The following is a 144,179-nucleotide window of genomic DNA, read 5'->3' as shown; positions in this document are numbered from 1 at the left end:
TCTGAAGAGCGCTTTGAATTTCGTTCATCACCCTGTTTATTGCTCCCATTCTTTGTTCAATCGCAATTGTAGCTTAGCATCGATCAGCCTTTAAACAAAAAAATGTGTATATTTTCTAGATAAATACATTCCTCCACTCAAATGCTTACGTATGAGTACGGATACATCCTTTTGACACAGAGTCTGAACGTGACAGTAAGCCTTATTATCTAACCATGCTGAGGTCATGAGGCAAGGCCTGTCTAGTTGATAGTATCACCAGTTTATCACCAGGACTATTAAAGAACAAATACTTGTTGTGCTGGCAGTGCAACACTCTCTCTCATGTGTGGATGCTGTTGCCAGGAGCTCCTCCATCTTCCTTTGGGATTTTCTGTCCACTTCAGACATTGTCCTTTGACCTCCTCTCTCGCTCTCTCTCTCACACACACTCTCTCTCTCCCAGTCTCCCCCCCCCCCCCACTCTCACTCTCACTCTCTCACTTTTGCTCTCTCTGTCTGTCTCTCTATCTCGCTCTTTTGCTCTCCCGCTCTCTCTCCCCGTCTCTCTCTTTCTCCCCCTCCTCTCTCTGTCTGTCTCTCTCTCTTTCCCCACCTCACTCTCTCTCGCTCTTTTGCTCTCTCTCTGGGATGGAATGATCCTCATTATCTCTCAGTCACATTAAAGCTTATATGCGGCAGCCAGCAGAACCCCCTCAAGGTGATGAGGGGCGAAGGGCCAAGTAAAGGGTTTCATCTCTCTCAGCCTACAATGTGACTCTAAGCGCACACACACAAACACACGCACATACGCAAATATGCACACACACACACGCGCACACACACACACACACACACACACACACACACACACACACACACACACACACACACACACACACACACACACACACACACACACACACACTATTGGTATTACCTGCCACAACTTAAAGGCACAACACCTACACCCATGCATATACGGTATTATTCAGAATCCAATACATGAGGTTGTCTCCCTCAAGCTCACATTGAAGTAAACATACTCTTACCTTCTCTTTAATATCCTCATACCACAATACTCTCCCTATTTGTGTCCTAAATCAATCTCTCAATGTTTTTCCTCTCGCTCTCTGACACACACACACACACACACACACACACACACACACACACACACACACACACACACACACACACACACACACTTTGCCTTTCACTGGCACAGTGGCGCTGACAAGATACATGATGAACGCAACCACAGTGATTTATAATAAGTCACTTCAGAGTGATGCCATTGCAGAAGAGGAAATTGAACAAACAGGCCATGCTATCTGTCACCAGATGACCCAGTTCAAGTTCAAGAAGCTGCCTGTCAAGTACAATTGACTGCACAAGTGATATATTAGACCTTAATGGCAGCAGAAAAAAGACTGTCTTAACGATTGCCTTTGCTGGATATGCGAAGGTCCCACTGTAGGGTGGATTGCAAAGAGGAAACAAATGATTTCCCGGTGCAGCATCTTCCCTCCAAAAACACATTCGATACACATCCAGAAACAGCACCGGAAGTTACAGTACGTGACCACTATTCAACCTGCTTCTTGATTGAAGCAAAGCCCTTTGAGAAGGAGTTTAGGGGAACTGTACTTGCAGTTTTCTCTTTGACATTGTAGAAGAGGGTGTGTTATGAGAAGATGACAAGAAGAAAACTCAACAGCTGCTCAGGTGCTGTAAGTGTTACACCTTCAGAAAGTATTCACAACCCTTAACTTTCTCCACATGTTTTTGTGTTACAAAGTGGGATTAAACTGGATTTAACTAACTTTTGTCAACGATTTGCACAAAATACTCTGTAATGTCAAAGTGGAAGAATCATTTTCTAACAGTAATAATAATAAAACAATAATACGGTATATCTTGATTAGATAAGTATTCAACCCCCTGAGTCAATACATGTTAGGATCACCATTGTCTTTCTGGGTAAGTCTCTAAGAGCTTTCCACACCTGTATTGTGCAATGTTTGCCCATTATTATTTTCAAAAATCTACAATTTCTGTCAAATTGGTTGTTGATCATTGCTAGACAACCATTTTCCGGTCTTGCCAGATTTAAGTTTCAACTGTAACCTGGCCACTCAGGAACATTCACTGTCTTCTTGGTAAGCAAGTCCAGTGTAGATTTGGCCTTGTGTTGTTGTACCACTGAAAGGTGAATTCATCTCCCAGTGTCTGGGGGAAAGCAGACTGAACCAAATTTTCCTCTAGGATTTTTGCCTGTGCTTAGCACCATTCCGTTTCTTACTATCCTGAAAAACTCCCCAGTCCTTAATGATTATAAAAATAGCATAACATGAAGCAGGCATCACTATGCTTGAAAATATGAAGAGTGGTACTCAGTAATGTGTTGGATTGGATTTGCACCAAACCTAACACTTTGTATGCAGGACAAAAAGTAAAATTACTTTGCCACATTTTCTTTGCACTATTACTTTAGTGCCTTGTTGCAAATAGGATTCATGTTTTGGAATATAATTATTCTGTACAGGCTTCCTTCTTTTCACTCTGTCAATTAGATTAGTATTGTGGAGTAACTAAAATGTTGTGGATCCATTAACCTATCACAGCTGGTAAACACTGTAACTGTTTTAAAGTCACTCTTGGTGAAATCCCTGAGCGGTTTCCTTCCTCTCCGGCAACTGAGTTAGGAAGGACGCTTTTGTGTCTTTGGGTGTATTGATACACCATCCAAAGTGTACTTTTTTAACCCCACTACCAGTAGGTGCCCTTCTTTGCAAGGCATTTGAATACATCCAAGGTCTTTGTATATAGTTGAAACTCTGTTTGAAATTCACTGCTCGACTGAGGGACCTTACTGATAATTGTATGTGTGGGGTACAGAGAAGAAGTAGTCATTCAAAAATCATATCAATCACTATTATTGCTCACAGAGTGAGTCCATGCAACTTACTATGTGACTTGTTAAGCACATTTGACTGCTGAACTTATTTAGGCATGCTATAACAAAGGTGTTGAAGACATTTCAGCATTTTCTTTGTTATTAATTTCTACAAAAATTCTAAAAACACAATTTCACTTTGACATTATGGGGTATTGTTTGTAGGCCAGTGACCCCAAAAAAATCAGGTCAAATTCAGGCTGTAACACAACAAAATGTGGAAAAAGTCAAGGGCTGTGAATACTTTCTGAAGGCACTGTATGTAGTGGGAGCATATCCAGGGGCATGAAAACGTGTTGACCAAAGATAAAATACCATTGACCTTATTGTCCCCAGAGGGGATTTTTACTTGGACACACGGTGCTGCTGTGTCCAAACAACACAAATGATAGAAGATGATCTCATACAAACATTTGAAGCAAATGGAAACTGTGGAGCCGAAAGTCTTTTGATCAGCAGCTGTGCCACATACGAGGCAGTTCTGTCTAATCATCATTAGAAAGCAGTCATGAAAGGCCTATAAAAAAAGACTCATCATTTGTTCCCCTTACCAGATAACAATGATGAAAAATGGTTATGTCACAGGTGACATTCTCTAGCATCTGACAATATCCACTGGGGGTATAAGTTCTTTACAAGGTGACAATAACAAAGCAAAATTCAATTGATTGGCATTATCAGAAAGGATGGGGGAGCATATGTCGCAACAGATGGTCCAAAAAGTGGAACTATGGATTTTCCAATCAGAAGGGAGGATAGGGGTGTTTAACTTGGTTTAGAAAGTTCCCGAAACCCAGCACATGGTTGATTGTGAAATACACATTAACCTTTTCACTGAGTGGTGTGGAATGGAAGGCACAGATGTGTTGGGGAAATAGGAGAGCTGTGGAGGTGCATTCCGATTTGCATGCTAGTGGCCCCGGATGTGTAGTTGAAGCGCCCTTTTATTTATTTTTTTCATTACACTACACCAGACTTAATCATATCCCCATGCCACAGTGAGGGCAATCTAGAGGCACAATTGCAGCCATGTCAAATTGCAATCAATAGACACTGAGACCCACCCCAGGGGTGAGTTTACTGTTTCATTAGCCAACAGGAATAAAAGCCTTTAGGAGGGCCTTGTGGATTACATTTGAATGACAACCCACAAAATAATCACTGGTCCCGTTGACACAGCAACCCCTCTGTGAGTTTGCTACTTCCTCTTTGATCCTTGCAGGGAATTTCCTTTCCGATGTGAATTTAGCATGATTTTATTTTATTTTATTTTCACCTTTATTTAACCAGGTAGGCTAGTTGAGAACAAGTTCTCATTTACAACTGCCACCTGGCCAAGATAAAGCATAGCAATTCGACACATACAACACAGAGTTACACATGGAGTAAACAAAATATAGTCAATAATACAGTGGAATAAAAGAAAACAAAAAGTCTATAAACAGTGAGTGCAAATGAGGTAAGATAAGGGAGTTAAGGCAATAAATAGGCCATGGTGGCAAAGTAATTACAATATAGCAATTACACACTGGAATGGTAGACGTGCAGAAGATGAATGTGCAAGTAGAGATACTGGGGTGCAAAGGAGCAAGATAAATAAATAAATACAGTATGGGGATGAGGTAGGTAGATAGATGGGCTGTTTACAGATGGGCTATGTGATGATGCCTATCTAATCTATAGTGCTTCAGTTATTAAATCTGTTATTCTGAAACGTAACGGTCATATATTTTATTTTAAATCCTATTGATGTCTGAGTTACATGAGTGTGATTAGTTCATGCATGTCTACATTTTTTCATTGTTATTTCCTACCTTGAAATACTGCTGAGTCAGACAGTGAGTCATTTTATTTTATGATAGACTTTGCTTCAGTAACATCACCATAAATATGAATTATTTTAAACAATGGCTTGTCCAATTAGCCTCGATCCACCTTGAAAATAGAAATGAATGATGGATTAAAAATACTTCCTACGAATCAACATACAAGGCCCAATCGTTCAAGTGTTTACCTTGAATAGACTTACTTTGAAACGTTGAACTCCATTGTATTCCTAAAGCAGATAGTGCAAACAGAGCAGCAGTGGTGTTGTGCAGTCCTCACACACCTGAATCAGCCTCGCTGCTCTAAAAACACGAGTAAATGTGATTTTAGAATGTCTCTCTGTGTCATCTACATCACAGCAGGACTTAATTAAGACAACTCTCAGACAAACACTAGTAAATAGTAATTCATCGCATAAAAGCAAATGTCTTTGGAGGAGGCGGGGTGAGTTGTAACTCTGTTGGTGGAAGATAGAGGACGAGAGGCTTGAGGGTTGCTCATCTTTAAATAATCCCTTCCTTGTGTCCTCTTGTTTCATACAGCAGTGCATTTGTTTTCTGGATGCAAATTACATCAAGAGTTCAATCAATTATTAATATATGTGAATGTTTCATGAATCATAGTGTTGGCAAACTGCAGATGAATTAGAGTTGTCTGGGCTATTGTGTAGCATGTCCTTTATAACTCAGCATTTCAAGGTAATACACACACGAGGGGGACGTGACTGAGGTCGATTTTCACCTTCCCAGACATTGGGAAGACAGACACATGAGACAGCCCTGAGTCTCTGTGCTTGCAGGCAGAGAACGCATTAAGTCACTTTTTTCCAGGTAAGACTGCCAAATACCAATCATCAATCAATACGACGCTCTCCAAACGGGAGCAAGTGCTTTCTCCGCTCAGAACTAATCTATTTGTCACAAATGGTGGATGCAGATGTCTACCCAGGATATTGGGAACATAGATGCGTCTGTAAATGAAGTTCCATTGTCATTATTTTACAGCAACACTGTCATTATTACTGTCATAAGTCGAAGTTATGGACTCATAAAAATCAATTTCTGTCTGGAAATAGCTGGGTTTAATTTATATGTAAATGTGCTCTGTGTACATTATTTGTCAGCAGATTATTTGTTGAATTGTGACATGGGGGGAAAAGAGCTGGATTGGAGGCCTGCTCTCAAAATAAAGGGGAAGGATTTTAAAAAATCCCAACATAAACATTTAAACTCAAACCCTAAAGGAATTCATCACTGCTTTGAAGTATAAAACCAATCTATCCAACCTATATTAAACAACCACATTCTGCTACTTTTCAATGGATGCAAAAACACAGATTACTCAAACTCTTTGCTTTGTGTGTTTTAAGAGAAGACAATGAGATCATTACGGAAACTAATATAGGGGCGCGGGATTGGAAACAAATTTAGTTAAGAAGAAAAGAAACAATATTGCAGTAAAGCTCACTGCAGTTAGTTTAGTCAATTCTCCATTCTAACTCTGGGAATAGGGATAAGCTCCACGTCAAGTAATGCAATATTGCCCTGTATTCGTCTGTAACGACCATCGCCTCTAGTCACAAACACACTCATAGTAGAGCTGTGGAAATATTACAGTCAGAGGATCAGGGGGCATTTGGCTTGTGGATCTATACTCTGTGGAATCACAAACTGAATAGTTTTATGGTTCAGATTGTGTTATCTTATTGTCTATCTAGTGCTCTGGAACAATAGTGTCAGGCTCGGCCTGTAACAGTCAAACTGAGTGTGTTTTGGGTTTAGGAACCATTTTAGATACTGAGGTGTAGGATGTTAATCATGTGAAGGAGTGCAGTGTGAAAGCATGGGAATTTGTTCAGTGAGCTGATCTAGCTGATTGACTATCGTGCACAAAATAAATTGAACTGAAATTGAAAATTGAGCCTGAACTAATGTTCTTTCAAGACTCTTAACAAGTCTTGGATGTTGTGTCCTACTGTACCTAGCAGATTGCAATGTAAGGAGGATATTCTTTGAGGATCTGACTATCTGTTCAACCAGAGAAACGAGTCTCTTGCATGGATCACTACATTTCATTTCTTCTCTACACATTTCAATCCGATCTAACCTGTAAACCGTATAAGGACGCGCAGACTTAGAGTTGAAACACCTTTTAGTGACGGTGTCAATGTCCTAAACCACTCTGATGAACTACCGAACAAACCATTATGCACTTAGACATGACCTCCTGATTGGGCTCATGTTAATTGACTCTATGCATTTCACAAAGGACAAAGGATAAGTGTCTGTATTCAATCAATCTGAGAGCCTGGAGGATGGTTGGGGTAGAATATGCAATGTAAACATGGAATTATGAGGAGTTGATTCTATTTTCAGGCTTGGGGGTTGCCGGTGATGCTATCTCATATCTGGACTCAGTGATCTGCACAGCGCTCTGATTCCAGGGTTAATCAGATTAGTTTAGCGCCGAGGCACAGATTATTTGATTGAGATTAGTTTAAATGTCAGCTTCTATAAATGGTCTCAAATGTCAGTACTCTCTGAGGTGAGATTCCACTTAATTTAAATATTTGAAAAAATTCACACAGACCTAAAACAATCTTTCAGCTTTAATTACATTATGATCCTTTCATTGGTGTGTGTGTGTGAGAGAGAGAGAGAGAGCGAGAGAGCGAGAGAGCGAGAGAGCGAGAGAGCGAGAGAGGCACCTAAGAAAGGCAGTATGTACCTTGGGTTTATCATCCTCTTGGAAGTGTGTAATCACAGGGTTTCCGGTCAGACCTAATGAAATAACATCCCTTGGCCAAGACCAAAGCTACCTCTCGTCAGAACATGAACTTAAAGGAGGATCATGCATGATGGGTTCAAGGGTGAAGATAATCTCGGCGTCCATAACAAATACGAGAGACTAGGGCCAAGATCACTTGGAACAATCTAATTAAATCCAATTGTATTTGTCACATCCACGTGTTTAGCAGATGTTATTAAGGGTGGAGCGAAATGCTTGTGTTTCTAGATCCAAAACTTCAGTAATATCTAACAATTTTCCAACACTACACACAATACAACACAAATCTAAAGTAAAGGAATGGAATTAAGAATATATAAATATTTGGGCAGATACAGTAAAAATGGATAGAATACAGTATATACATATGAGATGAGTACTGCAAAATATGTAAACATTAAAGTTGTCAGTGATTTCAAGTCTATCTATATAGGGCAGCAGCCTCTAATGTGCTAGTGATGGCCGTTTAACAGTCTGATGGCCTTGAGATACAAGCTGTTTTTCAGTCTCTCGGTCCCAGCTTTGATGCACCTGTACTGACCTCGCCTTCTGGATGATAGCAGGGTGCAAAGCAATGTGAAGGGTTGTGAAGAAAGGGCCAATATAACAAAAGATTTCCCCAAAAAGCACAGACATATTTTTGGGGGAAATGCTGTTCTCATTGTTTCCATTGGGCATTAGTGCAATTATGCATTATACTAAAGCTCTTCAGTAAGTATAATTTGCATGATTTACGGTAAGTGTTGCATTGTTTGAAAAAAAGTTAGATATTGGAACTGAAATCAAATGGGTGTGTGGGCTTGGCATGCAGATACACACAATCACACAATCACTCCACAATGAATCCCTTTAGATAATGGCATTTACACAGTTGCTTTTTCTTTTTCATTGTTCTTACAGTTTATTTTCTGTTCCATGAAGGACTTACAACCCTCTACCCCCGAGTAGCTTTTTACTTCTAAAGGACCACTTAAAGCTTCCCAGCAGTCCACGGGTGCTGATGTGCACGTAGCTACAGCAAAGTATACACAGGAAGACTAATTGAGGGCCAAAATGGAGGTAAAGGGCAGTTTGGCTGAAGACTAATGGGAATGATTATGAATATGGACTGGCTGTGATTTACCATAAGGGAAAGCACTCTACACTGTAGTCTGAAGGAGCTCACTGTGGTACCACTGTATGCACTCAAGTACTCTGCTGGCCAAGTCCCAAGGTTGGCAAGCCAGGGCAATCTCCAATATCTCTCATATAGCACCTGAAATCCACATTGATCTTAGTCATGTCTATCCCTCTGAGAAGTGCCTAATGCAAATGCTTTGGCTATGTGTTACTAAGGTGTGGTGAAGTCTGTTTAATGTTATGTTGTTGGCATGCAGTGTTAACTCAACACGGCCTCATCACTGCCCTATCAGGTCCAATGTGACGCATTGGAGTGTAACCTCTTTAGCCCCCAATAGGTATTGATGGTGTAGAGTGGTCAGGTGTAGACAAAAACAGTATCTGTTCTTACCTCATTGTGTCCTGTCAGCACTCTGGTTGTGTCAGCTCCATCTGACAGACTGGGAACTGATCTGGTGCCATTTCTGTCAACCTTTTACTGCAGTTGGCTAAATCAGGGTCAAACCAAGTGATTCTTGGTCAAATCAAATCTACTTTGAAACAGAAGTTTACACCTCACACACATGGTTATGGGCTTAACAAAGAAGACACCTGTACCATGTCAGATATAGAGTTGAATTGTATTCCATTTTGAGTTAGCATCCCAATATTACACTTTATATACATCACAGAAGACTGAAATATAACAAAACTGTTTGACATCGAAACATCGGATATTCATCTGTTTTTTTCTAAGAATCTTTATTAAGTTATGAAAATGATTAATAATAACATTCCACCCATGAGACCCGCAGGACAGGTCTCCACAAATGTCCAGTACTGCGTTAGAGGGCATCGTTCTGTTGTCTTATCACCATCTCAAACAGCGATTATTACAGTTTATTTCATATGACGGTTAGCTACATCAAACAACATTTGGTACTTTATTAAACTGTGCCTGTACCCTGAAATCAAATATATTCAGTGCCTCCCGAAAGTATTCATATCACTTGACTTTGTCCACATTTTGTTGTGTTACAGCCTGAATTCAAAATGGATTGAATAGATTTCCCCCCCACCCATGTACATACAATATCCCATAATGAAAAAGTGAAAACATGATTTTAGACATTTTAGCAAATTTATTGACAACGAAATACAGAAATATCTAATGTACGTAAATAACCACTCACCTTTGCTATGACACTCCAAATTGAGCTCAGGTGCATCCAATTTCCTTTGATCATCCAACTGTGGCCAATTCAATTGTTTGGACATAATTTAGAAAGAAACACACCTGTCTATATAAGATCCCACAGCTGACAGTGCATGTCAGTCAAAAACTATACCCTGAAGTCCAAGGAACTGTCCGTAGATCACAGAGAGATTGTGATGAGGCATATATCTGGAGAAGTGTATAAAACATTTTTTGTGTTGAATGTTTCCAAGAACACAGTGGTCTCCAGCATTGGGAAATTGAAAAAATACGGAACTACCCAGACTCTGCCTAGAGCTGGCCATTCGACCAAACTGAGTTACCAGGTAAGAAGGACCTTGGTCAGGGAGGTGACCAAGAACCCAAGGACAATGACAAGCATACAGCCAAAGCAACGCTGAAATGGCTTCAGAACAAGAATGTGAAAGTCCTTGAATGGCCCAGCCAAAGCCTAGACTTGAATCCCATTGAAAATCCCTGGAAAGATTGGTGAACAGCGGAGCTTGAGAAAATCAGCAAGGAAGAATGGGAGACAATCCCCAAATCCAGATGTGCAAAACTGATACAGATTTATCCAAGATGACTCCATGTTGTAATTTGTGAATACTTATATTGTGTGAATACGTATGTAAATGATATATTTCTGTATTTCATTTTCAATAAACTAGCAAAAAATTATAATTATGTTTATTTGACATTATGGAGTATTCTGTGTATATTTGTGAGAAAAATCCAATTTGAATTCAGTCAATGGGCATGAGTACTTTCTGCCATGATATTACGGGTATGGTAATGTCAGTGTATGACACACAGAACCACATTGATTATTATTTAATGATTGAAGGAGCTCTAAATTACATTTTGACCTAAAGGCTGACATCTGTCCATTTTAACATCCATATTTCATAACCCTTGTTACCAGGTAATTTTAAAAACCCAATTTGAGATTAGATGTGATCCTGCAAGCATCTACTCATATTTGATGGAAGCTCGCCCAGTTACCATGACATAATAAACGTTCACTGATCTTTGAGTCTATTTAAACTATAACATTAGAAATACATGGGCACAGCATGCTATTGACTTTCTATTCCCTGGAGTTGAGATCCCCACTAACCTGTTCAGGACATGGTGGTTCATAGGACATCACTTCCTCAGCCATATCTAACTGGGGCCAGACGGGCTGCCTGGACAGCTAGTCCCTGACTGTCCCTGACCTGCATAAGGCAGTTGTCACGTCTCTCTTTCTGCAGTGAGAAATTGAGTTTGACTCTGCCTGTTTGTGCCCTGAATCCTCTGGGGGCTGTATTAAAAACGCATCGCAGCAATGTTGACAGGAATACATTTATCGGAATTGTGTCGCCTTACAAGAGCCGGCTGGGGGTAGCGGGTAGCACATGCTGCCGCGGGTCGTCTTGGCTGGCTGGTATGGTGTTTGATCTCCACATCGTCTGGATTGGACAGCCCTGTTCTTGCTGGTTTGGATGTTGGAATTTCAGTCAATGAAGAATATTGAGAAATACAGTATAAGGCTACTTTTTGTGTAATGCATGGAGACAAAACTTAGCAAAACATTGTGATCATTGTTCATGTACTGCATGTTCCCTGTATTGCATGTATGTCCTGGTTCAACCTAGTCCAGTAATCAACAGTTACTGTACAATTCTTTCTCATAAATGTCTATCAACAACAAGAATGAGCTGTTCAACTGAGAAACAGTAGCTGGTGATGAACGCCACACAATTCCTATTCATTTTGAACGCTAATGCAGGGTTGTCTTTGGTCTGAACAAATTCACATAAACAAACACACAACTGCATACGCACTCAACACAGGACATGAACAGGTCATGGTAGGCCATCGTATGAATCATAAACGAAGAACATTTGTTGTTGAAGGTCATATTTTCCTTTTCCTTACACTAAACAGGGCATGAGCAATAGGTTCTAGTGTAGTTCAAGGTAAAATGACAAGTGTGGCAGGGCAGAAGGCTCGAATAGTATTGAACCGAGCGCTTGACCTTGCTAGTATTTCCAAGAGGAAATATCGATCTTATGTGCCTGTATGACGTCATGTTTCATCTTTAAAGAAACAAATCGGCACCACACTACGTACTGTATGTAGGGTGTTAATTTGAGCCAGTTTGCTACAGAAGGAAAATAATCCTGGATACGTGAATTATTATTTGGATTACAGTTCATGGAAATTTTTGTAGGCGTTGATACATTTTTCATAAGGGAAAAAAAAAATTGTGGAAATTACAGACTTCAGAAGCCTTTTTACTCCTCAAATAGACTACAATTTAAAAAGGTCCTGGATTGCAGTAAAGTACTCCTGCAACAGGGTGATCCAATTAAGATCCTACATATGTACTCTATTTATTTGAGGCATGGTGCCATGGAGAGGCTTGGGTTGCTTATTGCAGTCTCCTTGACGCCTCCTGTCAGGTAGCTGCACCGCAGCTGAAAAACTCATAAGCAGTGAAATCTGACAACATTGTGTGGGTTGACGATTTGGAACTTGTCACACAGTTAATGACTGTCACAGGAGGAGGCCCTTGGAGCTACGGTGAAATATGGGTGTTGGCTATGAGGAAAGTGTTTGTGTGTGTGTCTGTGTCTGTCTTAGTCCCCGTGTGTGTGAGAGAGAGGACGAGAAAGAAAATATGCTTGTTTGTGCACCATGCATGTCATACCTGTCTGTGTTGTTTGCCAAAGTCGACACGCTTGGAAGAGTCTACCTGTGTGTGTAGGCTAATACGCCTGCAATTTGAGGACATAGGGAAATGAAACTGAAAGTCATTCCTTAAACGGTGTGATTTCACAATAGCCTTTTATAGGTGGTTGTCATTTCCTCTTACCCGTAAGCCATCGTGTGGGTACCTAGGAACACCCCTCCAGGCTTTGATAGGATATCATCTGAACAAGGTACGGATTAAATCGGACTCTGACGCAATTCCTTTTTGGCGGGAAAGTCATTACCAGGCGATTATGAATCAAACATTTAGTCCAAAATCAGGTTTATGAGATGGATTGCTCGGGAACCCAGGCCTCTTTGCATTTAAATCACCTCTCGTGGCCCACTCAAACACTCTGTTTTATTCATGTTCACCGAGACTAATGATGTCGAACGCCCTATTAATTGCTGGAGATGCAGGCTCGGGAATGTCATGTCACTCTTTCTACCCTTCCTAGTCGAGTGATATATGGTGAGTGAGATATGTCTTTTGACACAATGACCCAAGCCTAGAGACGATAGCATGACTCTGCTACGAGCCAATGAGGAAGGTTCGGCTCACGAGGATAAAGAGCCTTATCAGGAAGTAACCCGCCGGAATTCTAAGTAAGTAGGCCTGTACAGTACATGATTTAGCGCTACCTCTTGTCTTTGGAGTCTAACCAGTGCTCTCCATCAAATAAAATGATTGCCTGTTTTTGGCCAGGTTTTGCCTTGAAAATGACAGTACTGACAATCACTGGTGTACTACCGGAGGCCCCTGCAGCCCCAATGAGGCGAGGGGGGCCCCAAGCAATTAAGGGCCTCCACCCAAACATTCACCTATAGCATTCACTAGAGTGTTGCACATTTGGATACGTCAGTTAAGCATATGTCTCAATCGTTGATTACTGTGCACTTAACCCATTCATAGACGCTAATTACCTTTAGCGCCTATTGGTGATAGTATCTTCTGGCCGGGGGATTTGTTAAGAGCCCTGACACTCATTCTGAATATTAAAATGCAATGCTTGCGGTATGGTTTTGGAAATATAAGGAACATATATTTCACAACAGCGAGAAATAATGAAACAATTACTACATACCTTTAAAGGTTAGGCTTCACACACAGCCATATTTGTTACAGCGCTCGTTTACGGAAACCGACAGAAGACATGAAAGTAGAGCACTTTATGTTTCTAGAACCATACCACAATTGAGAAACTATTCTCGTTTAGATGGAGTATTTGGCTGTTTTGGATGCCTGAGTCAATTCACCTCTTAACAGAACATGTAAGGTCCTTGGACTATAAGGAGTAATGTTAGGCTCCTTTAGTCTATTATTGGGCTAGGTCTTTGTAGAATGGAAGTATTGCCCTGGTAACAGTTGGTAGAGCATGGCGCTTGTAATGCCAGGTTAGTTGTTTCAATAAAAGTGTCTGCTAAATGGCATATATTATATTAGTAGGGCTAGATATCAAAATATACATTTTGAAAGAAATGTTTTTATCATCACAGTGAACATTTTATTGTAACAGTATGATAAACACATGCAGGCTAGATTGCGTTGCCAGTGTTTGTTATTCCTGTTCTGTCTTCGACAATCAATTTGACTGTAAAATAAAATGCTAGTGAGGTACTGCATGATCTCAGTCAGCCTGCATCCCAATCAATATTACATCCTCGTTAGAGAGACAAATTACCCCTTGTCTCAGTATACAGATGTCACCCTGTCCTCATCGCTGTAATCCTGGCTCTCCCATCTCCCCGTGTTGAGATCATTTCTAATTACACCTAAAAGGAGCATTTTGATAGAGATTAATTGCATCCCTTGACACCCTCCCTCCCATACCCATTGATCCCTTACCCCCCAGTTTCTCCCTGGGGTATCAATTTAACCCTGGTAAAACAGCCCATACTAAGACAGGGTACAGTATCTGCAAGGAAGCAATCTCATCCCTGGGATCAAACTGAGTCACCAGGGAGGGTTGAGGCAGTTATGGAGAGGTGGATGCGGATTTTTTATTGTGTGTGTGTGTGTGTGTGTGTGTGTGTGTGTGTGTGTGTGTGTGTGTGTGTGTGTGTGTGTGTGTGTGTTTGGAGCACTAGTTTCTACAGTGTGTGCACTGGTCTTTTTCTCCCCCCGGTTCATACTCCACGCCTGAGTGGCTGCCAGATCTGACAGTTGAGCTTCCCAGAATTCCCGGGTGACCGACCTCTAGAGGTTAGAGGGTCCCGTTGCTATGTGAACCGCACAAAGCAAGATGCACCGCACCAAGGGCTATTTTTCCTCTCCCAGCGGCGTCTCAGGGCAGCAAATGGAATATGTAAACCACTGGAGCCTTAGACAGGGGGCAACGTCGGACTAAGCTAAACAAAAGGACTTGCTGATGCTCGATAAACACATGCATAGTCCCTCAGGCAGAGAGAAGGAATGCGTCAGGAACATTACCTTCTGTCTGCTCATCTTTCTGTCTATTTATCTCTTTTGGAATCATCTGTCTTTGTGTCGGCCGATATCTCGGAATATCTAAAGTTCTACTTCTCCTCAATGCCAGCAGCACCCACTGTGTCTGTTTACCAGACGCAGCACGTATCTGACTATATTTCCAACTGCAGGTCAGACCCCAGGGGGTTCGTCAGACAGGGAGATGGTCAGATGTGAGAGAACAGGTGTGAGACGAATACCTCCTGAAGTCTTCATCATCTGCCTCATTTCATTACAGGAAATAAATCTCAGAGACACCAGAAAGGAAAATTGAGCTCTGGGTATCAACAAATTTCCCACTTCTGACTTTATTACAAGTCAACCATTTATTGTTGGACAGGATATGATTTTAAACCTTTCTCTTACTACATCTTTGTAGATGGTGATTTTACAGTTGTTTTTTGTATTGTTTGCAAGTAGAGGACTGCTGAATGAGCATAGTCATTTTGGTAATACTGTTTAGCTTGGCTATCCTTGAAAGACGATCATATCACTGGACTAGGTCTTGCTCAGGCTAGGAAATATGTAGTGTTTGGGAGGAAATGGGTTCTACAGAATTTTGAGAGAAGGTCAAATACAAAAGGCCAGATTCAAAAGAAACCACAGTACAACAACATGACTTCAGTAATGTCTGTTGCATTGGATACTAAATTATTCCTTCCAGTATGTCACTTTTTTAATAGATTTATTCGGCTACTCTGTGGGTTGTCCTTTGTCCAATTGATTATTGACTTGACCAAACTTAACCAGACAGTCTTAGTGGTATTCTCAGTATATTGCATTTTGTTGAAAAACCCTGCATTTACCCAGAGAAAGTCATTTGCACATATTTTCCGACTGTTTATGCTTCTATACCCTTCAGGTATGCAATCAAACCAACCAATGGGATTGTGGTGGCACTTAAAAATCTGGAATCGCAAACCCAGAGGTATCACAGACGGAGATGAATGAAATTAGTGGCAAATTGAAATTCATGATTAATGCTTGGTCCACATTTCTGGCTGAGCTTCAGCGAGTGTCTATAAAAAGAGCAGTGTGTAACTTGCTGGCCCCTCTCCCAGTTGTGGCCAGGTGCTTGGGCTTATACAGGCCAGGGGAAAAGGGGTGGAGGGGGTAGAGGGCAGGGAGGCTTAGGTGAAGACGTTTGGATGTCGTGAGAGGGACATCCTGTCCCTGACATGGTCACTTTGCTTTCAAGTCATCTCCCAGGAAATGGGGGTCTTGAGGTCGCCCCTATCATTGGTTACCCACGCCTAGTCTCTGAAGGTATTTAATCCTGCCTCTTTGCTCCCTTAGTGAGCTGGGGGCGACCGTGGTGTCAGTGTGCGTGGGCAGGGCAGAGAGATTGCTCTGTGAAGTATTGAGATGGGAAGCCTCAGTGGTAAAACTGACTCTGTAAAAAGTATATTTTTAGATTTAACAGGCTAGGTAAAGTCCAAGTCATCTGGTGGCTGTCATAGAGATGGAGATGAGGAAAATATGTGGTAGAGTTGTTATCAAATCACTTTTGCATTCAGCCTGCATCTGTATTTAGCAATTTGGTCACCATTTAATAACAAGGTGTATTTGTAGTGCTTATTGGATTTGAAATGAGAAACCGAATGGAACCAGTCCAGGTCTTAGGCAAACTGACTTGCTAACGTTTACTCTACTCTACGTCTCATTACTGAAAGCAAACAGTAAATGTAACACTGCCCTGTACTTACTGCCAAAGATGCCTCACACAGCTACACAACACATCGTTAAAAAATACATTTTATCAATAGGGCTGCTTTGCCAGGAAATCATTCCCCTATATAATTACAAATCGGCAAAAGCTCATTTGCGCAGTATCTGATTGCAGGTGAGAAATGCATGTGTGCAGTGTAAATATTATTTACCTCAAAAAGATCAATATCCACCTCAGTCCCACTTGATGAATTCTGTACTCATGAGGATGTGTCTGTGTTTGTGTCCTAACCGTTTTCTCACCTCAGAGAATTAGCTCTCTTTCACCCGTATACTCAGCTGTTGCACTCACTATCTTCTTACCTTCAGTTTTTTCATATTTTATTTTCCTTCTCATTCCATCTCCCTCTTTAAATCTACCTGCCATTATTTCTACTTCCTTCCTTTCATTCTCCTTCCCCTTTCCTTCTTGCACCGTCTTTCGTTACCCCAATCTCCCCAGCTGTACCATCTCTCCATTCTTCTCTCATCCTTTCTCTGCTTGATTCTATTGAGAACCTGCCTATCTTTTCACGTCCCCCCTCCCACTCCTCTACCTCTAACCCTCTCTTCCTTTGTCTCCCCCTCTTTCTCTCTGTCTGTCTACTACCCTCCGTACCTGGGATGGAATGTGTGTCTCAGAATAATAACGTGTCTATCTGGCTCGCCGCTGCTCTTGATGATAAGAGTTATTGTGCTACCTGAGTCGGGCTGCGTCCAGCCTCCTGCCTGACAGGGTTACTGGGCGATACAGGCGTGGATGAAGGTGACTGGGTATGACAGCCAGCCAAATGCCTTTTTACCTGCGGCTGATTGCTAAACGCACACGTCCTGATTTAGACAAATGGGACCTGGGGCCAGCCATTACGGCGTGGCCGACCTTCAGCCTGTGTCTGCGCGTCGGTGTTTGTCCCTCTTTGATGAAGCTGTCAGATGCTTCATGCCCGACCCTTTACCTTACTCTCTCCACAGACAAACATACATACGCACACACACACACACACACACACACACACACCGAATCACACACATACTCAGATGCACACACTCCTCACCTTTTCACCTGGAAATACTTTTACTTCCCTGAGGTATTAGATGTGCTTGTATATTTAGAAAGGTTTCAAATGAAATTGATTTGCCAGCTATTCAGACATTTTCTAATTTGATGGATTCAACATTTTCACAATAAGCACTTGGTTTTATGACTCATTTTCTTGATGAATTTTCTATTGTGTTCATTTATTATGTAACGACAGGTTCTTCATCACTCTCCAAAGTTTCTCAGGAAATGAGAAAGAGACAAAGGGAAAAATGCCCCTAAATTCACATTTAAATACAGAGGTCAAGAGACCTCATTATTTGCACTGAAATATTAAAATACTGTTAATATTTCATTGGCCCAATTATGCAGCCAGGGATGTAATTCACCCATTATTTTAGATGAGGCATGAAGTACATGAAGATGGAGGGGAAAGTCAGAGAATGTAGTATTTTTCAAACACCTGAAACAGTTTTTTCCTGCAATCTAGAGCTATAATCATTATGCCTAATACTATGTAAAAAATATATGTCCATTTTTCTGCATAGGTTATCTACGCATACCTCTTTACCTGTTCAATTGTTAATGAGGGTGTCATTCTGACTGTTGGAAATCACACATCTCAATATACTGCAATAACATGTCTAGGATTGTCACGCCACGTCCTTTTTATGTCTCTATTTTGGTTTGGTCAGGGCGTGAGTTGGGGTGGGCATTCTATGTTTTCTATTTCTGTGTGTTTGGCCGGGTGTGGTTCTCAATCAGTGGCAGCTGTCTATCGTTGTCTCTGATTGAGAACCATACTTAGGTAGCTTTTTCCCACCTGTGTTTTGTGGATAGTTGTTTTCTGTTTTGTGTCTTTCTGCACCTGACAGGACTGTTTCGGTTTTTGTTCATTCTCTTTGTTATTTTTGTTATTTCAGTGTTCAGTTGAAATAAAAGTATGAACACCTACCACGCTGCGCTTCTTCCACAGACGATTGTTACAAGGATATTACATCATAGTGAAAAATTACAGCACATTACATGGGTACATAGGATCATAACACACATCATTCATAAAGGCACATCATGGCATCATCATGAATACATATATTTCATGATATTCTCATAAGGTGCCAGATTACATTTAAACCAAGTATTTGTCTGCATATCTAAACATACCTCTTGAGCTGTCTGTATCCTCCTGACTGGTGAGTCTTTTTTTTAAAGAAACTAGAATGCTTCTCTGCATCTCAGCAAAAATATGGGTAAAAGATTAAAAGGAATTTCTTCAGTACATTAAGTAATTGCTTGCTTTTCTAAAGTCTAGCAACCTTGCCAGCAGGCCTGCCAGCTAAGATAGTTAGACAAGCTACTCTAACTTGATTTATAGTGTTTCGTATGGTATGTATTAATTTATGGATGTCCATCACACATTTCATATGATATGTTACGAATTACAATTTGTATTATATGCTACACATTTATAAAAGTACAATATGTTCAGAATTTTCGAAACGTACTATATGTTACGAATTCTAGCTAGATGGCTAATGTTATCTAGCTGACTAATGTTAGCTGGGGTTAGGGTTAGGTTTAAGTTTAGGAGTTAGGTTAAGGCTAGGGTTATCTAAAAGGGTTAGGGTTAAGGGAAGTTTTGGCTAAAAGGGTTAGGTTTGGGGGAAGGGTTAGCTAACATGCTAAGTAGTTGCAAAGTAGCTAAAAAGAAGTAAGTAGTTGAAAAGTTGCTAATTAGCTAAAATGCTAAAATTGTCCGTGATGAGATTTGAATTCGTAACCTTTAGGTTTCTAGAAGTTTGCGTTATACTCTGACCCATCCACCCTGACCAACCGCCCTACTTTCGTTTTTGCCCTAAGTAACCATCTGTCTTATGTAACCACACCAAACGTAACATATCATATCAATTTGAGTGTCCCAAATCTACTTTTACTCTGATACATCCAGTCTATAAGACCAGGCTGACGTTAGGGTTAGGTTTAAAATCTGATTTTATGACTTTTTGGCTTTGCTAGCTAGTGACCACTCTGCAGAGCTGCCTCCAGGTCAAGATTCATGATAATAAATGCCAACCTGCCAAAAATGAAGCAGAGGAAGTTTTGCCCAATAATACAATATTGGGAATCTCAAGTGTTCAGAAGCACAGTGCATCGCAGGTGTCTCCTCTTGCGTCAGCTGAAACCAGCATGACTCAACGAATCATGATTAAAAACATCTGCTGCACCTGCAGATATGTTTACCCTCAGCTTGATCACCTCTTGTTTCCGTGTTCAGACAGACTTATTCAGGGGTAGAAACACACCCAGGGAGTCATTCATTTTCCAATGCTCGACATTCAATAAAAAGCCTACTATTTCTATTCCTTGGCTTTAAATGGTGATACCCAGAGTCATGGTAGAAAAAAATACTAAAAAGTATTAACAAAGATTCAATTCAGTTCAGCATTATCGCAACTTCCTGCTTCCAAAATATGCTTAGTGGTGTTTAATTTATTTTTATTTTATTGCTATATTAAAAGTACTTACATACTAGCTAATAAGTAATACTGTAAAATAAAGTGTAACCACTCAGACAAGCAAGTAAATGACTCAATCACAACATGCAGGAGTAACCCAGATACTCCAAAACAGAAAAAACAACAAAAACACAAATTCCAGAAGATTCTGAATAAAACAAGGCAGTGTAATGGACAGGTTTAGAAAATTGTCACATCCAGCAGAAGCCTTTTTATATCCTCGCATACATTCGGTAGACACATTGTGCATGGATAGTGAAGGAACTCTTTTTCAGCTTTAATTAGTTCTGCTCCAGAAACAGGGAAAGTGGCGAGCTAATTGTCCTAACTGTGGCGAGAGAAAAGTTTCTCTGGGACACTGGTTCTCTGGTGGGGCAGAGGGTTATGTTATGCTAGCTGTGTTGTACAGAAAGAGGGACAACATAAAGAATACGGTAAGGCCAATTTAATCAATGTACTGTACTGACTACAGGACAGCTACCCCACTGTAATTGCGTTGTGTTGAATGTGTCACATCAAAACCATGTGTTTTGTTTTTTTGAACCGCCAAGTTAAATTGCCTCTGTCAGTCACAATTGGTTATATTTACACCATACACCTGGTGTTTCATGTAAGTGCCTCTGTATGAATTACTTGACATCGTACTGTATGATTTAAATTTGTGGGAGAATCTCCACATTAGTTTAGTGAGATGCACCTAACAACACACTTGGACATGTCATCATTGTCTCAGATCGGTTTTGTTCCCCTAAAATCAGGCATTTTTCCTAGGTTTGCGGTTTATCTATTCTGCACACGTGCCATGGTAATGTTTCAGCTAGTAATGTGGAAAAATGGATCCCTCTCATTTTGACACACAGGTGTTAGGCAGACAGCACAGGGGACAGATTGCTATTATTTCCCTGTATTCTATCTCCCTCCCAGCACATTGTTTCACGCACAGTCACACACCCCCTGTGTACAGTAATAAGCTAGTGCTGTACGATGTGTTGAACGATAGTTTAACAGGAAGAAAAATGACCAATCAATTGGGTTTGTAGCATTCCGTATTCTTTATTATCATTATGGAAATAATTGCTTATCACTCCATACTGTGTATATTTTTCACTTCAGAAGTATGTTATAATGGGCTACATACAGCCACACTGCTATGTTTTGTTTTCCAGCCCACACAGAACAGTTTATAAACCCATTCATGTCACATCACCACACAGCTTCTCAAAACCTGTTTAACCCAGAACGCATTGGCACTGCATTGTGTGCCACCAGGAGAGCATCCTACAGTATACCCAGAGGACATGGCAAAACACCCAGTGCAACTGTCACTGAGCTTTGTACCTCTGCACAACTGTGCCAATCCCTTGTGTTGAGCTACAACCTTGGTCCCTCCAGTAACAGATCATTGTGCAGTCACAATTGTCTTCTTTTCACTGAAGTTATGATTGAATCACTCCAAACTATTCACCTTATGTAGTCCTGCCCGCTTGACTGAGTTCCTGATCGAACTCAAATGTTGTTCTACTCCCGACCGGCTCATTGACAAACTAGCGAAACCATAGTTAAATATGAAGTACATTTGTCAAACTATTAAATAATGTGCACAGAATTAGAAAGATATTTCAATTCTCTGTTGAGAACATTTAAAAAATAAATACAAATTCACGTAGTATAAGCACTCGGAAGCCAACGTTAGAATAATTAGCATTTCCATAGATAACATGGCAGGTTAGCTAGTTATCTTATTTGACTGTATCTAATGGTATCTTATTTGATTGTATCTAACCATACAGGCTATAATCCTTTTCAATTAAAGATCAATGCTTGAAAGGCAATGCTGTTAGACACAGAATGTCAAAGACAAAAGACAGAAACTGTTCCAAAATGTTTTATGTCGATATTTGCAATCTAATGTGTGACAAAGCTAACTAGCTAACCCACCATGTTATCTCTGTGAGAATGCTTATTACGCTAACGCCGGCTTCCGAGTGCTTATGCTAGTTGAAAACGATCATTTTCCTCACCAGAGAATCACCATAACTTTCAAATTCTGTGCACGTTATTTAATAGGTTTTACATGTCATTTATATTTAATCACCAATCACCTGTGTGTCAACATGCCAGAAGTTGGAAAACAACCGCAACAAATTGCCTGCACCCTTGTTTGCCAGGCTGCATAAGGTGGATAGGCCTATTGATTCAACTCACCTATTTTTCCTTCAAATATTGATTTGGAAGTCAGAGTATGCTGACTTCCAAATGCACATTGTTCTTTGAGGAAATGTAGGCTAGTCAATCCCTTTCCTGGTTGTCATGGCAGTCTTATATAAGACAACCCATTAGCTTCTAAACACTTGTCATCATGCAAATCATGACTTATATACAAATTGTCTTTTGTCATATCCCATCCAATCTACTTGTGGGTTAGAGGGGTTATTTCAATATAACACTGTTAGCAGTTTGAAAACAGTAAACATTCTCACCTGTCGTGCCGTTTTGAACAGCAAACATTCTCACTTTCTCATCCAACAACCTCTACTCTCAAACTCTCAACTATCGACTTTTACTCTTCCTATCTCTTCACCGGTGCTTTCCCTACCGGTCCCTGTATTACCTGTCCCCTCCCTGCCTCCCCCTTGTTCAATCTCCTCCCTCGCTCCCTCTTTCCGCTGACTGACTCCTTGAGATGGACGTAATGAGACGGGCCCATGCAGAGAGGGAGATTGAGCGAGGGATGGAGGGAAGGAGCGCCGCGGAGGTGTGCAATCGTAAACAAGGTGAAAAATAATCAGGGATTGGGTCTCTCTGAGGGCCATGCTCAGCCCAGGGCTCAGCTGAACAGGGAGCGATGGGACAATACATCACATTCTCTTTTAAAAATGACTCTTTACCTTCAGTCAGGTATGGTTAGGTATCCCTCCAGTATATTCTGTTTGTTGTGTTCCCCATCTTGTTTTCCTGTTTCAGAAGATATATGTTGAAAGATTCAAACTGATCTATGATTTCAAATTAGTCATGATAATATACCTTTGGCATATAAGAGTGTTTGTGCCTGCTGCACATACAGGATAGATGTTTTAGCATTACCCACACTTGATAATGTCGTATTCTTATTCCTTATAGCCAAATTGTTATGCTTTGTACATTATTTTATTTTTTTTACAAATGATTCATTGTTTAGTCTTCCCTCAAATCAACTCTCATGATTGTCTGCACAAACAAAACACAATTTGGTTATTGTAGTCCCGCATGTATTTGCTAGTTTATAGCACTTTTGAACTATAATGTTTAGTACATTTAAAGAAATGACTTTTTATTGGACAAAGTAATTTAATAAAGTATGATTTTCTTTAAGGAAATGCAAAACAGATGAGCCTTCCAAGAATATGCAAAAAAAATGGAAGAAGACTGAGGTCACAATCACAATGGGCACAATCACGTCCTGTTCAAAAACACAGACCTCCACAGTCCACATTTACTCTCTCCGTATTTGCCCAGGACAAAGCAGTAATTAAAATCTAACCACTTCCAATTGACTCTGTTCTCAATCTCTCCACCACAGTCTTGGCTAAGAACACACTACTCCTTGGCATTGCAGTATGTAACCGAGGGCCTCAAGTACTGTTCTAGAAGAATGCAAACAACCCAACACTTTATAGGCCACCACCTCCCTTTCCCAGCCTAGATGATTCGCTTTAGTTCAAGCATCCACAAATGTTGCTGACGCGAGGGCAGGTATAATCAGATCTTACTGTGGATGCTGCCTCCCTCCCTTAGCCGCCAATCCAGATTGGATGAGTTGAGTGGGGCCAGCGTAGTCTGCATGGTCCCCAGGCCTAGTGTGGACTTGGAACAAGGTGTGCAGACACAGCACTAAGCCACCGTGACGAATGACCCAAGCTAACAGCCCCTGGAGGCAATTAAAAATAGCTGGCGGACAGCCTTTCGACCGGTTAACCCTGGAAAATGTTACACTTCAAAACCCTCTCCCAGAGGTACTGTAGGCTAGGTTACCCACCGGCTTGTCTGGGATACTTTGTTGGGGTTATTCTGCTGGTAAGAAGCTTGGCTTCTAAAGGGAATGAGTTGGAGTTCTCATCAGAGTTTTGGCTCTTATACTTTTTGCAAGTGTTGCTGAGTTACTGTGTGCATCTCAAATAATAGGCTACCTCATCAATGGTGGTAAAAGAGATCTTTGATTTGTAGCTGATAGCTATTTGTTGATTGGTTTTATAAGTTCAACATAGTGCCATAGTGAATAAATAGTGGCCATGGAAGAGCTATTAAAGACCCACTCATGATTCACTATTTTATGACTGTATACGGTACCTCTTTTTTCCAGTGTGTTGGTGTGTCGATTCTCACTTCACTTTCAAGTGATGAATTATTGACAGTGTAGCTACTAGCCTTGCATTGAAGAATCAGTGTGTTCTGCAAATGATCTCTCAGGGTTTAGAGTAGAGTGAATGCTTTGATTTCCTTCTACAGTGTACACGCACTTTCTTCTTGTAGTTCCAAGGCAAAAATGATCCAACCATTCCAAGCTTAGTCATCTATATTTTCTTTTCACCGTATATATAGGTATTCTGATATTAACGTACGAGGTCCTGACTACTGCTGGTTTTCTGGTATTTAATTGTGCCACCTGAAGATCCAGGTCTAATTCAGTCCTTGTTTAGAGAGGAAGATTTATTTTTTTAACCAGTGGCTGGCTTCGAATTCGAGATTTGAATTTCAGAGCTGTAGACTGTGACCAAGGTCCTAGTGATAGAACATTCACTTATTAACACATAAAATACCCTACTGATTTGGGATTTCTGCCCAAATGATTACTGCTGAGAATCAATTTAGCGGTTGGGTAATTGATTGGTAATTGATTGGACAAAAGGCCATTTCCACAACCAGCAGACCCAGTGGCTCCCGGGGTGCAATGTCAGGGGCCACTGAGAACAAAACGGCAGGCTACTGTTTGTGTAATAAACAGTGGTAGTGGCATTTGTCTTTTGTAAAATATTTTTGGTCTTATGCAATATCATGAGTACCAGATTATTCAGGGAGATATAAAAGTTTGAAACTGCAATAGATCTATTTTTGGTCATTCATTCATTCATTTAACTTGAAAGTTATTCAATAATAACATTGGTTACATTGTTTAACAGTTCAAACAAAAAGACTCAAATAGGTTGTTTCTAAGGAATGTGGGGATAAAATATTTGTATTACCCAGCAGACTCAAGGGTATCATAAGGCCCTTCACCCAGTAAAATGTCTTTGTGTTTTACGAGGCCTCTCATAATTAATTTAGTGGGCTTTATCGCACAAACACTGAAGAGGCTATGGTCAATGGCTCATGTTTAGCTGGGGTCCAACCCAGCCAGTCAACGAGTCCCCTTTAATCCTCCACTGTTTGAATTGAAAAATAAAACGCTAACCTGCATTGATTGCTTCCCTGTGTAGACGATTAGAGGATGCAGACGGCGTTATTACGATACGTGATTCCCTGCGACATGAAGATGTAAAGGTCTGTGCAATTAAAGACAATTCATCCTTATTGCCGTACATTTCATTAGTGCAGGTAGCAATCTGGGCTCGAGTCAAATTTGCAAGCCCGCGCTCGACATTAGTGGCCAATACCCTCAGAGGCCTCTGCCATTACAAGGGGAGAAGCCGGTTTTCCAGGAAAGCAATTATTCATTAAACAAGTGTGGAAACGAGGTAAGGGTGGTTGCGTACTGATGAATTACAGCGGCGAGTAATTTGCACGGTAATTAAAGATTGGGGGCCCATGCTGTGGCGGTGAGCATAAATCACATTTGCAAAGGTGTCGGCGGGAATCTCTGATGCACTTTACCTTACCGGCCACCACCAACCTGTGTGTGTTTCTCTATTTGACTTAATTGTTTAGCAGCATAGTAGAATTATCTATAGATCAGGAACAAGGGAAGTACATAGCGCAGTCTTCATCCCATTAGATTAGCATATTAAATTCAACAATTTGAACAGCAATATTCTATCACTGACAAACTTGTAGCCTTTGTGTTGATTCATTTAGTGGGCAGTAGTACTGAATGCGATGTGTACAAAAAATGCGGGTTTCAAATCACTCTGGAAAATTACAGTTTCTAAGAGATGCAAATGTACAGCAGCCACACTCATTATGGTATGTAGGATTCGGCAGTTGTTGAAGATGGTAACCTGGTAAGTCGTCATCGTCCATTTATTTCTAAGTTGCTTTGTTCAAGGCCATTTCACAAATAACTTTAAGAATTAAATGTATCATCTACTCCATAATGGGGAAGCCTAAGGCAGCAACGGCAATGCAATGTCTCCAATAAATAATGTTTGGTGGAGGAGGACATCCCACAAACTCTCAATGAAATTCTCTCCCATTCTCACATACTGTATACATTTGGTGATAGCTACCACTGAAATCTCTGTGATAAGGATTCAGTATGTTCCAGACCAGGATCATGTACCATATCTGCCAGAGATATAATTCTACATCTCTCTTCTTCCTAAAATATCTATTTTTTGCTCTAGCTTTACGTTGCTAATGAACTGGGTTCTCGTCTGATATGCTTACACTTTCTGATATTCTTCCTCTGTCAGGCTACACAGCAGATACTTTCCATTGTTTAATTAAGAGGAGCTGCTTTGCCACAAAAGGACATACATATTCTGGGAAGAGGAAGGAACTCCTCTGCTGGGATTTCGTTCTTCTGTAAAATAAAAGAGTGTGTGGGTGGAGGAGCAGAGATATGCACGCTGAAAAAAACGACTCCCTCCCCTATCCCACCAATTCCCCAGTCCCCCTCCACACTGACAGAGCCCCGGGGGAGTTTGTGCAGAGAATTCCTCCCTCTCCCTGAATTCCATTTCCCAGTAGCTTTTGCAATGAAAATGACTTGGGTGTTGCTAATTCATCTGGACCATTTAAGCTGTCTTCTTTAGCAGTGAAGGCTTTTGAATGAGAGGCAACCGTTTTCTAGAACCCTGCCCCTGGATCTGAAGGTGTGATTTAAGGGAACTGTGGGAACCCTGGAGGTGTGCAGCTCTTCAGGACCATAGAGAATAGAATAATCATGATATAGCATTCCTATCCATCATAGCATATTTCATGCCATCATAGTCATCCGTATCTTTTTTATAGAGAAAAAAAACTAAATACAATGGAACCTGCGCCTCCAGGCCATGCAGCAACTGTTTTACCAGGCAGTGCCTCCATCATTATTTCGTTAAAAGTTACTAGGCTATATGATAGGCTTACGTCATGTGTGTAATATTGTCTGGAATGACATCATTTGTTAAACACTCAACATCTATCTACTTTACTCCACACTAGAGGTAAACTCTTCCAGGAGAATATTCCTCGAAGGCTTTCTGGAAGTGCACGAACCGAAATGGCTCAATATTGTCATGTCAAGCTGCCGGTGTCTACTCCCAGTTTTAATTACAACACAAGCACCGTTAGCACTGAAAGCTAATGGAAGCTCTGAGACTATAAACTGCCAAAGGCACCGAACACCATCTGTGACCACGGCCAGACAGTTCCCTTGCTTAGCGCGATCAGCCAAGATCACACGCAAGCTCCGCTGCATCAACACTTCCTGTTGAGATCTGACGCCGCTCTCAGCGGCGAGAAGGGCTTCTCTTTGCCCGGAGACAAGATCTGACTGCAGCACTTCCTCTCTCCAGCTCCCTCTCAAGCGTTGGGGAGGGGAAGACCAGGCATGCAGTTTTTGCAGAGGAGGATGCGGAGATGAGAGAGGCTGTCAAATTTGCTATGGCACCTGATCCTCAAGATGGGATCATTCAACTGCTGCATGCCTGCAAACTAGCACACAGTGTTCCAGTCTTTTCATCCTCTTGTCTTGGAGATGCCCAGAAAACTTTGAATAGACTTTAGGGGATTGTTGTAGTGTCATGTTTTCAAGCGAGTGGATTTGAAATAGTGGTTTCCTCTTACCACGTCTGCACATCTGAACAAGACTTGTTGTGTAGTTGCAAGGCTGAATGATTGGCAGGGAGTACGTTCTGGAGGGAAAAAACAATACCCCCCTAGTTTACAGTAGGAATGAAAATATATTTGTGAACTCACCTTAGATCGTTGTGGACTGTTTAAACTAAAACAGCCATATACATTATATTTAGGCTAAACAATGTAAAGGATTTGTTCTGAGCGAAGCCGGTTTGTATAGTTCCCTTTGACCTACAGTATTTTAGTCCTTCATCCTATATGGAAATAAGATGTTTTTCTTTGACCATGTAAGCTTACTGTAATTTGTGTACAAGAACTGATTTCCAATGCATGCCATGTCTATTCATAGCCTACGCCTTAAAGTTGAATCAAAAGAAGATTAGTAAAACACTGAACAACTAATTACAGTCTTACAAATGAAGATGTTGCATTCCCCATAAGCGCGTCTTCACATCAACATGGTTAAATAGCTTATGAGGGAAACAGTTGTGCCTTGAACACATAGCGTTTGGTTTATAGCCTCTTTGTGTGTCACAGGGTACATAAGGGAGGGGGAAGCTAGATAGCCTGCCATTTGGCTGATACATTTTCGGCACTCACAGCGCCGGGCTCTTGGAGAAAGGGCCGGTGTGGCACCCAGTATGGCATGAGGGCACCAGGTGGGAGCCGTGGAAATGAGAGGGTCTAATGTATTCATACAGGTGTCCCAGTACCCAGTTCAGCTCAGCCTCTCACTAAGGCTCCTGTCTGCAAAACAAACAGGGGCCTATACTGTAATGAGGTCATCTGTTATCGAGTAGCAGAGTTCACAATGAATCAGTAGGCTTCATCCACTCATCATGGAAAGTAGAGAAATTAGGAAGAGGAGGGTGAGATTCATTGTGTGTGTGTGTGGATCCCCCATTTGGTGATGAATGTCGGACAAGTAACAGAGTAACATAGTGTGCAACTTCCCAAATAATGTTTATATACACAATAGTGGAAGGAGATAGAAGGGGATTCCTTCTAAGAGGTAGTCCTATACATCTACATCTACTCTCTACCATAATTTTGTGGGTTTTGTTGTTTGTGGGTTTTTCATTTTGTGGGTTCCCAATAAAGAGGTTCCCAATAAAGAGTCCTTCTTTCCTTTGGAACCACCAGTGATCTGTTCTAGATAGTTAAACATAGATAAGACTACGACATATTGCTGCCATGTTGCTTTTGCCTATCCACACTTTACAGATTTGGAGTGTAGCAAAGGAGACAAGGAAACAAACTTATTGGGACATAAAAGCGATCTGCCTGGTCGCAGTCCGCTGTAGATCAATACGAAACAGCTGATCAAAGTTGTCACGCCCTGACCTGAGTATTCTTTGTTTTCTTTATTGTTTTGGTTAGGTCAGGGTGTGACATGGGTGCTGTATGTGTTTTTGTACTGTCTAGGGGTTTTGTAGGTTTATGGGGTTGTTTATCATCTAGGTGTTTATATAGGTCTATGGTTGTCTAGATTGGTTCTCAATTAGAGGCAGGTGTTTATCGTTGTCTCTGATTGGGAACCATATTTAGGCAGCCATCTTCTTTGGGTATTTTGTGGGTTATTGTCTATGTCTATGTGTAGTTGCCTGTGTCAGCACTCGTTATATTTATAGCTTCACGTTTGTTTTGTAGTTTGTTTATATATTTCTTCATTAAATAATAGATGTATTCATATCACGCTGCGCCTTGGTCTTCTCACCATGACGAACGTGACAAAAGTCTTCTCCTCTGAATTCTCTAAAGCCTCTGTGATAGGGTCACCTCAGCCAGCCAAGTTAATTTTTTTAACCTAAATCAGACAGAATACATTTTACCAGCTCATCTCCCCAGAGGACGCTAAACCGAGTGCTCCAGCCATGACGCCGATTGTTGTTCCGCTTCCATGGTTCCTCCCTGTTCTCCCCCAGCCTCACCCTCCCATCGCCCTTACTCGAACCAAGACCTGAGCCCAAATAGAGTTGTAGAAATGAGCGAAGGCCAGGCTTAAAGAACAAAAGGAGAGGTAGAGTTCAAGGGAGCCAGAGAGATTAGAGACGTCAATCCCAGTGTCTTTTGCACCATCCAAGGCCCCCCTTGTGGGATCAACCAGAAAGTTGTAATGAAAGCACAGGAACTTTTCTCTCCCTTCAGCCCCACAACCTCCTTCCCTCCCTATTCAATCTCACTGCATCGGTGTGGAGGTGAAGAGAGGTTTAGGCGGGGGTGAGTGGGTGGGGCGATTCTGATGCGGACCCGCAGAGAACTTTATCTGAACTTGTGTCGGCTTTGTGTCTCCTGCTTTCATCTCAGGTCACTGTCAGTGGAGGGTTTATCGCAATAAAGATGAGACAACCTCATTTTTAGGGCTATCAGAGGCCAGGCTTCCATCGCATTCTAAAGGATCATGCTTTTCTTCTTTCATATTCCTTAGTGTAATGTCCAGGTCATGACCTGGGATGTTGTCAAGAGACTGATGCACACAGATGAGGGCAGGTAGTTCAGTATTGTCAAATAATGAATAAGTGTGTTCAAACATTCTTGAGAGGAAAAAGAGGTCAGTATGGTAGTTTACTAATTATACAGTATCATGAATGCAAATTCCCTCAACACCCACCCATAAAAGTTTGAATTATAGTATTAGAGGTTATAAAAAAAGAACTGAACGGGTAAAGGAAAAGGGCAGTCGTATAACAAATATTTGATTATGATTCACCATAATTCATTAGCGACAGATTCATCTACCAATACCACAAAACAACTTGGCCACCAGGCCTTGATCAGAAATTGAACGGCATGCCTTCATACCATGCTTTCATCATGCAGATAAAGAAACCACAAAACAAAGAACCTGACAAACCCAACAAAGACACTACCCGCTTTTTCTGATGTTCCACCAGAAATGTGACAGTTATTGAAATGGCCTGCTTTCATTGAAAACCCTGCTATTCTACTCATTTTAAATTGGTTATTGTCAATCTCTTTTCACCATTGTTGTTGCAAGCCGGGTATTCAACGAAGGGTTCTCGCAAATGATACATTCATAACACAACAATGGGCGATACAATAGCAGTGCAAATCACTGTGGCAGCCGTTGTCGTGTCTGCTTCTCCTCCATTGGATGCGTTGTTAGACAGGTATATATTATGCTTGATGACAGTGATAGGGAGGGTCACCGGCTCATCCAAAACATCATTCGTTTGCTTTATATATTTACAATTGGTTGAACTGCGAGCCAACACCTAATTTACCACCCCTTTCACAGGGAATGAATCCATTTTCCACACATTAATAAAACGGGGAATGTGCGGCGCATGACAGACAATACAGAGATGGCTTTGTTAAATGTCTTTTCTCCCCAAAACATTATCCTATGCCAGATGGCCAGATTTCTATTGTATACATTTATTTTTTGGGTTGATTTCTCATGCTCACACCAGAATAATGTGATGCTTTTAATACATTTATCTTGGCTTAGTAAGTTAGTACCTACGAAGGTTTCTATTGATAATCAATTTTGGTGTTTTACCCCAAAATAATTGACTGACTGCTCCTCTAACTACAAGGTTCTGTGTCCAGAAACCAGAAAAATTATCATAACATGAACTGCTATAAATAAGAATTAGGGTGGATGTAATGCAACTCTAAAAGCAATCATTCTTGATTGCTGCCCTTCACATAGTGATTCCATTGACCTGATTTGAATAGAAACTAAACTAGACTAAATAAAAATCTACAATTTTGATGGAATGTCAGTTGGACTCCCAACATCCCACTGGGAAAAAACTGGTTGAATCAATGTTGAGTCCACGTAATTCCAACCCCAAAAATACACTGCTCAAAAAGAATTAAGGGAACACTTAAACAATACAATGTATCTCCAAGTCAATCACACTTCTGTGAAATCAAACTGTCCACTTAGGAAGCAACACTGATTGACAATAAATGTCACATGCTGTTGTGCAAATGGAATAGACAACAGGTGGATATTATAGGCAATTAGCAAGACACCCCCAATAAAGGAGTGGTTCTGCAGGTGGTGACCACAGACCACTTCTCAGTTCCTATGCTTCCTGGCTGATGTTTTGGTCACTTTTGAATGCTGGCGGTGCTTTCACCCTAGTGGTAGCATGAGACGGAGTCTACAACCCACACAAGTGGCTCAGGTAGTGCAGTTCATCCAGGATGGCACATCAATGCGAGCTGTGGCAAGAAGGTTTGCTGTGTCTGTCAGCGTAGTGTCCAGAGCATGGAGGCACTACCAGGAGACAGGCCAGTACCCAGCAGCAGGACAGCTACCTCCGCCTTTGTGCAAGGAGGAGCAGGAGGAGCAGGAGGAGCACTGCCAGAGCCCTGCAAAATGACCTCCAGCAGGCCACAAATGTGCATGTGTCTGCTCAGACGATCAGAAACAGACTCCACGAGGGTGGTATGAGGGCCCGACGTCCACAGGTTGGGGCTGTGCTTACAGCCCAACACCGTGCAGGACGTTTGGCAATTGCCAGAGAACACCAAGATTGGCAAATTCGCCACTGGCGCCCTGTGCTCTTCACAGATGAAAGCAGGTTCACACTGAGCACGTGACAGACGTGACAGTCTGGAGATGCCGTGGAGAAGGTTCTGCTGCCTGCAACATCCTCCAGCATGACCGGTTTGGCGGTGGGTCAGTCATGGTGTGGGGTGGAATTTCTTTGGGGGGCCGCACAGCCCTCCATGTGCTCGCCAGAGGTAGCCTGACTGCCATTAGGTACCGAGATGAGATCCTCAGACCCCTTGTGAGACCATATGCTGGTGCGGTTGGCCCACGGTTCCTCCTAATGCAAGACAATGCTAGACCTCATGTGGCTGGAGTGTGTCAGCAGTTCCTGCAAGAGGAAGGCATTGATGCTATGGACTGGCCTGCCCGTTCCCCAGACCTGAATCCAATTGAGCACATCTGGGACATCATGTCTCGCTCCATCCACCAACGCCACGTTGCACCACAGACTGTCCAGGAGTTGGCAGATGCTTTAGTCCAGGTCTGAGAGGAGATCCCTCAGGAGACCATCCGCCACCTCATCAGGAGCATGCCCAGGCATTGTAGGGAGGTCATACAGGCACGTGGAGGCCACACACACTACTGAGCCTCATTTTGACTTGTTTAAAGGACATTACATCAAAGTTGGATCAGCCTGTAGTGTGGTTTTCCACTTTAATTTTGAGTGTGACTCCAAATCCAGACCCCCATGGGTTGATAAATTTGATTTCCATTGATAATTTGTGTGATTAAGTTGTCAGCACATTCAACTATGTAAAGAAAAAAGTATTTCATAAGAATATTTCATTCATTCAGGACTAGGATGTGTTATTTTAGTGTCCCCTTTATTTTTTTGAGCAGTGTATATGTGATGATTTGGAATAAATCTGGAAAACTGATTGGATTTGCAAAAAGTCATCAACTTAAGGCCATATCTATTTTTCAACCAACTTTCAACCTAAATAACATGTTTTGTTGATTTCACGTTGAATTTACATTAGTTGACAACTCAATCAAATGTAAACCAAAACTAGACGTTGAACTGACGTCTGTGCCCAGTGGGATCAAAATTCCAACATAGGCCTACAAATATAGCAAGGGCATCCTATCTTGCCATGACAACTGGAGAGAGAGCCTCCAATTTAACCATAACACGTTATCATGTTCACTAACCCTATCCACTTACGGTTATGGAAGTACAGTAGTATCAGCCGAGCGGATGATAACTTTGCAGACCTCCCTAGGCGTTTGATTAGAGAGTGCACTGATGAAATGGAGAGCACAGCCAAGCCTGTACTTTGACACAGAGGCAAGGCATATGAGAAAGGGGGGGGGAGTATTTAATCTATCACTGGAATGAATCTCCTCAGCTTCCTGTGTTTTACCAGTGTGTTCCCTCACTGTGTTATATGAACAATGTTCCGGTGAGCTCGGGGGAATGAGCCGGCCCAGCATGATCCGTCATGGTCTTAATTAGTGTCTCTCGCTCTCACTGTTGAAATTGGGCTGAGATAGACAGGACACATTTGACTATGTTGTAACATTATCCAACATTTCTGCTCAGTCATTTCCTGATCCTCCCCCATCCCCCCATTCCAAAGTGGCCCGAGGAGGTGTGGTATATCCCCAAAATAGCACGGCTAAGGGCTGTTCTTAGCATGACGCAACGCGGAGTGCCTGGATACAGCCCTTAGCCGTGGTGTATTTGTCTTCCCCTCCTGTACAGCTCAGCTGCTGCCGACCCTGCAGCTGGCAAACACCCTTCACTCATCAACTCCGGACTTGTCCCGTCATCATTACACACACCTGGTTCCAATTCCCAACTCTATCACTGTATATTTTCTCCCTCTGTCATTTGTCTTTGTCAGTCATTGTAAATGTTGCTTGTTTTCCTGAGGACTCGATCCCACTATTTCCAGAGAACTTTATTATTTTGCACTTTGGGTTTTGTTCCCAAAGTATTTTGTTTAAATATATGGTGCTTTAATAAACTCGGTAGTTTTAAACCTGCGACTGCCTCCTGCCTACTCTTCTCTACACTTGTGACATTACCGACGTAATTAGTGCAGTAAAAATAACAACCATATACCATGGTTGTCAGCCAATCATTATTCAGGGCTCGAACCACCCAGTTTATAATAGACAGTAAATCACATTCCTTATTGGTTATTTTGCGAGCACTGTGGTCTGCTGCCTTGAGCAATAATGTGTTTTTTACCCCCAAACCAACTTCAAATACTTACAACCTCAAATACTAGTCAATTTCTCTCTGTCATACAAATACATGTACACACAAACGTGTGGTATCTCACCCTTCTAGTGAAACCACAGATGCATTTGGGAGTGCCATTTGATGATGACGAATGCCTCATGTTGATCTTTGATCTCACCATCATCAGTAGAAAAGGAGCTTAGACAGAAAAATCATGGGTCCTCTGATAAAGGTTGTGTGTATATCGTTTGTTTATGTGTGTATACAACATCTTAATTTGATCACTCTTTTGTTGCTGAGAATTTTCCTGTGCTGCAGATAAATGCAGATAAGCTTCACAATTTATAATTTCACTGAAAACCCACACTAAAAAAACAGTTAAATTAACATTATTGCACTTTTCATGTAGCCACATTTTGGCAAGCTAATAGCCTAACCACCGATCAAGCAACATTATGGACTAAACTTAAAATCCTTTTGCTGCAGGATTATTTAGCTGCAACAATACTGGTCAAATTAAGATCAAATGTATGTGTGTGTGCCTATGCATGATTACGATTTAATGAGGGCTCTGGCTGCTGGCTGTGCACAAGCTCATTTTAAAGCATTTGAGAAAAAAAGGGGACCAAACAGGTGATCATCATTAGCAGCTGAGAAGCAGAATGAATCACAGGCTGTGACTCGTTCAGTCCGTCAGGGAGCTGCTTCAATATATCAGGTCAGGGGAGGGCAATTTGAAATTTGACTTTGTAAAATGTCTTTGTGCATCTTGGTGGGCCCAGGCTGCAACAGTGAAATTGATGAGTAGGACAAAATGTTCTAGTGGCAGAATGTTGTCCAACATGCAGGTTGTAGGGACCATTAGCAATTAGTGTATTAGGACCTGGGTCTACAGAATGCATCAATATAAAAGCTGTTTTTTGTGCTTAAAGTGCAGGTGCACTGCTGATCCTAGAGCTGTGCTTACCTGGGAGCTCTTATTATTAGCCCTGGTGTAGCAGAAACCCCTGCAGCCCGCAAGGCACTAACTCTGGGGGCCCATGCACCCATCTCAAACCTATTTCTACATTTTAGTTTAAAAAATACAACAATTATTTGACAATTTTTTATTTCCACATGTAGCAAGTAAATAGTTTGTGTTGTCCAATCTACATGGGGTAGTAGGTGAGACAGTTGTCATGCATCTAACTTGCCTATTTCTCAGCGAAGACTACAAAACTTTGCGGAGGTCAAGAGAAACTGTGCTCGGCCAGTAATTATTAGAACCAGGAAATGGTGTCCTTTTGCTGGTTCTCCACACATGCTGTTGACTAGTCACTACACCTATTGTCAAATGAAATACTATGAATTGTCTAGTCATGGAAATAAGAAATCGTCTGGCTAAATGCGTTATCCAAAAAGTTCATAATCGACCAAATAATCTACCCATGTTGTCTCTTCTCCTAGTCCACGCTGAAACACATATCTGCAAGCCTGAGGAAAGTTTAGGAAAAACATCAATAGGCTATCAACATTCCCTGTCTTAAAATGATTAGAACGATTCATTCCATATCTATACTTTTTCCAACTTGTAAGCCTGACAAGTCTTTTGGTTATGCAAAACTATAAAATTAAATAAAAGTACAAAGCTGGCGATAGCATCACCAATGTTTTACACTGAGCTTCTTTAATGAAATTTTCCTTTCCCAGAGAATCGACAAGCTCCATTCCCCTGGCAGAGCATTTAATTACAAAACCCACGTAAGATTATGAAACTATACAGCATATGGTGAGAGGAACGGGTTTCCTTTGATGTGCACTTATAATGGCAGCAGTGGAAAAAAAAGAACGAGACAAATGCCTTTACCTCATTTGAATCAAGAAGCATAGAGAGAGAGAGCGTCTAAGTTCTGCTCACTGTTCTCTCTGTCATTGCTAACTCCACCACCTCCCTCACCTTACCCATCACAGCATTGAGACGTGTCAGAAAGCGGCAGAGAATCTGTGAGGGTTGTTAAAATGTCAACCTGTTTTAACGCTCTGAGGCTTGCGGGGTGTCATGGCCTTCTGATGGTGGAGAACATGTGTTGTTCTGAATGGGGCACCCTTTGTAATCGAAGGTGAAGCTCTGTGTTTAAAGGAAGCACTTGCTCGTCTAAGAGGACTCCGCAAAACATGACAAACTGAGACGCTCGGGGCAGCAGAGTGGGAGCGTGTTAGCAGGCTTGGGAAGCCATGTCATTCAAGACGGTGGTGTTTGACATCGTCGGAAGCGGTGCGTTGCAAAGAAACCTCAGTGGTTCAGTAAGAGAGGGCATTGAGGATGCTGGGAGATATGAGTCAATCGTACAAGGATTGTACAAGAATAAAACATGTGTCCATGACAATCTGAAGAGGAGCCAAATGAACTATATAAACATGAGGCACCTCCTTGAACCTTACCGTACATCGTACCTTCGTCAAGTAGACTAGAGTACAGTAATGAATCCACATTGCCATGTCCTAAGAAAACAAAATAAGTAGCTTACTGTTTTGAGCCTAGTCCTTTCCATACAACTGACAATCTAAGTGAACATGCTGTTTTTCTATATTATATTGCCCCAAAGCAACTATACACCCATAGAATTACTGCACTGGAAATACACATTTAAAGAGCTTCAAGAAAAGCATTATTATTATGTTGACATTATGCCAGTACGCCACTCATTTACTGGTATTATTCTCGCAGTTCCATGCCTTTTCAGTTGTGATTTTATGAAGGTTTTTTCTCTCCTGGCTGTCATGTTCTTGGAACTCAATAACCCCTAGATTTCATTAGCTCCTCTCTCGGTGTGATGTATTTACTCTGGTGACATCATTGTTTGTCTGCTCATGAAAGGCAAACAATGGTATTCATTAGGGCGGGGGGGGGGGGGGGGGGGGTTGTGGGCTTTGCATTCATAATGGTTGAAAATGTCCCATACAGTACCAATTTAGGATTTGTCGTTTGCTATGTTTTTATCATGTCATGGCTAATAATCTTTAAATGTAAATTTTCAAAGTGTGTGTGCGTATGTGTTTAACTATTCTAGTTGGGACCAGAAGACCCCACAAAAATACTAAACAAACAAACATTTTGACCAACTGGGGACATTTTGTTCATCCCCACAAGGTGAAATGCTATTTCTTGGGGGTTTAGGGTTCAGGTTAGAATTAGGTTTAGGGTTAGGAGCTAGGGTTAGTTTTAGGGTTAAGGTTAGCTTTTTGGGTTAAGGCTAGAGTTAAGGGTACAGGTTAGAGTTAGGTTTAGGGTTAGGAGCTAGGGTTAGTTTTAGGTTTAAGGCTAGAGTTAAGGTTAGGTTTAGGTTAGAGTTAGGTTTAGGGGTTAGGGAAAGTAGAGTTTTGAATGTGACTAAATTGGTTAGCTGTACAAGACTGTGTGTGTGTGTACATATTTGTTTTTTGTATACTATGTGTTGTGGAATAGCACATAAAGAGGAATCTGAAAGGAATCAATGTTCCATTCCACAATAGAGATAATCTAAGGACTGATACATAATCATTATGAAGCCTTATCAGCTTCATATTGTAGCCTACACTGTGTGAAGCTTAGCTAAACAGAGTCAATCTCTGGTTTCTTCTTCCTACACCTGAGGAGGTTAAGGGTCACATGACAAGCGTTAAGTTAAGACACAACCACAGTTTATTATTCGAAGATGTTAGCACTTGCACAGATGAAGGAAGCGTCAGAGACCTGCTGAAAAGTTATCAGCGAATCAGAAATTAATTTTAAAAAGTACTTAACCGGCCCCTACCAACCCCATGGACTATAGCCAGTATTGTAGAATGAATGCCTTTTAGCTTGCATACATTAACATAAACTTTACATGGACATTCGAATCTGAGCCTCAGCATTGTGCAACATAAACAAACTAACTGGATCCACTGGCAGTTGACAGGATGATTTTCAAAAGAACCTAAGCAAAAGCTAAGCACACGAGGGGTAACTCATTTGCGCACCACATTCATTAAATGTGTACATTTTCAAAAGTATGTACCTAGTGCCCCAAATGAAAGATAATACCCTTGGAATAAAACATGCAAATCAAACATGAACTTCAGTTTTCAGTTTTGGTGCTACATTGTAGTCTGCCCTATACATCAGTAGTCTACATGTATTTCTCCTTGGATACATCACATTCTCTCACTTGCCATTGGTTGGTCATTGGTTGCAACTCTCTTTTGAATAAGCCATGTTCCCTGCACGCAGCACCATCGAGAATGGCCACCCATAATAATGGCCACCCATTTAAGAAATATGGAGGTGTACATACGCCAATTCCAGTACCTGTGCCTTTTTTGTATCTTTGAAAATCACCCTGCATGTTCAATGATTGGCTCAATACAATAAGGTTCACCAATTTTATATTTCTTCTTCTTCCCATTTTCTGACCACCATTTGATTGTTAAAAACTGGATCGAATTCGACTCATCCCTAATATTCATTGGGGAAATTCTTGATATTGATGATACTCTGTTACAGTAATGATGCACAATGCATTCTAAGGGGAAAAAAACGATCACTTTACAAATAATGTTTAGGCAAAATGCACCATTGTAATCCACTATAAGCAGAACAATGTTAGAGAATAAAAAGACATCCTGATGCCCAATGTAGTGATAGTCATGTCTGGGCTTTTCAAAATTAAGGTCCCCTCTACTGAGCAATCATTTAGTAGTGTCCACTCTTCTCATCCAGATGTCCTTTGTTACCCTGTGCTTGTAATTCTTCCAGAAGATTCATAGTATAGTCTCCAATAGAGGGAGTCTCTATTTACAAAAAGGGTCGCTGCAATGTTCTTGAGTCCATGATGGTATTCCACAGGTAAAGACCCAGTAACATTTATTGATCCACCTGTAACACAAACACATTTCCATGAACATCAGGCCATCCAGATTCCATCTCACAATTAATACAGTATGTGCAATACAGCCAACGTCAGTGTTTTCACCACCCAGTTGTTGAGTTAGAAAAGGATTCTAAAGAGTGTCTTTGAAGTGTAGACATAAAGGTTAATGAACAGATTCATTCAAAATGCATTGTTTCTTCAGGAAAAAAAACGGTGTTCTTACATTCAGTCCTTAGTGACTACAGAGTCAACTTGAGGTAATGTGGTGCAAAGTAATCACAAGGCCTTTTGCATCGAAAGCTTACGGTTCATTATGAAATTACAATTTTTTTTTAGAAGTTTACAATTCTTAATCTCATGACCTAATCTTGTATGAATTAGGTGGTTGGTTTTCTTTGCTAGTTTTAATGAGAAAAGGCAATAAAGTGAGCAAAGGAAAGCTATCAGGAGATATTAGCGTCTTCACTCACAGTGGTCAACAAACAAAGCAAACTCATTAGCGTTCTCAGCCACTGAAATTACCTCTGTCACACTGGCTGCACAAGTCACACACGATTTTGTCCACTTCTTTTTCCAGATAGGGGTAAAACAATAATGATAAGCATAATACTAAATCAAGATTTGAAAGGCAGAAGTGATTTCCCCTGGATAAATATGTGCTTTTCCAACTAAATGCCTTTCCCCATCTGTGCTGGGAAATTATTTGTAGTGGTAGGCTACACTCAGGGGGAGGAAATTCCTTGAAGAAAATTGAAACAGAGAATATGTTTTGCAGTTTAGGCTAAGTTGTCATTGAAATTTTTCCTGCTCCACATTCCATATCAGATTCTGGCCTATCCTGACAGGGATGGTGTTTTTATCTTGAGGACTTGTGTGGATAGAATTTGCCTTACCGTACAGACTGAGGTTTTCTGCCTCCCCTCGTTTAATGCTGTCAGATACTCTCAGCACTTCGGACCCTCACAAGATTAAATTGCCCGTCATGAAGCTCCGGCCCTGACTGACAGCTCCTCGGCTCAGGCAAAAGTACATTCCGGAAAGGGCTTAAGAAACGTGCCTTGCGAGGAACACCCATAACACCTTCATAACGACGTTCCACTATCGATTCCTGCAGACTGTCTACCGACTAGGCCAGTCTGACAGCTGAGGGAAGCTGCCACGGGAGTTGTCAAGCTACATTTTTACTGCTGAACTTTGCAAAGAAAACAGGCACCTTTGACAGACTAATTTAGCTAATTCACCAATCAGCTATTTGACTGTGGACAGGCCCGTTTTAATTTGTCCGAATACACTGTATTCTCTGTCTATGAATAAATTAGCTTAAAATATAGTGGGGAAAAAATTGTGACAACCCCCAGACATTGCCTAACTTCATATTAAAAAATCTCTCATAATCATATCAAACACACTCAGTAAATTCTACAGATATTTAGGTTAGCATTACGCCACTTTCATATGTGTAAGGAGAGAGCGCCTTCTTGTCGTTCATATTGCAATAAAATCTCCCCCTCAACGAGCCATTTACATTTCCGAGCTGTCACTGTGATTAATGTGGTACTAATTTGAGAATGATTCCATGCTACAAAGACAAAGAGCAGGCACCGGTTTTTGTCAGCAGAGAAAGGAGCCAACACGAGACAGATCTAACGGCATCTCAGTAGTCGCAGAAGGGGAAAATGAATGCATCGACTGAGATCATCAACAGAAGACAGGAGGAATTAAATAGGAATGTGGCACCTTCCGAAGGTTTTTCAGGCTGCTTTTAAAACATTTAACTCACAATCTCTTTCTGAATCATATTCAATCACATACATTGTGTTAAACCTAAGGCTGAGTGAAAACAATGAGCGAAACAGGCCTATAGCTGCATGGGTCAACGGGTGACTCATGAAATCTGTAACAGAAAGATACCCAACCTGGCTCGGCTCATTATTCATTGTACAATTATCATTTTCCAATCTATAATGGCTAAATGGGTTATTTGGACATGTTATGCTAGATAATCATTCTCCTGTTCATTCTCCTGCATTCTCAATAGGTTTTGCCCGTGGCAGGGAAGCACATTAGCGAGTAGATGGAAATACGCTTCCATTTTAATGTAAGGCAATTTTATTGAGATGAAATAATCACATTATGGGGAAGGAATGTATTTTCCATCTTCTAAAAGATGTATCTAGGATCTAGGATGGCAGGTAAAGCAATTAGAACACTCTCCCCAGCTGTTTTGTTGAATTTATCTATTTAAACCATAAATGATCCATGAATAGTCATTACTTGCATCCTAATAAGTACAATTAAGGAGCATGGTGTAAATCTTATTTCCTCATTAAGCAAATGTTCAAACTAATGGAAATGGTTTGTTTGTTGATTCTCACCAGCACTTGACACAGTAGGATGCAGATAATGTTTCAACTGTAATATTCAATACTTGCATTAAATGCTATAGTCTGAATTCAGAAAACAATGAAGATTAACGTTGATATTGGTCCAATTCAATAAAATTCATCTAACAAGATTGCATCACCTTGATTCGGTTCCGTGGCATCAAGGGTTACCAGAGCTGATCCCTGTCCGATGAGATCTTTCCGGCGTTCCGTGTTAACAAAGACAGGGGAAAAAGAGGAAGTGAAGAGATTAGTTTTAAATTTCATCCCAAGCGAAATTAACATGTGGGTGAGGTTATTATGGTTGATCAATCCATCAATACTGCTGCAGCAACACTGTCCACCAAATAAACCCCATTCCATTTTGAGGTCCCGACTAATCCCCGGATCGATAATTACAGGCTCCAGACAGGTGTGGTGTGGCCAGTTTAAATAATTAAGTACATGGAAGGAGGCAGAACTCAAGTCTAGGGGTCGTCATAACCCAGGGAAGGATATGGGCATCGGGTTACAGTGTTAAAAGGAAGTAATTGGAGTGAGTAATTTGCACGTTTCGGTCCTCAAAATGGCTCTGATCGTGCTAAGGAGACATGTCGGCCCCTCAGATATAGGCCCCCAGGGTCCCAGTAGTGACTGCAAACATGAGACAGTTTTAGCAATGGCACGGCAGAGTGCTGTAATTTCAGACTAAACCGTTTGACCTTGACCAATGATACAAATAGGCAAGGTCAATAGGTTGAGAAACATATAGGTGTCTTTTTAAACTGATGTTGACTGTACTTGGCTACTATGAGGACTACTATGACCCCTACTATGTTGGTACTCTGTACAGTCATGGCCAAAAGTTTTGAGAATGACACAGATGTTAATTTCCACTAAGTTTGCTGCTTCAGTGTCTTTCAAAATTTTCTCAGCTGTTACTATGGAATACTATAGTATAATTACAAGCATTTCATAAGTGTCAAAGGCTTTTATTGACAATTACATGAAGTTGATGTAAAGAGTCAATATTTGCAGTGTTGACCCTTCTTTTCCAAGACCTCTGCAATCCGCCCTGGCATGCTGTCAATTAACTTCTGGGCCACTGATGGCAGCCCATTCTTGCATAATCAATGCTTGTCAGAATTTGTGGGTTTTTGTTTGTCCACCCGCCTCTTGAGGATTGACCACAAGTTCTCAATGGGATTAATGTCTGGGGAGATTCCTGGCCATGGACCCAAAATATCGATGTTTTGTTCCCCGAGCCACTTAGTTATCACTTTTGCCTTATGGCAAGGTGCTCCATCATGCTGGAAAAAGGCATTGTTCGTCCCTTGACTGAGAAGCAACCCCACACATTAATGGTCTCAGGATGCTTTACTGTTGGCATGACATAGGACTGATGGTAGCGCTCACCTTGTCTTCTCCGGACAAGCTTTTTTCCTGATGCCCCAAACAATCGGAAAGGGGATTCATCAGAGAAAATGACTTTACCCCAGTCCTCAGCAGTCCAATCCCTGTACCTTTTGCAGAATATCAGTCTGTCCCTGATGTTTTTCCTGGAGAGAAGTGGCTTCTTTGCTGCCCTTCTTGACAGCAGGCCATCCTCAAAAAAGTCTTTGCCTCACTGTGCGTGCAGATGCACTCACACCTGCCTGCTGCCATTCCTGAGCAAGCTCTGTACTGGTGTTGCCCCGAACCCGCAGCTGAATCAACTTTAGGAGACAGTCCTGGCGCTTGCTGGACTTTCTTGGGCGCCCTGAAGCCTTCTTCACAAGAATAGAACTGCTCTCCGAGAAGTTCTTGATGATCCGATAAATGGTTGATTTAGATTTTTTTGCAATCTTACTGGCAGTAATATCCTTGCCTGTGAAGCCCTTTTTGTGCAAAGCAATGATGATGGCACATGTTTCCTTGCAGGTAACCATGGCTGACAGAGGAAGAACAATGATTCCAAGCACCACCCTCCTTTTGAAGCTTCCAGCCTGTTATTCAAACTCAATCAGCATGACAGAGTGGTCTCCAGCCTTGTCCTTGTCAACACTCACACCCGTGTTCACGAGAGAATCACTGACATGATATCAGCTGGTCCTTTTATGGCAGGGCTGAAATGCAGTGGAAATGTTTTTTGGGGGATTCAGTTCATTTGCATGGCAAATAGGGACTTTGCAATTAATTACAATTCATCTGATCACTCTACATAACATTCTGGAGTATATGCAAATTGCCATCATACAAACTGAGGCGGCAGACTTTGTGAAAATGAATATGTGTCATTCTCAAAACTTTTGGCCACGACTGTACAGCTGAAATGAAATTCGATGGCTTGTTTGCTACTGTCTAAAGTGCAATGTGTTGATTACGATGACCCTTACCTTGGTAGTCTTTATCTTGTTCCCCGTGGCGCAGCTCCATCCCTTCAGATCTGGGAGGACTTTACACTCCTCCCCATCCAGACATGGATGCATCTGACACCACCACTTCTGCTCCACTATAGAGGCTAGGGGAGAACAGAGACATTGTTACAATGAGCAGCTTTGAGAGATACTAGGGAGACATACAGGAACAGACATGTTCCTTGTTTTACAAAACAATAGGGCTGGGAATTGCCAGAGGCCTCACGATACAATATTGTCACGACACTTAGGTGCCGATACGATATGCATTGCGATTCTCACGATTGTATATGTATTGCGATTTGATGTTCCAAACATAGTTCTCACTATATGTCTGCTGCAGAGAGACGAGAACTACCGCTTACGTTACCTACCTATTTTTGGAGTCAAATATTTATATAATATTGGCAAAAAATAATATTGTGTAATGTAACTATCGACCCCCCCCCCCATCACTACAAAACACCATGAGGTAGTTGTATTGAATTTAATGAGAGCCAAACAATCATGCACAGAGGGTGGATATATTAAGATAAACTTTTTTTGTATCCCACAGGCATGATTACAACAGCAATATTGTGTAAAGCACCTTTAGAAGTGACAGTAATTGTACAACGTTGGCTGTATCATACGGTTTGATGTCCACCAAACTGTTGGAACAGGATACATTTCAAACACTTAACAATGCTTTGAGGAGGTGATCAGGCTCAAACTGAGATGAGAGCTCAGGTAATCCCTAGACGTATAAAAACCATAATTAAAAGGTTAAGTGCTGATCATTTTTCAGAGATCACCCATGGAGCACTTTAAACTGGGCGCCATTGGCACAGCGCTTTAATTTGCTGAGAATGTCAATACTCAAATGTCATCGAATAGGTTAAACGCATCTAGTGCCAGACTTTAGGTGTGAACTGCTTTTCAATCCCAAACTGTGGCAGCTCTTTCTGCCTGGTTGGTGGTCTGACTGACACATTTGTGTGGGTAAGTGATGTTCTGGGACTGACATGGCATAGATGTAAGTTAACTTCAAGTGCCTTTTTCGAAAATGTGAGGGTTTCAAATCGCCCCCTTCCCTTAGAAAACATAGTGATTGCTGTGAACTTTCTATTGATTTCAAAACAGAAACGTGTGTTCCCTTCTCACTTCGCGTAGACCTAGTAGCATGATACTGTACATGGATAGAAAGCTTTATGGGAACAATGATACATCAGTCTTAACATTCTGATACACAGCTCTGTTAATCACCTACGTTCACTGTGCAATACAAGGGAACAAGTTTGGAGCCTTGCAAATTAATCTGTGAGCTTTGAATATGATACCAGGTGCACAAGGAATGCAGCAAATATAATGTGAGCTAAGCAAAACTGGGAGGGCTGTGAATTCACTGTTCTGTGGTCAAAACTTCAGCCTTGTGGAGTTATATAGAGGTTTTGTGGATGTCACAGATCCCTCCGGAACTTTCATTACGCACACCTGTCCCCTATTCCCACTGATTAGTACTTGTATAAGTGTGCCCTTTGGTTTCCATTGTGCTGTCGATTATTGTTACTTTGTCCGTTGGTGCGTGTGAGTACCTGTGCTGTGTGTTTTGGGCTTTCGTGCCATTGTGGATTGCGCAGATGATTACGGGTCTCGTCCCGTGTGTTAATCATTGTGTGCTTGTGTTATTTATTCGAGGTACTCCTCGCTCTTTGTTTTGGGTTTCTACCCTGTGTTCTGTTATGTGTTTGTTTGGTCTTTGTCCCCATGCCTTTACACGGCACACCGTCATTTCAGTGAAATTAAAAACCCTATTACGCATTCCTGCGTCGGTCTCCCGAATCATTCATACCAACGTGACAGTGGATATGTAAAGCTGAGTTGACTTTGCAGTGAGGCCTGTTGAAGTGTAACTAAACCTTGAATGTGGTTCAGAGAGGCTGTATGATTTAATGCAATGAAAGGAAACAGGATGCAGCAGTCAGCTTTATGCCTCAGAAGAAGCACATTTACTATGAGGGCTCCTGAGTGACGCAGCGGTCTAAGGCCCTGCATCTCAGTGCTAGAGGCGTCACTACAGACCCTGGTTCGGTTCCAGTCTGTACCACAACCGGATGTGATTGGGAGTCCCATAAGGCGGCGCACAATTGGGCCAGCATAATCCAGGTTAAGCTTTGGCCGGGGTAGGCCATCATTGTAAATAAGAATTTGTTCTTAACTGACTTGCCTAGTTAAAAAAAAAAGTTATAAAAAAATCAAGATATGCAAATCAAGTACATTTCTTTCTACTGGCAACTTTGAAGCACTCAAATCTACAGTTCACATGCAAACGTACATTGATTTCATCATTAATACAGCATTAGGCCTCTATAACGATGGACAGTATTGAAATTCTTATCCTGTACATTGAAAACCTCTTATGAATCCAGAAAACAGTTAACAGCACTCCTGGCATACTTTGCTCACCACATATTTTATTTAAATAGGCAAGTCAGTTAATAACAAACTCTTATTTACAATGATATCCTAGGAACAGTGGGTTAACTGCCTTGTTCAGGGGCAGAACAACAGATTTTTACATTGTCAGCATGGGGATTCAAACTAGCAACCTTTCGGTTACAGGCCCAACACTCTAACCACTAGGCTAGCTGCCGCCCTGAAACAAATATATATCTAATTTCACACTTATTTCACGGTAACACATTCCCTGCTTGCCACACATGAGATTTACTCCAAAACAAGGAGCAGTCACTTATACCCCTGATCTGTCAGTAATTTAAGGATTAAGTCGTACGGTATCAACATGAGGTGAATCCGGCTTGGGCCAGACATTGCATTGAAGGCGCAAAATTGGGTTCTGATGGGAAAAGACAACACATTTCTGGGTGCCTGAAGATAACACTCATTGAAACGGCGCTGAGATTCACAACATCTACTTTCACGTCCTATAGGTACAGTGCCTTCAGAAAGTATTCACACCAGTAGAGGCTGCTGAGGGCAGAACGGCTCATAATAATGGCCGGAACGGAGCAAATGGAATGGTATCAAACACCTGGAAATCATGTGTATTCATGTATTCCACTCCAGTCATTACCACGAGCCCGTCCTCCCCAATTAGGGTGCCACCTACCTCTTGTGCTGCACACCCCTTGAGTCAATACACATTAGAATCCCCTTTGGCTGCGATTACAGCAGTGAGTGTTTCTGGGTAAGTCTCTAAGAGCTTTGCACACCTGGATTATACAGTATTTACACATTCTTTAAAAAATGATTCATGCTCTGTCAAGTTGGCTGTTGATCATTGCTAGACAGCCATTTTCAAGTCTTGCCATAGATTTTCAAGCCAATTTAAGTCAGAACTGTAACTTGGCCACTCAGGAACATTCAATGTTGTCTTGGTAAGTAACTCCAGTGTATATTTGGCCTTGTGTTATAGGTTATTATCCTGCTGAAAGTTGAATTTCTCTCCCAGTGTCTGTTGGAAAGCAGACTGAACCAGGTTTTCCTCTAGGATTTTGCTTGTGCTTAGCTCTAATCCGTTTATTTTTATCATTAAAAAAAACGTCCTAGTCCTTGCCGGTGACAAGCACACCCGTAACATGATGCAGCCACCACCATGCTTGAAGAATGGTACTCAGTAATGTATTGCGTTGGATTTGCCCCAAACATAACGCTTTTTTATTCAGGACACATTATTAGCAGTATTACTTTCGTGCCTTGTTGCAAACAGGATGCATGTTTTGTAATATTTTTTATTCTGTATCCGTTTTTTCCAATAGGTGCCCTTTTTTGAGAGGCATTGGAAAACCTCCCTGGTCTTTGTGGTTGAATCTGTGTTTGACATTCCCTGCTCGACTGAGGGAACTTACAGAGACGAGATAGTCATTCAAAGATCATGTTAAACACTATTATTGCACACAGTCCTTGCAACTTATTATGTTACTTGTTAAGCACATCTTTTACTCCTGAACGTATTTAGGCTTGCCATAACAAAGGGGTTGAATACTTATTGACTGAAGACATTTTAGCTTTTCATGTTTTATTCATTTGTAAAAATGTAGAAAAACATAAATCCGCTTTGACATTATGGGGTATTGTGTGTAGGTCAGTAACACAAAAAAAAATCTCAATTTAATAAATTTTCAATTCGGGCTGTAACACAACAAAAGTCAAGGGGTATGAATACTTTCTGAAGGCAGTGTGTATTTGGCATGTTCAGCTCATTCTAATAGGATCACATGGTTCTACAGCACTATAGGGAGTTAGAGGAGGAGTACAACTCAGCAAGACCATTACTGTAAAAGGCAGAGACAGTACCGAGTTGTCGTAAAGCACCAGACTCCACTAAATGTAAGGAATTGCAGGAGACCAAACTAATTTCCCCTGAGGATACGACTATATGGCACAGGAGCACTTCTGGTAAACACTTTTTTTAACACATTTAATTACAGTTTAAGACTTGTAAAGTGTATTGTAAAGTTTAAGAATAAAACAAAGTATAAATGAGGCCTCTGTGGATGTCTATGACTAAGCACCTTGTGGTCTGAAGCGTTACAAAATTAACAACAATTCTTAAGAGCAGTTTCACTAAGGAAGACGGTGCGAGCTCACCATATAAAGATTTAATGATGATCTCAGTTTAACCTCCTCCTATTAGTCCGAGTGGAACAGACCATCAGCAAAAAATGACACATCGATAGAACATTAAATATTCAGATGGAACGTACCATCTACACAAGACGGGGCAGCTCTGGTCGTCCCGGCCACTTGTCCAGGGAAGCAGGAGCATTTAACCGTTTGGGAGCGTTCTTCTATTTTGTTCTTGTTGCAGCATCGATGCAAAGCCACAACCTCGCAAGTGCCGGTTCTGACTTGATGCACTGTGGAAAACATAGAACAGATGGAAATCAGAATTAGCCACTTGATAACTCCGTAACTAAAATAACGCAGCAGTACTTCCACATAGCCTAAAACTCAGCTTAATGTCATAGTGCAGCACAAAAAAGAGCCATAATGCAAATACCTTTGTATTACTTATGCTGTGTGACTGCAAAAAAAGTTTGAATCAAGGGTTCATTTTTAACAGGCAATGAAGTAGGCCTACTATATGTCCATTGTAGAGTTAACTTTGTATTAGGTTGACTAACAGCCTGTTCACATATTCAGAACACTGGAGGCATATACCTCTTAAGGGAGGCTACCTAATACTTATGCGGTACCCACAACCCTGAAGGTACAGAATAACTATGATTAAGCTTTAAAATAGTTTGCAACTGAAAGCATCAGCCAATGAATTAGTAGGCTATTTTGCAATTCAAAAAACAATTGAAAAATCACTTTCTCAGTAAGTAGTTTCTTACAATTTCTCCAGAAAATAAGGTGCAGTTGCTGCAGTATGTTGAGCCAATTCCAGCTCACGCTACATTGTCTGAATTATTTAGGGACTGTACTGCTCCCTGCTCTTTTAATTACATGTGACATTTTCACGAGGAGTCCGTCCTTCTGCAGAGGCAGTTATTGCTCATTTGGTAAACAACAAATGAAAAGTGCTGTGGAACCTTCCCACTGATTACTGTACTTTATACCAGGAAAGCCAGCCAAGTTTATTTAATTAAATTGCTTTTGCATGCCTTGTTATGTTATTTTCTTTTTTTCTATTAGGCAGAAATGTCATAGGAGGAGGTAGGGTATTGAGTTGACTGTATTGCAGCTGCATCAACACCTAAAGTAACACCACCATCACTGGGACACAATATGGAAGAATCACACCTCAATCAATAACATTTGAATGTTTCCAATGGCTTCAATCTATCATTTGATAATAGTATTATTGCTACGGTGAGATTCCTCAAACTAACTGTTAGGAGTTCAAGCAGATGAGTAGTCGTGCCATGTTATCGAGAGGTGTTAGGTATAGGCCTATAGATCAAAAGGCAAGCAGGAAGTGAAAAGGAGGGAGGTGGAGCTCTTTTTTGATAATACAGAAGTTTTGATAGCGCTTCTGCTATCGCCGTCCCCCCCTGTCCCTGCTCATTGATCAAAATAACTGAGGCACAATCGCTTGAACGTAGCGGGAGTCTGACTCACACTCTACTCGTATAAAAAAAGATATGAAAGACAAATACGTTTCTGACGGCGTTGCTTAGATCTATGTAAAAGTAGCGCCATGCTTCACAGAGAGGAATAGTTTTTTGGAGTATATTTGGAGCTCTAGCCGTATGACCACTGTGCTGTCCTGCTATGAAACAGAGGTTTTTTATGTACTTGGGAATGAGTCTTTTCCCAGAATCCCAGAGAAGCGCCTTTCCCTGCTGGGCCGGTGCATGGGAAAGGAGTGAGTGAGTATATACACTGGTGAAAAGCATATTCCAAGGTGATGAAGAACTGGTGACCCATGTAATTGCTCTGCACTAACTGACTACAAATTGATTCTCTCAGTGTTTGGAAAGTGGTACCAACACTACAGTTCATGATTATATTCACTTTAAAAAAATGTATATAGTCATTATTTCTCTCTGTTTGAGAGGCTTTTGGCCGAGTCGGTCTCAGATGCACAGTACAGAATGTCTAGATTTTTATTTACCTTCAATCCATTCTGAATATGTAATTATAGAAATAGTGCACGTGAAGACAGCCAGTGGTGCAAATAGCTTTTCAAATCATTGATCCTTATGGTGTTCTGCATCTGACGTCCGTAAAGCTTGGGCCATAGATAGAAGACTGTTTTGTCATCATTTTGATCATGTAAATTGGTCGTGAACACATCCTCTCTCTCTCATAAGATACCTTTTATTGCAGGGCTCCACTGAAGCGGACAGTCTATGAAGTGAAATCCTCAAGGCACACTACAAATCAGATTAAGAAGTGAAATAAAATGTATTTTCCCGAGGGTAATGCAATTGCTGATCTATTCTTGACCAAGAAGTATAGATTGTGCTGTTTCAGAAAAAAAGAAAGAAAGATAGGACTCCCAACTGGTCGGGAACTGTGCTCTTGAGGAAAAGAACTATGTTTATTTTTTGGGAATCCATTTGCACTGTTACCAGCCAACTGATTTCCCAACAAACACTGGAAATCTACAAAGAAGATAAAATGCACTTACAGACATAATAGGATACTCGCTCTGGGTTGCCTATAATTCAAATAGAATTGCTACCATATAATGGGGGGATAAGGACATTCTCACAATGTTTTTAAGTAGGCTGGATAGGTCGTAAACCTTTGGAGTGAGACCATGCTTCATTGTACATTTTCTTGCAATGCGCTAATGGTCTATGACAGTAATTGGACAAACCATTGGACAAACTAAAGCTATATGTTTAGTCTCAGTGCTAATTGTATGTGTCCAGTGTTTTCCCATTGAATCAATACTTGCAATACCAGGAAAAAGACAGATGATCAGAAACATTCCTCCACTGACTTTACAAGGACAGTGGACCATTGTAGTGATAAGGATTGTAAAGGTCCTTGGATCTCTTATTCCAAGGATGTGTATCCGGTAGGAGTGCCAATAGGGTCAAGTGCTCTTGTTGTGCCTCTCCAGTATTGCACCTTGGCCGTGTAAACAACTCAATATAGTGGCAAATACAAGGTGAACCAGAGAGAGTAACTCGGAAGGCGAGGCAGATCACTCTTCCTGCACATCTCAGCAAATTAAAGCAGACACGTCAAAGCGAAAAGAGGGAAGAGTGTTTTGAAGATATACAAATTTATGCAGCTTTTTGCTGACAGAAGCCACTAATAAAAAAAAGTATTGCGAGCACTCAAATAGGACACAAAGTGCATTAGAAAATCTATTTCTTTGCATGCCGAAACCAACAATATTTACTTAGGGTGTTTTTTTTTTTCAATGGTATAATTAAATTTTTTCTTGTGTTCTCTGGGAAGAATGTATTTTTTTTACTTTGAATGTGTTCTGGATTGATTTCATCCCTGGAATGATAACAGGTTTACAGCAACAGAAATAACACCCGAGGGAAATTAGAGGGCTGCTGAAGCTATCAGATAGAAATTGAACGTGTGCGAGATTATTCTGATCCAATTCCGGCAGAAATGATGAGCGCCTTGAGTAAGGATCGCTGCCAATCAAAAGCCACATGCTGGAGGCCCATGCCCTACTTTAATTGGTCGACAGACAGAAGAAAGCTAAGTATTTTCTGTCATGTCCACGAATGGCCATCCTGCATGTCTACGGAATCACCTTGCCAATTATCTGCAACAGTGGATTGTCAGTGAGGCTCCCAGTGTTAAAACCAATGATGTTGAAACATTTGAGTTGCCCCACACTTGTAATGTTACTGAGATGCCATAATTGATCTCACTGGGTTCTAGTGGTGTCCCAGCTCGTCTTAACAAGACAAGGGAAGTATTTAGAATGACATCTCTTTCACACATTTAAACCCTATCACACAATCCTTTACCGATGGAACACCAGGTGCATTTAATCATCTATGACCTAAGATAAAACATCTAGGCATACTATAGGCTATAACAAGTTATTATAATGTGAAGGCTCAGATCAGACATCACCTAAACTAGCAGGATGAATGTACAAAACATTAGCACGGAACACCTTGCTAATATTGAGTTGCATCCCCCTTTGCCCCTAGAACAGCCTAAATTCGTTGGGGCATGGACTCGACAAGGTGTCGAGAGTATAGCCTAGTGGTTAGAGCATTGAAAGGTTGCTAGATCGAATCCTCGAGCTGACAAGGTAAAAATCTGTAGTTCTGCCCCTGAACAAGGCAGTTAACCCACTGTTCCTAGGTCATCATTTGAAATAAGAATGTGTTCTTAACTGACTTGCCTAGTTAAACAAATGTTAAATAAAATAAAAAGACTACCATACCCCGTTCAAAGGCACGTAAATATTCTGTCTTGCCTATTCACCCTCTAAATGGCACACATACTCAATCCATCAATTGTCTCAAGGCATAAAAATCCTTATTTAACCTGTCTTCTCCCCTTCATCTACACTGATTGAAGTGGATTAAACAAATGACATCAATAAGGGATCATAGCTTTCATATGGATTCACCTGGTCAGTCTGTTCATAATGTTTTGTACAGTCAGTACACGTAGGCATCTGCCAAAATGAACTTAAAAAAAGGCAATGAGCATGCTCCAATTTGTCCATGACGGCCAACAGACGCTCATCATAACACGCCCCTTCTTACAGGTGTACTGTCCTTACCTCTGTGACCTTCTGTTGGTCTAGCCATCTCCAGCAGAGTCACCATGCAGACCATTAGAAGTAGAACCCCTTTACTTCCTTGTTGTGTGTGTCTCTCACTCATCCTGCGAGAGAAAAACAGAGAGGGTGAAGAGATGTACGGCTACACTTAATTTGTTTTAACAATGGCTATACATTTATACACAAGCATCTCATTGTCTACTTCAGCATCTCGCACGTCAGGCATTTAGGTCATCCAAAACATGGCCGTTGCATCTCAGTGGTCTTAAGAGACTTCCTCTCTCCACATAGCTATTATTCATCAACGTTGATCTGTAACAACTGGACAGGTGAAAGAAAATCATCCCGTTGGTTTCTGCCATATTACTTTCACCAATCGTGTTCATTTGGATCAGTGCGAAAAGAGGAAGACATTTGACTATTGAGGTCCCGTGGTTCACATTCATTCTGCTCCTGCCTTTTCAAATCCACTTCCAAGAAAGGCACACCAAGCGTCCCTCTAGTAGCATCTTCTCCAGTGTTGTAGGAGATGTGCTTTCAATTGCATCAGGCATCAGGCCAACCTCTGCACACCGGAAGCCTACACACTAGCCAACTACTCAACTCTATCTTCTCCTTCATTATCTCCCTCTCCATCTTTTTCTGCCTTTCCCCTCATCACCAGTATCTCTATTCTCTACTTGCACAACATCATCTGCACATCTGTCATTCCAGTCTTAATGCTAAATTAGTATTATTTCGCCTCCATGGCCTATTTATTGCCTTACCTCCCTACTCCTCTACATTTGCACACACTGTACATAGATTTTTCTATTGTGTTGACTGTGCGTTTGTTTGTGTAACTCGTTGTTGTTGTGTTTTCGCACTGCTTTCCTTTATCTTGGCCAGGTCGCAGTTGTAAATGAGAACTTGTTCTCAACTGGCCTACCTGGTTAAATAAAGGTGAAATATATAAATATATGTATTTTAAATCTCCAGTTTCATTCACTTGCTTTACCTCCATCTCTACCACATTTCCTAATTACCTCTCTCTCTATGACAGGAGCCAAAGGGCCACTCAGAGCAGGTGAGGCCCTTTGCCACCCCCACACAGGCCCTCACCATTTCAGCAGGGCAGAGGCCTTGACAGGCCCGTGGGCTGTGGCTCCACAAAGGGAGGAGACGAGAGAGGAGCCTGGGTTCTTCAACTCAGAATGAATCCCTTCCTTCAGCCTTACCCTTGCACTCCTTTTCTCCCTAATGAAGTGTGGTTGAGATTGGGACGGAATACATAAACCATTTGGCATTGCTTGCTATCCTTGACAGTAAAATGATCAAATTTCAAAACACAAGACACAAGTGGTGCAGTAATTACTGGAAGAGGCGAGGTATCAGATGCCACGAGGCAGAGACAGTGACATGCTTAGTTTACCCCTTTTCTTTCAACATCCCCTGTCTTTCTCCGCCTCGATCATTGACGTATAGATTGCGTATCTCTCACAGGGATTATCAGATTATTCATGTAGTTCATTTAATTTTTGCAATCATGAAATGGGAGCCGGCCTTTGAGTGTGGAAATAGTGATTAAAAGATGGCCGGTCGATAAAACAGATACAAGACGGACCACTCTAATATAGCACTGAGCTGCCATGGTGGCCTTGCACAGGATTTCATTTTTCAATACACGATTTGTAAAAATGGACTGTTCATTCCACGTCTCCCATAATAAGTGGATGTTACTATGACGCTGCATAGCTGTGCCAGTATATCACACAGTCAGCCATGCACAGTACAAACAATCACATGATTAGCCTCTTTCTAGTCAACAACCCAATTTTCACCTTCTTCACAGAATGTTAAAAAATTATTGTGGGATCAGTGAAAGTGTTGATTTAGCAAACTATTCATCCCCTTCCTAGGTTTTCACTCCTCCTTGAACACTCACATAGACCACTACCTCACATGAGGGGTTTCTCTGACAAAACACAGGACTGTGAAGTAAAGAACCATTTTGTGCATTGTTAGTATTCTTGCAAAGCCTTTTCATTTCATGGGAAACTATGAAAGTAAGGGTGCAGATAAAACAGCGGGATTTGAGTTACCTAAATATTCCACATCGCCACTGTGTGAAATTACTATTTTTAATTGTACTGTAGTTTTAGACAGAAAGGAGGAGACTCACACTTATTTTCGAGTTAAGATAGTGTCAAAGTGCAAGCGTCAAGTTCTAATTTGTGGGTTTTATTCAAATACAACTTCATGTTTAATGCATGGTTTTGTCACAGAATAGACCCAGAGGAAATATGCATAATGTATGCCGCTGATTGCTGCAGGCACAAAACACGAATATCACACAAAAGTTTAGAGGAGAGCAAAAACAAACCAAACAGTAATAAACCACAGAGAAATGTACTGTATAATTAAAATATGGTTTGTGAGGATGAGTTTCTTTTTCTTTCGCCTCTACTCTATGGGATCTGTGCTGATATTAATGATACAATACCTCTATTAAAATGGTTCATTGGAAGAACATAGTATTGTTCACTTGTGCCACCTCAGTGGTTTCCCTTAATTGAAATATGTGTTCAAATTCATCTGGAATGGGACTTTTCTCCCTTTATATCTCTGTTGCAGTAAGGTCTGTTGTTTGATGTATGGCCTATGGAGTATAGATTTGATTTTCTTTCAAGAGTACAAAGTGCATTAGTTTAAAACTGAATGAAGCAAGAAATATCTTTCCTTTCCTGTGAACTCTGTTCGTAGACCCCTTCCTATTCTATTGACTTCTTCGCTCTCTGAAACAAATGGAATAGTTACAGACCAATGAGCAGGCTTTCAAAAGACTCAACTTGACCTTGCTGAGTGGAGCGGTTGCATTTGCTATGGAAGGACCACTTCACAAAACGTTTTCCCGCTCAGAAAAAATGTGCATGCACAGCTGATCTATATGTAAAATTAGCTGAAGTGAATGCAATGAAAAATAAGGGAATTTACTGTAGTATTTTGATTTAATTAAATAATGACATAAAGGTAAAAAAAAAAGCTATATTATGTTGCATTAATAAGATGTAAATATGCATTATTACCTTTTTAATGTGATAATATCTATATTTAGCAGGTTTTCATAAAGTCAGGAGTTGAATGTTAAATGCTGTTACTGTTTATTGACCAGCAATTACACTTGTCTTCATTGAGCGCCAACGATTACGTGTCTTCATTGAGCACCAACAATTACACGTGTCTTCATTGAGCGCCAACAATTACCAATGCAAATATGACTGAATTATCTAATTATGCTGTTTTTGCACATATTCATGTTAATTACTATATTCTACATAAATATATGAAACTGTGTCATAATGCATGGTTACTATATTCTACATAAATATATGAAACTGTGTCATAATGCACGGTTACTATATTCTACATAAATATATGAAACTGTGTCATAATGCATGGTTACTATATTCTACATAAATATATGAAACTGTGTCATAATGCATGGTTACTATATTCTACATAAATATATGAAACTGTGTCATAATGCATGGTTACTATATTCTACATAAATATATGAAACTGTGTCATAATGCATGGTTACTATATTCTACATAAATATATGAAACTGTGTCATAATGCATGGTTACTATATTCTACATAAATATATGAAACTGTGTCATAATGCATGATATGAGAGCATGATATGAGAGCATTGCCACTGAGTATTTGCCTCATAACTGTTCTTGAAAACCAAATACTCTAGAGTACAATTATTGGCTAGACTGAATAGTATTACTAAATAGGCCAACTGTGATTGGATGAAGACCATATGATTCATTCCCATCCACAAGCTATGCTGGACTGCTTACGAGGCTGGTCCTCACTGTGGTTCCAACAGGTCATTAGGTCAGCATGTGGTTATGGTCAGCCTTCCACTGAAAGTTAACCTATTCCCCAAAATCATTACTAGATTCTGCCGAGCTCCTTGGCTGATCTGTGGAGAGCAAGGTCGTGTTCACAGACTTTGATAAGTTCCCCCTGTGCCGTTGTGGTGAGGAGAAGGTTGTAGGTCAGCCTTCCCCATGGACAGACAATGATGGATTCTGACCTGAGGTAAAAGCGAGATGCTGGCACTCTACAGACAGGGCAACACACCAAGATCTCTTTCAACCCAGAGTGAGTGTTTGCATCAGTAAGTCTATTCAGGCTGATATAAGAACAAAGACGAGCGATGGAGTGTTCTCACAGCCAACGGGTCAAGCTGCTGCAAGTTCTAGAACTTTTGTCAGGGATGGATAGCATAACTAGGTTACTTTTTAAGAAACTTGAGATTCAATCATTTAAGAGCGGGGCTGAAATCTAAGACCACGCTTGCCAAGGGGAACAGATAGCGGAAAAGCTGTATTCCCTTGTGAAGACAGACTGTATCAATGGGATACATGTCAAATCATTCTGTCCTATTTGTTAAACCTAAAAATATTTTGCCGCGTAACACGTCACTCATATAGCCGGCTAGAAGGACCAAACTGTAATAGTTTTCATAATGTGGACAAAAGACTCTGTCGACCTTGGCCTACATACATACTGTAAAGAGGAAATAACTCAGGAAAGGACATTTATTCATCAAGACTTACAGACGTAGGATCTTAATTTGAGCCAGTTTTCTACAGCAGGAAAATAATCCTGCAACAACAGGAAATGGGAATTATAATTAATGGACATTTTTGTGGGGATTGAAACATTTCAAAGTGGAAATTACAAACTTTAGAAGTCTTTGTATACCTCAAATACATTACTAATTTTACATTTCCTGTATTGCAGGACAGTTCCCATGCAACAGAGAGATCAAATTAAGATCCTACATCTGTATTTACATAGTGGAAAGATCTGCTGAAGTTGCAAAGCTATCACACAGTTAAGCCACGCATGATGAGAGCTGTTCCTACGCCACTGTGCTGTGCAAACCTCTTTGAGACGACACACAGTAACCCACAGAGGGATTTGTGAGGCCATAACAACAAAGAGCCCTGACACATTCGGCGAACAAACATAGGCTTTTATTCCTATATACATGGCCCAACATATGATAAAAGCCTCAGCGTAATAAAGTGCGGTAGAGGGTGGCGTGGGAGACAGACAAAGCTGTGGATGGAGAGATTGGCAGGCAAGCGAGTGAAATCGTTAAACTGGAAAAACCTGGACTTTCCACTCTCTGGAGCTGGATTTGATACAGGGATTATCTCTCTCTAGTCTCTCTCTCTCTCTCTCTCTAGTCTCTCTCTAGTCTCTCTCTAGTCTCTCTCTCTCTCAACCCCCCCCCTCTCTTTTCTTCGACCGTGACAGCGACTGTCACCTCGGACAGCTGTAGTGGGCCGATTGCACGGTCACAGAACAAGCGTCTCTGCTACACAGATGTTCTCCACTGACGGTATGAAGCGAAAGTAAAGCTTTTTTCCCGACCGCCACACCAAACACTTTTCCATGAACCTTCTGTCACAGATCCTGCTTTAATGTGAATGTAAACGAGACGTGACACCAGTCATAACAGCCTGTGATTTTTAGGTCGAAACGATCAACAAAATGACCAAACCCTGTCACAAAATATTATCTGGTTCAATGTCTATCTTGAACTAAACGGGTCACACTGGCTAATGGCAATTGCGATGCATGTCCAGCAGAGATGAAAAAGACAAACAACATGTAGAAGCCTCCCAATATACTGTAAGTAACTGACATAAATGCATGGACCCCTAAATGCATGACCTGACTTCAGTTTGAACCCTTTCAAAAAGTTTTCACTTTCAAAGTGTTCACCCGTTACCCGACACCAACGCTGAGTGCCCTTTTCGAGTGGTAACCGTCCTAATGACCTTCCGTAATGACACTCGGCGATGTGAAGCCATTTGAGAGGGCAAGCTCATAAACGTAGCAGGCTGCAACATTCAACCCCGCCTCAGACAGGCGTACGGGGGCCAGTGTGATATTTCAATCCATTTCCCATCAAGTTCACTCTGGCACTATTACCAATCAGGAGAAACCAGTGCATTCACACCAATGGATTGGATGGCTGCCTCTCTTGCTCTCCTTTTCCCACTTCCTCCTCCTATGAGTTATGAGGTCATAGTACAATGGTCTATTTTGGAATGGACGGTAAATTGCTCTCTTAGCCGAGGCTTCATGAATTATGAATGAATGTGGTCTAAACATTTTAGTAGTAAAGCATTGCATATCTTTTGAGTGTTTACTTTAATGAAGGGTAGTACAGGAAGTAGTCATAAAGGATGGGCTCCTTGACTGCTACCCAATAATGACTTCCACATGAAAAGATTGAACAGAGAGAGATGAATATAGCGGGGGGGGGGGGGGGGGGGGGGACTATGAAATAGCGTCTTTTGAGTTCTGCCGTTTACATTCACTAGTTATGCTCATTTGTGCGCTTTATTAAGTTTGTCTTCTTGATTGATGCAACTGAAATAACTGTAAAGAACCCAGCAAGAGCTATTGTTCTTTAAAGCATATTGTTCTTGTCTAACTTGATAACAATGGTAATATTACTTCCTTTTTTTCTCACCCATCTACACACAACACCACGTAATGACAAAGGGAAAACGTGTTTTTAGAAACATTTGTATGTGTAGCTGTGTGTGTAGTTGGAGGTGACACTTATTGTCCTCGCGAGTTTCAGCTTAGGCCTACCTCCTCGGGGCATTTCTCATGTGCACAGCTGATATTGATGATGAAGTGGTGATTATTGTTGTGGGTGACATTTGTCGCATCCTCAGAGGAAGTGTGCATCATCTGCCTGTACTAGTAATGACCTGTCGAGTTTTGTGTTATTTACAAGCGGCATCCGCACCGCCACCCCAGGCTGGCGCTGTCTGCGCAAACAGACACGTTAGAATACAATCAAATTGCGGAGATATATTATCACGCCAGATAGTCACTTCCTGTGCAATTCAGACACTGGTCTCCACCAGTCTCAAAGAGTTAGATCCTTGAAATATTTGTGGCCCTTTTATCTAGCCACATATCACCATTGTCTTCAGTGTCTGTCATAAAATCTATTGGTTTGATGTGGCATTTTTCTCATCTTTATATTATCCTGTATGTTTAATCATGTTGCTTTATTATGCTTTGTCATTTATTTATGGTAAGGCATTCGGGCTGCACCGCTGTATCAATTACACTATTACAATAACATGTATCATGAATGTCAATAGATGAGGGTATGATGTGGGATGTCTTCCCTAACTGTATGCAGCATATTTCATCCCCTTTACCATTCTCTCTTCAGAAGTGCAACACTCTTTATGACTATTGACATGCTTTGGCAGCCGTTTGAAATATTCATGTGCAATATTTAGTTAAAGCAATGTTTCCATCCCCTTACAACCTAACTCCAGAAGACGATGCTACAGAAAGAAAGCAGTGTATTGGGTAGGGAACATATGTTACGTCCCAAATGGCACCCTATTCCCTATAGGCCTATATTACATAGGGCTCTTGTCAAACGTAGTGCACTATGTGGGGACTAGGGTGCCATTTGGGACGTAACCAGAGAGAAATGGCATGCAACCATAGAGAAATGGCACCACATTATGCCTTAGTGCTGCAGGGTGAATAGGTCCTAGCTGTTCAGCGGGGAGCAAATGACTTCAAAGATCTGGCACTTGACAACATGTCGAAAACGGAGAGCCACTTGAATTATCCAATCATGATGAATGATGCAGATTGTTACGGAAGGTGTGTGTGCAGGAGTGTACATGTGGGCATGCCTGTAGTGTGTGAGGCCGTGGGTGTGTATATGTGTGTGAATGCGTGTATGTAGGCTGTGTGTACACATGCTGTGTGCTAGCATTAGACACTGTCATTTATCCTTGTATAGAACCACCTAGGCTTCAGAGTGTTTTCCCCCAGTATTTGCTTGAGGTGCAGTAGCAACATATAAAACAGAGGGTGCCAAGTGGTCTGACCTTTTAAAGGTAGGCCGCTTTTCCACAAACACTTAACCACCGTATGGGAATCAACGCAGCCCAACAGAATCACCACAAGACAGGGGTTACATCGATTATCCTTAGAACAAAAGACAATGAAATGACCTATTATCTGCAATTACAAGATGGGGCTCATTAAGGACACAGTAAAGAAAACCGTTCCTGATCCACCACCATTGTTGTGTAGAATCCAAGTCGGTGATGCAACTAGGACGGTAATTTGGCACAAATTAGAGACCTGAACACCCCTCTTGGTCAAGGGCCCAGCCGGCAAAGACTGTTTTCAATCATGACATCCTTACAACCAAAAACGGTCATTCTGACATCATTGCAACCAGGAACTGTCATGAGGGCGTCACATCCAACTTTGCCCACTAGGGAAAGTGACCTTCAATCAAGACACCTGGGAGAGCTGGTGTGTACACAGATGCTGAGGCACATTCACACCTGTAAGCAGTAATATGGTTTAAACAAGCCTAATATTACATGTCATTTAAGGAGCTGTTGATGCGATCGGACAGGAGAGCTGAGAACTAATTTAGTTCCAGGCATCTCAGGATGACATGTTAATGCACTGACTTGGTTTATATGTCATAGTAGAGTTGTGTTCATGGGCTTGGCTGTTTAACATCCCTCCAAACAGTTGTTACCTCAGACTCCATCTGGTGTGACTGAAACGACATTCCCTTTGAAAGGTCCACTACAGCCGTTTTGTCTCTCAATATCAAATAATTTCTGGGTAACAATTAAGAACCTTACTGTGATTGTTTTCAATTAAAATTGTTAAAAATAAATACAAATTGCTTAGCAAAGAGCAGTTTCTCAAGCAAGAATTGTGCTCGGACTGTCTGGGAGTAGTCTGAGTGGGGAGGGGAAAAACTGAAAACTAAACTCAGCAAAAAAAAGAAACTGTGTTTATTTTCAGAAACCTTAACATGTGTAAATATTTGTATGAACATGATTAAACAACTGATACAAGCTGATCAAGTTCCACAGACATGTGACTAACAGGAATGGAATAATGTGTCCCTGAACAAAGGGAGGGTTACTTTCAAAATCAAAAGGAACAGTCGGTATCTGGTGTGGCCACCAGCTGCATTAAGTACTGCAGTGCATCTCCTCCTCATGGACTGCACCAGATTTGCCAGTTCTTGCTGTGAGATGCTACCCCACTCCTCCACCAAGGCACCTGCAAGTTCCCGGACATTTCTGGGGGGAATGGCCCTAGCACTCACCCTCTGATCCAACAGGTACCAGATGTGCTCAACGAGATTAAGATCCGGGCTCTTCACTGGCCATGGCAGAACACTGACATTCCTGTCTTGCAGGAAATTACGCACAGAATTAGCAGTATGGCTGGTGGCATTGTCATGCTGGAGGGTCATGTCAGGATGAGCCTGCAGGAAGGGTACCACATGGGGGAGGAGGATGTCTTCCCTGTAATGCACAGCGTTGAGATTGCCTGCAATCCCACAACGGTGGGTTTGTGCCCAAGGGCAACATTGTTGCCTGTGATATCTGGTGAGGACCTGCCTTACAACAGGCCAACAAGCCCTCAGTCCAGCCTCTCTCAGCCTATTGCAGACAGTCTGAGCACTAATGGAGGGATTGTGCGTTCCTGGTGTAACTCAGGCAATTGTTGTTGCCATCCTGGGCCTGTCCTGCAGGTGTGATGTTCGGATGTACCGATCCTGTGCAGGTGTTGTTACACGTGGTCTGCCACTGCGAGGATGATCAGCTGTCTGTCCTGTCTCGGGTATATCACAGTAAGGACATTGTAATTTATTGCCCTGGCCACATCTGCAGTCCTCATGCCTCCTTGCAGCATGCCTAAGGCACGTTCATGCAGATGAGCAGGGTCCCTGGGCATCTTTCTTTTGGTGTTTTTCAGAGTCAGTAGAAAGGCCTCTTTAGTGTCCTAAGTTTTCATAACTGTGACCTTACTTGCCTACTGTCCTGTAAGCTGTTAGTGTCTTAACGACCGTTCCACAGGTGCATGTTGATTAATTGTTTATGGTTCATTGAACAAGCATGGGAAACAGTGTTTAAACCCTTTACAATAAAGATCTGTGAAGTTATTTGGACAGGGTCCTGAAAGACAGGGTCCTGAAAAAGGGACGTTTCTTTTTTTGCTGAGTTTAGCTCTTATTGACAGATTGGGTTGGAACACTCTTTCTTATTGGTCTATTAACTCATTTGATGACAGCAGGCAGGCAGACAGAAATGTCAGTCACTCTTTCCAAACAGCTATTACACTAAAAAGGTCCTTAATCATAATTTTCACAATCTCACAGCATTATTTCAACCTCATTGTGTGGAAATGTATATAAAACACAGGATAATCACATTTTTGACTGCACTGGGCCTTTAAAGTTAAGATATTGTACCGGTAAATAACTACACATTGTATCCCCCCGGGGGCCGCATCCGGCATTCAAAGTCACAGGCTCAATTTTCTTAGCCTAACTTGGTGTGATCGGAAACCAAAAATTCCCACCTCGGATTAACGGAAGCCAATAAGCGAGAGGAAACATGAATAGAGTGTCTAAGCTGTGCTCGGGCGCGCTGAGCTCCTCTTTGATGAGAAAGAGAAGGTGAAAAGTGAGGAGTCAGAGCGAGGGAGCCCTCTATTTTTAGGAGCCTCGATGAAACTTCATTTCCGTACCAAGGATAGGCGAGAAGTGACAGGTGATTATTTAATGCCTTTAATTAGCCACAGAGACTGACTGTTCTACCTGTTAGCCAATTATCGTCTGAGCACTCTGCACCCGACTCTTCATAACTTTGTAACTGAAGCTGTAATATATCACTTCCTGGAAAACATGGAACAGAATATGTTGCTTTATTGCGCAGTAAACCGTAGCCAGGGTTGGGAAATTGATGCACAGCATATAATGGGTAGTACTGTATGTTGTTTGGTACTGAAGTTTTCATTTTTAAGTATTCAAGATGTAAGAATTTCTAAGACAATGGTAGGGCTTTATTATGCTATCTGTACCAACTACCTTGGTGAGGGATTAACTGTATAAAAAGGTGTTGTAAAGCACCCTGCCTGCCACATTGTCAAGCTGTCCAAGAACCGTTAGGTGTGATTTTACAGTACCTCAGTTGCAATAGAAACACCTTGCAGAAAATGTCATCATATCATTAATCAAGATCATGTGCATAATCAAGCCGGTGATTAGCCTGACATGATTCTATAGAAGAGTTGCTGTCTTCATCTGATGTTATATACAGTAGCGTAATTGTAACTGTAGCTATTGGAGATGCTATTCAAAAGAGTGACTGGAGATTTCTGTTCTGCTGTCCTTGCCTGCCTGCAAGTAGAGAGACCTTGTGGAGCAATGTTTCAACAGCTCCTTCTTTCGCCCATTGAAGCTGGAGCACCATTTGTTCAGAGGTTCAAGTTAAGACTGATAGGGGGGAGAGACAAGGTGAGCAGCCCTTCCCCAGAATAGAACTTAACTGTGTGTGTGTGTGTGTGTTTTCTCTGTGTGTGTGTAAACTCAAGCCCATCTACCATAAGAATGGCTGACAAATTCAGAAAAGTCACCCTCAATGCTTTTCTGTTCATTCCCTCAGTGTGTGTGTGTGTACACATGTGCGTGTGTGCATGTGAGTGTGTGTGACCCTGACAGCTTATCAAACCCAGGCTTCAAAACCTTTCTTCAGTGATAATTTGTAGGTCAGTGCCATTGACCATTCCGAATGCACAGCCTATGACAAGCTTTGCCAGAGCAGGCCATGAATCAACAACACCTCTCATTCTCTTTCTCTTACTTGTGTCAACCTCCCTCACATGTCAGCACAGCTACATAGGCATAGGGCTGGAGTGGGTGGCTGGGGCAAACCAGGCATTGATTTAGATTAGCGAGGCAGGCTCCTCGAAGTCCAGAAGGGAATCAGGGTGTGTTCAAACGGAACAAGCAGGCCTTATTTTAATGGGGGGGGGGGGGGTCTATTTAATTACACAGAGAGCGATTGAGCAGATTTAAAATGAAATGGTACACTTTTTTCTTACTTCTCCTCTCCCCTCCCTCTCCCCCCTCCCTCCCTCCGTCTCCTCTCTCTCCTCTCCCCCCTCCCTCCGTCTCCTCTCATCTCCCCCTCCCTCCGTCTCCTCTCCCCCTCCCTCCCTCTCATCTCCCCCTCCCTCCGTCTCCTCTCTCCCCTCCCTCCATCTCCTCTCCCCATCCCTCCATCTCCTCCCCCTCCCTCCCTCTCCTCTCATCTCCCCCTCCCTCCATCTCCTCTCCCCCTCCCTCCGTCTCCTCTCCCCCTCCCTCCCTCCCTCCCTCTCCTCTCCCCCTCCCTCCCTCTCCTCTCATCTCCCCCTCCCTCCCTCTCCTCTCATCTCCCCCTCCCTCCCTCTCCTCTCATCTCCCCCTCCCTCCGTCTCCTCTCTCCCCCTCCCTCCGTCTCCTCTCTCCCCCTCCCTCTGTCTCCTCTCTCCCCCTCCCTGTCTCCTCTCTCCCCCTCCCTCCGTCTCCTCTCTCCCCCTCCCTCCGTCTCCTCTCTCCCCCTCCCTCCGTCTCCTCTCTCCCCCTCCCTCCGTCTCCTCTCTCCCCCTCCCTCCGTCTCCTCTCTCCCCCTCCCTCCGTCTCCTCTCTCCCCCTCCCATCTCCTCTCATCTCCCCATCCCTCCATCTCCTCTCATCTCCCCCTCCCTCCATCTCCTCTCATCTCCCCCTCCCTCCGTCTCCTCTCTCCCCTCCCTCCGTCTCCTCTCTCCCCTCCCTCCGTCTCCTCTCTCCCCTCCCTCTGTCTCCTCTCTCCCCTCCCTCCATCTCCTTTCTCTCTCCTATCCCCCTCCCTCCCTCCCTCAGTCTCCTCTCTCCCCTCCCTCCATCTCCCCCCTCCCTCCTCATCTCCCCCTCCCTCCATCTCACCTCTCTCCCCCTCCATCTCACCTCTCTCCCTCTCCTCTCCCTCTACCCCCTCCCTCCCTCTTTCTTCCATTTACATCCAGGAACAACGAAGCAGAAGTTATTTGAGCTCGTGCTCTCGCGGGGGTTATAATCCGGCCTAAGTGACAGGCTAATTTGTGGTATTAGATTACTTTCATTGGCGCGTTTCGTTGGGGCCTCCTTTGAACGCAAAGGGGCATAAACGGCTGCTCTGCATGGATGGCCACGGTGACTAGTGTGCTGTTCATGAGGGCTGTCAAGGGGGCTATCACAACACCAAGGAGTCACACACACCTGCTCATCGCCTGCTCATCGCCTTGTTCCAACGCCTTGATGACTCACTATGAAACAATGTATACATGGATTCTACACAGATGATGTGGCACATTAAAATGTTGTCCTTTTAGCAGGTGTCTGACATTGCATTGCAGTACTATGCAAGTGGCTCCCACCAGCTATGTTAGACATTGACAGAAGACTCTTACAGAGCTTGAGTGTAACATTTAGGGATCATTAAGTAGACCACTTGGACAAGCATCCGTTCAGTCTACATCAGCTGTCTAAAATCTTTATGAAAATGGTCCAGAAATGAAAAATGACCTGCTAGTCATCTCAAATGAGGATCCACCAGAAACAAGGTGTCACTCATTACCAAACTATAGGAGACCACACACACACACACACACACACACAAACAGAAAGAGAGAGAGAGAGAGAGACAGGCACACACAGAGAGACAGAGACAGAGAGAGAGACAGAGAGAGAGACAGGCACACACAGAGAGACAGAGAAAGAGAGAGAGACAGGCACACACAGAGAGACAGAGACAGAGAGAGAGACAGGCACACACAGAGAGACAGAGACAGAGAGAGAGAGAGAGAGGCACACACAGAGAGACAGAGACAGAGAGAGAGACAGAGGCACACACAGAGAGACAGAGAGAGAGACAGGCACACACAGAGAGACAGAGACAGAGAGAGAGACAGGCACACACAGAGAGACAGAGACAGAGAGAGAGACAGAGACAGAGAGAGAGACAGGCACACACAGAGAGACAGAGAGAGAGACAGGCACACACAGAGAGACAGAGACAGAGAGAGAGACAGGCACACACAGAGAGACAGAGACAGAGAGAGAGACAGAGACAGAGAGAGAGACAGGCACACACAGAGAGACAGAGACAGAGAGAGAGACAGAGACAGAGAGAGAGACAGGCACACACAGAGAGACAGAGACAGAGAGACAGGCACACACAGAGAGACAGAGACAGAGAGAGAGACAGGCACACACAGAGAGACAGAGACAGAGAGAGAGACAGGCACACACAGAGAGACAGAGACAGAGAGAGAGACAGGCACACACAGAGAGACAGAGACAGAGAGAGAGACAGGCACACACAGAGAGACAGAGACAGAGAGAGAGAGACAGGCACACACAGAGAGACAGAGACAGAGAGAGAGACAGGCACACACAGAGAGACAGAGACAGAGAGAGAGACAGGCACACACAGAGAGACAGAGACAGAGAGAGAGACAGGCACACACAGAGAGACAGAGACAGAGAGAGAGACAGGCACACACAGAGAGACAGAGACAGAGAGAGAGAGACAGGCACACACAGAGAGACAGAGACAGAGAGAGAGACAGGCACACACAGAGAGACAGAGACAGAGAGAGAGACAGGCACACACAGAGAGACAGAGACAGAGAGAGAGACAGGCACACACAGAGAGACAGAGACAGAGAGAGAGAGACAGGCACACACAGAGAGACAGAGACAGAGAGAGAGAGACAGGCACACACAGAGAGACAGAGACAGAGAGAGAGACAGAGACAGAGAGAGAGACAGGCACACACAGAGAGACAGAGACAGAGAGAGAGACAGGCACACACAGAGAGACAGAGACAGAGAGAGAGACAGGCACACACAGAGAGACAGAGACAGAGAGAGAGACAGAGGCACACACAGAGAGACAGAGAGAAGCAAAAAAATAAGCAAACATTTCTTAAAGTCACAATGGGGAACGTGTCTAAGTCAAGTTATTGCAGGAGACCATTCAGAATGTCAGAGGCCAGAACAAGTAATTAAAGGCAATAGAAAAATGAGGATTAGTTGGAATTAATCCCCAACTCTTCCCATTTTCTAGGCTGAAAACACTGAAATGGAACGATATGGAAATGTAGCTGAGCATGGCAGAACTAATGGGGCTGCAGCTTCTCCCTGAAATGAGAAGTAGCTAATGGATGGCCAGGCCTGGATAAGATGGCTGAGCGAGATTGCATGTGGATTTAAATGATTAGGAACATGGTGGCCGGGGCTCTCTTTGTGCAGAGAAAAGTAATATGTAACAATGAATGCTAAAATATGAAATCCGCCATTTAAGGAATACATTTTATTTTCTCTTATTCAAAATACAGGCCATGTGACCCAGAGACACAATCCATATCCGTCATTCTGGAAATGCATGTCATTTAAATGTATTATTTATAAGGGGGGGGGGTGATAATGGCCATTTGCGTGGCATATAACAGCGAGCGTCTGCAAACAATTCCTTGCAACGTTAAATACATTTATCGACATGATACTTACATGTTAACAGGTTGTAGTTTATTTTTTTATTTTTTTTACTCAGCCAGCTGTAGCTTCTATTGTGTGCACAGTATTTAAGACTCACACACACAGCTTGTTGAAAGCAAAAGCAGCGTACTCTAGTCTGAGTCGACATCAGAGACAAACACTAGCAGCCTCAGTAGATGGGTGGTTGGGTGTTTAGAAAGACAAGATGGGGAATGTGATGGGCTCTGACACTCAAATGGAGAGCTGATCGCTGTGGATCAGAACAGGCTCCACCTTCATTACAACCAAGAATAGGAAATTGGAAGCAGTGCTCGATGCTCGCTGCTCTGTCGGGAGGGACTGGAGCATGCAGCCTGACTACTTCACTGTTCCGTACAGCTGCGACCAAGTTGGACAGGTGCGGGCCGATAATTGGTTGCCGTGTCGACGGGAAGCACGCCGAGCCTGTCTCCAAGAGCTCATTACTATCACTCAGAACACATCTAACCCCCCCCCCCCCCCCCCCCCCAAACTGGAGCAAACCTCCAAATGACTAAAATGATTTCTGTGTGGGACATCACTTATTAATTAATATGAGGTGACACTGTTTAAGGAGAGCATCAAATACAGAGCAGCGGCAGCCATCTTTGATGGGTGATCAATGACCAGGCTGTTAATCTGTTTGTGGCCTGTTTCTAGAATGTTCTAATAGGACTGATTTAAAACATGATTTACAGTATATGAACCTGAAAGTGATTTAGACATGCAGTTTGGAGCATATATGTCCTACAGGTTCCACCACCCTATAGTGCCATTGTTCTCTGAACCATTCTAGACCAGTGGTCACCAACCGGTCCATCTTCAAGGCATTCCTAGTCGATCACCAAAGATTTCTGTTGAAAAGCCAACGATAAAGCCCTGCGCTCCTATTTAAAAAAAAGTTTGTCTTGCACTGTTGACGGTAGGTGCACTTGATTCAGAAGCCCTGCTGTGCACCAAGTAGGCAAAGTGTTCCCATTTTGAACCATTTCATTGGTCTGAAAGGACAAACTCCACCTACCTGGCAGACCAGGAGAGCTGTGGCTAAATCAAGTGCACTTACTGTGCTGGCCAATCGGATAGCTCAAATCAACGTGCCTCCCTACAATTTCCACAACCCCACAGCAAAGTTTGATACAAGCCTATGCAAGATTTCAGAACTTTGAAAACCCATGACCAGAGAGAGACTGTCAAAGATTACAGCAAAGAGCTGATGTTTTTATCAGGGAGTTCAAGTTTTCATTCAACACTGTCAACACTGTTTTTATTCAACACATTAACGAAACATAAAACACTCTTTTGCCTACTTCCACTCACGCTGCAGCTGCAATGTATGAGTATGTAAACAGCATAGACTTTACGTCCGTCCCCTCGCCCCGACCTGGGCGCGAACCACGTGCACACGTCAACAGTCACCCCTCGAAGCATCGTTACCCATCACTCCACAAAAGCCGCAGTCCTTGCAGAGAAAGGGGAATCACCAGTTCAAGGTCTTATTATCAGCAGCTCGTAGGGTCTATTTTAATAGCAAGGAATATTTAACTCTCTCTGGTCATAGGAACAACATGAATTTGTGTATGAGGCAGAAATAATGCAGTGCGACTCGAGTTTCGCCGTCAGGTGGAAGATGATGTCCCCTCTCTCTGGTCAGTCTCACCGGAGGAAAGGAGAGAGCAGGGACTGTGAGAGGTGGACCATCTACTGCTCTCTCCCTCCTTCCTCTGATAATTTGCAGGTACCATCAGTCCAATAAAATAAAATACAAAATGATCAGTAAATTACTTCAATTTATGCTCAGCTGTACCTTGCATGTGATACAACAACTGATCTAGGCCTATTTTGTTATCAAAGCTTGAGTTTTGAAGTATAATATGGTCTGAGATGAACAACATTGGCAGGCCAAGCATAGCCAATATACTATGATATTGTATTAAACCTATGGCACAACCCACTGGGCACACACTGGTTGAATCAATTTCAATGAAATTACGTTACGAACCAATGTGGAACAGATGTTGAATTGATGTCTGTGCCCAGTGGTAAACCTCATTCCTACAGAACTGTTTGCATTACGTTAATGTTGCATAGGTTTAAATTTTTTAAGTCATGTTTTTTTTGTTTTACCTGAGCGGTAGATCTCGGCTTGCGTTTTGACAGAGAAAGTGATCTTGACTTGACAACACAAAGTTGGAAACTTCTGATTTAAAAAATGTTGCGCCTTTTGCCTACCACTGAATGCCTACATCCAGGGAATGTTTAGAGACCCCAAAATGATTGTCTGGTTTGTAAGGCATACAGAAGTTGATGCATTGTTGGAACTTGCAGTCGCTCTCCAAAGCCACCAGTGGACACAAAGCCATGGCTGGGGGGCATCATTAAGCTACAAAACTCAAGCCTGAGTAGGAACTGTTGTCTGAGAGCACGCTGTGGTAGCCTACATAGTCAGAGGGCTGTGAGGGACAGGCTGTAGAAGTACAAGAGAAAAATCAAAGTATATCAACTGTTCAACCCACATTTTCATGATGAACAATTGAGCCTGGGTAAACACTGATGTACTGTATGATCCAAACCAAATGGCCACTTTTTACCAAATGCATTCTGGATAGTGGTGCAGGGTACAATTGTCCTGGCAGCTTGTGAATGTATAACCTATAACCAACAATATTAAGATTCTAATTTTTTAAAAATCTTTCTGCAATAATATCAAACAATAGGTTCAAAAGATAGGCTTATTTCTTTTGAGAAGGACTTCTGATGAATTGTTTGCCTTTTCTGAATAAGAATAGGCTCATGCTAGAACACACTATTTCCCCTTGTGTCATCTTAGCACACACACAGAACAGAAAAATGCTGCGCTGAGCAGATGCTGCTGAATACGTGTCTGATCTTGTGCCTTTAAATAAAGTCTGGTGAGGAAAAGTGACACCTCCAGAAAGCTGCTGCAAATTGGTGGCGGGTGGCGGGTGGCACTGTCTGGGTAGCTCCATATCAGCACGGCCTAAGAAATGCATATGAGCATAGAGGACTGGCATACGGACATAATATTATACTGATGAACATAATATAATGACTGAATCAGCCTACGAAGAGTAAAATACAGTCCAGCTACACAGCAATGATGTCCTTCACATACTGTACACTGCAAAGACGCCATAATAGACCTACATTTTTCACAACCTTTAATAACAGCAACCCACCTTTCTTTTGCCACAGGTTTGCAGCTTATTGATAGGATTATGGATTTGCTGTTTAAGAAGCAGACTGATAGTGAGGGGAAAAGCCTGATGCATGGACAGAAGGTGAAGCCCTGTCATTGACAACTACTGAGATTGAACGACCATCCAATACAGATGTATCTGCTATAGGCACACATTGAGTTTGTCATTAACTGCATATAAGTAGCAACAACACTTGACACGTGATGGGACACACTTGAAACAGATTTGCATCAGTTTGTCTGATTTCGCTCACTCTACAGTTTAGGCTAACACTCAAATTAGGCTAACACTCAAATTTCAACTACAGTCTTAGAAAAAAAGGTGCTGTCTAGAACCTAAAAGGTTTGTTCGGCTGTTCCATTATGAGAACCCTTTGAATAATATTTGTTGGTTCCAGATAGAAGTCTTTTAGGTTCCATGTATATAGAACAATTCCCACAGAGGTTTCTACATGGAACCCAAAAGTTCTACCTGAAATCAAAAAGGGTTCTACCTGGAACCAAAAAGGTTTACCCTATGGGGACAGCCGAAGAACCCTTTTGAAACCCATTTTTGTAAGAGTGTACAGCAGGGTTCCACAATTGGCGGCCTGTGGGTGGTTTTATTTGCCTCCCAAAATTTTGGGGTTAAATAGTTTTTTTTTTAAGACTGAAAAACAACAGGAAATCAGCTCCAAGTGATTTTTATTTAGAAAATCTATTCCCAAGTATTCCCACGCATAATAGAAAGATACACGATCGAATACAAATGTAAGCAAGGTTTAAAATGACTATGTTTTAGTCAAACATTATCTGTTTGGGATTCTTGCGGTCAATTTGCAGCCTACAAATTATTAGTAAGTCTGTTCCGGCCCCCCAACTATCCGCTCAAGAAAAAGAAATAAATCCAGTGGCTGAATCTAGTTGATGATCCCTGGTGTGTTCAGTACGTGGCTTTATCCAACATCCTGCATGTTGGCAACGTGTGACCCTTTAGGGGCTGACAATGTACAGATAAAGCATGCATCATGTTAAGATAATAATAATTACAGACAGTGAATAAGGTATACTATACAAATCCCCCTGACTGAAGAAAAAGAAGAGCCAAACAGGTGGAGGCTGGGGTGCTGGTGGGATAACAGAAAACAGACATGCATAGCGAGTAAACCAATAAACTCCAGCGCATGGCCGGTAGTGAATGTAATTGGTGCAATATTAGCTGATGCTATCACTCTGGTTTCTTGCATGAACTGGCTTCTCTTGATTAACGAGTGACAAACTTCTTCATTGCTAAATTATTTGTGTGACCTAGACTAGAGTCCCTGCCTGCATCCATAAAAACCAACCAAAGCTTGGAGCCTACTGGCTTGTGCCATTGGCTTAGCAACAAGAATCCTTGATTTTATGCATTCACGGCATGTTACTGTACGTGCATACTGGTGTGATTGGATTTCTTTCTCTTCCCCTCATGTCTGGCGTGTTCTGACATTCAGGAAGTGTGCCCGGGTTGACAGGGTGCTACAGGGCCAAAGACGTGGCTTTGAACTCCTCAGAGTTTCTTCCTCCACCTCCTCTTCTTCGTCCTCCACCTCTCTCACTTTCTCTCTCTCGTTCCCTACCTCCTCCTCTCTCTCTCCTGTGGAATCATCTCTGGTACAGTCACCCCGGTAGAATGCAAATGAGAGCGTGAGTGAAGCGTCCGTGCTAGTGTGGGCCCCGCTGTGGCCACAGATCTCGTTAGGACCCGGGTTGACATTTACCCAGGGAGTGTGTTGATTTGCCATGTGTTGCACAAAAATGTGACCACAGAAAAAGCTTTTGATAGACTAGAATGGTCATATCTTTGGTTGCACTTGGCTTCAATTTCATTAATATGATAAAAATATATGCCAATCCCTCAGCCATAGTAATAACAGGCAATACCTGCTCTGTTCCATTCAGAATAACTAGACATAGCAGGCAAAGTGATCTGATCTCACCTCTGCTATTTTTATTGTTTATGGAGCCCTTGGCCCAAGCAATTCGATAACCAAAAGAAATTACACTAATTTCTCAATTCTACGGATCCCGTCATCTCATTATACGCAGACAATATCTTACTTAGACAATGCCTCTCAAACCTTCCCAAAGACTTTGAAGATCATTGACAAATTCATCGCCATCTCAAGTTATGAAATAAATCTAACCAAATCTGCCCTGCTGCCTCAAGACCATGATGGAGTACCCCGTCTCCACTTATGGAATCCCAAATGTTTTCCATTCTAAATATTTGGGAATAGATATATTTCCTTCCTTAAATAGAATCATTGCCAGAACCTTTAACAGAAAGCTCAATTCAATCCAACCTCAGTAGATGGACTAATATCACAGAATGTCTATTGTCAAAATGAAAATATTGCCATGACTAAATTTCTGTAGTTTGCTTCCCCTTGTCTCTCCCTTCTGGCTATTGGGATGAAATCCATAGTGTGGATTAAAAATATATATTGCAAGGTAAGAGATCCTGGATAAAATTAACAAACTTAGAAAGAGGGAGGACTATCCGTACCAAACTTTAAATTGTATTTCCATGGACTAGCATTTCGTCCCATCCTAAATTGGTTTTGACATGATTCTTCCCCCCCTGGCTGAGTATAGAGAGAAATATGGTGTCTTCTACTGACCTGTAAGAGGTGGTTTTCACTGATATATCTCTTAAACAATGGAAACTACGATTTGACCCTATTATTTCTCACACAATTCCTATTTAGTGCAAAATGTAAAAAACGATGTAACTGGGAATCAAAATGGCATGCCCATACTCCCATATTTCACAATAATGCCTTGCGATCTGGAGGGTGTCAATTTTAAATCCCACACCATGGTCCAAATGTGGAATCCGTTGTCATTCCCTGACCATAGTAAGCTGTTTATTCTCTGTGTTGGTTGGGGTGTGATAGTGACTTGGGTGGGTCATCTAGGTGTTTTGTATTTCTATGGTGGCCTGATATGGTTCCCAATCAGAGGCAGCTGTTTATCGTTGTATCTGATTGGGGATCATATTTATGTAGCCACTTCCCCATGGTTATTGGTGGGATCTTGTCTACGGATAGTTGCCTGTGAGCACCAGTAGCTTCACGTTTCGTTTGTGCTTGTTTGTTTTGCTGAGTTTCTGTTTATTAAATATATGTGGAACTCTACTCACGCTGCGCCTTGGTCTATTCATTACGACGAGCGTGACAGAAGATCCCACCACAAACGGACCAAGCAGCGTGGTCAGGAGGACTGGACCTGGAAGGAAATCCTGGGGAGGAAATCCTGGGCCGAGGGAGTATCGCCGTCCAAAGGAGGAGAAAGCGGAACGGCGACGATACGTGGAGTTAGCTCAACGAAGCAAGCACGAGAGGCAGCCCCAAAATATTTTTTGGGGGTGGCACACAGGGAGATTGGCGGAGTCAGGGTTCAGACCAGAGCCAACTCCCCGTGCTTACCGTGGGGAGTAAGTGAACGGTCAAGCACTGTGCTATCCGGTTCTGCGCACCATGCCTTCAGTGCGCATTCACAGCCCGGTGCGCTCTGTGCAAGCTCCCCGCAGTTGCCGTGCTAGAGTGGGCATTCAGGCAGGACGGATTGTACGCACTGTGTCGCCAGGGCGCCTTCACAGCCCAGTGCGTACTGTGCCAGCTTCCCGCACTTGCCGGGCTGGAGTGAGCATCCAGTCAGGAAGGGTTGTGCCAGCTCTGCGCTCTAGACCTCCAGTGCGCCTCCACAGTCCAGTACGTCCTGTGCCTCCTCCCCGCACTCGCCCTGAGGTGCGTGTCATCAGCCCGGTGCCACCTGTATCAGGCCTCCAGTGCGCCACCACAGTCCAGAGCTTCCGGCGACAGTTTCCGGTCCGGAGCTTCCGGCGACAGTTCCCGGTCTAGAACCTCCAACGACGGTCTGTGGTCCGGAACCTCCAACGACGGTCCACGTTCCGGAACCTCCACCGACGGTCGGCAATCCGGAGCCTTCAGCAGGGGTTCTCAGTCCAGAGCCTCCTGCGACAATCTACGGTCCGGTTCCTCCGGCGATGATCCGCGGTCTGGAGCCTCCGGCGATGCGTCCCGCACCGGAGCCGCCCCCGATACCCTGTGTCATCCATCATAGATGCCCACCCGGACCCTCCCCTAATGAGACAGGTTTTGCGGTTGGAGTCCGCACCTTTGGGGGGGGGGGGGGGGGGGTTACTCTCACGCCCTGACCATAGTATGCTGTTTATTCTCTGTGTTGGTTGGGGTGGGATAGTGACTTAGGTGGGTCATCTAGGTGTTTTGTATTTCTATGGAGGCAGCTGTTTATCGTGGTCTCTGATTGGGGATCATATTTAGGTAGACATTTCCCCATGGTTATTGGTGGGATCTTGTCTATGGATAGTTGCCTGTGAGCACCAGTAGCTTCACGTTTCGTTTGTGCTTTTTTGTTTTGCTGTGTTTCGGTTTATTAAAAATATGTGGAACTCTAGTCACGCTGCGCCTTGGACTATTCATTACAACGAGCGTGACATCTGTATCCTTGCCGATATCATGGATAGTAATGGTTTGAGAACATTCCAAGATTTGAAATACTCATAAACATTACCAGGCAACTCATTTTTTCTATATTACCAATTTAGGTCAGCTATGCTGGCTATGGAGTCCCTTGGGAAACCCAACTACCGAATCATCCAATGATGCGATTTAAAAATAAATATTATCTGGGCCCCCTAAAGGACCGATCTCTATAATATATAGATATATATATATATATAACTTTTGGAGAGCTCATATTCTGAGCTAGCCATTAAACAAGTATGGTCTACAGATCTAAGTGAATCGGAACAACTCTTTAAATTGTAAAAAAAGATGGAAAAATATTACCATGGCATCACGCAGTCCCAACCATCAACTTATACAAGTTTGTTCACAGACTGTATTTAACACAAAGGAAACATTGGTCCCAACTCCCAACTGCTCACTGTGTCCCCTAAATCAGGTAGGCACATTCCTTCCTATGATGTGGGAGTTCCCTGCAGTTAAATGCTTCTGGGCCATAGTAAAAATATACATATTTTGAAGTGCATGAATATATAAATATTCAATGCGTTGCATCTACTATGTGACTTCACGATGATAGCTCCTTGAATCTCTCAATCAATCAGAGAAGATTACTGTTGGCAGTTGCCTCTTAGATGGCAATCACCCCACTCTCTCCCAATTCGCCAGTTACATTTACAAGTTAGTACATTAGAATTATCAACAGCGAGAATTAATGGAGCTAGTAAAGGAACAATTGAGGCCTGGACAAATATACTTGACACCATAAAGAATCATCTCAGCTAAAGCCTAGCACATACAACTAAACAATCCATAAAGTCCAACACATACATGCAAACACTATACAGCTCTGGAAAAAAATGAAGAGACCACTGAAGCACCCCCAGATCATCACTGATCCTCCACCAAATTTCATAGTGGGTTCGAGACACTGACTTGGTGGAGGATCGGTGATGATCTGGAGGTGCTTCAGCAAGGCTGGAAATCGGGCAGATGTCTTTGTGAAGGACGCATGAATCAAGCCACGTACAAGGTTGTCCTGGTTCTGCTCTGTCAATGTTCCCCAACTCTGAGGATTGGTTTTCCAGCAGGAAAATGTTCCATGCCACACAGACAGGTCAATCAAGGTGTGGATGGAGGACCACCAGATAAAGACCCTTTCATGGCCAGTCCAATCTCCAGACCTGAACCCCATTGAAAACCTCTGGAATGTGATCAAGAGGAAGATGGATGGTCACAAGCCATCAAACAAAGCCGAGCTGCTTGAATTGTTGTGCCAGGAGTGGCATAAAGTCACCCGACATCAATGTGAAAGACTGGCGGATAGAATGCCAAGATGCATGAAAGCTGTGATTGAAAATCAGGGTTATTCCACCAAATATTGATTTCTGAGTTAAAGTTAAAACATTAGTATTGTATCGTTTAAAAATGAATATGAACTTATTTTCTTTGCATTATTGAGGTCGGACAACACTTTTGTTATTTTGACCAGTTGTTATTTTCTGCAAATAAACGCTCTAAATGACAATATTTTAATTTGGAATTCACTAGTTTATAGAATAAAACAAAAATGTTAAATTTACCCAAACACATTCCTATAAATAGTAAAACCAGATAATTCTTTTTCCAGAGCTGTATATACAAAAGTATGTGGACACCTCTTTAAATTAGTGGATTCAGCTATTTCAGCCACACCTGCTACTGCAGGTGTATAAAATCGAGCACACAGACATGTAATCTCCATAGACAAACATTGGCAGTAAAATGGCCTTACTGAAGGCTCAGTGACTTTCAACATGGCACCGTCATAAGATGCAACCTTTCCAACAAGTTAGTCAAATTTCTGCCCTGCCTCGGTCAACGGTAGGTTCTGTTATTGTGAAGTGGAAACGTCTAGGAGCAAACAAGCTAACAGAATGTGACCGCCGAGTGCTGAACCGCACAGCGCGTAAAATATTTGTCTGTCCACGGTTGCAACACTCCCTACCAAGTTCCAAACTGCCTGTGAAAGCAATGTCAGCACAATAACTGTTCGTTAGGAGCTTCATGAAATGGGTTTCCATGGCCAAGCAGCCTCACACAAGCCTAAGATCACCTTGCAAAGCGTTAGCTGGAGTGGTGTAAAGCTCGCTGCCATTGGACTCTGGAGCAGTGAAAACGCATTCGAGTGAGGAATCACACTTCACCACGGACTAATCTGGGTTTGGCGGATGCCGGGAGAACGCATAGTGCCAACTGTAAAGTTTGGTGGAGGATGAATAATGGTCTGGGGCTGTTGGTTGGTTCGGGCTAGGACCCTTAGTTACAGTGAAGGCATATCTTAACCATACAGCATAAAATGGCATTCTAAACAATTATGTGCTTTCAACTTTGTGGCAACAGTTTGGGGAAGGCCCTTTCCTGTTTCAGCATGACAATGGCCCCGTCAAAGCATGGTCTACACAGAAATGGTTTGTCAAGATTGGTGTGGAAGAAATTGACTGGCCTGTAAAGAGCCCTTACCTCAACCCCATCGAACACCTTTGGGATGAATTGGAACGTCAACTGCGAGCCAGGCCTAATCGTCCAACATCAGTGCCTGACTCAGAAGAGTGGAGGCTGTTTTAGCAGCAAAGGGGGACCAACTCCATATTAATGCCCATCATTTTGGAATGAGATGTTCAATGAGCACGTGTCCACATACTTTTGGTCATGTAGTATATACAGTGCCTTCGGAAAGTATTCAGACCACTTGACTTTTTCCACATTTTGTTACGTTAGAGCCTTAATCTGAACTGGATTAAATAAAACAAAATCCTCAACAATCTACACACAATATCCCAAATGACAGGCAAAACAGGTCTTTATACATTTTGCAAATATATTACAAATAAAAAACAGAAATACCATATTTACATAAGTATTCAGACCCTTTGCTATGACTCAGGTGCATCCTGTTTCCATTGATCGTCCTTGAGATGTTTCTACAACTTGATTGGAATCCACCTGTGGTAAATTCAATTGATTGGACATGATTTGGAAAGGCACACACCTGTCTATATAAGGTCCCAGAGTTGACAGTGCATGTCAGAGCAAAAACCAAGCCATGAGGTCAAAGGAATTGTCTATAGAGCTACGGGATAGGACTGTGTCGAGTGAAATATCTGGGGAAGGGTACCAAAACATTTTTGCCGCATTGAAGGTCCCCAAGAACACAGTGACCTCCATCACTACCCAAACAACTACCTCTTTCCCAACTGTATTTAATTAATTTATTTATTTTGCTCCTTTGCACCCCATTATTTTTATTTCTACTTTGCACATTCTTCCATTGCAAAACTACCATTCCAGTGTTTTACTTGCTATATTGTATTTACTTTGCCACCATGGCCTTTTTTGCCTTTACCTCCCTTCTCACCTCATTTGCTCACATTGTATATAGACTTGTTTATACTGTATTATTGACTGTATGTTTATTTTACTCCATGTGTAACTCTGTGTCGTTGTATCTGTCGAACTGCTTTGCTTTATCTTGGCCAGGTCGCAATTGTAAATGAGAACTTGTTCTCAACTTGCCTACCTGGTTAAATAAAGGTGAAATAAATAAATAAAATAAATTCTTCTTCAAATGGAAGAAGTTTGGAGCCACCAAGACTCTTCCTAGAGCTGGCCGCCCAGCCAAACTGAGCAATCCGGGGAGAAGGGCCTTGGTCAGGGAGGTGACCAAGAACCTGACAGACACTGACAGAGCTCTAGAGTTCCTCTTTGGAGATTGGAGAACCTTCCAGAAGGACAACCATCTCTGCAGCACTCCACCAATCAGGCCTTTATGGCAGAGTGGCCAGAGGGAAGCCACTCCTCAGTAAAAGGAACATGACTGCCAGCTTGGAGTTTACCAAAAGGCACCTAAAGACTCTTAGACCATGAGAAGCAAGATTCTCTGGTTTGATGAAACCAAGATTACACTCTTTGGCCTGAATGCCAAGCACCATCTCTAAGGGAACCCTGGCTCCATCCCTATGGTGAAGCATGGTGGTGGCAGCATCATGCTGTGGGGATGTTTTTAAATCGGCATGGACTGGGAGACTAGTCAGGATCAAGGTAAAGAAGGGAGCACAGTACAGAGAGATCCTTGATGAAAACCTGCTCCAGAGAGCTCAGGACCTCAGACTGGGGCGAAGTTCACCTTCCAACAGGTCAACGACTCTAAGCACACAGCCAAGACAACGCAGGAGTGGCGTCGGGACAAGACTCTGAATGCTCGAGTGGCCCAGCTAGAGCCCGGACTTGAACCCGATTGAACATCTCTGGAGAGACCTGAAAATATCTGTGCAGCAACACTCCCCATCCAACCTGACAGAGCTTGAGAGGATCTGCAGAGAAGAATGGGTAGAACTCCCCAAATACAGGTGTGCCAAGCTTGTAGCGTCATACCCATGAAAACTCAAGGCTGTAATCACTGCCAAAAATGCTTCAACAAAGTACTGAGTTAAGGGTCTATATAAATGTGATATTTCCATTTTTTTTAAATATAAATTAGCTACAACCTCAACCTTTTTTGCTTAGTCATTATGGGGTATTGTGTGTAGATTGACGGGAAAAAAACAATTTAATCAATTTTAGAATAAGGCTGTAATTTAACCAAATGTGGATAAAGCCAAGGGGTCTGAATACTTTTCGAAGGCACTGTATATACACCATCGTTCAAAAGATTGGGGTCACTTAGAAATGTCCTTGTTTTCCATGAAAACATACATGAAATTAGTTGAAAAATGAATTGGAAATATAGGCAAGACATTGTCAAGGTTATAAATAATGATTTTTTATTTAAATCATAAATGTGTCCTTCAAACTTTTTTTTTCTCCTACAAGTTGGATTGGCTTGATGGGCACTTCTTACCTACCATATGGTCAAGCTGCTCCCACAACAGCTCAATAGGGTTGAGATCCGGTGACTATAATGGAGTGGCCAGCACAGACAGAACACCAGCTGACTGCATTTCCCTAAATAGTCATTGCATAGTTTGGAGCTGTGCTTTGGGTCATTGTCCTGTTGTTGAAGGAAATTGGCTTCAATTAAGCGCCGTCCACAGGGTATGGCATGGCGTTGCAAAATGGAGTGATAGCCCTCCTTCTTCAAGATCCCTTTTACCCTGTACAAATCTCCCACTTTACCACCACCAAATCATCACATTGCCTCCACATTCCTTGACAGATGGCTTCAAGAACTCCTCTAGCATCTTTTCATTTTTTCTGCATTTCACGAATGTTCTACTTTGTGATCTGAACACCTCAAACTTAGATTTGTCTGTCCATAACTCTGTTTTTCCCAATCTTCCTGTCTAGTGTCTGTTCTTTTTCCCATCTTAATCTTTTCTTTTTATTGGCCAGTCTGAGATATGGCTTTTTCTCTGCATGCCGGAGTCGCCTCTTCACTGTTGACGTTGAGATTGGTGTTTTGAGGGTACTATTTAATAAAGCTGCCATTTGAGGACTCTTTCTCAAACTAGACACTAATGTACTTGTACTCTTGCTCAGTCGTGCACCGGGGCCTCCCACTCCGCTTTCTATTCTTGTTAGAGCCATTGGTGGTGTAGGCCCACCTCTTCTATTTATTTTTCTTTAACTACCAATTTTACTAGTACAATATCCTCAATATGGACATTTCTATATATGTATTTCTTACTATTGTTTTTCTTTTCAATGGCAGCCAAAATATATTCATTAAAATTGATATTGTACCTGCAAACCTCAACAACAAATGACAAAACAAATAAAGTGGTAAATTTTTTTATTTTTTATAATAATACACACACAAACACATGCATACACGGCACGCCTGCACACAGACAAAACATACAAACACTTAACTGCCAATTCCATTGACTGCTATATCACAGGATTTGACTACCAGATAGTTCATGCTGGCTCCCGGAACCCAAGGAACAATGTTAGTTTGAATTAATTGAATGGAGTCTCCTTATTAATATTTCGCCGCATTCCTGAGGCCAGTGTTTTCCCTTGGAGAAGACTCAACCCCCGGTTATCTGTGGTCTTCTTATCCTGTTACTCACGCCTGACTCCATGTCAGCCTTATCTGAATCCTCACTACACTCAGCTGCCTGATAGGGCACTGGCTGTAAGCTATTAAAATGGCCTCTTCACCAGATAAGAGCAGGAAAGTGGTCAGATTGAAAGCCACAGTCTCTGAGGGTAAAGTCTTTAGGTTACAGTCCCCGGGTTAAATAACCTGAGGGAGGCAGAGTGCCAGATCAAGCCAGGCTCTGCTTGTGTGTGTGTGAGTGTCGCATCTTAGGGTCACCAAGTCTCCAAATCTACAATTAGACGCCACCTCCATGCCTATAGGCTAGTATTGAGACCCGTTGACTTTTTCCACATTTTGTTACATTACAGCCTTATTCTAAAATGGATTTTAAAAATCCCTCATCAATCTACACACAATACCCCATAATGATGAAGCAAAAGCAGGTTTAGACATTTTTGAAAATGTATACATTTAAAAAACAGAAATAAGTATTCAGACCTTTTACTCAGTACTTTGTTGAAGAACCTTTGGCAGCGATTACAGCCTTGAGTCTTCTTGGATATGGCGCTACAAGCTTGGCACACCCGTATTTGGGGAGTTTCTCCCAGTCTTCTCTGCAGATCATCTCAAGCTCCATCAGGTTGGATGGGGAGTGTCGCTGCACAGCTATTTTCAGGTCATTCCAGAGATGTTTGATCGGGTTCAAGTCCGGGCTTTCAAAGACATGTCCTGAAGCCTCTCCTGTGTTGTATTGGATGTGTGTTTAGGGTTTCTGTCCTGTTGGAAGGTGAACCTTTACCCCAGTCCTATTGCCTGAGTGCTCTGGACCAGGTTTTATCAAGGACCTATCTGTACTTTGCTTTCCCTAGGTGAAGCATGGTGGTGGCAACATCATGCTGTGGGGATGTTTTTCAGTGGGAGAGACTGGGAGACTAGTCAGTATTGAGAGAAAGATGAAGGGAGCAAAGTACAGAGAGATCATTGATAAAAAACCTGTTCCAGAACGCTCAGGCAGAGCGTTCTGAACGCTCAGCTCCCTCCACAGATTGTCTATGGGATTAATGTCTGGAGACTGGCTAGGCCACTCCAGGACCTTAATGTGCTTCTTGTTGAGCCACTCCTTTGTTGTCTTGGCCATGTGTTTTGGGTCATTGTCATGCTGGAATACCCATCCAAGACCCATTGTCAATGCCCTGGCTGAGGGAGGTTCTCACCCAAGATTTGACAGTACATGGCCCCATCCATCGTCCCTTTGATGCGGTGAAGTTGTCCTGTCCGCATAATGTTTCCACCTCCATGTTTGATGGTAGGGATGGTATTCTTGGAGTCATAGGCAACATTCCTCCTCCTCCAAACACGGCGAGTTTTGGTCTCATCTGACCACAACACTTTCACCCAGCTGTCCTCTGAATCATTCAGGATTTTAGTCCTTCATGGCGTAGTGTGTTACCAATTGTCTTGAGATCATTGACAAGATCCTCCTGTGTAATTCTGGGCTGATTCCTCACCGTTCTCATGATCATTGCAATTCCACGAGGTGAGATCTTGCATGGAGCCCCAGGCCGAGGGAGATTGACAGTTCTTTTGTGTTTCTTCCATTTGCGAATAATCGCACCAACTGTTGTCACCTTCTCACCAAGCTGCTTGGCGATGGTCTTGTAGCCCATTCCAGCCATGTGTAGGTCTACAATCTTGTCCCTGACATCCTTGGAGAGCTCTTTGGTCTTGGCCATGGTGGAGAGTTTGGAATCTGATTGATTGATTGCTTCTGTGGATGGTGTCTTTTATACAGGTAACAAACTGAGATTAGGAGCACTCCCTTTAAGAGTGTGCTCCTAATCTCAGCTCGTTACCTGTATAAAAGACACCTGGGAGCCAGAAATCTTTCTGATTGAGAGGGGGTCAAATACTTATTTCCCTCATTAAAATGCAAATCAATTTATAAAATTTTTGACATGCGTTTTTCTGGATTTTTTTGTTGTTATTCTGTCTCTCACTGTTCAAATAAACCTACCATTAAAATTATAGAGCAAACATACAAACATACAAAATCAGCAAGGGATCAAATACTTTTCTCTCACTGTATTTTATACAGTCTTTTTATATCTTCTTTATCAAGGGTGCCAATAATTTCGGAAATGATCGTAGTAGAAATGCATAGGCATCCATATAGTATGTATGTATACACAAATATCCATGAACTGTTTTTTGGCTGAAACACACAGATGCCCTGCGCACATACTGTAAACACAGACAAAATGAACAGTTCTGTCATGGAGCATTCCATTTGACATATCCATGCAAATCACAAGGAGTGACCCTCTCTAGACTGATTAGATTTTAGAATGTCAGTTGTTTAGATTCTAGAATGTCAGCTGGAATGAGTTTATATATTGACGTTGCAGATGTCTAAAGGATGGCGTTCAGTACAGGTCCAGTGTCTCAACACCTACGTGAGACTGGTGTTCATCAAACTACAGCTCAGCGTTCAAAACCATATACCCTCGAAGGTTATCACTAAGCTAAGGACCCTGGGACTGAACACCTCCCTCTTGCAATTGGTTCCTGATGGGCTTGGCCCCAGGTGGTGAGGGTCGGCAACAATACATCCGCCAAACTGACCATTTACATGGGGGCCCCTCAGGGTTGCGTGCTTAGTTCCCTCCTGTACTCCCTGTTCACCCACGACTGCGTGGCCATACACGACTCCAACACCATTATTAAGTTTGTCGACGACACGATGGTGGTAGGCCTGATCACAGACGACGATCAGACAGCCTATTGCTGACGTCTCCATCAACATCAGCAAGACAAAGGAGTTGATTGTGGACTACAGGAAATGGAAGGCCGAGAATGCCCTCATTCACATCGAACAGGGTTGTAGTGGAGCGGGTCAAGAGTTTCAAGTTCCTCGGTGTCCACATCACTAAGGATCTATCATGGTCCAAACACAGCCTTAAAGAATGCACTACAGCGCCTCTTCCCCCTTGTTAAGAGGGCACGACCATACCTATTCCCCCTCAAGAGGCTGTTAAGATTTTGCGTGGGCCTTCAGATCCTTAAGGAGTTTTACAGCTTCACCATCTAGAGATCTTGACTGGCTGCATCACCACTTGGTATGGAAACTCCTTGGCATCCGACCATAAGGCACTACAGAGGGTAGTGTGTACGGCCCAGTACATCTCTGGGGCGGAGCTCCCTGCCATCCAGGACCTCCTATACCAGGCAGTGTCAGAGGACGGCCCACATTTTTATCCAAAGACTTCAACCACCCAAGCCACAGACTGTTCTCTCTGCTACCGCATGGCAAGTGGTACCATTGCACCAAGTATGGAACCAACAGGACCCTGAACGGCTGCTACCCCCTAAGACTTCTAAACAAGGCAGCTAAATAGCTAATCAGATGGCTATCCGGACTAAACGCATTGACCATTTTTTGCACCAACTCTCTTGCACTAACTCTATGGACACACACTGGCCACTACCCACACATTCATACTTACACTGACACCCCAAAACACACACACACACTCGCTGCTGCTACTGTCTATTATCTATTCTGTTGCCTAGTCACTTTACTCATACCTATATTGTATGTAGAGTACATCGCTACCTCAATTACATCGACTTAGTACTTCTACTCCCTGTATATAGCCATGTTATTGTTCTACTCCCTGTATATAGCCATGTTATTGTTCTACTCCCTGTATATAGCCATGTTATTGTTCTAATCCCTGTATATAGCCATGTTATTGTTCTACTCCCTGTATATAGCCATGTTATTGTTCTACTCCCTGTATATAGCCATGTTATTGTTCTACTCCCTGTATATAGCCATGTTATTGTTCTAATCCCTGTATATAACCATGTTATTGTTCTAATCCCTGTATATAGCCATGTTATTGTTCTACTCCCTGTATATAGCCATGTTATTGTTCTACTCCCTGTATATAGCCATGTTATTGTTCTACTCCCTGTATATAGCCATGTTATTGTTCTACTCCCTGTATATAACCATTTTATTGTTCTAATCCCTGTATATAGCCATGTTATTGTTCTAATCCCTGTATATAGCCATGTTATTGTTCTACTCCCTGTATATAGCCATGTTATTGTTCTAATCCCTGTATATAGCCATGTTATTGTTCTACTCCCTGTATATAACCATTTTATTGTTCTAATCCCTGTATATAGCCATGTTATTGTTTTACTCCCTGTATATAGCCATGTTATTGTTCTACTCCCTGTATATAGCCATGTTATTGTTCTACTCCCTGTATATAGCCATGTTATTGTTCTACTCCCTGTATATAGCCATGTTATTGTTCTACTCCCTGTATATAGCCATGTTATTGTTCTACTCCCTGTATATAGCCATGTTATTGTTCTAATCCCTGTATATAACCATGTTATTGTTCTAATCCCTGTATATAGCCATGTTATTGTTCTACTCCCTGTATATAGCCATGTTATTGTTCTACTCCCTGTATATAGCCATGTTATTGTTCTACTCCCTGTATATAGCCATGTTATTGTTCTACTCCCTGTATATAACCATTTTATTGTTCTAATCCCTGTATATAGCCATGTTATTGTTCTAATCCCTGTATATAGCCATGTTATTGTTCTACTCCCTGTATATAGCCATGTTATTGTTCTAATCCCTGTATATAGCCCTGTTATTGTTCTACTCCCTGTATATAACCATTTTATTGTTCTAATCCCTGTATATAGCCATGTTATTGTTTTACTCCCTGTATATAGCCATGTTATTGTTCTACTCCCTGTATATAGCCATGTTATTGTTCTACTCCCTGTATATAGCCATGTTATTGTTCTACTCCCTGTATATAACCATTTTATTGTTCTACTCCCTGTATATAGCCATGTTATTGTTCTACTCCCTGTATATAGCCATGTTATTGTTCTACTCCCTGTATATAGCCATGTTATTGTTCTACTCCCTGTATATAGCCATGTTATTGTTCTAATCCCTGTATATAGCCATGTTATTGTTCTACTCCCTGTATATAACCATTTTATTGTTCTAATCCCTGTATATAGCCATGTTATAGTTCTACTCCCTGTATATAACCATTTTATTGTTCTATTCCCTGTATATAGCCATGTTATTGTTCTACTCCCTGTATATAGCCATGTTATTGTTCTACTCCCTGTATATAGCCATGTTATTGTTCTATTCCCTGTATATAACCATTTTATTGTTCTACTCCCTGTATATAGCCATGATATTGTTCTACTCCCTGTATATAGCCATGTTATTGTTCTACTCCCTGTATATAGCCATGTTATTGTTCTAATCCCTGTATATAACCATTTTATTGTTCTACTCCCTGTATATAGCCATGTTATTGTTCTAATCCCTGTATATAACCATTATTGTTCTACTCCCTGTATATAGCCATGATATTGTTCTACTCCCTGTATATAGCCATGTTATTGTTCTACTCCCTGTATATAGCCATGATATTGTTCTACTCCCTGTATATAGCCATGTTATTGTTCTACTCCCTGTATATAGCCATGTTATTGTTCTACTCCCTGTATAGAGCCATGTTATTGTTCTACTCCCTGTATATAGCCATGTTATTGTTCTAATCCCTGTATATAACCATGTTATTGTTCTAATCCCTGTATATAGCCATGTTATTGTTCTACTCCCTGTATATAGCCATGTTATTGTTCTACTCCCTGTATATAGCCATGTTATTGTTCTACTCCCTGTATATAGCCATGTTATTGTTCTACTCCCTGTATATAACCATTTTATTGTTCTAATCCCTGTATATAGCCATGTTATTGTTCTAATCCCTGTATATAGCCATGTTATTGTTCTACTCCCTGTATATAGCCATGTTATTGTTCTAATCCCTGTATATAGCCATGTTATTGTTCTACTCCCTGTATATAACCATTTTATTGTTCTAATCCCTGTATATAGCCATGTTATTGTTTTACTCCCTGTATATAGCCATGTTATTGTTCTACTCCCTGTATATAGCCATGTTATTGTTCTACTCCCTGTATATAGCCATGTTATTGTTCTACTCCCTGTATATAGCCATGTTATTGTTCTACTCCCTGTATATAGCCATGTTATTGTTCTACTCCCTGTATATAGCCATGTTATTGTTCTAATCCCTGTATATAACCATGTTATTGTTCTAATCCCTGTATATAGCCATGTTATTGTTCTACTCCCTGTATATAGCCATGTTATTGTTCTACTCCCTGTATATAGCCATGTTATTGTTCTACTCCCTGTATATAGCCATGTTATTGTTCTACTCCCTGTATATAACCATTTTATTGTTCTAATCCCTGTATATAGCCATGTTATTGTTCTAATCCCTGTATATAGCCATGTTATTGTTCTACTCCCTGTATATAGCCATGTTATTGTTCTAATCCCTGTATATAGCCCTGTTATTGTTCTACTCCCTGTATATAACCATTTTATTGTTCTAATCCCTGTATATAGCCATGTTATTGTTTTACTCCCTGTATATAGCCATGTTATTGTTCTACTCCCTGTATATAGCCATGTTATTGTTCTACTCCCTGTATATAGCCATGTTATTGTTCTACTCCCTGTATATAACCATTTTATTGTTCTACTCCCTGTATATAGCCATGTTATTGTTCTACTCCCTGTATATAGCCATGTTATTGTTCTACTCCCTGTATATAGCCATGTTATTGTTCTACTCCCTGTATATAGCCATGTTATTGTTCTAATCCCTGTATATAGCCATGTTATTGTTCTACTCCCTGTATATAACCATTTTATTGTTCTAATCCCTGTATATAGCCATGTTATAGTTCTACTCCCTGTATATAACCATTTTATTGTTCTATTCCCTGTATATAGCCATGTTATTGTTCTACTCCCTGTATATAGCCATGTTATTGTTCTACTCCCTGTATATAGCCATGTTATTGTTCTATTCCCTGTATATAACCATTTTATTGTTCTACTCCCTGTATATAGCCATGATATTGTTCTACTCCCTGTATATAGCCATGTTATTGTTCTACTCCCTGTATATAGCCATGTTATTGTTCTAATCCCTGTATATAACCATTTTATTGTTCTACTCCCTGTATATAGCCATGTTATTGTTCTAATCCCTGTATATAACCATTATTGTTCTACTCCCTGTATATAGCCATGATATTGTTCTACTCCCTGTATATAGCCATGTTATTGTTCTACTCCCTGTATATAGCCATGATATTGTTCTACTCCCTGTATATAGCCATGTTATTGTTCTACTCCCTGTATATAGCCATGTTATTGTTCTACTCCCTGTATATAGCCATGATATTTTTACTTGTTATTTCTACTCCTTATTCACTGTGTATTATTCCTTTTTTATCTTATTTTTAACTCTGCATTGTTGGAAAAGGACCCGTAAGTGTCACGCCTTGGTCTTAGTATTTTGTGTTTTCTTTAATTATTTGGTCAGGCCAGGGTGTGACATGGGTTATTGTGGTGTGTTTTTGTCTTAGGGGTTTTGTGGGGTGTCTACGTAGTCTATGGCTGCCTGAGGCGGTTCTCAATCAGAGTCAGGTGATTATCGTTGTCTCTGATTGGGAACCATATTTAGGCAGCCATATTCTGTGAGTGTTTTCGTGGGTGATTGTTCCTGTCTTTGTGTTTGCACCAGATAGGGCTGTTTCGGTTTTCATTATTTCATTTCGTTAGTTTTGTACTTTCTGTATGTATAGGTTTTCCTTCATTAAAATATATCATGAATCATCATCACGCTGCATTTTGGTCCGATCCTTGTTCTACCTCTTCGTCAGAGGAGGAGATAGAAGAGAGCCGTTACAGAATCACCCACCACACCCGGACCAAGTGGCGTGGTAACAGGCAACAGCAGCAGCAGGAGCAGCAGCAGCTGCAGTGGGAGAGGTTGCACCACCTGGAGAAATGGACATGGGAGGAGGAACTAGACGGTAAAGGACCCTGGGCTCAGCCTGGAGAATATCGCCGCCCCAAGGAAGAACTGGAGGCAGCGAAAGCGTAGAGGCGCTGGTATGAGGAGGCAGCACGGCGACGCGGATGGAAGCCTGAGAGTCGGCCCCAAAAATTTCTTGGGGGGAGGCTCACAGGGAGTATGGCTATGCCAGGTAGGAGACCTGCGCAAACTCCCTGTGCTTACCGGGGGGTAGAGAGACCGGGCAGGCACCGTGTTATGCTATGGAGCGCACAGTGTTTCCAGTGCGGGTGCATAGCCCGGTGCGGTTCATACCAGCTCTTCGTATTGGCCGGGCTAGAGTGGGCATCGAGCCAGGTAAGGTTGGGCAGGCTTGGTGCTCAAGAGCTCCAGTGCGCCTCTGCACGGTCCGGTCTATCCAGAGCCACCTCTACACACCAGTCCTCCGGTGGCAGCTCCCCGCACCAGGCTTCCTGTGCGTGTTCTCTATCCAGTTCCACTAGTGCCAGCACCACGCATCAGGCCTACAGTGCGCCTCACCTCTCCAGCGCTGCCGGAGTCTCCCGCCTGTTCAGCGCTGTCGGAGCCTTTCTCCTCTCCTGCGCTGCCGGAGTCTCCCGCCTGTTCAGCGCTGTCGGAGCCTTTCTCCTCTCCTGCGCTGCCGGAGTCTCCCGCCTGTTTAGCGCAGCCAGAGCCTTCCTTCTCTCCAGCGCTGCCGGAGTCTCCTGCCTGTTCAGCGCAGCCTGAGCTGCCAGTCTGCATGGAGCAGCCAGAGCTGCCAGTCTGCATGGAGCAGCCAGAGCTGCCAGTCTGCATGGAGCAGCCAGAGCTGCCAGTCTGCATGGAGCAGCCAGATCTGTCAGTCTGCATGGAGCAGCCAGAGCTGCCAGTCTGCATAGAGCTGCCAGTCTGCATAGAGCAGCCAGAGATGCCAGTCTGCATGGAGCAGCCAGAGCAGCTAGATCCGCCAGTCAGCCAGACTCTTCCAGATCTGCCAGTCAACCAGACTCTTCCAGATCTGCCAGTCAACCAGACTCTTCCAGATCTGCCAGTCAACCAGACTCTTCCAGATCTGCCAGTCAACCAGACTCTTCCAGATCTGCCAGTCAACCAGACTCTTCCAGATCCGCCAGCCAGCCAGGATCTGCCAAAGCCAACTACCTGCCTGAGCTTCCTCTCAGTGCTGGGCTTCCTCTCAGTGCTGGGCTTCCTCTCAGTGCTGGGCTTCCCCTCAGTGCTGGGCTTCCCCTCAGTGCTGGGCTTCCCCTCAGTGCTGGGCTTCCCCTCAGTGCTGGGCTTCCCCTCAGTGCTGGGCTTCCCCTCAGTGCTGAGCTGCCCCTCAGTGCTGAGCTGCCCCTCAGTCCCGAGCTACCCCTCAGTCCCGAGCTACCCCTCAGTCCCGAGCTACCCCTCAGTCCCGAGCTGCCTCAGTCCCGAGCTACCCCTCAGTCCCGAGCTGCCTCAGTCCCGAGCTACCCCTCAGTCCCGAGCTGCCTTAGTCCCGAGCTACCCCTCAGTCCCGAGCTGCCTTAGTCCCGAGCTACCCCTCAGTCCCGAGCTGCCCCTCAGTCACGAGCTGCCCCTCAGTCCAGTGGGGTTCTGGGTGAGGACTATTAGGCCATGGTCGGCGGCGAGGGTGGATTATCCCAGGACGCGAGGGCGAGGAACTATGACATTTATGGAGTGGGGTCCACGTCCCGAGCCGGAGCCGCCACCATGGACAGACGCCCACCCGGACCCTCCCTATGGTTTTGAGGTGCGTCCATTTTGGTTTTCTTTAATTATTTGGTCAGGCCAGGGTGTGACATGGGTTATTGTGGTGTGTTTTTGTCTTAGGGGTTTTGTGGGGTGTCTACGTAGTCTATGGCTGCCTGAGGCGGTTCTCAATCAGAGTCAGGTGATTATCGTTGTCTCTGATTGGGAACCATATTTAGGCAGCCATATTCTGTGAGTGTTTTCGTGGGTGATTGTTCCTGTCTTTGTGTTTGCACCAGATAGGGCTGTTTCGGTTTTCATTATTTCATTTCGTTAGTTTTGTACTTTCTGTATGTATAGGTTTTCCTTCATTAAAATATATCATGAATCATCATCACGCTGCATTTTGGTCCGATCCTTGTTCTACCTCTTCGTCAGAGGAGGAGATAGAAGAGAGCCGTTACAGAATCACCCACCACACCCGGACCAAGTGGCGTGGTAACAGGCAACAGCAGCAGCAGGAGCAGCAGCAGCTGCAGTGGGAGAGGTTGCACCACCTGGAGAAATGGACATGGGAGGAGGAACTAGACGGTAAAGGACCCTGGGCTCAGCCTGGAGAATATCGCCGCCCCAAGGAAGAACTGGAGGCAGCGAAAGCGTAGAGGCGCTGGTATGAGGAGGCAGCACGGCGACGCGGATGGAAGCCTGAGAGTCGGCCCCAAAAATTTCTTGGGGGGAGGCTCACAGGGAGTATGGCTATGCCAGGTAGGAGACCTGCGCAAACTCCCTGTGCTTACCGGGGGGTAGAGAGACCGGGCAGGCACCGTGTTATGCTATGGAGCGCACAGTGTTTCCAGTGCGGGTGCATAGCCCGGTGCGGTTCATACCAGCTCTTCGTATTGGCCGGGCTAGAGTGGGCATCGAGCCAGGTAAGGTTGGGCAGGCTTGGTGCTCAAGAGCTCCAGTGCGCCTCTGCACGGTCCGGTCTATCCAGAGCCACCTCTACACACCAGTCCTCCGGTGGCAGCTCCCCGCACCAGGCTTCCTGTGCGTGTTCTCTATCCAGTTCCACTAGTGCCAGCACCACGCATCAGGCCTACAGTGCGCCTCACCTCTCCAGCGCTGCCGGAGTCTCCCGCCTGTTCAGCGCTGTCGGAGCCTTTCTCCTCTCCTGCGCTGCCGGAGTCTCCCGCCTGTTCAGCGCTGTCGGAGCCTTTCTCCTCTCCTGCGCTGCCGGAGTCTCCCGCCTGTTTAGCGCAGCCAGAGCCTTCCTTCTCTCCAGCGCTGCCGGAGTCTCCTGCCTGTTCAGCGCAGCCTGAGCTGCCAGTCTGCATGGAGCAGCCAGAGCTGCCAGTCTGCATGGAGCAGCCAGAGCTGCCAGTCTGCATGGAGCAGCCAGAGCTGCCAGTCTGCATGGAGCAGCCAGATCTGTCAGTCTGCATGGAGCAGCCAGAGCTGCCAGTCTGCATAGAGCTGCCAGTCTGCATAGAGCAGCCAGAGATGCCAGTCTGCATGGAGCAGCCAGAGCAGCTAGATCCGCCAGTCAGCCAGACTCTTCCAGATCTGCCAGTCAACCAGACTCTTCCAGATCTGCCAGTCAACCAGACTCTTCCAGATCTGCCAGTCAACCAGACTCTTCCAGATCTGCCAGTCAACCAGACTCTTCCAGATCTGCCAGTCAACCAGACTCTTCCAGATCCGCCAGCCAGCCAGGATCTGCCAAAGCCAACTACCTGCCTGAGCTTCCTCTCAGTGCTGGGCTTCCTCTCAGTGCTGGGCTTCCTCTCAGTGCTGGGCTTCCCCTCAGTGCTGGGCTTCCCCTCAGTGCTGGGCTTCCCCTCAGTGCTGGGCTTCCCCTCAGTGCTGGGCTTCCCCTCAGTGCTGAGCTGCCCCTCAGTGCTGAGCTGCCCCTCAGTCCCGAGCTACCCCTCAGTCCCGAGCTACCCCTCAGTCCCGAGCTACCCCTCAGTCCCGAGCTGCCTCAGTCCCGAGCTGCCTCAGTCCCGAGCTACCCCTCAGTCCCGAGCTGCCTTAGTCCCGAGCTACCCCTCAGTCCCGAGCTGCCCCTCAGTCACGAGCTGCCCCTCAGTCCAGTGGGGTTCTGGGTGAGGACTATTAGGCCATGGTCGGCGGCGAGGGTGGATTATCCCAGGACGCGAGGGCGAGGAACTATGACATTTATGGAGTGGGGTCCACGTCCCGAGCCGGAGCCGCCACCATGGACAGACGCCCACCCGGACCCTCCCTATGGTTTTGAGGTGCGTCCATTTTGGTTTTCTTTAATTATTTGGTCAGGCCAGGGTGTGACATGGGTTATTGTGGTGTGTTTTTGTCTTAGGGGTTTTGTGGGGTGTCTACGTAGTCTATGGCTGCCTGAGGCGGTTCTCAATCAGAGTCAGGTGATTATCGTTGTCTCTGATTGGGAACCATATTTAGGCAGCCATATTCTGTGAGTGTTTTCGTGGGTGATTGTTCCTGTCTTTGTGTTTGCACCAGATAGGGCTGTTTCGGTTTTCATTATTTCATTTCGTTAGTTTTGTACTTTCTGTATGTATAGGTTTTCCTTCATTAAAATATATAATGAATCATCATCACGCTGCATTTTGGTCCGATCCTTGTTCTACCTCTTTGTCAGAGGAGGAGATAGAAGAGAGCCGTTACAGTAAGTAAGCATTTCCCTGTTAGTCTACACCTGTTGTCTACAAAGCATGTTACAAATACAAATGTATTTTACTTGAACAGGAATTAAGCTATCTGCTAAACTATTTGCACTGCCTAGTTATGTTGAAGGTATGTGTAATGTATGTGTGTGTCAATGTATGTGCCAGACATTTGTAAAGGGCGCTAGTCTAAATCTCTAGTCAGGCATTGCCAGCCAGGTTGTGATGTCACCTTGTCTTAGACCTAAAGACAGCAATTGCCTCCTGGAGCTACAACCTTGGCTTTAGCTCAAAGGGTTAACACACTGTCAATTTTGAAGAGCCAGAGACCTACTGGTAAACAACAGTTTGATGTAGCTACAGATTTGCCCCACAAACCAACAAAAAGCAATGAAAAGTTGTCTTCCTACTGTCCAAAGAGTATTGGTATTTGTGGCGACTTCTCTGGGCCTTGCTGGCAAGCTGCGTGACGGCCGCATGTTTTTAAGCCACTGGGCCACACGCAGAGCCCTGCTAAGACCCTGCAGGAGAGATAAAACGGCCTTGGTGGGGAAAAGGCGGACGCAGACCAGCGGTGTGAAACAGGATCACAGACGACTGGAGGACGGCCCATGAAGAAGGAGGGGGTGGAAGAGGGGGTAGCAGAGGAAGGGGCAATTTTGGACAGGGAATGTGAGAGCCATCGCACCAGAAGAGGATCCTGGGATAGCAATGGCTGCCAGCCATCTTCGGAGACAATCACAAGTATAGAGAAAGAGAGAGGTCATAGTTATGTTCGATTGGTGTGCACACATAGAGTACGCATGTAATGAGCATGGAAACCGTAACAAAGCATCCCACTGGGCACAGACGTCAATTCAACGTCTAGTTTTGATTTACAATTGGTTGAGTTGTCAACTAACGTGAATTCAACCTGAAATCAACCAAACATGTCACCCTGCCATTAGATTTAGGTTAAAAGTTGGGTGAAAAAATAAATAAAAAAAGACACTGATGACTTTTTGCAAATCAAATCAGTTTTCCACGTTGATGCAATGTCATTTCATTTTTGGTTAAAAGTACGTGGAAACAACATTGATTCAACCAGTTTTTGCCCAGTGGGCTTGGTCAACAACATGGAACTTAGAAGAGCATCACGTTCAATAACCTACTCTTTCATAATTGTGTAAGTAATGTTGTCTGTGGGTCTAAAAAGGTAGTGGCTGTCGGCAACGGCAAGTACCTACTTGGCCACACACTTAAAACCATCACATTCCACAGTAAAACAGACGATTCACAGGGCCAGTTTGATAGGCCAATGTAGTACCCTTTAGTCAGTAGAACACACAAACAGGAAGTGACTCAATGCATGGTGAAATGCTCTATATTTCACAATAGCTAATCCTACAATAAACCTCTTTCCTCCTGCTAAATTGAAACCACCACTTATAGAAGCATGTGATGCACAACACAGTGCCAAACAGCTGTGCTTCACTCTGTATTATTTGATGGTGAAATATACAATGTACCTCTCCAGAGACAAGAGGGGAAAGAGAGAATGAGAGAGAGAGAATAAAAGAGTGAGAGAGCACAAAAGAGATGGAGAGGGAGGGGAAGGCAGAGAGATGCGAACATTGTCGAAAACACAACGGACAATGTGTTAAATTGGAAAAGGAACAAAGCCTTCAGCCTCTAAACAAAGACTAATGAAGGCGGACATGATGCTAACGAACGCGTCCGCACGGCATTGGCAAATGGATCCTGGGAGGACCTAGCAAAACCCTGGCACTAGAGTGCCAAAGCCCATTTGATTGGATAGAGAGCAAGGGAGCGAGAGTAGGAGAGAGGGAAATAACATCTATGAGGTGTATGTTAACAGTGTGTGTGTGTGTGTGTGTGGGGGGGGGGTTAGATAGGTGGTGGTGAGGGGCGGGACTTGCTGTTATTTTGGCATTTCTGCTCTCTTATTTATTCTGCGGCTGGTGAATTTGTTTAAACTCCAATTGGAAAAGGCTGATCAAAAAGAATGGGACAGGCAGAGAGAGAGGGGGAAAAAGCCCTCGCTGACGACTTACATCAAACGCAGGCACAGCGGGTGACAATCAACGACCAATTTTTTTCACACATTTCTATAGTTTCTGGAGGAAGGAGCGAGAGCTTGGCCTCTGAAGTCTTTTGTTTTGATCACAAAGAAAATGGAGCCCAGAACAGTCCAGAGCTACAGTATAGGTTCTCTCTTTGCGGAGTAATATAGAATGTATCACATTCCAACGCCTTTCAAGTGACACCAAGGATATGTCACATTGATATTAAAAGTTGTTACAAAAGTACTTGAGGTCATAGGCTACATCTATTTATTTTGAAGGATATTCTACCCATGTAACCTAGGCCTGATAAGAGAAATGGTCTACTAGATTAAATCCACAATGTATTGATTTTATAGAATCACCATTGGGACTATAGGTCATGTACCTCCGTGACCCTTATCAATCTGTGACCGTAGAATTAGTTTACAACTCAGGCATGTCAGTTTGTGATACCATTTGTGATAGCAAACATATTGGGGACCCTCTCAGAATATCAGAACACAACTCTTATATAGAGAGTGATTAAAATAGCATACAAGCAGTTTTACTATGACTTCTGCAGTGCATTGCCGGACTAATCAAGTCTCGGACCCTGAGAAAGAGAACCTTTTGACGTTTTAAAGCTCATTTATTGCAATTATACACATTTTGCCTTAGGGCAGAGTAAAAGAGCTGCCGCTGTAAAGCTTAAATTACACTACATTATGTTCAAAACATTTTGGGGGAATATAAGAAGAATTGAGTAGAAACAAATGTGTAAATGATGGAGTACTGTGTATACAAATATCCATGTGAGCCTCCCAGGCCCATGTTGGGCATCTAAAAGGTTAAGAACATATATTGTGGATGAATAATATTACATTGTATTGTACACTCAACTTTTTCCACGCATCTCATACAAAATGTATTCAACTGTTCTTGCTAGCAATATTCATAAAAAGGGTATTACAAATATATATATATATATATAGACATATTGAGGTCTTACCATCTCCTCAGACTCCACTTTGGGAACCCCTGAACAAGGATGCCTCATTGACTCTTACTGAAAGGTCAAGCCAGACATCACAGAAAAGCTCCAGAGTGGACTTGAACCACAAGGGTTTATGTGTTAATATAGCAGTAGGTCAATGTAGGGTTCATAACCCACCAATAAGAAATGTTGCTAATTTAAAAGCCTAATTTGTCATTTCAACAGCCTAACACCTGCCACTTTGTTTGATAATTTAAAGGAATGAGCTGAGAGAAATGTAACCACTCAGATTCATAGATGGATGGGTGGATCAATGGTAATGCCCTGAATGGGAAAGGGCACAGTACACACCAGGGATGTGACATTGGAGAATCATCATCCGGCTCTGGCCAGACAGCTGCCGACAGTTGGCACCAGGTCACCCAGCTGGAGAGGGCATTCCTCTGTGATATGTCCCCTCACAGTGTAGCCAGTCTGATAAGAGCCAAGGAGGTGCTCATCAATTGTCTGTCTGAGGGAGTTGGGGCAGTTGTCAGTAGGTGTTATTGATGTTGACTAACTACTATGCATGCACCTGTGTGTGTGTGCTCACTAACGTGCGTGTTCGCTCTCCTGTGAGTGCAAATTCTTCCCGTCTTCAAAATCCATATCCCCTCTCCATGAGGTGTAATATAATTGTCACTGGTGACAAATGGACAAATGCTCATGTCATCTGATTAACAATGTCAGTGTGACACAAGATGAGCAGGAGAGATACAAATATGAGATATTTTAAGAAGTAGCAGCCTGACAAACAGCTTCAATATTCTACTGACTGAGATTTATGATAACGTCATACCTGAACACCACAATGCTCTTCAGACTCCACATTTACTTTGTATCATTTATAGTGTATCGTGGTATGTATCAAGGCTGTCATTAACTGCCAGTAGGATGAGACCACATTTTGCAGTCTATTTCATATCAAGCCTCTCAAATCTTTACTCTGCTGGTGGTGATGCAAGAACACCTCGTGTGCTTCTGAATTGGTATAGAGGGTGTAAGGTGCAGGCACACGTAAAAATAGAAAGAGAGAGAGAGAGACAACCTATTTGATTGAAAACCCAGGTTTTGATCAGACCAAAACACATTTGGCTTCTCCACAGTGAGAGAGCATGTTTGTAGTTTTGCATCCCTGTGTTTTTAAATGTTATCATAGATTTCAGTTGGCCTACATAAATCCCCTATGCTTTTGTTCTGGTATACTGTCTTGGGTGGAACAGCTAGTCATTAGGTTGCATGACTATCCAGAGGACACACTTGCCCTTCTGATGCATTTAGCCTGTTAATTTACAAGCCTATTTAGTATTGGACCTTGACAGTGGACCAATGTTGAAGAGGCAGCTCTGTCGTGTATGGCAGCCCACTGAATAAACAATGGTTGCACTGTCGGCAGACCAATGGATGTCTGTGCATAAAATGAGTGGATGGAGACTCATCATATATGGTTCCCCTATTAACTGCCCCGAGACCAAATAGACAACTAACTTGACAGTAAAACCATATTTAGGGGACAGGATGATTAAAGGATGTGTGATTTCTAATTATAAAGACAATCTAAATAGTTACAATGATGCCAGAAATTTCAGTGGTTAAACTTTTGATCGAGAGAAAATAAATAATGAGCGGATGCAGTTAGCATAGCCTAATAAATGCAGGTCCACACATCACTCGAGGTGCACTTTCTCGAGATGAGGGCGATGATCAACATCAAGATTAAAACGAGCCCAGTCATTATCGCGCAAATTATTTCAGACTTGACTTGATTTGGATGAGATTCAAGTTAAACACTTCTTGAGAACGTGGTTGAAGTGGTTGAATCAACGTTGTTTCCACATAATATCAACAATAACTAATGTGATGACGTTGAATAAACGTGGAAAACTGATTGGAATTGCAAAAAGTAATTAAGGAAAGGTCCTCTTTTTTTCACCCAACTTTGAACCTAAATCCAATAACATTGTTACATTGATTATTTCACGTTGAATTCACGTTAGTTGACAACTCAATAAAATGTAAATCAAAACTAGACGTTGAAATGGCATGTGCCTAGTAGGTGAGCTCCTTGTAGACCAATTCTCTTGTAGCACGCAATAAAAAAAAATGGTGCTTGACTGCGCACACTTTTTAAGTGTCAGTAGCGATCATTATAGGGCGCACAAAATTGACCAAGTATGCTAAAATCATGCGTTCATACCTGCTGCCCCGCTCCCTTCGCGCCCTCCAAAAGGTTTAAGGTTGCCCTTTAATCCATCGGCACTGCTACAATCCAACCGTGCGTCTGTCCGCGGGCGACATCAGCACAGCCTAGATTTGTGTAGGACGGGTCCAATATTGCTTGACAGTGATAGATATCCGAAAATTAAATCCACGCGCACACAAATGAAACACTGCTCGTTTTCTTGGAACAAATACTTGACTGTAGATTGACAGAGCACAGACAATTATTCAGGAGCTTTCTCGTCCTATTATGCTTTCTGATAGTCAGGGTATTTATTGTCCAATATGTGAATACACTGTGATAGTTTTTTCAGTCTTAACGGAGTGTGATCACACTTGAAGTGAGAGAAAATAAAATAACCTAATAAAATAAATAGTAATAAACTCAAAATTGAAGTTAAATGGTCCCTACTTCTGCCTCAGTTGCGGCACCAGTCTGTATTCCACGGAGTTCCATCAGAGACTGACTGTACGCACCAATTTATCATCATACAAACACCTACCGACCGCTGAGCTCATCACAGACTCGGGAATAACCCATCATAGTGGCACAAGGCCACTAACACAATCCATCGCCACTGGCGTAAACACACTAATAAGCCTACATTGGTTAATCATATCAAAACTACACAAAAATGTCTTTGCTCAGTTTTGCGACCAATGGGATTTTCGATTCATGACATTGAATTGCATCATATCGTTAAATATGATTTTTGAAAGTTGTAAGAGACATGACATTATAGCTTAGGGGTAGTATTTGCATTGGTCTAGTAATGTGTAAGATTGAATTTAACTTTGGCAGATGTGAGCCTTAGGGGACCCAGTTTTGCATAAGTAGATATATTGTATACCTTTAAATTGTCTTATGTGAGAACAGGTGTGGTTGGATCACACAGACTAATTAAAACCTCTTAAAGGCGCAGTGCAGTCAAAAAGTGAATTTCTTGTGTTGTATATATATATATATATATATATATTTCCACACTATGAGCATGGAATAATACTGTGAACTTATGAACATGATGATGAGAAATTGCTCTTTGCTAAATTGCTATTTTTGTTTCTTTTTGACCATTTTAATTGAAAACAAAAACCACAGTGAGGTACGTAATTGTTACCCGGAAAGGATTTGACATTGAGATAATAAAGGCGGCATTGGACCTTTTATTCCTTGTGAACTTCAACAGAGCTGGACTTGGGCTACAGTGCAGTGAACTGTTGGTTTACAGTCAAAAGTGGTGCAGCATTGCCACCATGTGGATTGTTTCAGAATAAATTCCAAACTTGATGTTGGCAGTTATATTTAGCCTACATATCACTTCATTCAATCTTTTCAGGAATGATTGCTAGACTTATGCTTCAGGCAATAAGGTCAGATGCAGTTTAAAGAGGTCAGTCAGCCATACAAATTATTCAAAAATATTTATTCGGTGGTGAAAACGTTCCACACCCCCTCCCATTATTTGCTCAAATTGCAACATTTTCTTATACTTAATGCAGACGTGGGGAAGAAAAATCAACAATATGACATGACAAGCATGAAATGATTGATTTGCTGTGGCAATTCAGGGAAAAGGAATGTCTCATGAGATATACTTTTCACCAGGTCCTTTGAACTCCTTGAATTAAGACAGAAAACTGATAAGATTTGTCTGGAAAGAAAATCTTATGAAGTTTTAAAAGGCAGAGAGACGTCACCTTCAAGTTCCTCTGAGTTTTGGATAGAGTAAATGTCCGGGCGCTCTTGGTTTGAAACGATTGTTCGAGCTGCTTTCCGAAAGGCATCAGCGGCTGTAGTAGTTAATCGCTTTAGCGGACTCCATCTCCCAGAGGCCTCAGCACTCCTCTTTGATGTAGATTTGATCATCTGTGTCCGACTCTATGTGCTCCAGCCTGTCAGTTTGTCCACTCATAATCTCATCTGGGGTTTTCATGAACCTGAACCGCACATACACACAGTGGTTAATCGTTAACTCAAACTGGACAAGTGTGTCTGTGTGTATATATATATATATATATATATATATATATATATATATATATATATATATATATATATATATATATTACTTCAAATAATTATTGGGTTTTAACAAAACCCTACCATACCTGAATAAGAGTCTCTGTCCTGGCTCTTTCCTGATAATGTTCAGTTTGTAGTAGTGTCTCAGTGCTCGCGACATCTTCTCGTACGTCATATTGGTCCTGTTCTGTTACAACCAATGGAACAAGATATAATGTCAACACAGAACTTTAAGAAAACCGGCACTGCGGGAAAATGCCTTTTCCAATCAAACACTGGGGGGTGGAGTTCGTTACCTTGTGGTTCCCCCACAGGCGAGCCAGGCCGTTGGGGTCCATGATGCGGAAGACTTTGGTCTCTGTGTCCTCCCAGCGGATGTAGTTCTCGTACCGGCTGTCTGAGAGGAGCTGGTAGACGTAGTCCCACAGCAGCCTGCAGTCTAGGAACACAAACACGTTAGAGGTGTGACACATTTCAGACAGTACCTGTTAACTTCAACTGTTTTCTAGCCACACTTCCTCCAGAGTTGGTTGAAGCCGTGACCACCCCCCTCTAAGATGAACCCTGAGTAGTTAGGAGTGATAGTTACCTGCTATCCGTCCAATGGGCATTGCCTGCTCCTCTGGTGGCGAGACGGGCACGATGACGTGGTGGTTCCTGTAGAGCGCCTCCTCCTGCTGATGCAGAGTGAGCTGCTGGTGGTGGGCCAGTGCCAGCTGGATGTGGCTCTTCCCCTCACGCCCGTTTTCATGGTGGGCCTGAAGTGGTGGCCCCCCACGGCCATGCCTGAACTCTCCAGCGCCACCTCCTCGCCCTGGGCTAAGCAGCAGGGGGTGCATGATGGCGCTGGGCATGAGCTGGATGACACGAGGGGGGGCAGCGTCCTGGCACCCGGGGCTGCCTGGGCAGGGGGCCTCGCGGGGTGTGGCGCAGCGGCCGTTAGGGGCGGCCGGGGACACTGACAGAGTGTACAAGTCCTCTGGCAGGTGGTGGTTGCTGTCGGGCAGCTGGGAGGACGTCTGGAGGTGGTCCTCGGCACCAGGGCGTGGGTAGTTGGGGTCCAGAGGGGAGAGGCGTGGAGCGGGGTGGTGTGGCGAGCGGGAGCGGTGTCGGAGCTCAATGGTGGGTGGGTGCTGGGTTTGGAGCTCTGTACTGCGTGGTGTCCGCCGTACCGTTTCTGCAATGAAGGGGAAAAGGGGATACCTTGTCAGTTGTACAGCTGAATGCCTGCCTTCAACTGAAATGTGTCTTCCGCATTTAACCCAACCCCTCTGAATCAGACCGGTGCGGGGGACTGCCTTAAATCGACATCCACGTCTTTGGCGCACGGGGAACAGTGGGTTAACTGCCTTGCTCAGGGGCAGAATGACAGATTTTTACTTTGTCTGCTCGGGGATTCGATCCAGCAACCTATCGGTTACTGGCCCAATGCTCTAACCACTTGGCTACCTGCAGCCCCTTGGATATATGTTTCAAAACATATTTACATTATGTCCAGTAGATGTCACTACACACATTTACAAACTTCATCATGTCTCAATGTATGTGGGTGGTAGATTATTAGTGATTAATATGGACTGCCCTCTACTGGGTAGGACATTATAACATGTACAGTACGCATTTACTTAGTGTTTACATGTGAATAGCTAGTATTCTTTGCCTCTAAGCAAGAAAGAAATCTCTTTGCTTCTGCATACCAAAACTAGCATACCGAACAACAAGGAAGTCCTGAGCATCTTAATCGTCTAACGCAATCACTTCCCCTATAAAACATGTAGAGATGAGGAACTGTAGATATTCAACTCCTAGACCAAAGGTTGTTTAAATATAGAAGCATTTCCTTGTGGAGCAGGTTTCACTGTCAACACTCCAACCCCACACCTCTCCTCCCCTTGCTCCTCCTATTTCCATCTATCCATGTCAGGGAAACGAGTCCAAAGTGTAGCACGAAGAAGGTGAAGTCCCTCCTCTTTTCAGGTGGATAGTAAACAGAGACTTAAACACCTCTCTCTAGAGTAGACCATTGAACAACTTGCTACTTTTGTCAGATTCACTTAAAGCATACTTGAGATGCTTTCTCGCAATTGTATTGCTACATGACCAACTGATTTTTGCTAATTATGTGTAATTAATTACTTGAATTGAAGCCACCGTCTAAGATTGTTGAGTAACTCCTGTGAAACAGAAGTCAGATCAGTTGGGTTCTTCAGGGGGAATTACACATGGCAAATTCCCCTAGGCAAGAACAGAATTGCGAAATTCTTCTGGCAGACAAGTTTGATGAATAACAAAATAATATTCTCAGGAAAGTGACGCAATGGTGATGCGTTCAATATTCCACTCCACGGTGGGCCTCAAATGTTGTTGTCTTTCCCCCCCATAGGCTAATAAGTTGATTTCATATTGGTCTGAGAAATGCTTTCCAAGTGAACTGGCTCTCAAAGATCACGTTACAATAATCAACAGCCATCCTAAGGTTATTGAACTCAACGCCACTGCATTCCCCCCATTCAATTCAACGCTTTCCTGTAATCATCGCTCTCCATTCTTCCTTCAGTAGGTGTGATCTCAAGAACACCATCAGGCTGGCGTTCAGTAGGGAGAGTGAAACGCAATGTACAACATGAACTTGTCTGAACACAGATTTGAATTTGCCTTTACAAAGCCCTGTGCTACAGTGTGCACTAATGAACATCACTGACCTTCCAGTTTGTGGTGCTGGAGAGCTCCCTCTGGCAGAGGGTGGAAGGAGTTGCCGGGGAAGTAGGCGGAGGGGTAGGAGGCGTGCGGCTTCCTTTGCTTCAGGATGTGCTGCAGCAGCTCGTACAGGACGTCCCCTGCAGGATACACAGGTCAGTGGTTAGAGGTCAGACGTTACCGTATGAGCCCCTCCAATGGTGCACCCCATAGACAGGGCAGCAGCTGTCAATCAATATCATCAAAAGGATTCAAAAAAGTTTTAAAACATGTTCGGACCAAACAGATGGTAAATGATGCCAACAGATCAAGACACGAGTCATAGTGTTGCTAATGAGTCAGCCTGCCAAGAGACTGTTTCAAGACTTGACATTATTGTCTAGCAACTTCTGCACCACGTCCGTTCTCCTACAAAGCAGCCTACTTGAGGTGGTCATGGACGTGACAGAATCCTAATGGCAAGTCTAGTCATAAACCAACCATGTGACTCACTCCTAGATTCCTGTGTTAAGGCTAGGTTGATTGTGTCAGACGATAAGAAAAAAAGCCTGTAGTATCTTCTACAACAGAGATGGCATTAGCATAACACCATTTAAAAATGGTGTAAAAATTGCATTATTAGGCCACCCTGAAAGATTTAACTCGCTACCTGTATATGAAGGGCTCTGAGAGAGTATTTCCCTCAAAGAGAATCAATAGAATGGAGGGAGTTTTTTCACTTCAATTTGAGAGGCTTCCCGTCAGAACATCAAGGAAATGGTTCTCATAAAGGAAGTGAAGACGCCACAGGCACCCACACTTGCACACATAAACCCCTTTCAGTTCTCCCTTTCTGGCCCTGCTGTTTAACACGGCACTGCAGGGGAAATTCCTGGTGTTAGCAGGTGACGGTTGAGGTCGGTTTGCACTTCCTGATCGGCCGTTTACCCAACCAGTCTCCTACTTCCTCCCCCCAACAATAAAGACAGACAGCAACTCCACTAAGGCAGCTGCTAAATCACCTGATATTGCTAGGCTAAAGGTCTATCAAAGACATTCAGTGAATGCCCTAAACACATGGCCATTATCTTAGGTCAGTGTGCCATTTCTCCAAAGTCATTCCCCCCTCAGTATTAATTATTGTTAAACATGAGCATGTTGTTAGTTATGCGGTCTAATAACATAGCAACCATTTGAATTAATAAGGGCCGTGGGAGGTGGGCGTACCGGAGTGGGGCGAACGGTAGCGGAAGTCCTCCTTGGTGAGGAGGAGCAGGGCCTTGCCGTTCATCTGGAAGCTGCCGCTGGTGTTGGGCCGCAGGGCAAACTCCCTCTCGGCCCAGCGCAACCACTGGCCCACGTCCTCCCTGCTCCAGAACACCGGCTGCAGGCCTGGGGGTGGAGGGAGCGAGGGGGGATAGGAGGGAGAGAGGAGTGGTAGAAGAGAGAGTAAAGTGTTGGGGAGGAGGGAGACCGGGGGGAAGTAAAGGAAGGAGCAAAGGGAGAGAGGGAGGAAGGAGACAGGTGGCAGTAAAAAGGGAAATGAGGGAAGGAGATCAAAGTAAGAGGGATTGATTCAAAGATTATAGTGGAGAGGGGGGGAAGAGAAGGGGGGAGGGTATGAGGTGAGATAAGCAGAGTACAGGAATGGAGGTGTCGAACAAGAAAGATGAAACTTCAGTCATGCGTGCTCACATACAGTGCACGTTCATTTCATATTTGCTTAATGTTTGTCAATATTTGTGAGTTAACCTTGGTAGATTTATTTTGCTAAGGAAAGCCTGTGGCTTTCTCTCAGTCTGTCTAAAACATAGTGTATAACTAACTACATGTGTATTAGAGTAATCTAATGCATAGTGCATAAAAGGCAAGGCCACACTAAGGAATACCAGAGGAAACAGCTCTGACATTGTTCACCCTTCAGGCTCTGAAATATTTTTCACTGCCGTGGGAACTTACGAGAGCAAAACATCTGCACTGATGGGATCGCCCAAACACATTAGTGACTGAGCAATAGCCCAGAAATCAACGCTCACTATAAATGTGTGACCAGGACCATGACTTAGAAAATGTAACCTTGTTCCTTGTAACCTAAGCAATAACAACGTGGTTAAATCAAACCTTCAGGTGCATTCTATACATTCTTTTAGGAAATTGATGTCATAAAAATCACATGACATTTTTCGTTAAACCCACACATGAACAATACAATAGTATTCAAAGGGAAAACAATGGCAGGTGACCGCAGGAATCAGAGAGCAGTGGATGTCTAGAAAGTAAACAGCATGTAATTCATATCAGCTAGAAAGCCTTACCATGGGTTTATACGGCATATTGAGTCAAGTAGTATTGTTTTCCCAGTCTTGCTCATCATTTTGCAATTGAGAGTACGAGATGTTTAGCACATAAATCACTGACAGAAAAGTAATTGTTGTTTGTCAGGAACTGTTTTCTCTGGCATCTGTAGAAGGAGAGTCTCTCCCCAGGAACAGCGTTGGAGAGCCATGATCTAGATGACGTCATTGGGTACTGGGTGGCCTATATTTACATTCATACATGTGTACTAGGCTCTAACCTGTGAACAGATTTACAGTATCGTTGTGCTTCACCACACACACACACACACACACACACACACACACACACACACACACACACACACACACACACACACAGCAAACCACCAGAGTAGCATCCATCACGCCTACACCAGACAAAGAGCAGCAGTTTCTACGTCTCACTTATCGCCAGGCCTCAAACACTTCCTCTTGGAATGGGACGACTGTTATCTTTGGCCGGCGGTGCGCGCAATGTCACTGTCACAGGAATAAATCGGAACCCGTGCGCTGTTTCAGAGCGATCGCTCCCCCCCCACCCGTCAAACAAAGAACGTTTTATACTGGGAACAATCAATATAAAAAGAAACGTCTCTTAGACTGTCAGTTTCCCATTTCTCTCTTCCCTTCCATATTGAGGTAGAGAGGAGAGATTGGCAGGGCTTGTGAAGGGAAAGTTTATCTAGAATATAGCATATGGACATAACTAACCTCAGCAAAAAAAGAAACGTCTCTTTTTCAGGACCCTGTCTTTCAATTTTTTGTTGTTGTAAAAATCCAAATAACTTCACAGATCTTCATTGTAAAGGATTTAAACACTGTTTCCCATGCTTGTTCAATGAACCAGAAACAATTAATGAACATGCACCTGTGGAACGGTCGTTAAGACACTAACAGCTTACAGATGGTAGGCAATTAAGGTCACAGTTATGAAAACTTAGGACACTAAAGAGGCCTTTCTACTGACTCTGAAAAACACCAAAAGAAAGATACCCAGGGTCCCTGCTCATCTGCGTGAACATGCCTTAGGCATTCTGCAAGGAGGCATGAGGACTGCAGATGTGGCCAGGGCAATAAATTGCAATGTCCGTACTATGAGACGCCTAAGACAGCGCTACAGGGAGACAGGACGGACAGCTGATCGTCCTCGCAGTGGCAGACCACGTGTAACAACACCTGCACAGGATCGGTACATCGGAACATCACACCTGCAGGACAGGTACAGGATGGCAACAACAACTGCCCAAGTTACATCAGGAACGCACCATCAGTGCTCAGACAGTCTGCAATAGGCTGAGAGAGGCTGGACTGAGGGTTTGTGGGCCTCACCAGACATCACCGGTAACAACGTCGCCTATGGGCACAAACCCACCGTCGCTGGACCAGACAAGACTGGCAAAGAGTGCTCTTCACTGACGGGTTGCGGTTTTGTCTCACCAGGGGTGATGGTTGGATTTGCGTTTATCGTCGAAGGAATGAGCATTACACTGAGGCCTGTGCTATGGAGCTGGATCGATTTGGAGGTGGAGGGTCCATCATGGTCTGGGGCGGTGTGTCACAGCATCATAGGACTGAGCTTGTTGTCATTGCAGGCAATCTCAACGCTGTGCATTACAGGGAAGACATCCTCCTCCCTCATGTGGTACCCTTCCTGCAGGCTCATCCTGACATGATCCTCCAGCATGACAATGCCACCAGCCTGCTCGTTCTGTGCGTGATTTCCTGCAAGACAGGAATGTCAGTGTTCTGCCATGGCCAGAACACTGAGCCCGGATCTCAATCCCATTGGCCCAACTGGCAAATCGGGTGCAGTCCATGAGGAGGAGATGCACTGCAGTACTAAATGCAGCTGGTGGCCACACCAGATACTGACTGTTACTTTTGATTTTACCCCCCCTTTGTTCAGGGACACATTATTCCATTTATGTTGGTCACATGTCTGTGGAACTTGTTCAGTTTATGTCTCAGTTGTTGAGTCTTGTTTTGTTCATACAAATATTTACATTTGTTAAGTTTTCTGAAAATAAAAGCAGTTGACAGTGAGAGGATATTTTTTTGCTGAGTTTATATAGCCAGTGAACAACTTGATGTGTAATGGAATGTTTTATGCAGCCTATTCCATCACTACACAGGGTCTACTTAGATAGTCTCCACAAACAGTCAAGTCAGAACCAGAGTCTGTGAAAAATACTACAGATTGTCACAGGGGCCATGCATCTGGTTATCTAGCTGAGCTGGATTTTCAATCAGGGGCCAATTGGCCCCCAAAGGGTCACATATGACAAGTAAAGAGCCCTTTTATGAGTAAAGGTGTAAATCATACAACAGTTGGATACCGGTGTTCAAGAATAACATGAGGACTACAGCCCATTGTTTGTAGGGATTTTAGAATGTCCCAATGAAATATGTTTTCATATCCTTTCATTCGAATGCCAGCTCTAGATTTTAGATTGAACAACCGAACAATGCCATTGCCTCCCATGAACAAACACTATCAGTAAGGTAGCACCTAACAAGAGAACAGATCTAATTACCATATGCTCAGCATCCACCAGCTGTGCCACCTACGGGTGACCCCTTAATCACATAACCTTAGTGATGCGTACGGCGTGCAGGGAGGCCCTGGCTGTGAGGTCACTGCCGTGGTATGTTCTCTCCACGGCTGGAGAGAGAGAGAGAGAGAAAGAGAGGGAAGGCACAACGCTGCCAAAACTCCACTGAGATCCGGCCTGCTGGACCCAGCCATCTGCACAGGGCCCAGCGGAGGGTGGGGGGGGGGGGGGCAAACACGCTTGGGCAGGAAGCGATCCAGCATGGGCTCCATTTCAGCACAGGAAACTTCCTACGGTAAGCTTAGGGAGCGACGCTGTGAGGTTTATCAACAGTCAGCAGCAACAGAGAGAGCGGAGAGAGAGAAAAGGATAGAGCAGGGAGGGAGGGGGGGATAGAGAGAGTGATGTGAACCAGAAACAATAATGGAGAAGTGGTAGAAAAAAGAAGACCAACAGGAAGAGAAACGGATATTAAGACGCAGCAGACAAACACATGGTGAGAGAGAGAGGAAAAAGAGAAGCTGAGGCAGCCAGAATAAGATCAGGAGGAAAGAGAATGACAGTGCCTCTTTGATTAGCCCCACATCTTAATGTCCCTCACAGGCTCAGAGCAGTTTCCCCTTTCGCCCAATCCTTTTCACATTTCACTGAAGATTTACTGTTTCAGTGTTCATGACCAAATCAATTTCAGCCCCCCTCTCGTTTCACCATCCGTGTCTTTGTTGGACACCATCTCGGGTTTCTGGTGTGCAGTCTGTTTGTGTATGGGATGAAACACTCTCGAACACGACCGGCGGATCCACCCGAAAGGCCCTTAACTAAACCGTGGGCTACTAATCCTCTCTGATGACACATAATTTTCACTCTGTGGATTTGCAGGCCCCCGCACTCACACAGTGATGCACGCTGTTGCCGGGGAAACTCGGAAGTGCATGGGATGAATGAAGGAGAGAAGGGATGAGATCACTGGTATCTTGTTTCGTCGTTACCCTCCACAACCTCTTTAACTCCTCTCTCAGCAAAACAGAACTTACACAGGGGAAATATGTGTCCATTCTGTAGACCTCTAAAGGTCAGAACAGTAGAGTGTGTGTGTGTGTGTGTGTGTGTGTGTGTGTGTGTGTGTACAGTTTTACCTGTAAATGCTATAGAAGTTGGCAAATGCTTTTGACAGCTAAGGACTTTGGTCAAAAGTATGTTTCCTGAATCAATGCTCTCTATAGTCATTTACCTTTGCTGCAAATGTTTGCTTTCCGTCTTGAATGAAGAGGCGGATATTGTTTTCCATTCTTGATTGAAAATAGCTTTTCTTCATGCAGGGTAGGAGGGAGAAGAGGCCTTTTGACCTTGTGAGTCAGGCATGAGAGTGTAACACCTTACACATTTCCCTTACTCACACCCTCTTCTCTCACCCTCGCCGTTTCTGTCCTTTATCCCCCCTCCTTTCTCTCGCTCCAGGTCAATATGCAAACTACATACATCACCTCATCGGAAACAGTGTGTTCCAAATCCAGCCGGATTGGACTCCATCCAGTCAAAACAAGCATAAAACAGATGACCAATCAAACGCTTGGTTTATGGGCAGGAAGTAGCACAACCTGTTTGATAGTATGTTGTGCATTGGGGGCAAGCTGGCTCATGTACTGTAGTTTGTTTTCAACAAGTTCCTGCCTTCACTGATTCTATTTATGCGTTTTTATAAGAGAAGGCCAACCCTCTTTTAGAAAATGTAGGAACGAGTAGTACTGTACTAATGCTGTACCTAAAAAGCTACACTTATTAATCTTAAATGCATACCTAAAAGCTACCATGCTTTCCTTCTCTTTGGGCAAACAGACCACAGAATGTGTACATGCTAGATTGAGGTTATTGTTCAAACAGACTAAACAGAGCCAGCTATGCCCTTGAGAGCTTAGAGCCATAGAATACCAACCAAGAACTTAGAATAAATGCAACGTTTCATGTTAACAGACCCTTACAGGATTGAAGGTTTCATATATATGACATGTTGCATACGAAATTATGCAAATGTATTAGGAACATACATCAGCCCAGCTAGAGGTTTCAGAGATGTTCAAGTGAATAGCTGTTCTCAGTTTGACCTCATTGTTCAATCCAGAATTATTCTGTACTAAACCACAATGTCATGGATATTAGCATGTCATCTATGCTAATGACATTTGCAGTAGGCGCTTCACTTAAAAATGTAAACTGCCCCTTAGGCCGTTTAAAACCAGAGAAGTTGGTTATATCGATATGAGTTAGAAACATCAATTGTAGGGTCAAAATGATCTACAACGTGTAAATAGGATAATTTTGGTCATGAAGACAGTCTCATCCAAAATGAAGTTCTGTAAATGAGTTTGTTGTGACTTACTGGGGGGTTGGGTATGGATTACGGTCATGCCCACTCACACGAGAGGAGCAGCTGTACTGATTGCGCCCCATCAGCTGCACGCGCTCTATCCAATCATAGCAGCCAGAACCTCCAGACAGTGAAACAGATCTGCCCATTACACAGCATCTCAGACGTGTTTACATAAGACAACTGATCTCGCCAACGTTATGTTGAAATAACCCTTGACCCTAAGCCCTTTATGGAGTGGCCACTTGATTATGTTTGCTAGTGTCAATCACTCGAGTCGGACACTTTTTGGGGGCAAAATGAGACGATCAGAGAGCACTGCTCAATATTCCCAAACCCATTCGCAAGCATCTTGTACTTCCCGCGACCTGTTTTGTAACATGATTCCCTATTAAACACTGCCAGACAGACTCACATTCTGGTAATAGATGGTGAGAAAGTAAAAAAATCTATTAAAATAAATAACAGCACCGAAGCAGACAACTCACCACTGACTTGATAAGATGATTGTGGCCTGGCTGCTCAGTGTGCCTGCTTGCCCCTACTTGCTAGCTTAATTGACAAACAGAGTTGGAACTTTGCTAGCTAGAAAATGATTTGTACACTGATAAACAGTGTGTTGCTTGTGTTTTATTTACAATAGTTTGACAGCTTACAGATGATACTGTAAAGATATTATTGTTCTCAGAAATCAGTCCAGAGCGCGGAGCCAGACTTTCCTGGCTCGATAGACTGTATGCAGTGCAGACTAGTTTTTCATGCAAATGTTTTTACTTAAGAATTACTGCACCAAACACCTTAGCTAGATGCAAAATTGCGCGACTAAGACCTCCTCTGCAAAACCGTCTAAATGAATTAATATTTTGAGGAAGTGGTTGTTGTTGCAACAGTGACTCAGGAGGGACAAACACCTGCCAAGGTACAATAAACCCATTTCTGTGTTTGCAAACATTGTCTCACGAGAGCGATACGCACAAGTTGGTGGCAGAACACGGGGAAGTTCTTACAGAACGCCAGCTTTTGATAGCATTTCACACTACTTTTGGATTTTAAAATGGGCCTTTAAGGCTTGTATGAATGTTTGTGTCATCATCGCAAATCAACTGCATTTTACTTTAAAAACATTTCAACTTCAACCAGTAAAATTACTCTTTGGCTAGCTTTTGCTACAGACTATGTCAATGAGCATTAGCATTCTAGCTAACAACTGAGGCATCCAAAACAGTTATTTTGCAAAGATCACAACCAAATAGTCTTATTGACTGTTCAAGCTATAATCAAAACACAATTGTAAGTGTATGAGAACCCCAAAAAGTTATTTTGTTTAGAAGTAATAACTCTGGTTTGACTTCAGTAGTGGTCTCTAGCATTTCTTATTGAGCAATCTTCAAAACAAAGCCAAAGGAAGTGCAGTCGCCCTTTAAAGGCAGAATGGGTAGCATTAGCAACATAGCGATGTCTTTTAAGCATCAATCTGTCTGGTGGGCTCAGTTTTCTCCCTGCCTGGTTTAGGGTGGGGAACTATGACCCCAACTTTCCTCCTAAACCTCCTTCCTTCCCTGATGGCATGTGGAGTGTTTCAAACAGGAAGAGAAGGGGCTTCTCTCCACTTGGCTGTTGGCATGTGAGAACAGTTTCCCCTTTCAGAGGGAGAAAAGGGAACGAAGGGGGAAAAACAACAACATTTATTCAGGAAGCGCCGTCTGCCCACTCAGGAAATTCCTGAGGATGAGAACGGCTTTCCCCTCTGAAAGGCACTGGGGTACACACAGTCACACATATACAATGACTGCACACACACACAAGACACTCAAATACCCTTCTGTGTGTACTGTACCGTTGATATGCACGCAAACATCTGTACACATACAGAAAGACTCCACAAACTAGTATGCAGGCACACACACACAGTACAATTACTCACAGAGTGACATGTAGACATGCACACACAAGGAGAACGATTAATACACAAGCACACACCAACTCCAACATGCCTGTACACGAAGACAGTCACACACACACACACACACACACACACACACACACACACACACACACACTCAGCCACCCACCCACACACACACACACACAGTAGAAACCCAGCTGTGAGCAAAGCAAACTCAATCTATTGAGAAAGGTTTACAAAGAAAAACAGCAGCAAGCCAAGTATCCAAGACGAGGCTTCTTTCTCTGTCACCCAGCAAGAGATGTCTCATGTTCAATAAGCTTCCATGTTTAATGTAAACTGTACTCTCCATACAAATTCCCATAGACACTCACTCCATATTCTTTGAACTTGTCACAGATGTCTCAATGTTACCTCCCCATCAGTGCCCGCCCGAATTGTCGTGACGTCAGTAAATAGAGTGAATCCCTTATTGCAGTGAGCCTGAATGACACTGCTACGCTTCTTAAGTGTCTGCTAGGCGGGTGACCTTGAGGTTGACACATTGCAAGACAATTAAGTAAACACGATTAATGGAATGGAATTGAGGGTTGAAAAGTCATCCACTTCACTCAAACGCTGACATCTAGTGCAACCAAACAGTATAATCAAGTGTTTTACAGCTATGCTTATTTTTCTTTTCATGTGCATGTTCTATAGTTCAACAATGAGACAGCTAACAGACAGGAAATTGGAGGATTAACGTGAAAATCCACCAATGTGATGGAGAAATGTAACTCTTAACTTCACCACTTCAATAACATTTACCCAGGCAAACCTCTCCCATTCAGAGTGGGGTGGTTTCTAACACTCCTTGCTAAATGGGGTAAAAAGAAGAGAAGACTTCTTTGAGAGTGAGGAGACGGCTACAACTCTCCCCCTGATCTAATCCACTTCCTCCTCAGGAAATGGAGAAGGCGGATTTCTGCCCACACTGCAATTTCCTCTCCCTCTTTTTCCCCCCCGCTTTCATTCTTTCTTTCAGGAAGAGTGATGGCTTTGAGCCAAACAAGGCTCCAATAAGAGGTTTGGGAACTGTAGGCCTACAGGTGAAGGGTAGTTCATATATTTAACAGAGTTAAAGACAGAGTCAACATGTATAAACGAGGGAAATCTTGCCTAATCTAAAGATTCAAACAAAAAGTTGAATTGAAGCCCACGGTCCAGCAGACCACATTCACCACGCCCAGATAAACGGCCCTAACAGACAACCTCAGACCAAAACAGACATGTTAAACGTTCTTCCTTTTTCTATGGCAATACAGAAGGGGAAGTGGAAATGGGGAATTTCCTCTGTATGGTCCACGTGGATAGACACTACAGGTCATTTATTTTAGATATTGAGCTTACCACAAGGTGTGTTAATATACTGGTATAATTTAGGAGTACTGTACCATATCTTTGCCAAACACACCAACAAACCGCCAATATTTAGGTCAATTACCCTCAAAAGTTCCCACGACAAATCATTGTGCACAAACTGGTAGAATTAACGCTGTTTCCACGTCATTTCAATGAAATTGCGTTGAACCAACATGGAATAGACGTTTAATTGATGTCTGTGCCCAGTGGGAAGATTTATATCCAAACTCGCTGAAGAAATACAAAGACGAATCTCACTAGTCTTCAAAGCCCTAAAAGTCATACATGTTAAAAGGTGCCTGGTTAAACATTAATAGTTTTTTACACAGAGCAGGCCCAGTGACTCTACAACTCTATAAACACCCAGTCTATATCCTGGCTGTGATCCAACCCCGCCTGTTGTTTTATTGGCTCAGGCAGTGGCCGGTTGAGACCTGCCGTCAGCTCCACCAGACAGTACACGGTTGTCATGTTCCCTCCTCTCCTTGTCCCTCTTCCTTCCCCACTTTTTTGAGGCCCTTGGGGATTTTACTGGTCTTAAGAATAGGTACAAAAAAACATGGTTTCCACCATTGCTCTCACTTTTCCAACCATTTCAGGTCAATAAACATCTCAAATCGAAGTTTATTCGTCACGTGCACAGGATACAGTGGGTGTAAATGGTACAGTGAAATTCTTACTTGCTGCTCTTCCTCAACAGTGCAGAATAATGTAAAGTAGCACAGTAAATCAATATACGCATCTGCCCTCTCGATACAAATCTTCTCTTTACCATGCCTCATATTTACAGCCTTCTCCCTGCTTTCCTTCTTGTCCGTCCTGTCCTGTAATACCTCACTCTCGCTCCTATTTCTAGTCTCTCCCCAGCCCAACCCATCTCCTACTTCCTTTCTGTTCCTAAACTCTTTACATGTTATACTCCCCCATTACACTGGGCTATTATTCTGTGCTGTTCTCTATTCTCTTGTACTGAGCTACCTTGTGTTGTGTGCTGTCCTCAGTACCCTGAGGTGTTATTGTACTGAACACTGCGGTGCTGCCGTGTACTGAGTTGTGCTGGCTGTCACTGTCCTGCTGTGTTGAATTCCACTGTGTAGTGTTCCAGTACAGTGACTCTGCTATGGTCCAGGAAAGACATATTGTGTTGGTCCTTGACCCTGGGTCTGCTTCAGCACCTCAGAGGAGGGATACATGAGTAGGTCTGTCTGTCCTCATGGGGAGAGTGATGAAAGTTGGAGTGATGACGTGACATGCAAGTAGCTATAGTAAATCATGGCTTTCAATCTGCCATTTTCTGAGGTCAAATGCTCTCAAAACAAATGTTTATGGGATAAGAAAAATGCAGGCTGAAAAGACAAAGATTTGTTTGTTGATTATGACTGCCATGTATTCTCTGTGTGCGCTTGTGGGTGTCATGAGTTGTGTGTGCGTGTCTGCATGTTTGTGTGAGTGACTCACGCAGGTGCACTGGCAGCCTGGCAGGCTCGTCCTCCATTCGGCTGGCTGGCCTGGCCGTGGGAGCATGGACGGGGGAGGAAGTGGAGTTTGGCAGGGGGCTGACGGAGGAAGGACTGAATGAGCGCCTCTCCTTCTATGAATAGATACACAGAGACACAAAGCATGCCTTAGTTACAAACCTCCCCGAAAACCATCCTTAAACCCAAACAGCCTGAGAATCACCACACCGAGAAACTATAACACCATTTACACATTCTTTATCTAAGTGATAAGGTACCCACACATAGCAAATCTTTTTATTCATAAAATCGTATTTGACTTATTTGGTGAAAGATGCTGGTGTGTTTGCATGGTCAATGCAGCCAGTCACTAAACAGGAGGTTGAACTTACTGGTATTTGTGCACATTTACTTATACAAAATGTAACCTGTCAACCTGACAATGTATGCATGTGCTGTTGTGTACAATGGTCTTCTAACATCATTCATATGCCTCTTTCTACTCTGCACCTTCTATGGCTCATCAACAGTGTGATGTTTATAGGCTCTCCGTTTGCCAACAGCAGCATCTTATAACATGGATTGGTGATTAATTTAACCAGTCAATCTAAAATGGCTAGTTCCTATTAGCCTACTGTATTAGGAACTCACTGTGGCATATGTAGCAATGAGCTTTTAATCTCATTTTATTATGCAGACCGCCCTACTCTTCAAGAATACTTCATGTATTTTGGTAGCCTATAGCCAACAATAATACACTATATCAAGTCTTACCTTTAGAAGATGTTGCATGTGTACAGCCCAGATTTGACACGGTTATGTATGGTCAAAAAGGGGTTCAGGTACAGATAGGGCCGAGAGGGGGCAAGAGAGTGAGTTTGTGTGCGAGTGTGTGTGTGTTTAGGGGCATACATATAGCCTTCAATAACTCTGCTACTTTTCTCTGCAAAACAATATCATTCCAAAATATCTTTAGGCCTACTCTCCTAGGGTTGCATCCCAACAATCCCAAATAGTTTCCTTGTCACCTGAAATTTGAAGAGCCATCTTTAGACTGTTACTGTAATGTAATAACATGATAACCACCATGCATTTATGCACTGCAACTGGTTTACATATTCTAGGCCTACACATGTCAGGTTTACATATACAAAATGTATTGTATAGAAAATGAATTACCTGTGTATACGATATATAAGGATAGTCACATTTCTGGTGGTTTTCAAACAAGCCATATGGCACGTTCAAAACAACTGGGAACTCTGAAATCTCTGAATTCTGACTTCAGTGCGTTCATGACAACTAGCAACACAGAAAAAAACGAGCTCCGACTGGGATAAATCGTTATCGCATCTTTCTATAGCTCCGACTTTCCGACCTCAAGATCACTGACGTCATGATTTGACCTCGTTTTTCCCCGAGTTCTCAGTTGTCTTAAAAGCACCAATAGCCTATGAAAACGAACGTCCTGACGAAAAACGTTTATCTCAGGTGTGCTGCGAAGTCGGTAAACTTGTAGCGCAGCATGGATGGACTTACCAGGCGCTGCTGTAGTCTACAACAGAGCGGCGAAACGTTCCCCTCAGCAACAGATGATTACCAACACACACGATGCAGTTGTCAACAACACGACTGCGTCAAGCGCATCTCACCCCGGGGTCCTAGAACTTGATTCTGCTTTATAAAATCAACAAATACCTTGGTTATGATCTGCGATGGGGATTCTGACATGTCTCGCTAAATTCAGGAAGTTCTCCTCTTCCCACTTTCCTTTTCTCGTTCTCCTCTTTGAAATAAACCAGAAAAAACACCCACACCCGACTCCCTGACTTGGGGAGGGTTACAGGGCCACGTAATAAATACGTTTAGGGTTTGTTATCGATCCATTATATAACCATGTGTATCATAAACGCGTGAAAGTTCTTTGTTTTCTGTAGGTGCTGTGCTCTACATTTCGGCGACGCGTTGGTTAATTCTCTTCCTGGAAGACGGGTGTAAAAGGCAGACATCTCCGTGGTGCTGCTCATTGACTTGGATGTGTAAACGGCGAAATTACGTGAATTCTCAGTATTGAGCCCAGCCCACTTGCTACAGAGGATTTGACTGCAGCCTGGTAAAAAAGGCGTTCCTTGCGTAGAATTACCTTATTGGTTTCCTGAGTTTCGTAGGCGTTTCTTATTGGGGAGAAAGATCTCCAAATGGTTCATTGCTAGAATGAGACGCCTACGAGATCCAGGGAGCCAATTAAATAATTATATTCAAGAAACACACTTTAGTCTAGCCTGCAGCCAGACTCTCTTCTGCAGCCACTTCTTTCTTAAAGGGGTACCCCATATCGGGATATTGCCTATGATGTTTACACACGGAGGGCTGAGTGTCTGCATGTTTTCGCTCCACCCTTGTACTTGAGCGATGCACTAAGGCCACTAATTAGTAAGGAACTCCCCTCAGCTGGTTGTCTAGGGCCCCTGGGGTTTCAAGAGGTCCCCGTGGGTCCTCCAAAAGGTGCATATTTTAATAAAACTCTCATAACAATATTTTCTCTCCCTATGTGTACTTTTGCATGAAGCCCAATGGTACACTTACAACATAGGCCAGAGACAGCAGAGGCTATCCCACCTCTGCCACCAATGTAATATGAGAGAGTCTCAATCTTGCTGTACAGCCGTGAGTGTAACTCCCTGGCATATGGTAACGGCAGCACAATCACCAGTGGAGGCTGCTGAGGGGAGGACGGCTCATAATAATGTCTGGAATGTTGACCATGGAAACCACGTGTTTGGTACCATTCCATTGACTCCATTCCAGATATTATTATGAGTCATCCTTCCCTCAGCAACCTCAACTGGCACTCACTATAAACAATTATGCACAAATGTAAGGATGGAAATTGCAACAAATTCATGGAAATATATTGATAGTTACATGTTAAATTCTGATCACTTAAAGTGATTTGACTGACATGAATTTTCCCTAGGCCTAGAGTTTGGATGGGATGCATCTGACATCTACTGGGCATAGTTGGTATTTTTACAGTAGACAGGCGATAGTAGACCTCCATATTTACAATCCAATGATAAAGATTCCAGGCCTATTTATATCAATACTATAACACATTGGCTAGGGTCAAGATCTTGCTAATTATTTTGTGCAATATGAACGCTTTATTGCATTGCAGAAGAAGGAATGATCAGTAAAGTTATACTAAGTTTCGTTTTCGATTCACTCACCAGCTTCCTTCTCAACACATCATTTCCTCGTCAGAGTCCCGAACCATATGGAAAGAATATAACTGTGTATAACGAGTTGAAGACATGACGGAATCGACAATAACTAAACTTATTTGTGCTAATCGTGGATCAATGAACGTCGATGAATTAGATGCAAATTTTTACAGTGACTTGCAAGTCTCGGTGCGGGATGTAATTGCGAATAGAGCGAAATTTTGTTTTGTTGTTTTTAACGGAGAGCAAAGGGTGGTAGCCAAGACTGGAGTTCGATTGTGCAAATCCAAAGATTGCCAGGGATGCGGAAATTTACATTTTTGTAAACGATTCATGCTTGGGGATTGTCCATTCAGACGGAGAAGGTATGGAACTTCAACGCTTCCCAATTTTGATACTGTTGTTACCGTGACGCTATTTTAATTACAAGGCCTGCTCTGGGGAAAGGCATATAGCCTTTCCTTTGCTTCATGGCAGGGATCATAATTACAAATCATTTGACTGCAAATTGACCGCAAGAATCCCAAACAGATATCATATTTCACTGAAACGTAATAATTTCAAATCTTGCTTACATTTGTTTACGATCAAGTCTCTCTATATTATGCTTTTGAATACGTGGAACATATTTCCCAAATTAAAATCACTTGCAGCTGATCTCCTGGTGTTTTTAGTATTTTATGTCCAAATAAAAAAAGTACAAATATTTGTTTGTTTTTTTTGGCTCAGAAAACTTGGGGAGCAAATATAAAACAACCGTTGTTGCCAGTTGTGGAACCCTGGTTTATGGCGTTATTGGTGTATATTGAGAACCACCAGGGTTGCCAGGTGAAGAAAATATTTTTTTAAACAATGACCTCTCAAAACCCACGCACAAGGCCTGAGAACTATTCCTCCATTTGTTCCACAGCAAGAGAGGAGTTGCCGCATTTATCCAATAAACCGTTATCTAGCAGTTAGGAAGGAATATTGCCATAATTTGTAACAACATAGGCTGAGGTAAAATGAGGTTTTCCATCAAAATAATGATCTTTCTGAGTTTAAGAATATGTCGCAAGAGAAAAGATAATTCACCCTTGTTAAACATTTTCCATCAATGGATGTCGATTTCACTTATTTTGACTGCTATAACTAAGCAATAAGGCCCAAAGTGGTGTGGTATATGGCCAATATACCACGGCTAAGGGCTGTTCTTAGGACACAGAACATTAGATTGATAAGCGTGAGTGCGCAGTGACGCCTGTTTGAACAATGTATTTGATTATTATGGCCATTTGTTTGTTTTAACCTGCCCGTCTCTACCTATTTATGTAACCACACTGACTTAAATACCTCATCCAAGTCCGTGGGGTTCCTCGTTCTGAAAATACCCAATCTGTGGCAGTCACAACCTCTTCCAGGTCCTAATACTTATAATAGTTTGGTTATTATGTGCCAAAAGAGCAAGGATGTCCTTGTTACTAAAGCCAATTCTAAAGTATAGTTTCACCAGTCATCTAACTCAGGCATTTCAAAGGTGGAGCACACAGCAACAGGGAGCCAGGGAGGTATGCATTTATTAACCAAATCCCCTACTTTAATCTTGAAATACAACTGCAACTTTATTCTCAAAATATTGCCACTTTATTCACAAAATAAAATATTGACTTTATTAAGGTTTTCAAGTACAATCCATGCCCAAAAAAATCCAAGTATGTGAGGATATCTCTGGGGTGGTCTGAGGGGGGCTAGGCCCCCAAACTGCCTTTTCCTGTCATCTTGAGCCATAATCACTATGCTTAATTCTGTCAGAATTTTTTTTTTTCTGTATTTTTAAGCATACAGTGCTTAAATTCTCCTACGGTTGTTCAGTTTGGCTGGACGGCCAGCTCTAGGAAGAGTCTTGGTGGTTCCAAACTTCTTCCATTTACGAACAATGGAGGCTACTGTTCTTGGATCTTCAATGCTGCAGAAATGTTTTGATACACTTCCCCAGATCTGTGCCTGGTTCTTTTTTTAAAGAATATAAATATGCTTTTCTGTATCTGCTAAAATTGTGAATGTGAGTCTGTAACGGCTCTCTTCTATCTCCTCCTCTGACGAAGAGGTAGAACAAGGATCGGACCAAAATTCAGCGTGATGATGATTCATGATTTATTTAAATGAAGGAAAACCCTATACAAGCAGAAACTACAAAAATAACTAAATTAAATAACGAAAACAGCCCTATCTGGTGCAAACACAAAGACAGGAACAATCACCCACAAAAACACTCACAGAATTTGGCTGCCTAAATATGGTTCCCAATCAGAGACAACGATAATCACCTGACTCTGATTGAGAACCGCCTCTTCTTGTTTTTTGTATGCTATTTTAATATGGAAATTAACCAATGATATCAGGCCTCACCCGGCCATGATTACAGACACCTGTGTGTGTCTTTTGACACTATATAAACGAGTCACCCCGCAGTGTTTGTCATTATACCCTGATGAAGACAGCTTGTCTGTCGAAACGTTGGACATTACATTTTTGCATCTGAGCTCCTAGAGTGTGCAACTCCCCTTTATTTTCAAGTGTTCCATTCTGCTAGCCAGCACCTCGCCTAAATAGGTGTGCGTTTCTTTCACCTCTAGATCACTATGCTCTCATCCATCTAAAAGCACAACCAAATTCCAATGGAAAAGCAATGTCTGATTTTGGTTTAGGGCTCGTTTAAATTTCAATCGTACTATCGCGCTGAACTTCGGTGATACAGATTGAATCAAGCTCTTAGTTGTCATCTGTCACGGATCCCTCTGGAACTTTCATTGCGCACACCTGGCTCCTATTCCCACTGATTGTATTTGTATATATGTGCCCTTTGTTTATCATGGTGCTGTCGATTATTGTTCCAATGTCCGTTGGTGCGTGTGAGTACCTGTGCTGTGTGTTTTGGGCTTTCATGCCGTTGTGGATTGCACAGATGATTACGGGTCTCGTCCTGTGTGTTAATCATTGTGCGCATGTGTATTTATTCAAGGTACTCCTCGCTCTTTTGTTTGGGTTTCAACCCTGTGTTTTGTTATGTGTTTGTCCCAGTGCCTTTACACGGCATGCCGTAATTTTGGGTGTGATAAAAAAAAACTATGCATTCCTGCGCCTGTCTCCCGAATCCCTTCATACCAGCGGGACATCTAAATGTGTTATCACTGCGCTCTCAACCATTTAAAACCACAACAAATTTCAGTTGGGAATACAATATCAGATATGTTGCATTTATGCATCTATGTTATCACCTTGACAGACCTGCAACCTTTGCATGCTATTTTGAGCACGCACAATTTCAGTAATTACATTAGACATTTATAGTTGATTATACAACGGGTGGGTCTAATCCTGAATGCTAATTGGTTAAAACCGCAATCCAGCCGGTGTCTATTCCACAAGTTACCACAGGCATTTTAACTTAATAGATTTAGCCGATTTACTCTGTTCCATTTGACTGCGCAATCTGCTGTCTCATCAGCCCAGCCAGGTAATTTATAAAAAGCATTGTTACGCACGCCTCTATGAAGAGGGAACGCAACACCCTGCTACAACTAAACTCTCTGTGAAGTGAAAAAGGTATGGACTGTAGGTGCAAGTAAGAATGACAACAGGCAGAATGTGGGACCGTTTACAAGGACTTTATTCCTTTACACGGTAATATGGGGAAAAGGGGCTGGACGGAACCAAAGCAAAGAAAGTAAATCTCAAAGCCCCCCCCCCGCCCCTCTCCTATCTTACCTGCCTACCCACTACTTACCTAATTTAGCACCACCTGGTGCCCTAACCAAAATACAGGGGGTGGTCCGCCCAGGTCTTACCTATTGTGCATAGACAATGAATATACTACGGGTATATGTATGCCCGCGGGCCTCTTGCCTAAGCACTCCCAAGGTGCCTTCCCCTTCTCGCCTGGGAACAAATAAAAAAGAATATTAAACAATTTCACAAACAAACTAAGAAACAAAAGACATCAAATAAGCTCTATCTGAGCAACAAACTCACAAAACATACGAACTTCCCAGCAATGAACTCCCAGCAAAATCTCTCTCAGCAATCCCTACCTCCAAAACTCTAGCAAATCTCTCTAGCAAAATCTCTGCAATGACCTCCCAGCAAATCTCTGCAATGACCTCCCAGCAAATCTCTGCAATGACCTCCCAGCAAATCTCTGCAATGACCTCCCAGCAAATCTCTGCAATGACCTCCCAGCAAATCTCTGCAATGACCTCCCAGCAAATCTCTGCAATGACCTCCCAGCAAATCTCTGCAATGACCTCCCAGCAAATCTCTGCAATGACCTCCCAGCAAATCTCTGCAATGACCTCCCAGCAAATCTCTGCAATGACCTCCCAGCAAATCTCTGCAATGACCTCCCAGCAAATCTCTGCAATGACCTCCCAGCAAATCTCCCTATCACAAACAATCTCTCTGCAATGACCTCCCAGAAAATCTCTCTCTCCTGAACAGAACACTGGCTTTTATATAGCTTCAGAAGGAATGGGTAATTGGAGACAGCTGTGTCTTGACGAGGGGGGCGGGGTCAGCTCTTCAATTAGCCCTGGAGTCGACCAATCAGCTGCTTGAGGGATTTCAGGAAGCCATTTCCTGAAATAAACACATGCAAAACACAAACTACAACACATAATCTGGTGAACGTAACAAGCATCTAGACATTATCTCACATTTCTTTGAGACTGACATTTAGTTTTCAACAGCAGAGATTTGTATAAACCTTGCTGTCTGTCTCCCCGACATTTGCAACATTGTTTCAATATTTAAAAAAATCTCCAACTGTCCAATAGTAATAATATGTCGTGACGATACAGACAGGCAGGCAGCGTTTCTCAGCCAGTCGAAATCATGAATCAGCTGGCATCATTTTTATGGATATATACACACAAATGTCAATTGAAAAAAAGTACAACTAAACGGAGTGCAGCTAGTTTGCAGACTTTTCAGCTTCAGTTTTAAGTGATTGTGTTAGCTGTGTTGTTGGCTAGCTCCTCTGAACAACAGTGTCCTGACGAGTGAACACCTTTTTTACACCAGGGGAAATCGCTCATTGTTATGGATGTATCCAAATAAATGTAATTTAGAAAAAAGCTAATGCAAATGCAGCTACTTTGTTGTTATTCTGGCTGCACTGTTTGACGTGACTGTAAGTTAGCCATAGTTGGCTAGCTAGCAAGCAAGGGATAAGAACGTTACCAACCAGTATGGCAATGTAACGTTTAGAATGAACGACTGGGTTGCGTCCATTGATACAGGACAAAAAGCCCGAACAACTGTGTCGTGTCTCTGGCAACCAGCTTGTGTAGCAACCCTAGATTTGTGTCAGAACTATATCTTGTGGAAGGATGAAATTGTATGAATAAATGTATCTAAATAACGTTAATGAAAATATGTCAATCATTATTTGAATATGTTGGTAACCCGTTGTATCAAAGTGATAATGCCATTGAAGTCAGTGTTTGGAGGATATGTTGGCACGGTTTGCCAATATATCCTCCAAACACTGGCGTCTCGGGCATTATCACTTAAATAAATACTGTTACATTAGTTTGTAAGATAGCCTTAACTTAGGACGCATGACTCGACTTTCGCCTCTCCCAAGCCCGTTGGGGAGTTGCAGCGATGAGACAAAATCGTAATTGGATCACAATTGGATATCATGAGAAAAAAAGAAGAAGAATGGTCCATCACCCAAAGGACATCCAGCCAACTTGACATAACTGTGGGAGGCATTGGAGTCAACATGGGCCAGCATCCCTGTGGAACGCTGTCGACACCTTGTTGAGTCCATGCCCTGACGAATTGAGGCTGTACTGAGGGCAAAAGGGGGTGCACCTCAATATTTGGAAGGTGTTCCTAATATTTTGTACACTGAGTGTATTTTCCACATAGATTTCACGTTACAATACATTGACAAATCATGTTGATTCAACCAGTTTGTGCCTAGTGAGATGGAAGGTTGTATCAAGAAAATGTTTACTTTTGACTACAGAGGAGGATGTCGCTTCAACCATGACATGACCTCGGGGGAGAACAGCAGAATCCTGAAAGAACACGGACTGGAGGAACTGAACAGATCTGAGCTGTGCACCCTGCTGCTTCAGAATGATGGCTTCCTCTTACCACCAGTATGTAACACTGCAGTAGGCTCCTTTGCTAAAGTATGCTCTGTCTGGTTAAGGCGTTGTGTTTAGTGATCATGATCTAAATTAAGTTCATGTTCTGCCAATCTTGTGCTGTGGTGTGCAGAAATATACATGGAATATCCCAGAATATTGTGTGTGTGTGTGTGTGTACTCATACATGCATATGTATGGGTGTGTGTGCATGCATGTGTGTTTGTGTGTATTGTTTTCTCGTACAAACAGTTCCTTCTGCTAGGTGTGCCACAACTACAACAACGGCGTTGGAGAGTATGGCAAATGCCTGGATGGCGAGACATGCAAGAGGCTCCACATCTGTGAGATGTATCTCAGGGGTAGCTGCAACTGTCCCAGGTGCCATGATTTCTACGAACCCCACCCATTAAAAATCCTGCAGGACAAAGGGGTGCCCAACGAGCTCATTGCCTCCCTGAAGTCGGTGTACATGAACATCGAGTGGTTGCAAAAGCAAGACCATGCCAAGCAAGGCAAGGGGCAACATCAAAGAGATAAAGCTAATGCAACCGCTAACACAAGTAACAAGTCTAACAGAGGCCCACTGAGCACTCACGGTAAGGCCGACACTGTTATTAGCATGTTAACTCATAAGTTATTAAACAATATTGTGTTATACCTTAATATAGTTTTACTAAAGTGTAAAGATGGTAAAGTGAGTTTGTTTAATTAATGAGAACATAGCATTTAGTGGAACCTAATGCTACTTCCTAATATCTTCAGGAGTTAGAAGAAATAGTGTGTGAATATAGATGCATTCTCATAACTGCAACCCACCTCTCACATGACCAGGGGCCTACTTGGGTCCCGACTCATGGTTTAAGAAACCCTGGGCTACTGTATAGGCTACTAAATAAAATATCCAGTGACACTGGCTTACCCAATGATAAAGATCCATTCATGATAACGCATGAATATACGTAGGCTACTCACCGGTGATGGCCGATTCGCTTGAGCTAATCAAAATAACTGGTTCTTTGCTTAATATTGGCAGGTGTTGAGAAAACATTTGGTAGCTTCTGCAGACAGATTAGTCTTCTCTGTTCAGCAAGAGGCATTTGCATTTCAAACTAAGTTTTTCCCGCAATTGTATTTAGACATTAACGAAAGGCCTATAGCTTGCTCTTCACTGACAACCGCAACAATATAATTAGAATACACAGAATGGTTGTGTCCATTGAAGTCAGGACTGGCAGGCATCTTGAGTGTACTCATGAGTTTACCAGTCAAATTGCCAGAGTTAGAGGTTCCAAGACCCTTCCATGGATTCTAGGTCTATGGCCACAACGCAACAAGCAGTTGGATATTTGGCGCGCTTGCTGCCCAAATTGCGGCTCTCTGTTGTATTATTTTGAATGCTTTTATTAATGTTTGTACAGACAGGAGTAGGCTAATTATATCTTTTTGGAAAATATATTTACATTTATCAGAGGTTGCTGCAGAAACTCCAGCACCCCTATTTCCCGCTCCTATGCTCACCAGACTCAGGGCGCTCCACCTCCAAAAGGTTGAGCATGATACTGCTACTCCTGCTGCTGCTGCCACCGCTGCCCTTAACACAAGCCAGAGGTCCAACAGACCTAGTCGAGGTAACGGCAATACTGCACGTAGCATGGTGGTCATGCAGTCACATCATTGATGTCAAGAATCAACATATAGGTTAATTGTGGCTTTCTTGTTTAAAATAACATTTGGCAGAAACTATTTTATGTGCTCAGTTACAGTGTATTGTATGATTATTAACTGGTATTAAGATCCGATGAGTGATGAACATTAAGAACAAGTTCCCAGTCACAAGCTATCAAAATGTATAGATGTTGATTCTATTGGCATGGTAAATTAAATGTCCAGTTCTCTTTTTCAGATAAAGCTGAAATATGCATGTACTTCATCAAGGGCAGTTGCATACACGGTGGTAAGACAGCATTTTCAAAGCATAATTTTATGAATAATCAATGCTTAGAGCTTAATAAACATAAGACTTCAACACCTAACTTTACTCATATTTCAGATAAGTGCTTTAAAGCCCACTCTACCATGCCCTACCAATGGGAGGTGAGGGAGGGACTAAACTGGACAGCTCTACAAAACAACGAGGTGATTGAGAAGGACTATTGCGACCCAGCAAAGACATACAGGTGGGCTCTACCTTTAAGAAGAATTCACTTGAATGGGCAGTAACACGTAGGGCTCTTGGTCCATGGGGGGCAAATGTTGCTAGTTGCTAATACAATGAGTTATTAATGCCATATACGCTTCTAGTTAGTGTGATATACAGCTTCCCCTATTGTGACTGCTGATTGTTCGCTGTCTTTTATTCTCTCTTGTCTAGTCGGGGAGTCCAGCCTGTGTGTTTCGATACGATGACCTGCGGCCTGAACAAAGCCCGGCGTCTCTCCACCGTCTCCTCTGTGCTACAGCCTACCTTCATCCTCACCACGGAGTGGGCCTGGTTCTGGGAGGACGAGTTTGGAAACTGGATCCAGTACGCATCAGCAGTGAGTGACGACGAGCACTGTTGAATAGTGATGGTTGAATAGGACAGAGTTCAGTCCCTCTTTAAATAAAAATGATGCAAATAATGCATAACCTCCATGTTTTCTGTCTTGCACTACAGATCAGTGGACACAGTGCAGCCACCATCACCAGTGAAGACCTGGAGAAGAGGTTCCAGGAAGACAACAAGGCTGTGATAGAGTTCACTGCGGGATCACAGACCTATGAATTCAGTTTCCCTGGTGAGCACAGATGACGTGATATCGAAGATAAACCAACTGCAGCCTTAAAACTATATACACCATACATAGTATATTACGAACAGATATGCAGTGATTCTTACAGCTACTGCTGTATGTGACAAATTGAGAGATTTCTCGATGGAGTCACTATGGTAAAACAATGACATCTGCATGTGAAGTGAACTGTCTGTTGTTACAACAGCTCTGCTCCTTTTCAGACATGATTCAAACAAACAAGCAGTACACCACCAAGAAGGTTGTGAGAAGACGGCCTGTGTTTGTCTCTTCAGCTGATGCACAAACTATCAAAACCAGGTAAGATAAAGCTGTGAATGTTTTTTGCATGGATCAATTTGCTCTTGAAATGACTCTCCTGGGGATTGTTCACTCACTTCACCACTAGGCTCCTCATGTGTTCTCTTGCATTGAAAGATGTCTATAGAAGAGGAGTAGCTGACCGGGTGCACGTTTTGATTTTGCCGTAGCACTATAGCCTTGTACGAACCATCCTGATGACGCAAACTTACATTCTGTTTCGCAACACGGATACAGTCTGGCAACGACCAGATTCAAACCATTTGAGCACATCCCTCTCCCTCCACCGTACAGCCGGACCAATCAGCGTCCTCTGATAATCTGTGGGGGTGGTTTAGTTGATGATGACAACGAGAAGTGCCTGGAGGTTGGTGTTGATGCTGCTATAGCAGCAGTTATTAAAGAACTGGAGGCAATAGGTTAATTGAAAGAACAGCAAAAAACTGCATTGAAGACTTTTCTTGGGGTAGAAGATGTTTTATCGGACTGGATTCGGCAAGAGCTTGATTTACCAGCTAGCTCCGCTGGTAGGCTGGACAATAGAATAAGTAAATATTCACCCAAGGCTGAAGAACAGCCAAAGGAACATTGGCTGAGCTGGGACATCAGCGCGAGGCCATAGCAAATGAATTGAAACAAACCTTCGCTGAACCTCTTCTGACTGAAGTTGTGATCTGTTTCACGTGTCCTTGTGATTGTCTCCATGCCCCTCCAGGTGTCGCTCATCTTCCCCATCATCCCCTGTGTATTTATACTTGTGTTCTGTGTTTGTCTCTGTTCGTTGCCAGTTCATCTTGTTTGTCAAGCCAACCAGCGTTTTTGTGTCAGCTCCTGCTTTTCCCCAGTCTCTCTTTTCCCATCCTCCTGGTTTTTGATCAACCTTTGCCCCATTTCTGGATTACCAACCTCTGCCTGACCTGACCCTGAGCCTGCCTACCATTCTGTACCTTTGCCCCATCTCTGGATTACCAACTTCTGCCTGACCTGACCCTGAGCCTGCCTACCATTCTGTACCTTTGCCCCTGCTGCTGTAATAAACATTGTTACTTCAACACGGTCTGCATCTGGGTCTTACCATGATCCTTGAATGAAGTGATACTTAGAATTCAATTTCCCCTAAATGGCACCAAAAGAAGTATCCCTTTTTTATTTTATAAATATTATTTTATAAATAACAACTCAGTGGTGTCAAGTGTGCTTACATCTGCGCAATGAGCAAGTATAGAAAAATTGCTACTTCTGACTTTTTCTGGTCTAGCGATCGATGACAACAGAGCTCGCTGCCCAGACTTGCATCATTAAAAAGAGGAGATTCTCCTGATTTAAAAATGGTGTCCAACATGAAAAAAAATCTAAATATACACATTGTGAGATATTTGGTTGAAATAGACAGACATGTCCTTGTAGAATTTCCCCATAGCGAAACAATGGAGCAGTAGCCTCAACAGTAATGTGTAATTCCTGACATTTGAAAGACTAGCGTTTGATGACAGCAGAGCTTGCTGCCCAGACTTACATCATTACAAAGAGGATATTGTAGTGTTTTATTATGTTGTCAGACTTGAAAATAATCTAAATATATACATTTTGTAGATATCTGGCGAAATAGACAGACATACCCCTATTTCCCCTATAGGAAACAATGGGACGAGCTCTGAAGTTTTAACTTCCAGCAATTGATCACAGCATAATACTCTACCCAAACATATGTACATCATCAGAAAGAATAGATTATCTTGATTAAAATGCTATAGAACTTCAAAACAACAGAATACATAAATATATTGATATTTGGTGAAATAGACAAACTTCCCCCAAAACAATGGCAGTCTAAAAATTCTAAGAGCAGTCTTTTATTTAGCCAGGTTACTATTTATCTGCAACCATTTGCCTTTTTTACTTTTGTTTTACATTTTGTGGTTGAACTGGACAACCAAATGTCTCTTTGCATTTTTACCTTCAGGAATATTTTTTTGTTCTTCTACATTTCAGAAAAAGGGCTCCGATCAATCACTCAAATTTCAGAGCTTTACCAGGACACTGGGACAAGGCACAAACCCCTGAAACAGGACACAAGGTATTATATTATATACAGTACATGCCAGATGCAAGGAACCTGCTGTTTTAGACCAATGGAGATGACTGTTTGTTTTGTTCCTGGGCAAAATAACTGCTCCAATATGTCCCTACATGGTAGGCTAATGGTGTATTATGACAGTTTCTCTGTCTCCCACCATGTCCCTATCAGAGAATTGACCTTCCGTGCTCGTCAGTGGAGTTTAAGGAGATTCAAGGACTTTTTCAGAACACCATGAGAGGCTTCAGCATCCACCAAATCGAGAGGATTCAGAACAAAGCCCTTTGGGAAGTCTTTCAGTGGTACGTTCCCTAAGACTACATACACTTTCAATTGACAATCACCTATTGATTGGTCTAGAATAGATGTTTGATTTTTTTAAAACCTTTATTTAACTAGGTAAGCCAGTTAAGAACAAATTCTTATTTACAATGACGGCCTACCCTAGCCAAACCCGGATGACGCTGGGCCAATTGTGTGTCGCCCTATGGGACTCCCAATCACAGCCGGATGTGATACAGCCTGATGCTCACTTCCTGACTGCACCCACAATAATTGCACATTATACAATATTTCTCTCTCTCGACTAACTTTCTGTCACAAATATAATCTCAAAAGGAAATACAAATCATTTATTTTCAATACATTCTGCACACTGTCTACAGTGCTTCTAGAGGACATACACTGATTGCAAGGCAAAGAGATGTATTTCTATTATTCTGATTGCAAGGCAAAGGGATTTATTTGATCTATTCTGATTGCAAGGCAAAGGGATTTATTTGATCTATTCTGATTGCAAGGCAAAGGGATTTATTTGATCTATTCTGATTGCAAGGCAAAGGGATTTATTTGATCTATTCTGATTGCAAGGCAAAGGGATCTCATGAAGAAGAACAACAGAGGGAGGAATGTGACGGAGAAACAGCTTTTCCATGGCACAGACTCCAAATACCTCGATGCCATCTGCCTTAACAACTTTGACTGGCGGATCTGTGGACTAAATGGAACAACCTATGGGAAAGGTGAGCTGTCTCATGTGCTTGTGCTATTACATGTCATTCTAATTATTGACATAAATCAACATGATATATCGTTGATATAATATATTTTCCTGTGATGAATGATTACTGCTTACCCCTTCATCCCCCTAACATCCAATTTCAGGGAGTTACTTTGCCAGGGATGCCAAATACTCCAACAGCTACACTGGCCAATTAAATACGAGGTCCATGTTTGTCTGTCGTGTGTTGGTGGGAGATTACATCAAAGGGCACTCGAGCTTCCTCCGGCCCCCCTCGAAGGACGGAGGGGACACCATCTTCTATGACAGCTGTGTGGATGACGTCAGCAACCCCTCCATCTTTGTGGTGTTTGAGAAGCACCAGGTGTACCCAGAGTACCTCATCCATTATGGTGAGGACGATGCATGGTCACAAGTATACCAGCAATACTACCGTCCAGCTCCTGTACCTGCTCCAGCACCAGCACCAGCATACAGACCAGCGGCTGCCACAGCGCCTAGACCAGCACCAGCATACAGACCAGCGGCTGCCCCAGTACCTAGACCAGCACCAGTATACAGACCAGCGCCTAGACCTGCACCAACATACACACCATCACCAACCCCTGCACCTAAACCTGACAGCTCCTGTGTCATTAGTTGAGGCTGACTGCGAGGGGTGAATTGTGAACCTTTTGATATTAAACCGAGGCAAAAACATATGCTTTTGTGAATTAGAGAAATGGATTTAGCACTCTGTTAAATGTTTGACAAATTACAGATAATATTGGGATGCACCTTACTATGATTACTAGATGTTCTGTTTTCTACAATGCAAGCATTTTTGTAGTGCTACTGACATTATATAATGGCAAATTGCGAACCTCACAACAAAAGTAGTTGTGTACATTATAAGCTTTATACCTTTACAGTACAGTGGTTTTACAGTATCTGCTGATGTGCATCAGTTCAATGGTTGTGCAATTATGGGTTTCATTCATTTTATTAATATAATCCATCTGTTTTCTTTGCATTATTCATGTTACTGAGGGAGGGAGGGAGGGAGGGAGGGAAATGCAGACTGTTTACATTCTGTCAGAACATGTTATGGTTAGACATCAGATATCCTATGGAAAGGAGAAAGGCCACAGTCAACAAGACAGCCATGAGTTGGGGAGGAGTGAGGAATTTGGGCTGAGGTCAGGTCAGATGAAGTGAGAAAGAACAGAAATCACTAAAGTCCTGTCTAGCAACAGAGATCTATTGGCTGTCCAGATGTGTAAGGACGGGAAGGTATAGCAGGAAAGTTTAAATACCAGTGCTTGTGTAAATATGTCTTTGTCATTCAGTTGTTTGACCCATTGGGTGAATAAACTTGATTTGAGCTTTACCAGTCGTCTATGAGTTTCTACTCCGTTTATTTAGAATCCAACAGTTGGCGCTGCGAGCAGGGTTCACCACGATTTACAGTCGAACTAGAGAGTCCGAATCAGTGAAATGTCACGCCTTGGTCTTAGTATTTTGTGTTTTCTTTAATTATTTGGTCAGGCCAGGGTGTGACATGGGTTATTGTGGTGTGTTTTTGTCGTAGGGGTTTTTGTGGGGTGTCTACGTAGTCTATGGCTGCCTGAGGCGGTTCTCAATCAGAGTCAGGTGATTATCGTTGTCTCTGATTGGGAACCATATTTAGGCAGCCATATTCTGTGAGTGTTTTCGTGGGTGATTGTTCCTGTCTCTGTGTTAGTTTGCACCAGATAGGCTCAGTCACTTTGGATTTTCTTTTTTCATTGTTTTGGAAGAGAAGAGAACGAGCGCCATTCTCCTTGCGGAGATGGTGCTAAATACATCAACACGGTCGGTCCCTGGGATTGGGCTGGCCAACACGATTCGTTTTGCTTGGAAGGAAAAGGAGTTGGAGCCTTTAGGACGGGAAACTTTTGGAAGGATAATATTGATGGGGATTCTAAAGCTGACGGTGAAGGACGTGTTTTGTTTCCAAGGCAACTCGTTGGAGGGAGCATACGATGTGGCACTATATACAGAGGAGAAACACGATGATATCCTGAGAAGGGCAAGAGCAGTGGGAGGCGAGAGGCCGATGAGCCACTATGAAATAACAAGCCTGGCGAAGAATAACTTTAGGGTTGTAACTGTCAACATTTACAACCCATACGTTAAGGATGAAGAGGTGAGGGCCTTTCTGGGGAGATACATGGATAACGTCTCCTCAGCAAGGCACCTCAAAGACTCCCTTGGGTTTTGGAATGGGAGGAGAGGCTTCCAGGCCCTCCTCAGAGAGGACCCAAAGGGACATGGTGGCTACCTCCATCCTCCTGCTATGTTCTCCCTAGGGGCTGACAGGGGGACGTTGTTTTATACACGTCAGCCCCCATTTTGCAGGCGCTGTATGGCCTACGGCCACATATTCGCCTCGTGCAGCACAAGAAAATGCAGATTTTGTGGATCTGAGGAACACGAGGCGAAGGATTGTGACAAGCCTAAGGCGTGCCACGGGTGTGGCTCGTCAGCACACCTGTGGCGGGGGTGCCCGGCTCGTCAGAGGTCATATGCGTCTGCGGCTGGGGGGGGGGCAGGAGCGGGGGATGGGGGAAGAAGAGGGGGGGAAGGAAGCAAGCCTCATGACCAGAGTACAGGTCCAGAGGGGAAGGCCGCAAGGAAGGAGGAGGAGCAAGAAGCGGCGGATGGAAGAGAGAAGGAAACGGAAGGCACGGGAGTAGGAGAACCAGGAAAAGCGGCGGAAGAAGGCAACCGAGTGGAGGAGCATGAGAGAGAAGAAAGCGAGGGAGGAGTGTTGGAGAAGGAGACGGTGGAAGAGCAAGTGGACTGGGGGGAAAGTGCCCTGGTGGAAGAGATGAGGGGTATGGTGGAGGAGCTGGTGGGGGGGGAGGGTGGTATCTCTCCACTACCGCCATCACCAAAGAAGAGAATGAAGAGGAGGGTGCGATTGGCCGACAGTGAGAGGGAGGGGATGGCCAAGAGAGTGATGGGGGTGGGAGAAACCTCTGGGTTGCTGCTGGTTTCCCCAGGCCCTCAACTTCTGTTGGGTGGGGACACACCTAACAAGACTCAGGACTGGGTACAGGAGGAGGTGGGGAGTTTTTTGTTTGGGGACTCAGCCTCCCCGATTTTTTTCCAATCCAGCTGCAGCACTGGGGAGGGGGAGGATTGTGGGGGTAGACCCAGGGTGCAGGGCACCCCGGAGCCAAACACTATTCCTGCATCCTGGGTTGGTGAGATGGAGGAAGTGGGGGGGATGTCGGGAGTACGGATGGTGTTTTCACCGGTAGATATGGAGCAGGGGAGCATCGGGTGAGTCTCCTGCTTTTGTTTTTTTCTGTCTGGGTTTAGAATTTGAGTGTATTACATGTTTTTATTTGATTCTTTCATGGGGTCTAATTTTACTTTTGTTACTTTAAATGTAAGGGGTTTAAGGGATTTTGTTAAGAGGAGGGCGGTTTTTAGTTATTTGGAGGGTGTGGGGTTTGATTTTTGTTTTTTACAGGAGGTTCACCTGAGGGATGGAGGGGATGTTAGTAGGTTTAAGAGGGAGTGGGACAAGGGGGAGTCGGTTTGGGGTATTGGGGGGGTGCACTCATCGGGGGTAGGGATTTTGTGTGGGCACAGGGAGGTAAAAGTGGAGGATTCTTTTGTGGTAATGCAGGGGAGGGTTATAGGGGTGGATGTCACGATAAGAGATTGTAAATTTAGATTAGTGGTGGTGTATGGGCCACAGGTGGTGGCAGACAGGAGGGGGATGGTGGACTGTCTGACGCCCCTGTGTGTCACAAATAGGAAATTAGTGATAGGGGGGGATTTTAATACAGATTTAGGAATAGGGGGGGATAGCAGTGCAGGCGCCATTACCAGGCTAATGGCTTGCCATGGTCTGGTTGATGGTGGTCTGCACACTACTCCGAAAATGGCCGGTCCTACATGGCGCAACTCCAGGGGGGTTGAGCGGAGGCTCGACTATATTTTTGTACCCAGGTCTTTGGGTAAGTTGTCTGGGCGGCTGTTGCCTGTTTTCTTTTCGGATCACGACGGGGTGCTCCTGCAGGTGGGGTCTCCAGTCTGCCTCTTTGGTAGGGGGTACTGGAAGTTAGATCGGGATGTGCTGGAGGAGCAGGCTTTTGTTGACAGGTTTTATGATTTCTTTTGGAGGCTTGAAGGCCTCCGGTCCATGTGCGAGGGGGTGTTAGAGTGGTGGGAATTAGTTAAGGTGAGGATTAGGGCTTTTATAATAGGGTATTGCAAGAGGAAAAAAAGGGAGGAGAGGAGGGAGGTGGATCGTATCCAAAGGTTAATTGAACTCGAGTATGAGGCAGGCAACCTCGGCGGGTCGTTTGACTGGGAGAGATCCGCTACCCTAAAGGCGCAGCTCAGGGAGTTGCAGGAGCGGAAGGCTCGAGCTTTCCTGGAGCGTGCGCATAGTGGCTTTCTAGAACACAATGAGACTTGTTCCGCTATGTTCTTTAAGTCGGTTAGGGCCAGACAGAGTAGGAAGGTAATGCATGGCATTAGGGAAGAAAATGGTAGTATAGTTAGAGAACCAGAGGATATGGTCAGGGTGACAACTGATCATTTCCAAGGTTTATTTAAGGAAAGGGAAATAGATGTAGAGCAGGGAAATGTGTTTTTAGAACACTTGTCCAGGCGGTTGCCGGAGGACATTAGAGAAGTGATGGAGGCCCAGATTTCACTAGAAGAGGTTGAGAGTGCTCTTAGGAGGATGGGAAAAGGGAAGGTGCCTGGGATGGATGGGCTGCCGGCTGAGTTTTATCTCAAGTTTTGGGGTATACTTGGACCAGTGGTCCTCGAAGTCTTGAAGGCCATCCTTGAGACGGGGGTCCCGGGGGGATCAATGGCTGTTGGTGTGCTGTCACTTTTATATAAGAAGGGGGAAGTAACAGACCTTGGCAACTGGCGGCCATTGACCATGCTGTGCGTAGATTACAAGCTACTTGCAAAGGTTTTAGCAGACCGGTTGCGCACAGCCCTTCCCTACGTCGTTCATGAGGATCAGACGTGCGGGGTAGAGGGCCGCTCTATTAGATGGAACCTACAGTTAATCAGGGACTCCATCGCTTGGGTTGAAGATAGAGGACTGCCTTTAATGGTAGCAGCGCTAGATCAGGCGAAAGCCTTTGATCGCGTGAATAGATCCTTTTTATTCAGAGTGTTAGGTCGATTAGGATTTGGGGAGAAGTTCATAGGATGGATTCGTACATTATATGTCGGAGCGGGGTGCCGAGTTAGTGTAAATAGTCACTTGGGTGACGTTTTTGACCTCTCGTCTGGGGTCAGGCAGGGGTGCCCACTCTCGGCTCTCCTCTTCGTTCTGTACATGGAGCCTCTGGGGGCTGCCATTAGGGCAGACACAGGGGTGGAAGGCTTGTTGATCCCTGGAAGTGGTGGGCTGCGTGTTAAGATGACGCAGTACGCCGACGACACTTCCTTGCTGCTGTGCAAGGACTCGTGCCTGACAAGGTCCCTTGCCATCTTTGGGGATTTCACCCGAGCGTCGGGAGCGGTTCTGAACCATGCAAAGTCTTCCGTCAAGTTTTTCGGTAGATGGCGCGGTAGAACGGATGTGCCCGGGGGGTTATCTCTCTGTGAGGGGGCCCTGAGGATTCTCGGGGTCCATTTTGAGACCTCCGGCTCAGCGACGCTGAACTGGAACATGCGTATCGCAGTGGTACAGAGGAAGCTAGCAATGTGGAAGGCTAGGTATTTGTCTTTTATGGGCAAAGTCCTGGTCCTAAAGGTGGATGTGTTGCCGTCTCTTTTGTATTTGGCGTACATCTACCCATTGCCGGCTTGTCTGAGGAGGCCTCTAGTGAGGCTTGTGTTTCAGTTCATGTGGAGTGGCAGGTGCGAGTGGGTCGCCAGGGCGCGCATGATCTGTCCCATCGGGGAGGGAGGTAGGGGGGTACCACATTTCCCCCTCAAGCTGGACACAATTTTTGTTTCTTTCTTGTTAACGGAGCTTGCTCATCCAGTGATACACCCATCCGGTTACCTCCTGCGGGTGTTCTTCTCATATCAGGCGAGAAGCATAATGGTGTGGTCTAACACGGGTCCTCGGGCAGAACAGCTGCCGTGGCACTTTGGTCATGCGGCCAAGTGGCTGCGTGCGCACCCTGAGGTTGAAGTTGCCCGAGTAGGTTTAGATCACAGGCACCTGTACGAGGAGGCCAGAAAGGCAGGGAGTCCGGTGCCTGTAGTGGGCATCTCGGAAGTGGTCTGGGAGGGAGTGCAGACGCGGGGTCTGGACAACAGGCTCAAGGACCTGAATTGGTTGAGCCTCCATAGGTGCTTGCCGGTACGTTCCATCATGTACCGGTATAGTTTGGTGCAATCCCCCACCTGTCCAAGATCCTCTTGTGGCAGGGAGGAGACTGTGCGCCATGTCTTTTGGGACTGTGCCTTTGCCGGAGTAGTATGGTCTAGGGCACGGGTGTTGTTAGGTTTGGTAAGGGGGGATTTTGTATTGACGTGGGCCAGGTTAGAGAGAGGTGTAGGGAGAGCGAGAGGGACAGATAGGGACAGGTTTCTGCTCTGGCTTCTCATGAGTCTCTTTAAAAGGGGGCTGTGGGAAGCCAGGCAGAACATGGTGAAGACAGGGAGAGATTGGGGGGTGGAAGGGATAGTGAGGAGGGTGGAAGGAGATTTGAGGGGGAGGATGAAGAGGGAGGAGAGGAAGTGGGGGCAGCATGCTGCTCGGGAGAGGTGGAAGGGGGGTTTAGGGCTGGGTGTCATTTAGATTTGTAAGGGGATAGATTAGGGATGGGGAGATAGGGAAAGGTATTTTGTAGGGTGACGGGAGGGAAGATGCTCCCCTGAGGTTTTGTTTGGGGTTTATGTTTAGTTAAATTAGTTAAATTAAAATACCATTATTTGAGTATGTATGAAAATTATGAGTTGTAAAGAATGAATGGTATTGAAGATAATAAATTATTTTTTATTAAAAAAAAAAAAAAAAATAGGCTCAGTCACTTTGGTTTTTCTTTTTTCATTGTTTTGGAAGAGAAGAGAACGAGCGCCATTCTCCTTGCGGAGATGGTGCTAAATCCATCAACACGGTCGGTCCCTGGGATTGGGCTGGCCAACACGATTCGGTTTGCTTGGAAGGAAAAGGAGTTGGAGCCTTTAGGACGGGAAACTTTTGGAAGGATAATATTGATGGGGATTCTAAAGCTGACGGTGAAGGACGTGTTTTGTTTCCAAGGCAACTCATTGGAGGGAGCATACGACGTGGCACTATATACAGAGGAGAAACACGATGATAACCTGAGAAGGGCAAGAGCAGTGGGAGGTGAGAGGCCGATGAGCCACTATGAAATAACAAGCCTGGCGAAGAACAACTTTAGGGTTGTAACTGTCAACATTTACAACCCATACGTTAAGGACGAAGAGGTGAGGGCCTTTCTGGGGAGTGCCTTGCGAAAGTATTCGGCCCCCTTGAACTTTGCGACCTTTTGCCACATTTCAGGCTTTAAACATAAAGATATAAAACTGTATTTTTTTGTGAAGAATCAACAACAAGTGGGACACAATCATGAAGTGGAACAACATTTATTGGATATTTCAAACTTTTTTAACAAATCAAAAACGGAAAAATTGGGGCGTGCAAAATTATTCAGCCCCTTTACTTTCAGTGCAGCAAACTCTCTCCAGAAGTTCAGTGAGGATCTCTGAATGATCCAATGTTGACCTAAATGACTAATGATGATAAATACAATCCACCTGTGTGTAATCAAGTCTCCGTATAAATGCACCTGCACTGTGATAGTCTCAGAGGTCCGTTAAAAGCGCAGAGAGCATCATGAAGAACAAGGAACACACCAGGCAGGTCCGAGATACTGTTGTGAAGAAGTTTAAAGCCGGATTTGGATACAAAAAGATTTCCCAAGCTTTAAACATCCCAAGGAGCACTGTGCAAGCGATAATATTGAAATGGAAGGAGTATCAGACCACTGCAAATCTACCAAGACCTGGCCGTCCCTCTAAACTTTCAGCTCATACAAGTAGAAGACTGATCAGAGATGCAGCCAAGAGGCCCATGATCACTCTGGATGAACTGCAGAGATCTACAGCTGAGGTGGGAGACTCTGTCCATAGGACAACAATCAGTCGTATATTGCACAAATCTGGCCTTTATGGAAGAGTGGCAAGAAGAAAGCCATTTCTTAAAGATATCCATAAAAAGTGTCGTTTAAAGTTTGCCACAAGCCACCTGGGAGACACACCAAACATGTGGAAGAAGGTGCTCTGGTCAGATGAAACCAAAATTGAACTTTTTGGCAACAATGCAAAATGTTATGTTTGGCGTAAAAGCAACACAGCTCATCACCCTGAACACACCATCCCCACTGTCAAACATGGTGGTGGCAGCATCATGGTTTGGGCCTGCTTTTCTTCAGCAGGGACAGGGAAGATGGTTAAAATTGATGGGAAGATGGATGGAGCCAAATACAGGACCATTCTGGAAGAAACCCTGATGGAGTCTGCAAAAGACCTGAGACTGGGATGGAGATTTGTCTTCCAACAAGACAATGATCCAAAACATAAAGCAAAATCTACAATGGAATGGTTCAAAAATAAACATATCCAGGTGTTAGAATGGCCAAGTCAAAGTCCAGACCTGAAACTGAAAACTGCTGTTCACAAATGCTCTCCATCCAACCTCACTGAGCTCAAGCTGTTTTGCAAGGAGGAATGGGAAAAAATGTCAGTCTCTCGATGTGCAAAACTGATAGAGACATACCCCAAGCGACTTACAGCTGTAATCGCAGCAAAAGGTGGCGCTACAAAGTATTAAATTAAGGGGGCTGAATAATTTTGCACACCCAATTTTTCAGTTTTTGATTTGTTAAAAAAGTTTGAAATCTCCAATAAATGTCGTTCCACTTCAGGATTGTGTCCCACTTGTTGTTGATTCTTCACAAAAAAATACAGTTTTATATCTTTATGTTTGAAGCCTGAAATGTGGCAAAAGGTCGCAAAGTTCAAGGGGGCCGAATACTTTCGCAAGGCACTGTACATGGATAACGTCTCCTCAGCAAGGCACCTCAAAGACTCCCTTGGATTTTGGAATGGGAGGAGAGGCTTCCAGGCCCTCCTCAGGGAGGACCCAAAGGGACATGGTGGCTACCTCCATCCTCCTGCTATGTTCTCCCTAGGGGCTGACAGGGGGACGTTGTTTTATGCACGTCAGCCCCCATTTTGCAGGCGCTGTATGGCCTACGGCCACATATTCGCCTCGTGCAGCACAATAAAATGCAGATTTTGTGGATCTGAGGAACACGAGGCGAGGGATTGTGGCAAGCCTAAGGCGTGCCACGGGTGTGGCTCGTCAGCACACCTGTGGCGGGCGTGCCCGGCTCGTCAGAGGTCATATGCGTCTGCGGCTGGGGGGGGAGCAGGAGCGGGGGATGGGGGAAGAAGAGGAGGGGAAGGAAGCAAGCCTCATGACCAGAGTACAGGTCCAGAGGGGAAGGCCGCAAGGAAGGAGGAGGAGCAAGAAGCGGCGGATGGAAGAGAGAAGGAAACGGAAGGCACGGGAGTAGGAGAACCAGGAAAAGCGGCGGAAGAAGGCAACCAAGTGGAGGAGCATGAGAGAGAAGAAAGTGAGGGAGGAGTGTTGGAGAAGGAGACGGTGGAAGAGCAAGTGGACTGGGGGGAAAGTGCCCTGGTGGAAGAGATGAGGGGTATGGTGGAGGAGCTGGCGGGGGGGAGGGTGGTATCTCTCCACTGCCGCCATCACCAAAGAAGAGAATGAAGAGGAGGGTGCGATTGGCCGACAGTGAGAGGGAGGGGATGGCCAAGAGAGTGATGGGGGTGGGAGAAACCTCTGGGTTGCTGCTGGTCTCCCCAGGCCCTCAACTTCTGTTGGGTGGGGACACACCTAACAAGACTCAGGACTGGGTACAGGAGGAGGTGGGGAGGTTTTTGTTTGGGGACTCAGCCTCCCCGATTTTTTTCCAATCCAGCTGCAGCACTGGGGAGGGGGAGGATTGTGGGGGTAGACCCAGGGTGCAGGGCACCCCGGAGCCAAACACTATTCCTGCATCCTGGGTTGGTGAGATGGAGGAAGAGGGGGGGATGTCGGGAGTACGGATGGTGTTTTCACCGGTAGATATGGAGCAGGGGAGCATCGGGTGAGTCTCCTGTTTTTGTTTTTTTTCTGTCTGGGTTTAGAATTTGAGTGTATTACATGTTTTTATTTGATTCTTTCATGGGGTCTAATTTTACTTTTGTTACTTTAAATGTAAGGGGTTTAAGGGATTTTGTTAAGAGGAGGGCGGTTTTTAGTTATTTGGAGGGTGTGGGGTTTGATTTTTGTTTTTTACGGGAGGTTCACCTGAGGGATGGAGGGGATGTTAGTAGGTTTAAGAGGGAGTGGGACAAGGGGGAGTCGGTTTGGGGTATTGGGGGGGTGCACTCATCGGGGGTAGGGATTTTGTGTGGGCACAGGGAGGTAAAAGTGGAGGATTCTTTTGTGGTAATGCAGAGGAGGGTTATAGGGGTGGATGTCACGATAAGGGATTGTAAATTTAGATTAGTGGTAGTGTATGGGCCACAGGTGGTGGCAGACAGGAGGGAGATGGTGGACTGTCTGATGCCCCTGTGTGTCACAAATAGGAAATTAGTGATAGGGGGGGATTTTAATACAGATTTAGGAATAGGGGGGGATGTGCCAGTGCAGGCGCCATTGCCGGGCTAATGGCTTGCCATGGTCTGGTAGATGGTGGTCTGCACACTACTCCGAAAATGGCCGGTCCTACATGGCGCAACTCCAGGGGGGTTGAGCGGAGGCTCGACTATATTTTTGTACCCAGGTCTTTGGGTAAGTTGTCTGGGCGGCTGTTGCCTGTTTTCTTTTCGGATCACGATGGGGTGCTCCTGCAGGTGGAGTCGCCAGTCTGCCTCTTTGGTAGGGGGTACTGGAAGTTAGATCGGGATGTGCTGGAGGAGCAGGCTTTTGTTGACGGGTTTTATGGTTTCTTTTGGAGGCTTGAAGGCCTCCGGTCCATGTGCGAGGGGGTGTTAGAGTGGTGGGAATTAGTTAAGGTGAGGATTAGGGCTTTTATAATAGGGTATTGCAAGAGGAAAAAAAGGGAGGAGAGGAGGGAGGTGGATCGTATCCAAAGGTTAATTGAACTCGAATACGAGGCAGGCAACCTCGGCGGGTCGTTTGACTGGGAGAGATCCGCA

The 144,179-nt window shown here is 43.3% G+C and overlaps 3 protein-coding genes across 5 annotated transcripts; 1 reads left to right on the top strand and 2 right to left on the bottom strand.

Annotated features, from left to right (window-relative positions):
• Positions 1-38,665: 38,665 nt before the first annotated feature.
• Positions 38,666-101,240, bottom strand: LOC109864492 (chemokine-like protein TAFA-2). The gene is made up of 6 exons (XM_020452331.2): positions 100,670-101,240; positions 53,827-53,930; positions 49,361-49,513; positions 44,634-44,758; positions 42,420-42,476; positions 38,666-39,900 (listed from the first exon to the last, which is right to left on the bottom strand). Exons 2-5 carry the CDS (start codon positions 53,927-53,929, stop codon positions 42,447-42,449), a joined length of 411 nt encoding a protein of 136 aa, XP_020307920.2. The 5' UTR covers position 53,930; positions 100,670-101,240; the 3' UTR covers positions 38,666-39,900; positions 42,420-42,446.
• A 600-nt stretch (positions 101,241-101,840) lies between these two features.
• On the bottom strand, positions 101,841-119,480 carry LOC109910311 (transcription factor ETV6). Of its 3 annotated transcripts, none has more exons than XM_031797553.1 (8): positions 119,107-119,480; positions 117,410-117,542; positions 106,619-106,783; positions 105,418-105,552; positions 103,305-103,892; positions 103,012-103,154; positions 102,802-102,902; positions 101,841-102,630 (listed from the first exon to the last, which is right to left on the bottom strand). In XM_031797553.1, the coding sequence occupies exons 1-8, from the start codon at positions 119,137-119,139 to the stop codon at positions 102,528-102,530; spliced, it is 1,401 nt and encodes a 466-aa protein (XP_031653413.1). In that variant the 5' UTR covers positions 119,140-119,480; the 3' UTR covers positions 101,841-102,527. The 3 variants fall into 3 exon arrangements, with proteins under 3 accessions (XP_031653413.1, XP_031653414.1, XP_031653415.1); XM_031797554.1 differs by having other exon boundaries at positions 118,948-119,466; XM_031797555.1 differs by lacking the exon at positions 119,107-119,480 and adding an exon at positions 118,588-118,970 and having other exon boundaries at positions 102,100-102,630.
• On the top strand, positions 119,433-134,331 carry LOC109910310 (protein mono-ADP-ribosyltransferase PARP12-like). Its single transcript, XM_020509462.2, has 13 exons — positions 119,433-120,997; positions 126,646-126,781; positions 127,035-127,368; positions 128,242-128,400; positions 128,676-128,726; positions 128,823-128,949; positions 129,144-129,309; positions 129,429-129,549; positions 129,768-129,864; positions 131,857-131,941; positions 132,113-132,243; positions 132,812-132,963; positions 133,106-134,331. Exons 1-13 carry the CDS (start codon positions 120,723-120,725, stop codon positions 133,603-133,605), a joined length of 2,334 nt encoding a protein of 777 aa, XP_020365051.1. The 5' UTR covers positions 119,433-120,722; the 3' UTR covers positions 133,606-134,331.
• Positions 134,332-144,179: the final 9,848 nt, after the last annotated feature.

This window comes from Oncorhynchus kisutch, linkage group LG19 (assembly GCF_002021735.2).
Source record: "Oncorhynchus kisutch isolate 150728-3 linkage group LG19, Okis_V2, whole genome shotgun sequence".
Taxonomy (NCBI): Eukaryota; Metazoa; Chordata; class Actinopteri; order Salmoniformes; family Salmonidae; genus Oncorhynchus; species Oncorhynchus kisutch.
This window is presented reverse-complemented; position numbering and strand designations above follow the sequence as displayed.

What these genes read in the sequence shown, in the direction of transcription:
- LOC109864492 (XM_020452331.2), bottom strand. Translation starts at nt 53,929, where the DNA reads ATGAGTGAGAGACACACACAACAAGGAAGTAAAGGGGTTCTACTTCTA. An exon ending in ACCAACAGAAGGTCACAGAG is followed by an intron (nt 49,514 to 53,826) that starts GTAAGGACAGTA and finishes TGTTTTCCACAG; the next exon opens with TGCATCAAGTCAGAACCGGC. An exon ending in ACAAGATAAAGACTACCAAG is followed by an intron (nt 42,477 to 44,633) that starts GTAAGGGTCATC and finishes AACGCCGGAAAG; the next exon opens with ATCTCATCGGACAGGGATCA.
- LOC109910311 (XM_031797553.1), bottom strand. Translation starts at nt 119,139, where the DNA reads ATGTCAGAATCCCCATCGCAGATCATAACCAAG. An exon ending in CATCGCAGATCATAACCAAG is followed by an intron (nt 117,543 to 119,106) that starts GTATTTGTTGAT and finishes ATCTATTCATAG; the next exon opens with AAGGAGAGGCGCTCATTCAG. An exon ending in CAGGCTGCCAGTGCACCTGC is followed by an intron (nt 106,784 to 117,409) that starts GTGAGTCACTCA and finishes CTCCACCCCCAG; the next exon opens with GCCTGCAGCCGGTGTTCTGG.
- LOC109910310 (XM_020509462.2), top strand. Translation starts at nt 120,723, where the DNA reads ATGACGGAATCGACAATAACTAAACTTATTTGTGCTAATCGTGGATCA. An exon ending in TGTCCATTCAGACGGAGAAG is followed by an intron (nt 120,998 to 126,645) that starts GTATGGAACTTC and finishes TTTTGACTACAG; the next exon opens with AGGAGGATGTCGCTTCAACC. An exon ending in CTTTGGGAAGTCTTTCAGTG is followed by an intron (nt 132,244 to 132,811) that starts GTACGTTCCCTA and finishes TCTGATTGCAAG; the next exon opens with GCAAAGGGATCTCATGAAGA.